At 43.4% G+C, this 143806-nt stretch overlaps 4 protein-coding genes across 4 annotated transcripts in view; 2 read left to right on the top strand and 2 right to left on the bottom strand.

Annotated features, from left to right (window-relative positions):
• Positions 1-17365, top strand: part of NIPAL2 (NIPA like domain containing 2) — a 64400-nt gene extending 47035 nt beyond the window's left edge. The window contains exons 6-11 of the mRNA XM_024215772.2: positions 498-594; positions 2545-2680; positions 10906-10994; positions 14246-14309; positions 16501-16595; positions 16926-17365. Of these exons, the coding sequence (XP_024071540.2) occupies positions 498-594; positions 2545-2680; positions 10906-10994; positions 14246-14309; positions 16501-16595; positions 16926-17020 (576 nt within the window). The 3' untranslated portion in view covers positions 17021-17365. The remainder of the gene's footprint in view (positions 1-497; positions 595-2544; positions 2681-10905; positions 10995-14245; positions 14310-16500; positions 16596-16925) is intronic.
• A 48023-nt stretch (positions 17366-65388) lies between these two features.
• Positions 65389-113617, bottom strand: POP1 (POP1 homolog, ribonuclease P/MRP subunit). Its single transcript, XM_026663346.1, has 16 exons — positions 113518-113617; positions 111025-111171; positions 109229-109399; positions 100424-100599; positions 99305-99553; positions 98660-98747; positions 98078-98265; positions 95549-95799; positions 95307-95400; positions 94240-94351; positions 93596-93715; positions 75703-75818; positions 73923-74114; positions 72793-72947; positions 68029-68325; positions 65389-67050 (listed from the first exon to the last, which is right to left on the bottom strand). Exons 2-16 carry the CDS (start codon positions 111167-111169, stop codon positions 66396-66398), a joined length of 3009 nt encoding a protein of 1002 aa, XP_026519131.1. The 5' UTR covers positions 111170-111171; positions 113518-113617; the 3' UTR covers positions 65389-66395.
• A 169-nt stretch (positions 113618-113786) lies between these two features.
• Positions 113787-123617, top strand: RIDA (reactive intermediate imine deaminase A homolog). Its single transcript, XM_024204934.2, has 6 exons — positions 113787-113925; positions 117526-117631; positions 118421-118475; positions 119513-119581; positions 122187-122242; positions 122674-123617. The coding sequence occupies exons 1-6, from the start codon at positions 113861-113863 to the stop codon at positions 122734-122736; spliced, it is 414 nt and encodes a 137-aa protein (XP_024060702.2). The 5' UTR covers positions 113787-113860; the 3' UTR covers positions 122737-123617.
• A 9052-nt stretch (positions 123618-132669) lies between these two features.
• ERICH5 (glutamate rich 5) overlaps positions 132670-143806 on the bottom strand; it is a 33029-nt gene continuing 21892 nt past the window's right edge. The window contains exons 2-4 of the mRNA XM_029910469.1: positions 141200-141631; positions 138542-138661; positions 132670-133160 (exon numbers count right to left, since the gene is read on the bottom strand). Coding sequence (XP_029766329.1) covers positions 133138-133160; positions 138542-138661; positions 141200-141560 — 504 coding nt within the window. The 5' untranslated portion in view covers positions 141561-141631 and the 3' untranslated portion in view covers positions 132670-133137. The remainder of the gene's footprint in view (positions 133161-138541; positions 138662-141199; positions 141632-143806) is intronic.

Genomic DNA, 143806 nt, shown 5'->3' with positions numbered 1-143806 from the left:
AAAAAAAAAGCCGCGATCGGCGGCGGCAGTTCAGCGGCAGGTCCTTAACTCCTAGAGGGAGTGAGGGACCTGCCACCCCGAATTGTTGCAGGTGCCGCCCCTCTCCCTTGGCCGCCCCAAGCACCTGCTTGTTAAGCTGGTGCCTGAAGCCGGCCCTGCATGAAATTATAACCTATAACATTCCTATAACAGTACTGTAACAATTACTATAACATCACTATAACAACCATGCTCAATGCATCAGGAGCCTTCTGAAGACACCCTACATGACAAACTTTGCATTGGATACCACACAATCATTTTACAAGGATGAACAAGGGGGTGCTGGGTGTTCCCCCGAGGTACAGAGCGTCCCAGTTACTTTTTAGTAGATGTTTAATAAAGCAATCCTCCCTTGAACTGTTTGAGCAGAGTAGATCAATGTGACATTTTAAAGAATCTGAATGACGCATTTGTTATATTGTTTACAGCTTAACCTTTCTTGCCTTTTTTTCCAGATCTTAGAAATAATAATATTCTGCATTCTTCTGTATTTCTACAAAAGAAAGGATGTGAAGCACATCGTGGTTTTGTTAATGATGGTAGCACTACTAGGTAAGGACATATTATTCTGTTTGTATAATATTCCTCTCTCTCTCTCACTTGACCACTCTCTGTCACTCGGTCCCCTGTTAGTTTATGTCAGTGCTGTGTTTAAAGGGACAATCTGAAGGGGGAATCCTTAGGTTTTTATATGGCTTCAATGAAGTCTCTTTCTAACAAGCAAAGCCAGTTACTCAACAAACTTTATATGCCTATTGCTAGTACTGTTTGGTTTTCTAGATTTGCAGTTTGATTCTGTGTGAATCCGACTTGTGCATGGATATTCCAAGGCTTTTTGTCTCTGCCATTTGAAGTAATCCTTTATCATTAGCTCCCTGGAAGAATGAATTACAGAGACTGTTGAAACTCCATATGTCTAGAACATATTTTGGTGACCAGGACTAGCCGAGGAAAACAAATCACTAATTTAAAAACAAAAACAGAAAACCTCTTAACCACTCTGCTTGTGTGCAGTTCTTCAGTGTAACTGCCTGGGACCTTCTGCCTGCATTCCTCTACTCCCACCTATATATGAATATTTTTTTTCCAGAACTGAAGCCTTAATAAATGCAACATATTTTCCTATACTGCCTTTATAGATATGTATTAAGACTTCAGTGGTCCACTAAACTTAGTTAGAGATTGCCATTTGCATTAACCTCTGCCTAGGTTTTCCCCAGAAAATCCACTTAACACTTATTGTCCCAAAAATCCATTCTTGTCTTGTACATTTGCAGTGTAGTTCTTTGAATCCCCAGACCTTACATCTCCCCTGGAGAGTTTACGTACAATCCCAGCCCACAAGAATACATAAATCATTCATTAAATACAATGGACCTCAAAGGTACTTAAATGTAATTTGGTTAGGTCTCCCAAGGATGTGGTAGGATGTTGTCATGTCTGTCACACTATCATGACAAATCTCTTCACCTTTCAGCAATCCAGCCCTCATCTGGAAAGCCCAATTTCTACATGCTACCCTGTAACTGACTGAGGTTTTTAACCCCACACATCACCATGATGATTTGTTGGTTTTTTTATATCATACTCATTATGGGCCAGAAATTCAAGGATTCCCTTTGCTCACTTTGAGTACTACCTTGAACAATCCGATTGATTTGAATAGGAGTGTTCAAGAAGTAAGGTACTACTCAAGGGGAGCAAAGGAAATCCTTGAATTTGGCCCTAATGGTGAAATTCAAATAGGCCACCACAAGGCCTATGCACCACTTAAACCCCATGCCAGAGTTGCTCTAAGCAAAATACTTGGAACAGAACCCCAGATCTGAATCCCTTCCCCTGCCCTCCTGTCCGGAGTGTTGGGAAGTTCTGAACTGTATGTCAATATGAATTTTGCACCTGGGGGCTATCTCTGTAGTTGGGCAAATTGGAACTTTGGATCTGAACTTCTTGGAGAACCTGGAATTAGATCCAAGTGATGGGGCTTTGTCCCCTGCTATTAATTACTTTCCTTTAGTGTGACGAGTGCACTGTTACTCCTCTCATCTTGCCACCCCATATGTTTTGAATTTGTTCTATTTTCTGTGAGGTTATTGTAACCTCCACAACTGAGCTTCAGCAGCAAGGGCTGGGGCAAATCAAGAGCCCACGCCAGAGGAAAAGTGTGAGTGCCTTTTAGTCTAGCCATCTGCACTTTTACTCGCTCAGGTGATGAGGAAGCCTGATTCTGCTCTCCAAACTGGTAGTACGTCATGCTGCAATGCTTCTCCTCCTCGGCTGGCCTGAAGACTGCTGCTCAGTTTCCTTTAAAGCAAGCTTTGTTTGTGGTTATGTGCATTTCAAACCTTTTATTGGTTTAAAAAGAAAATCAGAAGAAGGGTTAAAAACATAACTAACTTTTTAAATAGACTGCTGATCAATATGTCTTTCTGCAGCACTGACACTCTGGGGTAAAGGCGAATAATTCTACCTTGTTAACATCTCTCTCTGTCTCTCTTCCAGCATCATTGACCATCATTTCAGTAAAGGCTGTGGCAGGCATGATAACATTCTCTGCAAAGGGCAAAATGCAGCTAACATACCCCATTTTCTATATCATGTTCATTATAATGGTGACATCTTGTGTTTTCCAAGTCAAGTAAGTTAGTTTTTGCTAACCTTTCTATCCATTTATCTGCTGGTTTTGCTAATTACTGGTGCATATTGACTCCTGGTGTGAATAACAGTTAAACACACCGATTGCCTTCACTGATTTTTTAAAATTTTTTATTTATTTATTTATAATTTATTTCTCATTGGATTATTTCACTTGGATTTATTATACTGGTGCCTTCTTCTCTTATTAACAAACAATTCAGGTTCATTCGAAATGCATGTTTATTTTTCTCACGGTTCTTAAACCCAACTGTGAAGTGAAACTTGCTATTTTCCTGATGTTTTCTTTCTGTTACTTTGTCATGCAGCTTTTAGACCCATTGCTGGTAACCAATTAATCTAATAGCCAATGCGCTTTCAGTAACTTTGTCCTAAATTTAGAAAGGGAATTCTTTTTCCCACTTAGCTCTGGTCTACACTACAGAATTAATTCGGTATAACTACGTTGCTCAGGGGTGTGAATAATCCACACCCCTGAACAACATAGAATCATAGAATATCAGGGTTGGAAGGGACCTCAGGAGGTCATCTAGTCCAACCCCCTGCTCAAAGCAGGACCAATCTTCAACTAAATCATCCCAGCCAGGGCTTCGTCAAGCCTGACCTTAAAAACCTTTAAGGAAGGAGATTGCACCACCTCTTCTGGTAACCCATTCCCGTGCTTCATCACCCTCCTAGTGAAAACGTTTTTCCTAATATCCAACCTATACCTCCCTCATTGCAACTTGAAACCGTTACTCCTTGTTCTGTCATCTGGTACCACTGAGAACAGTCTAGATCCATCCTCTTTGGAACCCCCTTTCAGGTAGTTGACAGCAGCTATCAAATCTCCCCTCATTCTTCTCTTCTGCAGACTAAACAATCCCAGTTCCTTCAGCCTCTCCTCATAAGTCATGTGCTCCAGCCCCCTAATCATTTTTGTTGACCTCCGCTGGACTCTTTCTAATTTTTCCACATCCTTCTTGTAGTGTGGGGCCCAAAACTGGACACAGTCACTCCAGATGAGGCCTCACCAATGCCAAATAGAGGGGAATGATCATGTCCCTCGATCTGCTGGAAATGCCCCTCCTTATACAGCCCAAAATGCCGTTAGCCTTCTTGGCAACAAGGGCACACTGTTGACTGATATCCAGCTTCTGGTCCACTGTAAGCCCTAGGTCCTTTTCTGCAGAACTGCTGCCTAGCCACTCGGTCTCTAGTCTGTAGCAGTGCATGGGATTCTTCCGTCCTAAGTGCAGGACTCTGCACTTGTCCTTGTTGAACCTCATCAGATTTCTTTTGGCCCAATCCTCTAATTTGTCTAGGTCCCTCTGTATCCTATCCCTATCCTCCAGCGTATCTACCACTCCTCCCGGTTTAGTGTCATCTGCAAACTTGCTGAGGGTGCAGTCAATGCCATCCTCCAGATCATTAATGATCATTAATGAAGTGTAGGGGGTGGACACCCGCTGCTGCCTGGGAGGGCTGGAGAGCAGCCCTGGAGAGGGCTGCAGCTCTAAAAGCTGGGCTGATTGGGGAAGTAGCCGCAGCTGGGCCACGCCCCAATCAGGCCACAGCTGGCCTGTATAAAAAGGCTGTGAGCCAGGAGCCCAAACAGTTTCTCTTTGTTTGTAGAGGGAGATAGGCCTGGCTGCAGGGAGCTAGAGACAGGGTACCTGAGTGGAGCAGGGCTGGGGAAAGGCAGAGGAGCCAGGGAGCTCCAGCCTGGAAAGCTCCGGGCTGCGGCCTAGCAAAAGGCAAATAGGTACTGGGAGATGTAGAGGGCAGCCCAGGGGTAGGCAAAGGCAGCAGGTCCAAACCCAACCTTGATGATGCTGAGTGGCTTATACTGCAGTCTGCCCCAGGGAGCGGGGGCTAGTTGGTGACTGGCAGTGGCCTTATTCTGAGGCAAGGTGATGGGAGGGGAGACCCAAAGAGAAAGGGATTACTGCCAGAGGGCAGCACCCCAGATAAAGGGGCACCGGGTCCTGGGAGGGACACGGAGGCCAAGAGGCAGTGGGACACCGGCCTGCAAAGGGCGCTTCCGGAGCTGCAACGAGCTAATTCCCATGGACGACCAGCAGGAGGCGCCGCAGGGGTGAGTCCGACTCCTTACATGAAGATATTGAACAAAACTGGCCCAGGACCGACCCTTGGGGCACTCCGCTTGATACCGGCTGCCAACTAGACGTGGAGCCGTTGATCACTACCCGTTGAGCCCAATGACCTAGCCAGCTTTCTGTCCACCTTATAGTCCATTCATCCAGCCCATACTATTTTAACTTGCCGGCAGGAATACTGTGGGAGACAGTATCAAAAGCTTTGCTAAAGTCAAGGAATAACACGTCCACTGCTTTCCCCTCATCCACAGAGCCAGTTATCTCATCATAGAAGGCAACTAGGTTAGTCAGGCATGACTTGCCCTTGGTGAATCCATGCTGACTGTTCCTGATCACTGCATCAGAATTGATTCCTTGAGGACCTGCTCCATGATTTTTCCAGGGACTGAGGTGAGGCTGACTGGCCTGTAGTTCCCCGGATCCTCCTCCTTCCCTTTTTTTAAAGATGGGCACTACATTAGCCATTTTCCAGTCATCCGGGACCTCCCCCGATCGCCATGAGTTTTCAAAGATAATGGCCAATGGCTCTGCAATCACATCCGCAATCCAACCTAAGCACCAGTGTAGACAGTGCTATTGTAACCCACACACCTTGTGGGGGTGCGGGGGAGGGGAGAGACAGACAGACAGAGACTGCTCTACAGCCTTACTAAGAGCCAGTTTTTACCTTATGCAGTAGAGGCTCATGCACTAAGCTCCAAAGGCCCCAGGTTCGATCCCAGCCACCGACGACCAGAGTCTGTCAGTATTACACTACGCTGGTGAAAGAGCTTCTCACAGAGGTGGATTAACTGAACCGACAGAAGAACCTCTCTCCCTTCAGCTAAGAGGGTCTTCATTAAAGTGCTACAGCTGCATCGATGCAGCATTTTAAGCCTAGATCTGCCCTTAGATTTATGTTCACCTTTTGTCCTAAGGTGGAAGCAATAGATTATCCTCCCATCCCCTTCGGCTAAATCTGCATACTGTGTTTTGCCTCTGAGAAATTTGTGCCTGAAGTGCAAGCTAGGTATGGCTGAGCCTCTCTAGGAAATGGTTAACTTTTGGAGAGCACTCTGCAAAATCAGGATTTTTCCTGCTGGGCTCTGGCCTGCTAAGTGATCATTGTATTGCTGCCACTGGAGACTGCTGCTGCCATCAGAAATGTAAAATAGAATTCCCAGCTGAATGGAGAATCCATTCTCTTTATCCTTGTCCCTATGCTTCTGGTGCAGATTGCACCATTCAATGCACTTGTACAGGCTGCTCCAGATGAATTTGGAATGTTTGTTTTTATTGTTTTTAATGAAATAGCCAGCCTAGCACTCTAGTGGCAGCGCTATCATAGGGGAATCAGGATTCCCTTTGAAGAAAGCCCGTGCATCATTCTGCAGTGACTCTGGAACTCCCTGTCACAGATTGTAGCATAGTTTACACCCAGATCTTTGCTGGGAGAAGAGTTCAGGGCATTTAAGAGAGGAAATAGAGCTTGGTAAACGGGAAGCTGCTGAATGATTCTCTTCTCCTTCGGCAGATTGATTTTTTTTTTCTTCCTTCACTTGGTCAAAACTCAAACAAAGGCAAAATGTGGCCACTTTGCTTCCTGGGCCCAATATCTGTCTTCTCCCATTCCACCTGAGCAGACTCTTCAAAAGGAGACAATGCTGTTACTCCTGACTTTTTCCCCCCCATTTTACCTAGATCTCTCACCAAGTTAGTTTATTTTACTGATCCTTGAGAACTCAGAACAGCTTTTGTTACATCTTTTGGGGACTTGCTGCTAAGCATCAGCATCTATGTTTCGGTCCCTGAGACTAAGAATGTTGCAAATGAGAGAAAATAATGAGGTGTTTTCAGTGACTTCAAAATCCTGACTATCCTGTGGATATGTAGGATTTCTTTATTTTTAAAGCACCATGGAGACTGCTCAACAGTCACTAAAATAACTTTGCAATTACTTTAATGGCTAAAACAGATCAGAGTTTGGATTTTTACTATTCACATATATCGTACCAATGAAACGTTTAAGCATAGTTCTTTTTATAGGTTTCTAAAACACTCTGCCATCTCTTAATATTTCTTTCTGTTTCAAATGCATTGTTGGCAGGATACAGTATGTGGGGGGTGCAGTGACACTGAATTTACAAAGATACATTCCAGTGTTCACAGGCATGATTCATAATCCTATGGGTAGATATGGATGTGGCAGGTTGTAATACTTCTGCATGAGACTTTCATTCTCCTTCAACATGATGAATTGCTTTGTTTTTGTTACTGGATTAAATAGACCATGAAGGTTGGTGTAAGAACACATACATCCAAGCGTTGTCCTACACGTCCTTGTATAGTGCACAACCCCGTTGCACTCCAGCTGAGGCTACGGGTGAGGTTCTGTGTTGTGCTTCTGAGAGGTGCCGCACTGAACATGTAGCCTAAAGGGAGGCGGGGCTAAGGTAACTGTAAATCACCTTTTTGTGCCTTCCCAACTCTGCTGCTCTGGGAGCCAACGTGGCCCCTAGTGCAAATGAGATGATCGTCCGTGGCTACTAAACTACATCAACCTGTCCCCAGCTGCCTGTGGGGAGAGGTGCTGCTCAAAATCTCCATGGTGCTATGTACTGTGGCCCCACCCCGATGCCTGCCATCACCCCTGCATCAATGCTTGGGTGGGGGCTAGGGTGACCAGGTGTCCGGTTTCCACCGGAACACCTGGTCAAAAAGGGACCCTGATGGCTCCGGTCAGCATTGCTGACCAGGCCATTAAAAGTCTGGTGGGCAGTGCAGTGGAGCTAAGACAGGCTACTCCCCCTACCTGTAATGGCTCCACGCTGCGCCCTGGAAGGAGCCAGCAGGTCCGGCTCCTAGCCGGTGGGGAGGGGCACAGGGCTCCATGCGCTGCCCCCCCCCCGAGCACTGGCTCCGCACTCCCATTGGCTGGGAACTGCGGCCAATGGCAGCTGGAGTGGCGGTGCCTGCAGGCGAGAGCAGTGCGCATAGCCGCCTGCCATGCCTCCACCTAGGAGCTGGACCTGCTGCTGGCTGCTTCTGGGGCATAGCACGGAGTCAGGACAGGCACGAAGCTTGCCTTAGTCCCCCCGCTGCGCTGCTGACTAAGAATCGCTGGAAGTAAGCCCGTGCCCAACCCCCCTACCCCAGCCCTAAGCCCTTCCCCAAACCTGGAGCCCTCTCCTGCACCCCAAACCTCTCATCCCCCACCCTACCCCAGAGCCTGCACCCTCAGCCTAGAGCCCGTACCCCCTCCTGCACCCCAACCCTCTGCCCCAGCACAGAGTCCTCTCCCATATCCTGCACCCCTGTGCCCCACCCCCCAGCCTGGAGCCCCCTCCTGAACTCCAAACTCCTCATCCCCGGCCCTACCCCAGAGCCCCCACCCGGAGCCCTCATCTCCTCCCACACCCCAACGCTCTGCCCTAGCCTGGAGCCCCCTCCCGCACCCTGAACCCCTAATTTCTGGCCCCACCCTGGAGCCCGCACCCCCAGTTAAAGGCCTTACCCCCTCTTCCACCCCAGCCCAGTGAAAGTGAGTGAGGGTGGCAGACAGCGAGCCACCGAGGGAGGGGAAATGTAGTGAGCGGGGGGTAGGGCCTCGGGGAAGGGGACGTTGTCTGGGGAAGGGGCGGGATTAGGGTGTTCAGTTTTGTGCAATTAGAATTTGGCAATCCTAGTGGGGGCCCTCAGCAGACAGTCCATGGCTGTTTACCTCTGACATAGGGAAGGAGGTATTCTTCCCTGTCAGAATCTGTGGCTTTTTAAGCCCCTTTTATTCAGAGTACAGGAGCTGGAACAGGGGTGAGAGTCTTGCGTGGTGTGTGGGCACAAGTCAAGTTAAACGTTAAGGTTAAATACCATAAAAAGGGCAGGATTTGGGTGCTTTACTGGAGATGGCATGGTTTGTCCTGTGCTGGCAGGTTTGGTGAACTCCTTTCTCCTGCTCTGACGCTGACTTTTGTCTTTGGGGATAGCAGGCGCTTGTACACTTTGATATTCTGCCAACTATTTCCCAGCTGTGATTGCACATGCTTCTCCTCCCACCTATCTTTGAAGGCAGTGAGCTCCAGAAGGGTCCATACAAATGCATGAGGCCTGCATGATAGCTCTTTTTAATTTTCTCCAAAAAATTGTGCGTTTCTGAGAAATGGTAGTTGCTTGCTACCAAAGTGGCTTCCAAATGGGGCCCATGTGGATTTGCCAAAGCTGTTTAAACAGAGAGTGGTTTCCAGGCATGCTGATCCCCACAGAGAGGTCAATTCTGCAGTGACTGGTGCAGTGTGGGATAGTAATGGGAGGACTGTTCACTTATATAAGAAGTGGGATGCATCCACTGGAGCTAAATTGATTTAACTGCCACCAAAATAGAGTTGTGGCATTTGCAAAATGGCTTCATTAAATAAATGCAAATCCAGTGATCTTGCAATGGGAGATGTGTGTGAACACATGCCAGCTCCCACCAAAATAAGGAGAACTATACTAACTTCTGTGTGGAGACCAGGCCTTATTCCTCTGCGCTAAACGGAATAAAGGCTCAAATCTCCTGCTTGCTTCCTTGCTCAGAAACATAATCTATCTCCCACAGTATTCTTGCCAGCAAGTTAAAAAAGTATGGATTGGATGAATGGACTATAAGGTGGATAGAAAGCTGGCTAGATTGTTGGGCTCAGGGGATAGTGATCAATGGCTCGATGTCTAGTTGGCAGCTGGTATCAAGTGAAGTGCCCCAAGGGTCGGTCCTGGGGCTGGTTTTGTTCAACATCTTCATTAATGATCTGGATGATGGGATGGATTGCACCCTCAGCAAGTTCGCAGATGACACTAAGCTGGGGGGAGAGGTAGATACGCTGGAGGGTAGGGATAGGGTCCAGAGTGACCTAGACAAATTGGAGGATTGGGCCAAAAGAAATCTGATGAGGTTCAACAAGGACAAGTGCAGAGTCCTGCACTTAGGAAGGAAGAATCCCATGCACTGCTACAGGCTGAGGACCAATTGGCTAAGCAGCAGTTCTGCAGAAAAGGACCTCGGGATTACAGTGGACGAGAAACTGGATATGAGTCAGCAGTATGCCCTCGTTGCCAAGAAGGCTAACGGCATATTGGGCTGCATTAGTAGGAGCATTGCCAGCAGATCAAGGGAAGTGATTATTCCCCTCTATTTGGCACCAGTGAGGCCACATTTGGAGCATTGCGTCCAGTTTTGGGCCCCCCACTCCAAGAAGGATGTGGACAAATTGGAGAGAGTCCAGTGGAGGGCAACAAAAATGATCAGGGGGCTGGAGCACATGACTTACCAGGAAACTGGGCTTGTTTAGTCTGCAGAAGAGAAGAGTGAGGGGAGATTTGATAGCAGCCTTCAACTACCTGAAGGGGGGTTCCAAAGAGGATGGAGCTCGGCTGTTCTCAGTGGTGGCAGGTGACAGAAGAAGGAGCAATGATCTCAAGTTGCAGTGCGGGAGGTTTAGGTTGGATATTAGGAAACACTATTTCACTCGGAGGGTGGTGAAGCACTGGAATGGGTTACCTAGGGAGGTGGTGGTATCTCCATCCTTAGAGGTTTTTAAGGCCCGGATTGACAAAGCCCTGGCTGGGATGATTTAGTTGGTGTTGGTCCTGCTTTGAGCAGGGAGTTGGACTAGATGACCTCCTGAGGTCTCTTCCAACCCTAATCTTCTATGATTCTATCCCAGGTATAATGGCCCGATGCAAAGCCCAGTCAGTGGAAAGATTCCTGTTGATTTTGGTGGGCTTTGGATCAAGCTCTTAAAAAGGGGAAGAGGGTGGGTGTCTGAAGAAACAAAAACTTAAGCCTCTTCATGCTAATCAGCATTTAGCTTTGTGTCCCCAGGCTAGATTTTACTCCAGCTAATAGGCAGGAATAATTTGGCAGTCATACAACATTACTCTCATTGATTCAGAGTTGGATTTCCTGTGCTCATCATCTTTTATCTTGCACTATTCATTTGTACTATGCAGGGTCAAAACCAGTATGCATATCTACTGCAGACACCAACTTGTACTGCGCTGTTAGCTGTTTTGATGTGAAAGTATTACACCTATTACTACACTTAGTGCACAGCACACTTTGTATCCAGGAGATGTAATAACTGCCTTCTTTTAGGTTCTTAAATCAAGCTATGCAGCTCTACAATGCAACAGTCGTTGTGCCGATTAACTTTGTGTTCTTCACAACCAGCGCCATCATTGCAGGTTTGTTTTTACTTTTTATCCAAACAAAAGCTCTTTCTAAATAGCAAGATTGAATTCTCTTCTTTGAATCAGGAATGCAAACAAGTCACTTTTTTATCTTCAGGGAGAGATCTTTATGTAATATGACAGGTGTATATTTTGAAAATGATCATAAGTTCAGAACTTTGAAATAAAATTAAATGCCATCAGATTCTAACTTTTCCAGTACAATACAGCCATGTACAGTTTATTCTGCTGTACTGGCTTATTAGGTACTGTCATTTGTATTAGCCTCCTCTGGAAGTACCATAAATGTGTTTACCATGTGTACATTGGCGTCTCCATATCCTAGCTGGTAAAGTAATTTTAATAGTGTGGCAAGCTACTCAAATGACAGACAGCTGTGTTTTGTAGTAGTTTGTGTATTATATTTCAGAAGGCTGCATTCTAGGTTAAGTGAAGGAAATAAAATACTCCAAAGGCCTTTAAACCTTATAACGTTTTATTCTGGGTGAGAACTTTGAACTTGCTCTCATTAAAAAGAGACTGAAAATCTTGGAAATTGTCTGCACTGAAAGAACAAGAGAGGAGAGAAAGACGACGACGTCTACACTGAAAAAAAATTCTGCCGCACTGAGTCTCTGAGCCCGGGTCAATTGACTTGGGGGGAGGGATAGCTCAGTGGTTTGAGCATTGGCCTGCTAAACCCAGGGTTGTAAGCTCAGTCCTTGAGGGAGCCACTTAGGGAATGGGGGTGTGTGTGTTTTTTAAAAATAAAAAAAAACTGTCTGGGGATTTGTCCTGCTTTGAGCAGAGGATTGGACTAGATGATCTCCTGAGGTCCCTTCCAACCCTGATATTCTATGATTCTATGACTCAGACTTAGAAAGCAACAGAGGGTCCTGTGGCACCTTGACTCAGACTTGTGGGGCTAAAAATAGCAGTGTGGACATTCAGGCTGGATCTGGAACCCAGGCTTTGAAACCTGGCCAAGGGGTTGGGGCTCCAGCCCGGTTAGGAATATCTGTACTACTATTTTAAGCCCCGCAGCATGAGCCCAAATCTGTTGACCCGGGCTCTAAGACTCAGATTTTTATTTTTTTTAGGGCTGTCAATCAATTGCAGTTAACTCAAATGATTAACTCAAAACAAATTAACTCAATTAAAAAAAATAATTGCAATTAATCTGAGTTTTAATCGCACTGTTAAACAATAATAGAATGCCAATTTACATTTATTATAAATATTTTGGATTTTTTCAACATTTTAAAATATATTGATTTCCATTACAACACAGAACACAAAGTGTACAGTGCTCCCTTTATATTATTATTTTTATTACAAATATTTTCACTGTAAAAAAGATAAAACAAATAGTATTTTTTTAATTCACCTCATACAAGTACTGTAGTGCAATCTCTTTATCATGAAAGAGCAACTTACAAATGTAGATTTTTTTGATTACATAACTGCACTCAAAAACAAAGCAATGTAAAACTTTAGAGTTGACATGTCTACATTTGTAAGTTGCACTTTCATGATAAAGAGATTGACTACAGTATTTATATGAGGTGAATTGAAAAATACTATTTCTTTTGTTTATCTTTTTTACAGTGCAAATATTTGTAATTAATAATAATACAAAGTGTACAGTGCTCATTTTGTATTCTGTGATGTAATGGAAATCAATATATTTGAAAATGTAGAAAACATGCAAAAATATTTTAATAAATGGTATTCTATTATTGATTAACACTGCGATTAAAACTGCGATTAATAATAATTATTTTTTAATCATTTGAAGCCCTAATTGTTTATGTATTTATTTAATTTATTGTAGTATAAATGTACCTAAAGATCCTGTTTCAGCAATAAGCCAAAATTATACAGCTATAATATTTATGACCGATTTTAACGTACACAGGGGCAGTCCTGTCATTGGTCTGCAGGAAATTTAATATTCAGAACTTCCATTAATGGTAAAGGGAGTTCCATGAAGATTGTCTCAGCAGCTGTGTTAGAACAGACCTGCACTTTGTGACCGAGAGGAGACATTGGCCAAAAGGGCTTGCACTGGAGTAACCATATGGAGAGTTTGGTCTTGTTCCTACTTTTTTTAAAGGCCACATCCTTATTCAGGATCATCTATATCAGTGGTTCTCAAACTTTTTTTTTTTTTTTTTTTTTGCGGACCACTTGAAAATTGCTGAGGGTCTTGGCGGACCACTTAATGATCTTTCCAAATGTTGTTTGTACCATTAGCTAACTATTGTAAAGCGCTTTGGATAAAAGGGCTATATAAAAAACCTTAATAGTAATTAACTTTTTTTCTTCTACAAATAAAAGCACACAACTCATATTTTAATATCGGTAGTCTTACCTTTCTAATACGATGGCTGTGCCCTCTCTCCCCCGCCATGGCAGTCCCCAAGCTGGGGCTGGGAAGGAGGGCGGGGGGGTCTCTCCCTCTCTCCCCTGCTGCGGCAGCCCCACAATATGAACTGACATAAAGTTAGATGAGTGGCCCTTCATTCTCTCATGTGCAGCCGCCCAGGCGCGCACCTTACAGGGAACTATCTGTGGACCACCTGAATGGAGCTTGCGGATCACTGGTGGTCCACGAACCAGTTTGAATACCTCTGATCTATATACAAATCTGCACCTGTTTAGTTAAACGAGCTAAAATGGTGCAAGCCCCTATGTGGCTTAAGAGAAACTTATTGCTGTTTTAAATGTGTTCCTAATTGTCTAAGCTAAACCCAAATAAACCTGATTTAATCTGAAGTAAGAGTGTCCACAGAGCCTTTTGTACTTAACTTTATTGGTTTAAAACAACACATTTAGTTAAATTGCTGCAACTCTGCATGTAGACAAGCCCTCAGTCTGAGCCTGACCTGAATAAACACTGTGTAAGTACCTCTATGTAATTCAACAAGGTTTTATTCTTTAAAAGTATCTTTTACACTAACAAGGGTTTTCAGTTGTTGGCAATATAAAATGTGACTATACTGAACAATTAATAACACAAGCAAGAAGTCCAAACCTGGTAGAGTGAGATCTTATCTTATTAAGATATATGCAATTACTATTATCTAAAAAAAGGCATAGATACTGAATATGGGCATATAATATGAACCCACCCAAAATTTGTATTGACGTATTTGGGATTTTTTTCCACTTGATCATAACCTACCTTCTGACCCTGTCATCGGTAATTCACATCACTTGGAATTTGTTCAAGATCTGCATTTCTTGTTTCTGTCACATTCTAGGGGTCATATTTTATCAGGAATTCCAAGGTGCAGCTTTGCTGAGTGTGTTCATGTTTCTATTCGGGTAAGTGTATTTACTGAAAATCTGTAACAAAGTTTGTATCGAAACAGCAGTTACCTTTCCAAACAACTTTTCCTTTTCTCCTGAAGAAGAAACCTATTTCATTGCAATGTGTTAGGGAGCAGCTGTTACAGTAGGATAAAAAACATTACAAAGTCTAATATTTGTGTTTTGTTATAAGGGCCTGTTTTTGAATCCAAACCTGTAAAAATATTAATATTTGCCATTTGTGAGCCCCTATCTCTCCCACTCTCCCCAATGGAATGAAAAGCTAACATTACATGTTCCCTTTGTAAATGAGACAAATCATTGGCTGTTTTCCATCAATGATCGTATTATGGAGTATGTACTGATTAGTGCTAGAAAAGACCCTCCCTCCATGTTATCTTCTACCTGCTGTTCTCTGCTGCTACTAGCCATGGGCAATACTGTTAGTTAATCACACAGAAGGCACCATGCTCACTTTAGTAACGGCATGCCTCTCTCCTGTTGCCTTTGGATAGGAAGGGACAATCTGTCTGTTGGTGATTATAGATCCTGTCATGCTAAATAAGTGGTAGCAGTAAATGCTTGAAGGGCAGCCTACCCGTCATACAGCCAAGTGAAACAGAAGCAGCCACAGATTCCTCAGGAGTTGCCAGTGCAGTAAAGGCTCAGGTGATAGGTGAGAGATCATTGTTGATGGGAATGGGATACTTAACACACAAGTGGAAGAACAGTTCCCAAAATTCTTGATCAGATGCCAGGCCCTAATGTAGTCAACCAAACACAACTGACAATTGTATGTGACCACTCCCACTGGAGGTAGGACTGAGCGGCCCCATAGAACTATTTAATGGTTTGTGTGACTGACAGTGTTTGTAGTGAAAGTGGTAGAAAATGAAGATAAGCAAATTAAATGCACACACTTGGCAGGCGTGAAGTTGATGTTGTGTACAGCCTTAGAGGGACAGAAGACACTTACCAAGCAGTTGAAAATCACTGCCGGCCAGAAGCCTGGTTCTGAGACACAAAAGTCAAATGAGCGAAACAAAGGGACTGTCTAGACTAGAGTTTTTGGTTGTGTTGTAACTTGAGTTAACTAATAATCAATTTAACTGTAAATGTTAGTCTAGATACTCCACAAACAATTGTTCCAGGATGCAAATGTGTTTTCCTTGCTGTGGCTCAGTTTGGGGCTCAGCTCAGCTTTCTCACATCAGTTCCTTTGGAGTCAGTGAGATTAGGTGTGTGAGTAAGGCAAACAGCCTTTGAAAACCCACAGGAATCCATAAGCTGCCAAGGGATTGTCGAGAGCATAATTTGGTCCCCAGAACCTTTGTTATCTTCTCAAACCGCACTCCCAGTTAAGAGCCCAGCCTGACATTGGGTCTGTCTACACAGCAAAGAAAAACCTCAGGGCTGTTTCATCGCTGTGTAGACGTCTGGGCTCAGACTAGAGCCCGGCCTCTAGGATCCTGCGGGGTAGAGGGTCCCAGAGCTCAGGCTCCAGCCTGAGCTCGGAAGCCTACACAGCAATGAAATAGCCCCAGAGACTGAGCCATGCAAGCCTGAGTCGGCTGGCATTGGCCAGCCATGTTTTTTTATTTGCTGTTTAGACAGACCCACTGAGCCCTGGATGAGTTTGCTGGGCTGCCAGTCATGAAAAACTAATTCTCTTTACTTGTAAACTGAGCAGCTCAGATATGGAAGCTGTTGAGAGAGAAACACGGCTACCCAGGACCAGGGCCAGCTTTAAGCTGATTCCCCGGAATGGGGCCCCGCGCCTAAGAGGGCTCTGCAACGTCCGGGGCTGCCGGCAGAGTGGGGGGAAAAAAAAACAAAAACACGTCCTGCTTCTCCTCCCTCCCTCCAGCGCTTGCGCCGCCATACAGCTGATCAGCGCAAGCCTGGGAGGGAGGGGTGAGGAGGAGGAATGCAGCGTGCTTGGGGAAGAGGCGAGGCCAGGGCGGGGATTTCGGGAGGGATCCAATGGGGCAGGGAGGGGGCGGGGCTGGGGGCGGGGCCAGGGCGGGGATTTGGGGAGGGCTCCAATGGGGCAGGGAGGGGGCGGAGTTGGGGCGGGGAGGGCGCGAGACAATTCGCAACCCGGTGTGGGGCCCCGCACCTGCTAAAGCCGGCCCTGCCCAGGACAAGACCCACACTTCAAATGCAATGAGCTGCTTCTAACCTTATTTTCACAATGCCTTTGTAGGTGTCTTCTGTCATTTCTTGGCGTGTTTGTAATCACACGAAATCGAGAAGAGGAGCATTTGCAAGTTCCTTATATTGATTGTGGACACATTCCTGGTAAGCATGGTTTTGGACGTTCTTTGTCAAATATTTGCCAATCATCTATGTTTAAAAGTCTAAAAGCATCAGGTAATGGAGTGGGGAATGAATGGAGAGCATTGAAGCAGAAATATCCTCCTATCATATTTAATAAACATACTTCTTTCTTCATTTCTATTCCTATTTCCAATTGATTTTTTTCAAAGACTTTCTTAAATTGTTTCTTAACTGTTTCCACAGCCTATCAAAAGAAAACAAAAGGCGTCTAGACTGAGGAGCCTTTAACAGAAAAATAATGGATTGGCAGGATTGTGATTTGTTTCATTGAGTTTTTTTTGTTTCCCACAGGAAAAAAAGAGATTGACAAAATACAGCCGGATTCAAACAGCTTATCCTACGGCACTTTGCATGATGAAGATGACTGGATGAGTGCTCAGAGCTAAGAGCAGCTTCAATTCCAGTTAACAAGAGGAACTCTCTATTCATTGACATCATATTCATCACCCCATGTTGATTGCATATATTCAGTGTGTGTGTCATGTTGTTTTATGTTGAGAACCCTTAGTGTTATTTAAGTATCCTTAAGTATCCCCTGCCTATCACAAATGTGTTACGATGAGCAAGGAGGGCTATTAAGCTAGTAACCATTAAATGGAGCTGGACATTTTCCTGGTAAAATACCTCTTACCGGTGGTTTAGGGTCAGGTTTTTAAAGGTATTTAGATGTCTAAAGATGCAACTAGCCACATAGTGGGATTTTCAAAAGCACCCATTTCACCTGCCTGCATTTATAGGTGCTTAATTCCTTTAAAAATCAGTCATCAAAATATAGTGTGTTTCTATGTAAGCATCCGTTGGGAGAAATCCTGCTTACCTTATTCATACAGCTAGTCCCATTACCTTCAAAGGAACTACACATGTGAGTAAGGTGAGTGGGATTTGTTCCAATACATAAATATGGATGCATACACATGATATGTAATTTATGTTGAGATACGGTAAAAGGCTTGGCAGCATAAATTCCTCCAAAGGAGTCCTCTGGGAGGGGAGCTTGTCTCTGTCCTGCTGGATTGGAGCAGCAAGCAGCTATTTCAATACAATCCGTTCTGAGCCTTGCCCCCTCTGTCTTCATTAGAAAATATATGTTTTTGGTGGGGATTTTGAAGAGGGTACACACTATTCCAATAGAGAAATGGGAAGCCAACCTTCCACTGCTGTTGTATTTTGAATAGGCCCGGCTGGGGAAAAAGTGAGTTCAATATATGGGGCCCAGTCCACGAAAATGTTGTGTGGGTAAAAGAATCAGAATCACGAAGGATAAGCCACTGGGCGGAAATATATCTTTTTCCTTCCTAAAAAGATTTCCCTGCATTAAGCTAGAGAGCTAGTACTGGCAGCAGCTGTGGTCATGCAGACTGAGTTTGGGGCTTTGAATCAGAAAGTTGTAATCCTAATGTAGCTGCTGACTCAAAGGAGAAAGTTACTTATGGCCATAGGGAGCTACACAGCCTCAGTTTCTGCTTCTGTCTGATAATACTGATCTACCTCATGGGCATGTTGTGAGGATTAGATGGGTGCTTTGGGGGGAAAGAAGAAGCACTTTATAAGTGTTCAGGGTTACTATTTGAACCTTGTACAAAATACTTTTGCTCTTTTTAAAGTGCATGTCATATATCATGCAGCTAGCTTCAATGGGGTCTGCTGAATGATGCCTCCTTTAAACACAATATTTTTGTAATCAGTATTTTTATTTTAGAAGAGATCCAGTCAAAGTGACTTCAGTAGTTTAACACTGTGATTTGTTTATAAGACATGTTTGAAGTACCTAGAGAATGGTACATTTTGCTATACATTAATCTCCCTACATCCAAGATTTATGGCATTTTATTATTTATGATTTAAGCTTTTGCAAATTGGGATAGAGCCATGTACCCATGGATTCAATACCACCCTCCCCCACTTTTCTATTAAAGTTTGAGGAAGCCACCCATCTATATCTCTCAGATGCCCAATGAGTCTTCCAGCAAAAACAGGAAAGACTAGACTTTACATTACTGATCAATCTACGGTAAAAATGCAGATTTTTTTTAACACACCCTAAAGAATCAAAAGGGCACTAATTGAATTTTTCTTTCCTTTGTAGCTCAACTTTAAGCACCCTTTTTACCTGTCAAGTGAAAGTGTGTGCTAAAGATGGAAATAAGATGTCTATAACTTTGATTGCTATTATTTCCTAGAAATATTATTTTTTTAAGTATTGGCAGCAGATACCTCTCAGAAATTTGTTTCCACAATTTGGAAGGGGTGAAGGAGGAAATTCTCCCAGGATTTTCTAGTGACAGTTGGAAATTGGATGCAAAATCTCTGGGTAAATCCATTATTTATTTTAAAAGTACTGTAATTCAGTGTGACACGTCACCTCCTTCTGACAATTTAATAAAAAATAAAATGATGTTCTATAGATGGGGAGGGGTAACTTTCGGTGTAAAATTAAGTGTAATTGAAATTGATATATTGATTAAAAGTTCTAGGAGCCACTGATATGTAATTACACAATTAACAATGGTTATCAGACCTGATATAGAGATTTAGGCACACTTCAATTAATCTACATAAGTTCACTTTACACTGTTGTAATGTATAGTAATGGGCATTCATTATTACTGCCCCCAAAAAATAAACTTCTCAGTTTCACTTTGTTTAGAATTGGCTTCTAGTCAATTTCAGATTGCACTAGTTATGTTTAGGTTGCAAACACTATAGGGGAGTGTTTGTTAAAACATAAACCTTTTCATTGGACTCTAAAGAAAAAATAGAAATGTTTTTGATTGTATTAAATTTTGTAAGAACCTTTTCTTTCACCAAGATCAAAATTTTGGGCCAAATGTGATCTTTGAAACCTGTTCTGCAAGTTGATTTTGCCTAGAGCCTGAATAGGTACAATATAAAATCTACAGAAATAAATAGAAGGGTGGCCCAAAGTCAGGCCCTCTGAATGGTTTCTGCAGCATCTAGTTTGTAAGTCTGACAAACCAGGGCCAGCTGGATTGATTCAACCCTTGTTACACTGCTGATAGATACTGAGGGGGAGCCAGAATGTTAACTTGTAGAGTATGGGACTGGAAACAGGAACTTTTGAATTCTAATCATGGCTCTGCCATTGATTCTGCATGGGACTTTTGCAAATGACTTAATCTCTCTCTCTCTCTCTCTCTCAAAAGTGCAAGATCCACATTGGTGGATGGTCACATGGACATGACTGGAAAGCTCAGCCACCTAGATTTGTTTATAATTTTATTCAAAAATTACAGTGTGTCATCAATACACTTTTAGGACCAGATTGCCCAGTCTAGGTCCATTTTGTGTCATGTAAGTAGTGCAAAGTGGCCTTAAAATGGCTTGAGATGACCAGTTGTGAATTCCTCCTATTCAGGAGAACACTGAAGTGGTAGAGGCTGGTCTGCCACCTCCTGTACCAGCCACCCACTCAACCCTTGGAGTAGGTGGGGAGTAGTGGTGAGAACAGTGTTCCCCTACCCAGTGGCGTAGCCAGGTTCTAAGAGCAAGGGGAGCAAACATAAAAAAGGCACCCCCCTTGGCTCCTCCTCTGGCCACACCGTCCCCCCGCCCTTTGGCTGGCTCCTCCGGCCACACTGCGGCCATGCTGCGCCCCCCCTTGTTCCTCCGGCCGCGCCGCCCCCCCATAGCTGTAGAGGGAGGCTGGCAGAAGACAGGGGGTTTGAGGGGAGGTGGAGGGGAGGATGTGGAGGGAGAGGGACAGGGGGGTTGACTTGAGGGGAGGATGTAGGGAGGGTGGCAGAGGACAGGGGTATGAGGGGAGGTGAAGGGGAGGGAAAGGCAGGGGCACGGGGTACATGGGAGGCGTACACGGGGTATGGAGCTTGGGGAGGGGTTACTGGGGATGGGAGTGGGCTGGGGGATGGGAGTAGGCCCGGCCCAGCCAGCAGCAGAGAACAAACCCCACTGTCACTGCCTCGGAGGGGCTCGCCACATGCAGTGCCAGCCCAGGCTCAGCGCTGGTGCTACCCGTTGGGGGGGGTGGGGGCAGAAGGCAGCAAGCCCCGCCAGGCGCGGTCCAAGCGAGCTGCAGCCCGGCTCACCCGCTCAGCCTGGGGGTGCTGCCCTGCCCGGGGCTGCTGGCGGAGCCTGGCTGTGGGCGGGTCGCGCTGACAGGCCGCGGCGGGGGGGGGGCCCCGCCCGCGCCCCCCCCCCCCCCCGCTCCTCCGGCCCGCATGCTGTGACCCCCCGCTCCCTCGACCGGAGCCCCGGGAGGAACAGAGCGAAACCCCCAGACCCCCTCTCCCGGCCGCAGCACCAGACTCCACTCCCCGCCCCAGTTGCAGCGCTGGCCGGAGCACTGCGAGACCCCCGGACCCGCTCCCCCACCCAGAACCCCGGGCGGAGCGCAGCGAAACCCCCGGACCCGCTCTGCAGGCCGGAGCGCTGAATCCCGCTCCCACAGCCAGAGCCCCAGGCGGAGCGCAGAGAAACCCCTGGATCCGCTCCCCCAGCCGGAGACCCGGGAGGAGCACAGCGAGCCCCCCGGACCCGCTCCCCCAGCCGGAGCCCCAGGCGGAGCGTGGCCAGACCCCCCGGACCCGCTCCCTGGCCAAAGCTCCGGGCGGAGTGCAGCGAAACCAGCCTGTGCCCCCCCTTGCTCCTCCAGCCGCTTTTGGAAAGGCGCGGCTTTGGGGAAAATGTGCTGAGGGGAAGCGGCTGCTTCCCCTGCACCCCGCTAGCTACGCTACTGCCCCTACCCCGACCATCCCCTGGTATAAGATCCCAGAGGCACTTCACACCCAGTGTATAAGTCAGAGCTTTTCCCCTGCTGCTCTGAGTCAAGGAATCAGTTAGAGCTCCCTGCTCACTCCCCCTCTCACTGAGCTGGAGCAGAGCAGCTGAAAATCTGCCACTTAGTCTACATCTGTAATAGTAAATCTGAAACCTACATTTTTCACTAGGCAATAGCATCATCTCTGGGTAGTCCCCATTCGTATTTCCATCTGCAGAGTCGATGGAAATGTATAAGGCATGCTGACACTGATACTGGATTTCTGCATACAGTACTGGTGTCCATATTTTTAAAAGGATGTGACTACAGGGAGGGTGCAGAAAAGAGCCATAAATGATTCTAGGTCTGAAAAACGTGCCACAACAGCTACCACCAAGAGAAAAACATCTCCAGCTCCAATGGGCTGCATGTGCACATGCCTTAAGTGGAATGGACATGTGCAATCATGCAGAGAAGAACTGGATGAAATTCTAGGATGTGGGTTTGTCAGGAGGTCAAATGGGATAATCCGATGGTCCCTTCTGGCCTTAAAACTATGGATCGATTACTCATATTACTACATTGACTGTTAAAATATGTTCACATCCATAGTCCTCAGTCTGTAGAGTGTCAGGATTTTTTTTGCTAATAATAACAATTAAACATTGTCCAAAGAAAACAAGATTACATGGGGAACGGTGATGTTTAGTGTTTCCATTAAGTTCATTCTCTTTATATCCTTCATTACAGTTCCCTTGTAAAAATACAGAGCATCTATTCTTGGAACACTAGAGGTTGAAATATAGTGATGGTTGATGTATTTTATTGCCTTGTGATGCATTACCAGCAGTAACCTCCACTAGCAGGTAGAATTGTCTACTAACAGCCTCTGTGTCTTTGTCTTATTCTTGGCTCGCTATGTTAGAGAGGATAAGGGATACTACTGAGCCTGTTAAGCACACTATTAAACCTCAAGGAAATTAATTAAAAGAAGGTGGGGGAGAGACAAGTTTCTGTTCCTGTGTTAACACTAGTTTGGATTTATGCACATCAACTATCGCACAAAGGACAAATGCCAATGCTGTTTCTCTGACAAGCTTAATAATTCTGGCAAGCACAGTGGTGGCAGTCTCCAGCAAATTGCAATAGGGGAGGCAATGCCTATTCCAGGCTTGGAAATCTCCAGCTGAGTGTTGGCAAGTGTGTGCATGTGCTGGAGGCTTAAATCAATCAGTTCCATTTTTCCTGATGTGACCTAGCAAAATGTAACAATTGGTTTCATCATTCATGGCCACGGGAAGTTGTGCAGGTTTAAAGCATTAACTCTATGTCTTGCAATAATGCATTAATTCAACATAAAACAGTGTTAAAGCCACCTGTTTAATCACTTTCTCGTTAGTTCTAATTTGAAAACTATCAATTTTCTTCTAAATATGGGCTCTGCAACTCAACTCTCTGTGCCTATAAGCCAGACAAGGATGCTATCTGACTCTGCTGTAGAATTCCAGCCCCACAGGAATAATAATGAAGCCTAAGGATAACCCTAGTCAATCAACAATTGAACTGCTCATTCAGATGCCAGGATGTCAAGCAGGGCCGGCTCCAGGCACCAGCTTGTCAAGCAGATGCTTGGGGCGGCCGCTCCGGAGAGGGGCGGCACGTCCAGTATTCGGCGGCAATTCGGCAGACGGTCCCTCACTCCGCCTGGGAGCGAAGGACCTCCTGCCGAATTGCCGCCGCAGATCGCGATCGCGGCTTTTTTGTTTGTTTGTTTGTTTTGTAGGGATATAAAAGAAGGTACTAACAGTGATTCCCCCAAGTGACAGTGACCCCCTCATAATTTGTCCCCCACACTTTAAAATCCAACAGTTTCACCAAGTACAAAAATCTCTTGGGTCTTCTGTTAAAACTTGTAAGCTACTGTCTGTAGAAACCATTGATTATATCTATCCTGTGAAAGATACTTTATTACTATGTAAAACTTACAAACAAGTTAATTGACTTTGTTCTTGAAGTAATTGATACAATGTAAACAAACACTATAAGCTGTTAAGTGACTTTCACTTCATTCAACGGCTCCTAGGACAGACCCCCCACCCTCTGTGATTAAAGGGCCGGGAGTCTCAAATGAATTAGCACACACCCCGAAAGTGGTGGAGACAGTAAATTAAAATATGATTAAGATATGGAATGTATGTTGATGAATGCTTGATGTACATAAATGGTTAGGGAGGTGCCAGCCTAGAAAGGGAGTATCCATCGGCCGAAGAATGTGTCAAGTAGGACCACCAGACAACCCCCTGAGGGTAAACTGGGATCCACCCCATCACCTGGAAGGATGAGAAACACAAACTTTGGACAGTGTGGAGCCACCAGGAATGTGTCACTTTGGACAGGAATGTGCCATCTGCTGATTGAGTCAGCAACAGCAGGATGAAACAGTTCCCATAGACTAACATAGGAATTAATTCCTATAAGAATGGACTCTAAAGACTGATGACTTTGAGCCTCTGGTTCTGCTGCCAGCCTCCAGGAGCATCAGGTGCACCTGACTCGGCTCCATCCTCATGACCAAGATACCTGGCCAGTAACTTGGCATGAGCAACTTCTAGGCTGGTAACTATAACACCTATATATATATATATATATATACGTGTGTGTGTGTGTGTGTGTGTGTGTATGTGTGTATAAGAAATAAGTAGTCAAACAACGTTGTTTACTTTTATCTTTTGCTTTATCAGTATATTTACAATAAATGTGTCATCTTTGCCTTATCCCTCTTAATAAGATCCTGCTGGTTTTTATTCTATTGGTATAACAGTTTTGGCTGCTTGGGGCGGCCAAAACCCTGGAGCCGGCCCTGATGTCAAGTGCCCTTCTACTTTCAAGGCTAGGAGTAGAGCAGGTCTACTGGTTGCAAATTACCTGTGCATTGGATTTAGCTTTTGCCCTGATTGCATATTGTTGGCTGCAAACGGATTATTGCTCTCACATATTTATTTACTATGCAAAGCTGCTCAACCCATATGTTTCATGGACATAGCTGGGGGACTGTTGATTGTCACTGGTCATAGCAAGCATTTCAGTATTTGTCATGAAGTATTCTGTATGATTGGTCACATGGTATGGGTTCTGTTTCCTGTTTGGGTGACAGAGACATGACACCAACCCTGATAGCAGGTGACTGTTTCCAGCATGAAAGTGCTTGGCTCCCATATCTGCACGAAGAGCAAATTCTTCTACAACCATTCATGGAAAGAAAAGTCACATAAAGGCTTGAAGAAAGAGTTCAGATTTAAACAGACTGAATGGCATGTTGGCTTTGGTGAACATATTTACAAATAGAATTTTTTTTTTATTTGCCCATCTCTACCATCAGCGTAGATTGAACTGACTTGTATCACTGTTAAATTCAGCCCTAGTATGCCAGCTGTTAACTTCTGTAATACATCTATATGTGTTCTTCTAATGTCACCAAGTATTTAAGGTCTTCTCTGGACTAGGATTTGGAAGACTAGTGTAGACAAGGGAATGTGCCTTTAACATGCATTTTAAACTGGAACCAATTTAGCACACGTTAAAAATCTTACTGCTGTGTCCACAGTAGCCTGTAACGCACGTTCGTCAGCACCATCCAAATCCTAATCTAGTTTCAACCTTAGTGCTAGTAGGTAGAGACGGAAGACGCATCATCAGCCTCCTTCAGATGACTAGGAATAGCTACCTCTGAACTTGATCTTAGGCACACACAAATATTCAATACGGATAAAACAAATAGCTAAATAGTAGCAAACTACCTAATCAAGTTGCAGACTAAAAATTAGTTTCTTAAACTATGCTTTCCTATTAAGTGCTATATAAGGTACTTTGAACTAGAAGATTAAAAACATCTCACGCCGAATAGAGTGTCTTGGTGGTTTTGGAATGCACGTTGTGATGTTACACAACACAGCATGCATGACTATTTTGCTGTTGCGACTGTACTATGACTAGTCTAAATTCATATTTTAAAATTATTATATTATTATAATATTAGCATAATTTCAAGTAATTTAATTTGTGATAGAGACTGCCATTTTAATAAAGCATTCATATCTGCTCTGGATAGCTGAGTATTTGCAACTGAAGCCTATGCTGGAGAACTGTGGCTATGGTGACTCATTTTTAACGGCTTTTTTTCCAAGTTACACTGGCTGTTTTCCAATGAAGTCCTGCAAGACCTCATATAACAAACAAGGGTTACTGCTCTTTTCCACGCATCACATGAAAAATATCCTTCTGCAGTGCAGCGTATATGGCCGTACAGCTGCTGCAGTTTGGACTCAGGCACAGCACTATTCACTTACCATTCCACATGCCACTTAGTAAAGCAAACCACCTGTTTCCTGGATAGGCTTCAGCCCCCAAGCATTTTAAACGTTTCTCCAAGGATGAAATCCATCCAAACCACTGATGGGGAAATGACAGCCTTGGCATTCTTTTCAGCTCCATTTGTTGTTGTGCCATTTGTTGTTCGCTAAAGAGCTCTGTGGTCTTTAGTCTAGTTTTCCACTGAAACCACAAAAGGGCAGGCCATGCCAAAGGGAAAGAGAGTCCTAGTTTCCTATTTACTGAGTGCCCTCATTCCTCAAGTGTGACTGACAAAGTCCCCACCGTGGCACAGAAGATAGCACCTTTGAAAGAGCAGAAGGGAGGGTAACAAAGAAAAAGGAGACAGGCAAAGAAACCCTGGCCATCCTTGTGAGATTGCCATGGCATTTCTCATGTGGTGTTATTCCAAAGCCTCGGTGGCATGTGTTCAGGGAGCTAATGCTGCAGCCTTTGAGCATGGTAGTTTCACTGAGCTGCAATGGACTTTTCCTGTGAGTAGGAGCTTCCTACACAAGTAAAGGGTGGCCAGAGCAGACCTAAACTGTAAGCTAAGCCAGCCAAAGTTTCTTCCTTCATATCTTTCACAAGCCCAGATGATCACAGCGGTAACAATAAAATCACACACAAATAACTGGTAAAAGAACATTCAGGTTGCAAAACCATCAAGCACTCAAAAGTTAGCCAATGCCAAAACAAAGGCTGAATGGCTCATAAGAACGACCATACTGGGTCAAACCAAAGGTCCATCTAGCCCAGTATCCTGTCTTCCAACAGTGGCCAATGCCAGGTGCCCGAGGGAATGAACAGCTCAGGTAATCATCAAGTGATCTATCCCCTATCGCCCATTCCAAGTTTCTGGCAAACAGGCTAGGGACACAATCCCTGCCCACCTTACTGCTGACATTTCCTAGCGATTGAGTGCTTGACTTTGCAACCTTAACAGGTCTTTACTGTAGTTTGTTGTGTATAATTTTCTAGGCCTTTTTAAAAAGCAATTTGGAAAAAACATATTCCAACATGTGGACTCATACTGACCCCCTTTATGGGTCAGCACCTTTGTAGTCACAGCACAGCTCTCCATTACTTGAGCTAATAGAGGAACTGGTAGATAAGTTTTCTTCTCCTATGTGCACCAGCCCACTTGAGGGTGATGAGACACAGTAGGTGACTGGGTTTCACATACTGGGTTTCATGAATGCTGAGACTCAGAAATCTTGGCGTCAGTCTCAGGTTCTGGAGGTGCGTGAGAGCTCATTGGTAGGGCTCTGTGTTTGACCCTGGGGACCACCCAAGCAGTGGCCGGTGCAGCTGGCCCCGGGGACCGCCCAAGCAGTGGTCCCAGGGACAGCCAGAGCAGCCGCTCTCGGCGGACACTGGGAGCTTCCTGGGACGGCTGGCGCAGCCGTTGCTCAGTGGCCCCCAGGAGCTGGAGCTGCTGGCCTCGCCACCCTCCTCCCCCAGCAGCACCCCGTCCCCCCCAGCGGTGGCCTTCCATGGCGCCCCCCCCCCAGCAGTGGGTCCCCCAGATGCCCCCCCCAGCAGCAGCCCCTGGGTCCCTCCCAGCAGTGGTTTCCCCCAGCAGCATCCCCCACCCAAGATTTAGTCAGGGGGATTTATAGTATGAGTCATGGCCAGGTCACGGGCCGTGAATTTTTGTTTATTGCCCATGACCTGCCCATGACTTTTACTAACAATACCTGTGACTAAATCATAGCCTTACTCGTGGGCATAATAGACACCTTTGCCCCTGTTCCCACCAAGCCTGACACTGTCTGCCCAGCCTATCCCTGTGCCAATCCCATCTGTCCCCCTGGACTTCTATCTCCTCAGCCCAGGGCTTGTCTACACGTGAAACGCTACAGCTGCATCAGTGTAGACACTCACTACATATGCCGATGGGAAGGGTTCTCCTGTCAGCACAGGTAATCCACCTCCACAAGAGGCGGTAGCCAGGTTGACGGAATAATTCTTTCATTGACCCTGTACTATCTACCCCAGGGATTAGGTCAGTTTAACTACATCCTCAGGCGGTGTGTGGATTTTTCACCCCCACCCCCCCAGTGACAGCTGGGTCGACCTCACTTTTTAGTGTAGACCAGGCCAAAGTCCCGCCCTACCCTGGCTTCTTGTCCTAGTACCAATCTCCATATCCAGGCAGTTTCAGTCTTCATCTTGAGAGTCCAAGTCCCAGGTTTGGTCTACGCTTAAAAGTTACATCAGCATAGCCATATGGGTTAGGATGTGAAAAAACACATCCCTGAGCGATGTAGCTATGCCAACAAAACCCTCAGGGTAGGCACAGCTATGGTGCTGGAAAAGGGCTTCTGTCAATGTCGTTAACAGAAACAGCCCAGCTGTCAGTGTAGGCTGGTCTACTCTAGGGGGTTATGCCAGTGCCAGGACGTCCCAGTATTTCTCCCCCCGCCTCCTCCCGCCTGAGCTCCCAGTCCAATCTATTCCCGCCACCACCCTGTCCAACTCTTATTCCCTCTGCTTTGAATCAGGCTGCATCCATGCTGGCAGGGCCTCAGCAGGCAGGGAGCATTGAGACCACAAGAAAAACAGTTTCCCTGCTCTTAGTACTGTGCCCAGTGCTGCAGCAGCCAGGAGAGGCCAGCTCAGCCCCTGCAGATGGAGTCTTCAGGGCATTTAGCCGCCAAACACTAATAAATCACTATTGAGTATTTGCAAACTGCAGTTTTTCAAAGGCTTGTCACTTGGGTGAATGGTCACCCCAGGGCCTGTAAAAGGCACATTCCTGACACCAGGGCAGCTGCCATGCCAAATTTCAAGTCCTTCCTCCAAAGCATGGAGATGCTAGAGCTTCTCAACTAAACAGCTGTACAATTTTTTTTTTCAAAACGGGATAAAACAATGTATTTTTCTCTAATCTCATGCTCAGAAACAGCTGAACCATTTTTGTTGAAGCTTTCAAAACAAATTCAGCCTAAGGCAGACACAGCATGGAAATGATCAGCCCAAATGGTGGAAGTCTGGCATAGTTATAAGTAAACAGGGGGCTAGATTCACAAAGGATCATAGGCATCTAAAGCCAACATTTAGGCACCACTGACATTCACAAAGCCGCCTCTCAGTTCTACCTAACCCTGGAGGTGCCTAAAGGCCCCTTGCTGCTTAAGTTTCCCCTGGCAGGCACATGCAAAGTCACAGATATGTGTAACTTTAGCGCCTTCATTGCCAGGATGGTGTCTGCTCTGGCCAAGCGAAGGTGTGCGCAGGAATGCAGCAGAGAAAGATCCTTCTACCTCAGGGGCACCTGTTCCAAACCCCCCAGAGTGAACACACAGATACTGGAAGAGTACAATGAATATAGGCAAGGGAAATATTTATTTACAGAGGGATGAATGGAGAAAAGCAACAGGGGGAAATATAGGGGGACCAGTAAAACAGAGGTGCATTCAACACAAAGCCCCACAGGCCCAATGGTGCCACAGTCTGAAAGGGCAGACACCCAGGAATGTGTCTGCACACAGAGTTCAGGAGTCCTGAGAAAAGTTCCAGTCCAGGGGTGAATCTTGGGTGCTCCTCATCGTCTTCGGCGCCAGTGAACTTTCCCCAACAAACCCCTCCAGTGCCCTCTTCTGCCGCTCTCTGCAAAGCCACACAGAGTGACAACCTCCCCGCTTAACTAGCTAACAGCCTCCCTTCTTATTTCCAATGCAAAGTCACAAGCCCTAGTAATCACAGCCCCAGGCTGCTCTGGGTAGCAGTAATACTGAGTCCAGCTCCAGTTTGTCCTCCTCGGGCGGTTCCTCCCTGGCACAGTGCTCCTCCTGGCTCCTGTCCTGGGGTGTCCCTGGTCAGCCGCTCTGTTCCTCCCAGGCTTCAGGCAGGTTCTGGCTGCTTCACTCTGTGAGAGCCTGCTTGCAGCAGCCCTTCTATCTGGAGCTCCAGACACACACATACTGTCGCTCTCCTGTCTCCCCTCTCTCTCTGCTCCCCCTAAACCCGAACAGCACTGCCTCCTTCTGGAACAATCAGCACTCCCCCCGTCAGGAGAATGATTTAAAGGGGCCATGCTCTTGAACCCCAAGGGGGTTACATATGTGGATGCCACCCCCTTGCCCCCATTGCTAATGGGCTGCTCAGAGCCCCCATTTCCTGCAGGATTCTCAAACTAGGTGTTTCCCCCACTCCTTTCACGTGTGGGGCCTGAGCCAGTTGGCATTATTGGCGCACATCTAATCTGCACAAAAGGCAGCTGGGGGAAGGTGGTCAGGACATTTGGGGCTGGCTGATTGGCATTCATGTGTGTGTGTGTCCCAGTTGATTCTAAAGCTCAGTGCTGAGGGCACTCACCTGACCCAGGCTTAAACCCAGGGCTGGATTTACGGACAGGCTACCCAGGTGACTGTCTGGGATGCCAGGCTTTGTGGGGGAGGAGGCACCAGGCTTGGGGTGCAGTTTTGGTTGTTAGCAACAAAAGAGAATAGAATGTTTGAAGTAAAATGTTTCGGGTATTCCATATGCGGCGTCATTTTTCACTAACAGCCTGGAATGTTCTAGATCTTTGTAGGGGTATTCAAAAGTTTAACAAATGGAGGGGGGTGGGCACCAAAGACGCACCTCATCCGGGGCGTCATTTGATGTAGAGAGATGGCCCTGCTTAAACCCTCCCTCTGCCCAGGAGCAGCGCCAGGGTTTTTGGTGCCCTAGGCGGGGGTCCTTCCGCACTCCCGGTCTTCGGGGGCACTTCAGTGGCGGGTCCCAGAGTGAGTGAAGGACCTGCCGCAGAATCGCCGCCGAAGACCAGGAGTGCGGAAGGACACCCCCCCGCCGCCGAATTGCCGCCCCCCAAATCCTGGTGCCCTAGGTGACCGCCTAGGTCACCTAAATGGAAGCGCCGGCCCTGCCTCTGCCTAATTTGGAGCAGGGACATGAAGTCAGGTGTCCCAAAGCCACGTGAGTGCCTGAACTACCAGGCTGCAGCCTCTCCTGTGTACCCGTGGAGGTGGTGGTAGCAGTGGGCAAGGACCATTTCAATCTCTCCAGCTGGAGCTGTGCCACTTCGTATAGATAATTAAATAGTCATTGGAGCAGAGACTTGTGGATCTGGGCCCTAAACCCTATCTCTTTCCTCTGCATTTTACACCTGGCTAGCTTAGGCGGCTCCCCACTCAGCTTGCTGCCTTCTGAGAATCCCTCTCTTAGGTACCTAACTCTCCCCATACAATGCACCGGGAGCTGGGGTGCTTAATTCAGGCAGCAAGTGTCACTGCGTGGCAGGGTGCCTAAGAGTTAGGTGTTGCAACTCTCAGCAATGCTAAGTTCCCTTTGTGAATCTAGCGCCTGGTCTTATAACGGAGAGTGTTGAGCAACCTTAACCATAAGCAGTGCTACATGCTCTGCCTATAATTGGCTTATTCACTCATTTGAAATATTGTATGTAAAGGGAAAAGATAAGCAGTACAATCTGGTAGAGGCTTTGTCTCTGATTAACTGGGTACTGTGTGGCATTTGACTGTATTATTAGCATCCAGCAAATACCTGCAGTATTTGCCATATTCATGTCACACCACTAATTGCTGCAATAGCTGCTTTTTTCTTGTAGACAGCTGTGTAACATGCACAAATACCATTAACAGTGGAGACAATATTTATTCAGCATGCAGTAATAATACTTCCAACATAAAAGAAATAGCTTAAAAATTTGTCAACACAAATCACTGGCCAAACTCCAAACCTTGATAATTGGCTTTTGATATGCTACTTAATGGCTTTAAACCCACCAATCCGTTAACGCAAGCAGATTGCAGTAGTGTCATATGGAGTAACGTTTCTTAACAACCGGTCCTTGGTCTGGCGCTGGTCCCTGAGATCTCCCTGACACAGTTTAGGAAGGCAGCAAGCCAGTCCCTGGTATCAAAAAGGTAGAGAAACACTGATATAGAGGATAGAGTAACCTATGTCTGAAACTCTTACCATAGCATACCGCCATTTAAAATGGGGTCGGATGATCTAAACAAAGAACTAACAAAACAGAGTTGAATTAAAGCACTGCAGAAATGGTTATAAAATGTAAAATTCTGTAATCATAGTTCAACAAATTGTGATGTTAGCAAATCACAGACACCAGAAGAGATACCACCATTCTGATGTTTTCTGCTGGCTGCATTGTAACAATCAAATGGCTGGTTTAATTTGGTAGATGTACTGTGAGCCTTTCAGCCATGTGCCTTTAGAACACGTGAGGGTTAGCTTATAACAGACAGCCTGGTGCTATAGCACAGAGTACGGACAGAGCCTATAGAAGTTCTGCAAGATACTTACTGTGCTTTAGGAGGGAAATGTGTGTTTGCACTGTGGTCACTTCCCCTTGGCTGAACCCATGTAAAATGGATGCGCAGCAGCCATAAACCCTGCCCTCTGTCCCTCCTGGCAGCGGCCCTGCATAGAGGGCCTCTTTGGCTCTATGCCAGCCCCTCTAGGAGCCCCGCAAGAGGATGCTGGATGAGGCATGGCTGGGGCAAGCCTATAGCCAGGCTATTCTCCAGTAGTGCAAGTGCCCACAGGTCCCTCACCAAAGGCTCTTACGTAAATTAAGTTGTCATGGGATAAGAGGGAAGGTCCTTTCAAGGATTGAGAACTTGTTAAAAGACAGGGAACAAAGGGTAGGAATAAATGGTAAATTCTCAGAATGGAGAGGGGTAACTAGTCGTGTTCCCGAAGGGTCAGTCCTAGGACCAATCCTATTCAACTTATTCATAAATGATCTGGAGAAAGGCGTAAACAGAGAGGTGGCAAAGTTTGCAGACGATACTAAACTGCTCAAGTTAGTTAAGACCAAAGCAGACTGTGAAGAACTTCAGAAAGATCTCACAAAACTAAGTGATTGGGCAACAAAATGGCAAATGAAATTTAATGTGGATAAATGTAAAGTAATACATATTGGAAAAAATAACCCCAACTATACAATATGATGGGGGCTAATTTAGCAACAACTAATCAGGAAAGAGATCTTGGCGTCATCGTGGATAGTTCTCTGAAGATGTCCACACAGTGTGCAGCGGCAGTCAAAAAAGCAAACAGGATGTTAGGAATCATTCAAAAAGGGATAGAGAATAAGACAGAGAATATCTTATTGCCCTTATATAAATCCATGGTACGCCCACATCTTGAATACTGTGTACAGATGGTCTCCTCATCTCAAAAAAGATATACTGGCATTAGAAAAGGTTCAGAGAAGAGCAACTAAAATTATTATGGGTTTGGATGGGTCCCATATGAGGAGAGATTAAAGAGGCTAGGAATTTTCAGCTTGAAAAAGAGGAGACTAAGGGGGGATATGGTAGAGGTATATAAAATCATGAGTGGTGTGGAGAAAGTGAATAAGGAAAAGTTATTTACTTGTTTCCATAATGTAAGAACTAGGGGCCACCAAATGAAATTAATGGGCAGCAGGTTTAAAACAAATAAAAGCAAGTTCTTCTTCACACAATGCACAGTCAACCTGTGGAACTCCTTGCCTGAGGAGGTTGTGAAGGCTAGGACTATAGCAGGGTTTAAAAGAGACCTAGATAAATTCATGGAGATTAAGTCCATTAATGGCTATTAGCCAGGATGGGTAAGGAATGGTGTCCCTAGCCTCTGTTTATCAGAGGGTGGAGATGGATGGCAGGAGAGAGATCACTTGATCATTACCTGTTAGGTTCACTCCCTCTGGGGCACCTGGCATTGGTCACTGTCGGCAGACAGGATACTGGGCTGGATGGACCTTTGGTCTGACCCAGTATGGCCGTTCTTATGTTCTTAAGGTGCACGGTCCTCTGAGTGTTACTTTGTGCTTCCCCTGACTCTCTTTTACATACCTGTTGTCTCTCATCTTAGATTTGGCTTGCTGGCTCTTTGGGGCAGGCGCCATCTTTTTGGTGGGTGCCTGTACAGCACTTAGTACAATAGGGTCCTGATCGGGGCTCCTAAGCACTACTGCAATATGCATAATTAATATAGTAAGCTTGGGCAGCCCCAGGGTAGGGGAGAGACAACCCCCCCCCACATCTCCTCCATTGATACACTGGGCTCAGTGCAAGTGCAAAGGTGAATTTCCTTCCTGGGACTCTTTCACTTAGAAGCTACCTCTGTCTGTCTCATTATGATCCCATAATCCAATTTATTCTGTTACACGCAGTCTTGATTTACAGTACATTCAAAGCTGTAATGCAAACATCTCTATACACACCAGAAATTACACTAGCTTAATGTAGTTGGACTGTGAGGAGGGGAAGAGATGCGGATCTGGGCTGAAGTGGTATATCAACCTCGGCATTCCTCAAGCAGCATTTATAAGGAAAAAGTCAACTCGGCCTGAGGTGTGCCCCTACTAGAATAGGGGTAATAAAGACTCTGGCACCATTTTAGCCGTGGCAGGGAGACACAAGTAATGGAGCAGAGACAATACATAGGTACAAGTGGTTTTATGAGTACCACTGCCATCGCTAGTCCATATAATCAACATTAGTATTTGGTAGAAGGCAAAAGTGAATAACTAAGAGAGAGAAGCCAGATAGACCATTATGTCATGGCTCTGTCCAAGTGTTACGTAGCACTCACAAGGTACATTTTCCCCTCTACAACTGACAAAAATAGTGATAGTATTTCTCCTGCAGGACACCTGCACAAAAGCCAACCTCACAGTGAAATTGTCAGCCAGCCACACACATCCCAGTGCAGTGTTTCCAAAACTGTGGGGGTGCATGGAGAACTACTGTGACCCTAGGCACCCCTGTATTCACACCCTCCATACTACTGCAATAATATTTGTACAAAATATGCTTTGTGCGGTATCATATGAAAGCTAATAACACTAGTTATTGATATCATTGCCAAATGCATGTGATAACTTTTTAATGTGAAGTTATGAATTCCCTCTGTATGCTGTCACTAGAACATAACCAGATAGCCTCGCCTAGGCAAAGGTGATAAACAGGCCTGTCCTAGACAAAGGAATCTGGGTTTACCTCAGTTTATGTATTAGCAGTGAACAAAGCCATCAAGCTAAACCTGAGCCTCAGCGTGAGAGACAGAGAATTAACATGGCTCCTGCACCCCAGAGCGACACAGGAGACTGGTTCTCCAAGAGGCCTTCCCAACTTGTAAGCCAAAGGCGATCCTGTGGGGATATAAGGAACACAGAGAGACTATCTTTATCCTTCACCTTAGGAGACAAAGGACCCAGGCGATTTCATCTCTGTGATGGATCCTGGCCAGCAAATGCTAGAAAGGAGACTGTGGGTGAGAGAAACCACCTTGAACAACGACTGGATCTTGCTAGATTAAGTTTTAGACTTTTAGATGCATGTGTTCACTTCTATTTGTGTGACCATCTCTACCTTTATCATTTTGACTTGTTATCGCTTAATCCCTGCTCTTTTGCTAATCAACTTATTTTACTTTTACTATAAACCAACTCAGGGCTGTGTTTGAAGGGAAGAGTGCACTTATCCCAGTTAAATTAATAAGCTGTGAGGTACTGACTCTTTAATAGAGCAGTGAATTTAATATCTTCTGTGAATGAACAGCGATAGGGGCTATGCATTGCAAAGAAACACCTCTGAGGAGCTTGGGGGCTGGAGTTCACTGGTTGTTACCTGCAAGGCGAGGTCTGGGCCGGGAGAGCCTTGAGGAGTTTGCTGGTGAGGAAGACAGAGTGGTGTGGCAGGGAACTGACACACAGTCTAATCACCAGCAAAACTCACTCTTGCAGAAGCAGAGGGGTAACAGAGTGGCTCACAGCTCTAGGTGTCCCCTGCAGCATGTGACAACTACCCAGTAACCTTCTCACTTGTTCTTCAGGTTCAGCTTCCATTCAAAAGTGGGAGCTCATCCCCATCTCCAGAAGCTTGAAGGACCACAGAAGATGCACAAACTAAGATGCTAAGAGTGTTTGGTGCCTCAGAAAATGCTGTAAAACGAGAATCTGACTAGAGCTAACACATGCACAGCCGCTTCTTTTCAAGTTTAATTATGAATGGTACTAGAGTGCAGATGTCAGGGATTCCATTTGCAATATTCAGAAAGGCTTTGCTTTGCTTTTCCGTCTGAGGAGCACTTCAGCTTGTAAAGACAGACAAAGATACTCTCTTTTTTCTTTGTCGGCTGCAGGATCGCAATACAATTACTGGTATCCTAAAATTACTGGCATTAAGCAGAGGTGCAAGAAAGGAAAACAGAAAGACAGAACAACAGAAAGAAAAAAAACAAGTGAAAATTTAAACTTTTCTTCCAGAAAAAGATTTGCAGTTATAATCGGTTCAGCTATCTGAATTCCTCTGAAGGCTCTGCATATTTATCATCATGAATGTCAAAATTTCCATTGGCAACCTTCATTAAGTTTCTCAAAGTCAACCATCAACACCCACACACGTTAGCAGACAGCACAGCATAACCAATAATATAGTCAGTAGGTGTAGTAATCATGCTGTGTTCTCGCTCTTCCCATCACTTTCTATATATATTTGTAAAACATATAAATTACATCTAGGAAAGAGTCGGTCTTGCTTCTCTCTGCACATATCATACAAAGATGACGTGTCTCCAAAAGGATCATTCTGAAACAGACAAGTGTACCATCTCTGCTATGTTAGCACTGAAACATCCTCCCTATAGTTGCAAGGGTTCCTCCACCCACCCAAACCATCCCTTATGAAATTATTAAGTATAATAGTTTGCCACAGAGAACAAGAATGCACTTTATTATTGAGCATTTTGCTATAGGTGACTGTGTGAGCACATACAGACGTGGTCAGTCATGACAATTACTCACACCTGAGTCTCACCATGGTACAAATGTCAAACCATTCCATAAACTGACTTCCTACTCTGCTGTTAGCTGTCCCTGTGTTCCACCTCTCCCAAAGACATGGCTTCAGTAGTAACCATGTACTTCAAAGGAGTAGAAGCACAAGGAGGCTAAACACTGAACAGAGTGGCCTAAACAAAGCCTGCACGTTTGTAAGGGGATCCTCTGGAGGTTTTATTGCTGCTGGCTGTTGGCTGCACAACGAGATAGAACTACAGAGCTTTCAAACACTTAGTCTGATTTTCAGACGTGGCGAGTGGCCCTCATCCCCTGTTGATTTCAGTGGGAACTGGGAGTTTTCAGCATTCTGCAAGTAATGACTGTTCCCTGCCCACCTTCTGTGCGTCTTGAGTAAATGTGTGGCTTCATCTCAACTGCCTCCAGCTAAACGTCATTAAGGCAGAAGTGTTCCTCTGCCCATCCTCAGACACAGCTCAGTCGCCTCACTCTCCCTCCTCAGCTCAGACTTTCCATTATCTCCACTGTCTGATCCTTGCTGTTGTCTTTAGGCCTGAACTTTGCTTCTCCTCATATCTGCCAATCAGCACACTGTGTATGCTGCTGCCTCCATTCCACCTCTCTGAAATTCTCAGCCACACCCAAATCTCTACTCTCGATTCATTACAATATTCAGCTTAAAACTGTCCTCCCACAGTGTCCCACCTGTTTTCTAGCAGCATGCCTGTCTCACAGAGCTCCCACTTCCCCCCTCATCTAGCACTGGTCTCCACTCTGCCCCACCATATATTCTTTTCATTCGTGTTGCACGAACCTTCTGCTTTGCAGCTCCTTAACTAGACTAGACATTCTGTATTGCTCAGCTTTCTCAGTTCACATTTCATTGGAAGATCCCTCTTTTCTTCTTAGGTTATAGATAGTAATTTCTCCCTTCAGCTATTTTTTTTAAATGTAACCTTGTAACTATTATTTACTTGGGAAATACTTTATATGAAAAAGCTATAATGGGCGCAGAAGTTAAGATTGGAAAGGGGTTTCTATTATAACCTCATTTTCATTCATCATAATTTTAAGAAACTGTCACCTTTTGAGTTCAGATTTTCCAGGCCTGGAAGCTGCTTGAAGCTATATGTTTTTTTGTTTTCTCGGAAAGTTTGAGCAACAGAATTTCAGCCATTATTGAGTGAGATGAGAGTGAAAAAAAATTCTTTCCTCAGTATAAAAAAAAAATCTTTGTAATTCCTCCCACGCACACCCAATCAACCCTTCAGCCTAAATTGCAGAGATTTGGACATTGCCATTTGCCATGGAAACAGCCCTCCCTGGGTAACAGAGGGGCCTTGTCCTGGAGGGAAAATGTTGAGATTTGACAGAGTTATGAGTATTTGGAAATCAACTAATGAGCATGTGCAGTAGATTGTTATTGTTTTACTAAACTCATTACATGTGCACCTGGTGACTGCATGTGCAACCAATTCAGTTGTGCGCTGAGTCACACAGGCTCCGGAATGGCTGCAAACCGGCCATAGGAAACAAAGATCAGGAGGAAGAGTTATATCCCATAGCTGGAGTAAGCTCCTGCAGATTTCTTAGCTGTGTGGGAGTGTGCTCGTCTATAGCTCCGCTCCTGTGGAGTTTAGCATCAATTCTGTAGAGCGGAGGGGTTCCATGGCATGATTGAAACATTCAGATAAACTGCTGCCCACAGAGTAAGTTCATCTATAGCTATGCTCTCTAGCAGTGTAGGAACTCTGCTGGAGCTTAGCTTAGCTTCAGGCATAGTGGAGTCTGCTCACATGGAAAATGCAAACTAGTTATACTTCTATATAAGTAATATAGTCAACCAAGGAATCATACCTAATACCACTCTGTATGTGTATTTCTGTGAGACAAAGCGAAAGAGAACAATAAATACTGACACTAATTACTCTTCAGAGGTATGCACATGCAAGAATAATGTTCTCGGGGCAGAGAATGTCTCTTACTATGTATCTGTACAGTGCCGAGCACAATGGGGTCATGATCATGGCTGGGCCCAGTAGGTGCCAACATCACACAAATAATACATATTAATAATAATATCCTGCTAGACGTGTAGTACCTTGGCATGGGGGAAACATTCAGACACATTCCTTAGAGAGAAGAGAAATTATCTGACAAAACCCACCAAAACTTCCAAATCCATCAATGGGAGTTGCATGGGCTTATGACCACTCAGGACGTGGTGCTGAGTCAAGAAAGAGATATGGAATCAATACAGGAATCGCCATATGAGATAAGACCAGTGATCTAGCCAGACCATTAGTTTGTTGCTGATACTGGCTAGAACCAGACACTCCAGAGGAAGGTATAAGAAATGCTGTAGCTGGCTACTACGGAATAATCTGCACCTAGGGAGAAGTCATTTCTAGCCCCCACCAGTTAGAAGTTGACGTATGCACTAAAATGTGAGGGTTTATTATTACCGTAGGGCCTAGTGGCTCTGATCAAGGCACTTTACACACACATAATAAAAAGACAGTCCTGGACCCAACCTCAGAGATTTTACAGTCTACACAAGTGAAGAGATATCATCGGGTGAGTAAAACAGAGAAACGACCCTGTTTATTTTAATAAGTGGAAGTGTCAGATCTCTTCTACATGTTCAATTTTATCTAATGTAACTGTGGATGTTCTTATTATCTGTATAAATGTCTCATTATGACAATGAGCTTAGTGTAAGTATACAAGAAAAAAATACAAGATACTATACAAGGATCTTAGCCTGTTGGGGAAAAAATGTCTGATACAATACCTTCAGATTTGCAAAATAGGATGTGAATGTCTAATAGAGAGAGCATCATCCAAGCTGAAATTTTGACATTTGCTGACTTGATAGCTTACTGATACAAGCTTAACAGTCTATAATGTGGGATTTTGCCATGGAATACAAAAGAAGTATTTAAACCCTGCAGAGACTTACACACGAGTAACTCTATCCATGCATAAAGTTATGCACCTGCGTAATTATTTGCAGGATCAGCAACTAAAACTTGGATTGTATTACTCGGGAATAAAACAGTCCTGGCAAGACTACTAGCATGGGCATATATATCAAAAATGCAACACCAAAGTGAACAATATAAGAAATGTATAAAAGTCCTGGTGACATAGGAAAGAGAGAAAAATGATGTGGCAAATACAGGGGGAAAGGTCATGAGAAAAACCAAGAAAAGTAAATTGCATTAGCAGAATAATAGAGCATGACCTTACCATTTGGCAAAGAGGTAGAAATCTTAACCCTAGGAGTCCTATTGGTTTGTGGTTGCTGGAAAGTTGGCTAGAAATGGAGCATTCAGGATTGACTCAGCTCTAGGGTTTCTGCTATAAGCAAACTAACACATGAACACACCTCCCAGCTCACAGTCACTCTCATAATGAATAGTTATAATAAATATTATGTTATTCCTAATATTTTGCAACCCTAGGCAACCACTTATTTCTGCCCTGTATGATACAGCCTGGAAGAACTAGATATTGTAGAATCTCTTTGCTGCTCCAGTTTAGTCCAATTTTATGATCTTAAAAATTGTCATTTGGTCGGGAACAAAATATTCATTGCTCCCTGTTGAGGAGCCATAAATTCTCATTAACCAAACTGAGCATATTTCTTTACTTCCTTGATGAAGAGACAGTGTTTATACATACTATTGCAGTTGGCTTTTCCAGTTTTATTTGCACCGCCAGTCCCTCAATTAAATAGGAAAAGCCCAGAAGGCTTAATGGCTTTTATTTCCAGGCGATTGATTTTATAGTGTGAGTTTTGGTCCAGTTTCCTTGGATCATGAATAGATCCATGTGAGTTCTTCAGCTGGGTGAGCTGGCATTCCGAGTTACTGCTGGTTCCTATTCCAAGCTCTGCCAGTCAGGTTTTTTCTTCTTTCAGCATTAGGCTTGATTTGAATTGCCAAGAAACAGAAATTGAGGTTGGTTTTTTTTAGAGGAGAGTAATCGGTTTAGAATGTGTGTTTGTGCCCAACACATTGGATTTTGAAGGAGCAAGCACCTTAGATGTAAAGCCAGAGATACTAGAGGGTAATTCTTGCTTTGAAAGTAGTATTGAGTTAGATTTAATTGTAATGGAAAGCTTTATGCAAATAGGAAGCATTTTTAATTTATTAGGGAACCATAATCCTACTGAGTTTTCTAGGAGATGTTTTTGCTTGAGATTTGAAGAAAATGTTTGCCAGATGCCGAAGGGATAATAAAATGCCTATGTCTATCATTTTCCCAAATATTCTGTGCATGAAGAAATATCACTTGGGAGAAAATTGTATTTACTGTAATGATGAGGTCCTATGAATCAAAGAAATAAATAGAGGGAGGAATGGATACTGACATAAAGATTTGAAATATCTGCCAATGTCAGAACACATCCTGAAAAAAATATCTTTTGATGCTACCAATCAAAACTCAAGGGAGAAACCCTGAATAATTACATGATTTTGGGTTCTGTGCTTTGGGATACAAAGAAATTCAATTTTTGAGCAGAAGGGAGGTGGGTAATTGTGTTGCGCAACTTGTAATTTGCTCACATGTCTTTAGAAGTAGTTTAAGTCCAGTGAACAAGATTGGTTGGGGCTTCAATCAAACACGGTTGTATTCGGGGTGGGGGTAGGGGGTTAAACGTGCACTGGTCTCAACATTTCAGAGACTGGGAAGGCTGAGCGAGATGGGGCTATATGTTTTTATCCTATTCTAGATCTCTGTAAGCTAGTTTATATTTCTGAAAGTATGAAAGTTAATTTTATAACCTGACATTCATTTACTAGTTTAGAAGATTTTCTTATCAGACATAGGTCAAATGATCCTTGACATAAAGGAAGGTGCCTTTCTTGCTTCCAAATAATCCTAAGAACTAGTTGACAAGACCCTGCTATGTTCAGTACTAAAAAGTATGCTTCATCAGGTGAGTGTTTGATACGTTCTTCCCTCTCCTTTGAAGGCGAAGGTGAAACCTGGCCACCTGTATTGAGACCTATGGCTTAGCCTGATGAGTTTGCAGTCTCTGGGTTGACACTAACAGAAAAACATCAGCTTGGTCTCTTGTTTTGTAGAAGAAAATTGAGTTAACATCTAATTTCACGAGGATTTTTGGCAACTATTCGATCACATAAGTGGAATTTTTCATGGTACTGTGGGACAGTATTCCTGTTCTCTCACTTTTGTGTCAATCATGGCAAAAGCAGGTAAAATCAAAACCACAAATAAGCACATTTGAGAGAGAATTGCAAAATTAAGGTCAAGATTTACTGTTAGTAAAACTATCTAAACCCAGACATAAGGGAAATGAACTAAACTGCAATTAAAAACACACATATCATAGGCCTTCCCTTTTGCTTTGTCCACATCTTGTGATTACTTTTTAATGAAACTCCTCCCCTCAGAACCAAAGATAGCAAGAGCACTGAGCACACGCGAATAAAAGAAAGGCCATCAAAGCATTCAGAGGAACATCTCATCAGAACCATGTTAAGCCATGGGGAGCGAAGCCTTCAGTATTTTAACTTCCATTTTCTAGTCATGGAGTGAACCACATGAATGTTTTGAAAAAGTTAACTGTTGCAAAACAAGGGTAGAAACAGCAAGATAGGTCAATAAATTAAGAGACCTAATCATGCCTAGTACATATTTTATTATAGCTATTTCAGTGGAGACTTCACGTTATTATATTTATTTTTAAGCCCTGACCAGGTGCTTGGCACTGTACAAAATAGTCCCACGTCCAGAGAGCTTACCATTTTAAAGGTATAAGGTACCTTAACATCACAAAAGGGCCTACACTAGAAGAATCAAAACACAACCCAAATTGATCACTGCCCCTATTTATCCACATCGGTCCAAGGGGCAGATTAACTGCAAATCCAAAGAATAGTCTGAAGGGCCTATCACTAGAGTTCCAATTGGTTACAGTTCTTGAAGATCCCTTCCAAATCCTCGGCAAGTACATGTTGCCTAATGCGAGTTCTGATTGAAAGAATTCCAGGCAGTGGTCCTAATATCATGTGCGCACTGTAGTCTCTTATCATTAACATCAGAAGAGGCATACGACCCATCTTAGCCTGGCCAGAAAACAACACTAACTGCATCTGACTGCCATGAGAGTGAGACAGTGTATGCTTTCATATGCCTTCCTTCAGAGTCATGTGGTACAACCGACATCTGGGGTAAACAAGTATTTTAATGTTTTTATAATCTATAGTGTAGCTAAGCATTTCCTGGCTCCTTTGAGTAATGGCCACATCTCTGAGGTGATCTATTTTACTGTGTACTGCACGTGCAATGTTATCTCAACAATGCACCCACAGGCGGTAATGCTGCATAAAATGGAACTGAACTGAGGCATTTTTACAAGATAAAATATGGCATACTATTAAAATTCCCCTTCTAAATAAAACAGTTTTCAAACTACATTAAAAACATTACTGACCTTTGGAGATTTAAAATGTAAATCTACTGGCAAGTCTTTCTGAACCCTTATGTAGCTATAAATAAAGCAAATTATTTGCATATTCCCCCTACAACAGAAGAGGCCAATTTAACCGTTCATGCATTAGGTAGCCATGCCCCTTTTAGCATGTGCATTGTTTGTGGTGCCAAGAGGCAACCATCTATGTATTGACGCCTTTCAGTGATGACTAGTTCCAGTTTTATAGTAAACTGACATCTAATGGAAAGGGTTCAAGCCTATGAGAAGTGAGGATCAGGCCCCCAGGCTGGGATTTATTACTTCTTCGGTGCTTTCAGCTTTATTGTGTAACTCAAATGGGACCAAACCAAGGCTATATATCACACATTTACTAACCTAACCAATTATTGCAGATGTATTTTAAAAACAAAACCAGGTCAGGATTTCTGAGCCTTTGCTCAGACTATGCCTTCCTCCCACAACATCCAACAACTCAACACTTCCTCATCTGCACCACAGTATTCTTTGGGATGGATACTCACAGCACTTTAAAGGAGATGCTGCTTCCCCCTTGCTCCAGAAGTGATGCAGTGCAAATCTGTGCAAAGATTTATTAGATATGCTCCTGTTATCTAAGGTTCACCAGTTGTGGCAGGTTACTGAGCACTTCTGCTTCAGATATAGGTTGGATGCAGCCTTGTAAATCCCTCATGTTCAAAGGCAGCTGCTGGTGACTCTTTTGTGGGTTGCCATGATCTACAGGTTGGGAGTCACAGTTTTGGAGGGTGTTTGACTAATATGCTTCCTAAAGAATAAAAGTAGACTCTAAGGGAGGTGGGCAAACTACGGCCCGCAGGCCACATTCAGCCCTTGGGACCTTCCTGCCTGGCCCCTGAGCTCCCGGCCGGGGAGGCTAGCCCCCAGCCCCTCCCCTGCTGTTCCCCCTCCCCCGCAACCACGCCGCGCTGGGCCACCAGCACTCTGGGCAGCGTGGCTGCTCTGGCCGGGCCCCACAGCTGTGAGCTCCTGCCGCTCCGAGCAGCATGGTAAGGGGGCAGAGGGTTGGATAAGGGGCAGGGAGTCCCGGGGGGCAGTTAGGGGACAGGGAGCAGGGGGCAGTTGGATAGGTCGGAGGTTGGGGGGGGCGGTGAGGGGACAGGGAATGGGGGGGTTGGATAGAGGGTGGGAGCCCTGGGGGGGCCTGTCAGGGGGCGGGGGTGTGGATAGGGGGCAGGGCAGTCAGCGGACTGGGGGCAGGGCAGTCAGCGGACTGGGAGCAGGGGCGGGTTGGATAGGTGGTGGGGTCCCGGGGGCGGTTAGGGGCGGAGGGTCCCAGGAGGGTGGTCAGGGGACAAGGAGCAGGGGGGGTTGGATGGGTCAGGAGTTCTGAGGGGGGCAGTCAGGGGGCGGTAAGTGGGAGGGGGCAGATAGGGGCAGGGGGGCAGGCTGTTTGGGGAGGCACAGCGTTCCCTACCCGGCCCTCCATACAGTTTTGCAAGCCCAATGTGGCCCTCGGGCCAAAAAGTTTGCCCACCCCTGCTCTAAGGCCTGGTCTACACTACACAGTTAGGTCGATGTAAGGCAGCTTACGTCGACCTAAATATGTCAGTGTCCACATCTACATAATAACTCCACCTCCACAAGAGGCATAGGGCTTATGTCGGGGTAGTTAGGGAACAAAGTGTCTGTGTAGATCCTGCATTGCTTACATTGGCTCTTGGCTCCCCACTCAGGGAGCCGAGAAATCCAGGCAGCTGTCCCCTCCATTCCCCACCCCCCCCGCTGGAGTGGGGAGCCAAGAGCCCGGGGACAGCTGGGCTCCTGGTGGGGAGCTGAGAGCCCTGGCTCTGAGCCCCCCATGCTGCCCCTCTTCAGTTGGTGGAAGCACTCCTTCCACGTGAGGACGTGCAATACTGTGCAACACCGACAGGAGGTTAGTGTGGACATCAGCCACCGCAGTAATTACCTAACATAGATTGACTTAGGACCATAGTGTAGACATGCCCTAAAAACAGAACTGATTGCAGATTCTATTTTTTCCTCTTTTTTGAAGACTTTCCTCTTGCTGCACTAATGCCTATTTTCATCTGCTCTCCTTTGGAAAGATTTGGAGACCCTTGATATATTTGCCAACTAATTTACAAGAATTATTGCATTGTAAAAATATTCAGAAAAGCTGGATGCAATTGATTTTTCTTACAAGATGACTTACTGGAAAATATAGATTTGGTTAACCCTTTACTCCCTTGGGGCACTGTACCGAAAACACTTCCAACTGAGCCCTTTAAAATCACCATATTAACTTAATAAGAATCACACATTAGGGAGGAGTTTTCTCAGTTTGAGAATACTGATCAGTACTTACCCCTGAACAGTAAAGCATGTATAGTAGGCCCATAAGGGGGTTAATGAGGAGTTATGGACTATGTTGCTTTCACTATGCAAGTAACACAGCTCTCTATGGCCTTTCTGTCTCACCATCTAGTGCTGTTGAACAGCTGGGCTAATGTTTGGCTGAGGCTGACACACGGATGAGAACTAGAATAAATAAAATAAGACTGAGGTAAGCTTTGTAGGTTGAGGAAGCAAGTATAAAATCTGGCCAGGGTAACCTCTGCTCCATTTACCGAGGGTGCCTGCCTGTCCTTTGTTACCATACTGCACAAACTGAAGTTGTTGCTGAATCCCTAGTTGCTGTGAAATGATCATTGCCAGCAGTGCCTAGGAAGGGCCTCCCCCCCCACACACACCTTGGTTTGACTAAGAGATTGCAGCTGATGCAGATGTTGCTATTATTATTAATATTATTAATATTACTGTCACACTTAGGAGTCCTACTCATGGACTAGGATCCCATTGTGCTAGGCACCATACAAACACAAAACAAAAAGATAGTCCCTACCCCAAAGAGCTTACAGTCTAAGTGTAAGTATACTACTGTAAGTATATTGTGTATCCACACCTAATTATTGCATGGCACCACCCCTATGGCAGCCTAGAAATTAAATCTAGTACAGAACACATTAACCCGATTATTAAAAATAAGACAGTTACCTGTTTTGTAACTGGTGTTCTTCGAGATTTGTTGCTCATGTCCATTTCATGTGTGTGCTCGCCACATGCACTGGTGCTGGAAGTCTTTCCCCCAGTGGTATCCGTAGGGGACCGGCTCTGGCACCCCCTGGAGCGGCGCACACATGCCGTGGTATAAGGGGCACCGCCGGCTCCCCCCACCCTCAGTTCCTTCTTGCCGGAAACTCTGACAGTGGGGAAGGAGGGCGGGTCATGGAATGGACATGAGCAACACATCTCAAAGAACACCAATTACAAAACAGGTAACTTTCTTTTCTTCTTCAAGTGCTTGCTCATGTCCCCTCCATGTTAGGTGACTCCCAAGCAGTGCCAAGGGAGGCAGGTAGGAGTTCGTGGATGTGTAGCTTGCAATACAGCTCTGCCAAACCCAGCGTTGTCTCTGGCCTGCTGAGTGATGGCGTAGTGGGTCGTGAACATGTGAACCGAAGACCATGTTGCAGCTCTGCAAATGTCCTGGATAGGGACATGCACCAGGAAGGCCATGAGGACACTTGCACTCTCGTCGAGTGGGCCTTCACCAGACGTGGCAGTTGGACCTGCGCCAACTCGTAACCGGTCCGATGCAGCAGGTAATCCAGTTGGAGATCCTTTGAGAGGACACCAGAAGGCCCTTCATCCTGTCTATGTTGACCTGCGAAGGGACTTGGTACACTCAGGTAAAATGCCAAGGCACGTCAGACGTCCAGGGCATGCAGCCACCTCTCCTCATTGGTCTTGTGCGGCTTAGGACAGAACACCAGGAGGGAGATGTCCTAGTTGATATGGAAGGAAGACACCACCTTCGGCAGGAAGGCTGGATGGGGTTGCAACTGTACCTTGTCTTTGTAGAAGACCATGTAAGGTGGTTCCGAGGTCAGGGCTTTAATCTCCAACACTCATCTAGCCGATGTCATCTAGGCGACTTTCCACAATAGGTGGGAAAGGGAACAAGAGCCTAAGTGTTCAAAGGGCGGACCCGTGAGTTTGGAGAGAACCAGATTGAGGTCCCACTGTGGGACGGGATCCCTAATAGGAGGGAAGAGCCTTTCAAGGCCTTTCAGGAACCTGACAGACATCTTGTGTGAAAACACCGATCTATCCTGGATCAACGGATGAAACACCGAGATGGCAGCTAGATGAACCTTGATAGAAGAGAGAACCAGGCCTGATTCTTCAGGAAGAGCAGGTATTCCAAGATTGACTGCAGAGAGGAGTGCATCGGGGAGACGCTACGCTCAGATGCCCAGTGGGAGAACCTCGTCCACTTCGCCAGGTAAGTTGCTCTACTGGAGGGTTTTCTACTTCCCAAAAGGACCTGCTGCACCTCCCTGGAGCAGACTTGCTCCTCCATGTTCAACAATGCAGCATCCACACCATGAGGTGGAGGGAGGTGAGGTTGGGGTGCAGGAGGCGACCATAGTCTTGTGAGAGAAGCTCTGGGTGGTCAGGCAGCGGCCACAGGGGGGCTACTGCCAGATCCAACAGCATGCTGAACCAATGCTGGCGCAGCCATGCCGGGGTGATCATAATGACTCGGTCCTTGTCCCTCTTGATTTTTGACAGGAATCTGCTGACGAGCAGGATGGGTGGGAATGCGTACATCAGGTCTCTTGACCAGGACAGGAGAAAGGCATCAGAGAGAGCGCCCTTGCCAAGGCCCCACAGGGAGCAAAACTGATGACATTTCCTGTTCTAGCTGGTGGCAAACAGGTCCACTCGGGGAGTTCCCCACCACTGGAAGAACATCTGGACCACTTCTGAGTAGAGCGACCACTCGTGGTGAGAAAAGAAGGACCTGCTGAGGTGATCTGCCAGCCTGTTCCTGATGCCAGGGAGGTGTTAGGCCTCCAGGTGGATCACATGCTGGATGCAGAAGTCCCATAGACGGAGTGCCTCTTGATAGAGAGCCGACGAGCGCACTCCCCCTTGCTTGTTGATGTAAAACATCAAGGCCGTGTTGTCCATCAACACTCTAACCACTTGGGCGGATAACTATGGGAGAAAAACTGCGCAGGCTAGGCGAACCACCCTGAGTTCTTTGATGTTTATATGCAATGGCATCTCCCCTGCGGACCACATACCTTGCGTTCAGCCGAGGTCTGAGGCATCTGATATTAGCGACACCGAAGGACGTGGGCTGTCGAACGGGACTCCGTCGAGGACCATTCCAGGGTCAGTTCACCACTGCAACGCTGTGAGTACCTCTGGTGGGATGGTGACAACCTTGTCCAGGCGATCCCTGGACAGGGCATAGACCATAGCCACTGCTGGAGGGGTCACATTTGGAGCCTCGTATGGTGGATGATGTACGTGCATGCCGCCAGGTGGCCCAGCAGCCGTAGGCAGACCTTGGCCTTTGTGAGAGGAATCGTGGAGACTCCGGCATTGAGGTCCCTCATCATCTGGAACCTGTTGTGCGGCAGAAATGCCTTCGCCCTGGTGGAGTCAAGGATTGCCCTGATAAACTCTATTCTTTGTACAGGAGCCAATGTTGATTTTTTCTTGTTTATCAACAGGCCCAGTCTCCTGCATGTGGTCAGCAGAATCGAAACGGCCCCCTGGACCTCGGACCAGGAGTGACCCTTGATCAGCCAGTCGTCGAGGTACGGGTAGATCAGGATACCCCGATGCCTGAGGTAAGCCACCATCACCGACATGCATTTTGTAAACACCGTTGGTGCCGTTACCAGGGCGAAGAAGAGCACCGCGAACTGGTAGTGCGCAGATCCCACTGTGAAGCGGAGGAAGCGTCTGTGTCCTGAAAGATCGCTATATGAAAGTACACCTCCTTCAAGTCAAGGGCGGTACACCAGTCTCCTGGATCCAGGGAGGGGATGATGGAGGCCAGGAAGACCATGCAGAACCTCAACTTCTTGAGATACTTGTTGAGGTCTTGCAGGTCCAGGATGGGCCTTAGGCCCCCTTTGGCCTTTGGAATCGGAAAGTAACAGGAATAGAACCTCTTGCCCCTGAGATCTAAGGGGACTTCTTCTATGGCCCCGCCTGCAGCAGGCCTTGCACCTCCTGATGCAGTAGACCCTTGTAAGAGGGGTCCCTGAAGAGGGACAGGGAGGAAGGATGGGATGGGGGCGTAGAAACAAATTGGAGGGTATAGCCCTGCACCACAGTATTGAGGACCCAACGATCCAAAGTTATAGATGCCCAGGCCGGGAAGAAAAAAGAAAGGCAATTGGAGAACCTGAGAGGGGCAGGATCCAGGACAGTGGCTGGAATGTTACCCTCGGGTGCACCCTCAAAATGCCTGCCTCGACCCCTGATGAGAGCGGGAAGAGCCGGCCTGTGCTGAGGTAGAGGCTGCTGGCCCTGACAACATTTGTAGCCCTTGCCCTTCTTCTGGAAGGGCTCTTGCTTCGGCTGGCTACACTGCTGATGGGGAGGATGAGGCTTAAACTGCTTCCTCTGCTGCCCCGGGGTGTATAGGCCCAGGGTCTTGAGCGTAGTGCGTGAGTCCTTCAGCCCGTGTAGCTTATCATCTGTTTTCTCCGCAAACAGAGCTTGGCCATCGAAGGGGAGGTCCTGGATGGACTGTTGGACCTCCACCGACAAGTCTGAGGACTGCAGCCACGCCGCCCTCCTCATCGTTATGGCTGAAGCCATGGTCCACGCCACAGAATCAGCCACGTCCGAGGCTGCCTGCAGTGCCACCCTCGCCACTCCCTGCCCCACTTCCAGGATAGCCTGGAACTCTTTTCTGGGGTCCTCTGGAAGGGAATCAACAAATGTGGCCATCGATTGCCAAATATTAAAATCATAGTGGCCCAATAGGGCCTTATGATTCACCACCCTCAGCTGTATGCTTGACGACGAATAAACCTTTCTCACAAAAAGGTCCAGTTTCTTTGCCTCTTTATTTTTGGGAGTAGCCCCCGGTTGTCCCTGGGTATAAAGATATTCATATCCTCTTGCGGGCACATAGTATTTGCTTGGAGATTGGGGGTAGTGATGAGGGGGTCTGCCAGAGGGCCTTGGTAATCTTTGCCACCCCTTTCATGTACTGGCAGTGCAACTCTAGCCAGAGCTGCCAAGCTGATGACGTTGAAGAGGGTGTCCGAGGGCTCCTCTAGCTCCTTGGTTTCTAGTCCCAAGTTCAAAGCTACCCTCCTCAAAAGCTCTGGATGAGCTTTGGCATCATCCTGGGGGGCTATAGGTGGGGGCCGAGGAGGATGATGCAGGTGAGGTGTTTGGCAGGGCCTTCTTCCCCCGTCTGCTGCATCTGGTGGGTTCCAGGTATGGTGGCCTCTGTCTCAGGCGGGCGGGAGACCATTGCCGAATGCTTGTTGGAGACTCCCGACACTGATTTATGCCCTTGGGACAGCTGCAGGACGCCCCACAGGTTCCAGGGGTGCCATGGCATAGGCCATTGGCCCTGGGGCCACGATAATCCTGGTGGTGCTGCAGGGATGACCGGTGCCATCAATGGAGGACCTTGACCTGCCTGCAGGGGTTCTTGATCCGATTCCGAGCCCTGAGATGGAGGGCCGTGTTCCAGAGACTGGGACTGCACCGAGGCCAACCAGGTGTCCCGGTCCCAGCTGTGTTCACTTCCATGCTCCGAGTGGGATCCGCGCGCGAGCGACGACCCACCACATTGAAATCTTGGTGACCGGTGTCGTTGTTTGGCGGATCTGCGATGGTACCCCGGCAATCTATGCCGAATGCTTCCTGACCGGTGCCGAATAGCAGAGCGGGAGCACGACCGACGCCACGATGTTGAGCGTCGGCGCTCGTGCGGTGACCTATGTCAGTAGGCCAGTGACCGGTACCAAGAGTCCCGACGGAGGCTTTCGCAGGATCAGCATCGTACTGAAGGGGAGTGGCTCCGACTCTCCTGGGACCGGGGTTGCGGGGTCGTGCGTGCCTTGCTAGGTACACGCCACACTACCGGCAACCAGCCCTTCGAGCCCGCAGAGCGATGGCCGGAATCCGGAGACCGGTGCCGAAGGCTCCAACTAGTAGGCAGCCCAACGTCCGAGGCGTGTTGGCTCTGAGCAGGTGAGTGCTGGCAGGACACTCCCTGAGGTGGCAAGCAGAGCCGCACTGATGGGGACCGAGGAGGTGGTCCAATGGCAGGCTTACCCCTTGATTTGGGAGCTGCCATCGCTGGTGTGGGAAGCACCAGGAGGGACAAGATATCCTACCTGAAGGGCCTCAGGGGTCAATGACATTTCCAGGTACCGGATTCCCGTGCCACTGTCCGGGGTGGCGGGCATATCCCAGAATGGGCTAACCCGCTCAACCGAAGCTGGGGCCCGACTCCCACTTGGAGGTGATGAGCCACTCTTCGTGGGTCTAGGCTTGCCTCCCGCCCTCTCCTTGACTTTGTGAGCAGAAGACTAACGTCTCCTGGTCTTCCTCTTCTTACTGGCAGGAGCCGGGGAGGTGGATTTTCGCCTGTCTGACGACAGTACCTGCAGGGTGCTCCGCACCGAAGCTGTGGTGCTGTGTGCAGAGTCCAATCGCGGCTGCTCCAGTGCCAGTGTCAGCGCCAACTCCATAAGGAGCGCTTTAAGTCGGATGTCCCACTCTTTCTTAGTGTGAGGCTTAAAGCTCTTACAGATACGACACCTGTCGCTAATATGAGATGCCCCTAAGCACCTTAAACTACTGGTGTGGGGGTCACTGACTGGCATAGGCTTTTTACACCGGGTCGCAGTTCTTAAACCCCGGGGAGCAGTGCATGCCCCGTCCCGAGGCTAAGTCCCGTCTGGGACACTATAAGTAACTAACAACACACTAAGGGAACTAACACTAACTGATATAACTATTTACAACAGAAATTTTGCAACGGACAGATCTGGAGAAGAAAAGATTTGCCAAAGCAAAGGAACATTCCAGCACCGTCACTGACGGTAAGAAGGAACTGAAGGTTGGGGGAGCTGGCGGTGCCCCTTATACCATGCCATACGGGTGCCATTCCAGGGGGCGCCAGAGCCGGTCCCCTACGGATACCGCTGAGGAAAAAACTTCCGGCACTGGTGCATGTGGCGAGCACATACACCTAACATGGAATGGACATGAGCAAGCACTTGAAGAAGAATTTATCTTATTGTGAGCACTTTAAATCAGTGCTCTAGGATACATATTGGCTGCCTGTTGGTTCCAAGGTGGTATCTAGAGTGTTGGTTTTGAGCTACAAAGCCTAAATGGTTTGGGATCTGCCTTGTTTGGATTTTCTCTCTCTTCCCCTGTCACATTGCTGTAGCCGAGATCAGCAGAAGCACGGAGGCTGGAACAGTTTCAATTTACAAGTATTCTCCTAGAGGACCTCTCAGACTTTAACATCCACCCCTTCTATCCCCAGATTCAAAATAGCAGGTATCCTGCAAGACCTATTTACTTGGGCTTTTAGGGAGGATGGGACTTGCTGATTCTAATGCTTATGCAGGAGGCATTATGTTGGGGCCAAGTCTTATTGGTGGGGGTAAACTGCAGGTTTTATTTTGATTATATTATTAATATATAGTAACAACACGTAGAGAGTGGAATCCATAGGCTTCTGCACAGATTGGATTTCTAGCCAATAAATGAAGTAGAATAGAGGGCTATTGTTTGAATGCTATTTAAAATAAAAACAGTTTTTGGAATCTTAACTTTTCACAACACACACACACACACACACACACACACACACTTTGGTAGTTTAACTCCCCTCTTAAGATTTTCTTATTGACCTCATCACTGGTATGTGTTAATGAATCAGATTTTGTTGCAGTTTTTCCAGGTTCAAGCCACTGGATGAAAATTCCGGTTAGCATGCTTTAGGGATAGTTAATTAAAGTTAGCTTAAGTTTGGTTAAGAACATAATGTCTGCTTTATGTTTGTGACTAGTATGGAAAAGACCCCAATCAGCAAGTAAAAGAAGATCATAAGAATACCTAATGACCAACACATGCACTTTGCCTGGGCATCCCAGGTACACATCTGCCCTGACCTGCTAAGGCTTGCATCACTGTTAAGTAGTATGTAGTCCTACTAAATATACTCCAAGACTGGTTTCAGTGATGTCTGGCACAATAGAGCAAGGTGGCCTATGCCACTGCCACACACACTATATTGCTATTCAAACCATCACCATTGCATCTGCTATGGACTTCCCACCCCGAAACCATAGCACAACTGATCATTAACTATGCAGGGTCAGAAGCTTCCACATTCTCATCCATGGTGAGTCATGCACTCGGCCTCATTGTCTAGTGTTGCAATGGCAGGGCTTGCTCACCACAGAGGTACAAACAAGTCTCCTATCTGGAAATTCTGCAGCCACTGCGGTGTGTCCAAAGTAGCGAACAACTTAGTCCCACTAGTCTGTGGTCATGGTCCGGATCCAAGAGAGATGTGCCACCTGGTGAACATTATCTTCAAGTATTGCACTCATCTAGCTACTCCAGAGATAGTGAGTGGACATAATCATTGCAGCAGACATGGCTGGTCTCCATTTCTGACTCTCTGCAGTACTACCAGAATAGCCTCTGCTGCCTCACAACTGCTTTTCAAACATTCCAGCCAAAAGTTTCTTGCTAAAGAGCTGAGCATTCATCTTGGCTTCCATTTTGAGAAAGTTACCAAGAAATGGCATGGAAACCCAAGGATTTTAGGGTGTTTCCTCAGGGAATTATGGGAACTTCTCAAAATTCCCCACCAGTCACTGCTTCAGGGAGCTGATCCAGAAACTGTGGGACAGTTGCCCGACAGACAGTAACTGCAATGGAGTAGAACAGCATAAGCATGGACATGTGACAAAACTGCCCCTGAGTCAACTTGGCTAGTGTGGACATACCGTAAAATTGGTATATATATATATATCATTGATTTAATTATCCAGTGTTGACACAGTCTTTATGACTAAGTCACCCTCGTGGCACTGAGGATCTGGAAATCCCAACCACAGCTAATAAAAATTTTTTCTTGGAACTACATAGAATGACAGTATTTTTTTTTACTAACTTTGGCTCAGAGCTTCAAGCACTTTTAAATGATCCGGCTTAAACTACATTTTTACAGGGAGGCTGAAGTCCTGAATCATAAATCATAGGCTTAAAGAAAAACAACTGCATAACAATGTGAAACCAACTGTATAACAGTATTACAAGATATACAGAACAGGATGCTCTTGGACACTACTTTTCTACTCATTGGCTCACCAGTAATGAGGAATCATAAATCAGAGATAGAGCATGAAAATCAAAGAAAAGTAAGAGGAAGTGTCAAAATGAAAACCTGGCAAGAATTACCAGTATGAGAGAAAGGAAAAAACTCCAGATGTTTAAAAAAAACATAGGGGAAATTCAGTGAACCTAAGATCCACTAGCAGAAAGACAAGCAGGAGAAAAGATGAAAAGACCCCCACAGAAAAGGTCTATCCAGACAGGAAAACATACAGAGAAGAAACAAATAGGAAGAAATGTTCAGCCCTCCAAAAAACAAAGGCCTGGAAACTCTTATCCTAGAAATATTCCACTTGAGGTCTCTAAATTCACTAAAATCCAGTTCACTAAATCCAGCATTACCATGGGTGCACCTCATCACCACAGCCACACAGACTGTAATATTTACGGGTTTCTTTTATTTGTGCATACCTACATGCTGTAGTAGTGTTCAAAATGACATGGTGAGCACATGAGGCCTAGGATGGAAGAATAAAGTTTTTTCCTATGGGGCCATCTAGTGCACAGTTTCTATATAACAGTAAATCTTCAAAATGTCATGCATGAAACTGTAGTTTTTCAATTAATTCTCATAATGAAGATTGCTTAATCAGATGTCTATAACGCACATGATCTAGAAACAGTTGTAAACAATTTATGATGGCATTCTATGTCACCCTATTGTTCCTCTGTAACCCAGTATATACCACACAATGTCCGAATTCTAGCTGGGGTGACAAAGTGATGCAGTGTTCTTTAATGAATTACACAAGTGGTACATACAATATTCAGGTGAACCACATTAAAAAAAAAATACACTCACCTAATGGGCTACTCAACGCAGCTGGGTGTATGATTCTTGTCAGTACCAAAAGGAAAATTCTAACAAATCCAAATCTAACCAGTACTAGAAATGAACTGGTTGGATCTCTGATTAGTCTTATGGAAAATAAACCCCCTTTCTATCATCTGAGACTTCCAATAAAATACAACGCATTACTGTGTTTAAGTTTAAATCAGTAATGGCTAAATAACTAATGCAATACAATGTTCAGCAGGAACCCTTTAATGTTTGTGAACTTAAAATATTTTAAGGCTTCAGAAATTTGTTTTCAATTCCTGCATTTCCATTTTTGATTTAAAACATAAACGTATGAATTCATTTCCAAATATAGTCTGTAAAGAGAGGATAGCAGTCACTAAAACATCTCTGTTTGGATTTTCAGTTTTAATCTAAAGAATCAATCTCAATAAATGTAATCCAGTATTAAGAGCAGGTACAACTTTATTTTATATATAAATTAGGGAAAACTCCCAGTGGTTGGTAAGTGTGTTTTGTTATGCTGTACATAGGCTACAGTACATTGACTCATAGACTTTAAGGCCAGAAGGAATCACCATGATCATCTAGTTTGGCCTTCTGCACATCCCAAGCTACAGAACCTTATTCACCCACTCTATAATAGGCCCATAACTTTGGCTGAGTTACTGAAGTCCTCAAATCTTGATTTAAGGACTTCAAGTTACAGAGAATCCATCATTTACTCTAGTTCAAACCAGCACGTGACCCTGCCCCACATTGCAGAAAAAGGCAAAAAAACTCCAGCATCTCTGTCAATGTAACCTGGGGGGAAATTCCTTCCTGATCCCAAATATGGTGATCAGTTAGACCTGAGTATGTGGGGGAGACCTACCAGCCAGACACCTGGGAAAGAATTCACTGTAGTAATTCATAGCTATCCCCCTTTAGTGTCCCATCTCTGGCCATTGGAGTTATTTGCTACTAGCAGTCATGGATGGACCACATGCCATTGTAGACAATCTCATCATACTATCCCCTCCATAAAGAAATGGTTACTGTAACAGTGGCTCTTCAAGCTGTGATGCAGTGTGTATTCCACTGAGGTGTGTGCACGCCCAGTGCAACAGAGCCAGCAAGTTTGCATAAGCGTATCCGTGGAACTCGCACCTTGCGGCCAGGGCCCCTCCCATGGCTAGAGGAGGCAGCACCGGCTTGACCCCCCCTTAATTCCTTTGCACCGAATGTCCATGAGAGGAGACTCCAATGCAGAGTGGATGGAGGGGGGCCTACTTGACGAAAGAAGAAGAAGAAGAAGAAATGGTTATGTACCATAACTGTGGTTCTTCGAGATGTGAAGCAGATGTATGTTCCACTTAGATGACTCCCAAGCAGTACCCCTTCCAGGCGATGGGGCTCGGAGTCTACCTAAATAAGGATCTCATGTCCACTCTTCGAAAGTTTGCTTCCACTCTGGAAGATGCGGTAATGGCGATAATGGCCAAGAAGGGGAAGGCCAAGACTATAACAGGGTTCAAAAAAGAACTAGATAAGATAAGACAGGGGATAGATCGCTTGATGATTACCTGTTCTGTTCATTCCCTCTGGGGCACCTGGCATTGGCCACTGTCGAAAGACGGGATACTGAGCTAGATCCCACAGGCCAAGGACCACACTGAAACCTCCTTTACTTTGCTAAGTAAGCCATCCTGGTAGAGGACAGCTGCTGAGCACCGCACTTCATCTTCATTCAACCATGCATCAGCCATGCTGTGCGATGCAGGGAGCAGAACATGGGATGCAAAGTGCAGCTGTGATTCAAAGTGAGCAGTTCGGGATGAAGAGAAAGCGGCACGGGAGATCAAATTGATAGTGCGAGAAGGTCGGAGAATCAGCACTGTCTTGGCCACATCAGGGCAAAGAGAATGAGCTTGGCCCGATGTGCTTTAAGCTTGAGAGTGACCTGAGGAATGATCAGGATAGGGGAAAAGGTGTATGGAGAGTTGACTGCGAACTGCAGTGGAAGATGTCAGAGAGGGAGCCCAGACTGAGCCTCACCCTCCCGCCCCCCGCACACACCCTCAGAAAGTAGAACAGGCAACATTTCCAATTTTCTCTTGTAGCAAACAGGTCAATGGTGGGAACGCCCCACACTGCAAAGGCCATCCAGAGGACACTCATCTTCAGGGACACTTGTGATTCAGGGAAAAATAACCAGCTGAGATGGTCTATGAAATGATTCTGTACCCTGGGCAAGTGGACGGCTATTGTAGTAATGTTCTCTTTGATGCAGAAGTACCACAGTTATTGCCTCTAGTCAGAGCACCCTGGAGTGTGCTGCCCCCTTGTTTGTTCACATAGTACAAACATCGTGGTGGTATTGTCAGTAAGTATGTGAACCACTAAGTGTCTGATACTGTCTTGAAAGGCGCAACATGCTTTGTAGATGGCCCGAAGCTTCAGTACATGGATATAGAGTGAGGCCTCCTGTTCTGACCACAGCTGTACTTTCAGCAACCTCAGGTGTACCCCCCAACCCATCAGGGAGGTGTCGATAACAACTGACTTGGTTGGTGAGGGCCAGGCAAAGGGAACACACTGGCAAACATTCTGTGGACATCCACCACTACAAGGAGTCTAGGACCAGCAGAGCAAGCTAAACCAATCTGTCCAGAGGATGAAGGGGAGGACAGTACACCATCCTGAGTCACATTTGAAGGGAGCAAAGGCACAGTCTTGCAAACTGGACCACCTACATGCAAGCGGACATTTCTCTGGGGGAGTTCTGCACCACTGCGCTTTCGCAGAATTCATGTCCCCCTCAAATTTCTTTGCTTCTCTGCAGAAAAATGACTTTCTGATGGGGAGACAAAGGGAAGCTGCAAGAATGGTCATGTGCCCTACCTCAGCACCATGGGCACGTCGTTTGGGGTACCCAGAGCAGCTGGTAGAGAGGTAAATCACCACGGGGTTGGGGACAGCCCCCGCCAGTGGCTCCTACCCTGCGCCGGACTCAGCTGTTAGTCCTGGCTGAGCTGGGGACGATGGGACTTCCTTTTCCCCTTCAAGGAGCAGCTGGGGCTGGGTCAGACCACCCCCAGAAACCTCCTCTGGCTGCAGGAAGCGCCGCACTTGCCCTCCCCTTTTCCTGCCCAAATTGCTCCTCAGCCGCAGGGGAGGGAGGGATCATTGTATGGAGAGCTGTTCTCCCATCCTCCCAACTCCTGTGCATCCAGATCTCCCATAACCAGGCCCCTCCTGCCAAGAATTACCCTTGCAGCTGACCCCCCCACCCCACTAACCCCCACCCCTGCACCCAGACCACCCCCACTGAATCCCCTGCACTTGAATCCCCATTCTGATGAGCTCCCCCAAACCTCGACCACCCAACGAGCTCCCCACACCTGGACAGCCACCCCACTAAGCCCAAACCAGCTGCAGCCAGATCCCCACTCCACCAAGCCCCACTCTCCCACACCCAGACTCCCCCGCCAAGCCCCATCCCCACACCCAGACCACCTTCATCTGGATCTCCATTGTCCCTGCACCTGGAACCCCCCCCCCCCCCCAGTGAGCACCTGTGCATCCAGACCCCCCCTCCACCCAGACCCCCCACTGACCTGCCCGCACCCAGATTGCCCCAACCAGAACCCTCTCATCCGACACCTGGATTCCTCCACACTAAGCCCCTTCACACTTGGATCCTGCCATGCTGAGCCTGCTTGCCCAAACCTGGTGCACCTGGCATGGAGGGGCATGGCCCCAGAGTGTTTCTGGGGCAGGCCCTGCCCTTGCACTGTGTCAGGGTTGGGTGCAGCCTCACCATCAAGTCCGTGTCCTGGGGTGGGGAGTTTCAGGGTGATCTCCCACCTCCATGTAGCCAGTGGCCTGAGCTCCCCACTGCCATAATGGAGCCTCCACATCTATTTATTGACAAAATGTGCAGAATTTAACAATATTGTGCACAGACTGTTTTTTTTTTTTTTTTGGGCAAAATTTTTAATTTTCTGGTGTAGAATTCCCTCAGGAGTAGGACGTGTGGCCCAACAGTCTCAAACACAATCAAATTGTCATGGAAGACAGAGTGCAGATTGAAGCAAAGGTGTCAAATTGTCTGAAAATGGTTGGTCAGCAGGAACACTCTTGATGTCATGGAATCTAACAGGGCCCCCATCCACTCGATTTTTTGAACGGGAGTCAAGGTTGATTTTCTGTTGTTTAGAATGAGATCCAGACAGTCAAGCAAGCAAAATATGGTCCTAACATGGACAAGAAATTCCTCTCTGGATCTGCCCCTCAGTAACCAGTTGTCGAGGTACTTGGGAACTGTAACAGTCCATTAGCAGCCCTCAGTGCTCTCATTGGATGATGGGGAACGGTAGGATGACAAACCCAACTCAGTTGCACAGGAGCCTCGGGATCCTGGTGATAAAGGTAGAGCGAGAGCAGAAGGAACAAGTAGGTGGTTTGACTCGTCTGTCACCCAGAATGAGGCAGGAAGCAGTGCTGCAGATGGAGGCGGTACCATCTGTACTGAGAAAGCCAGTGTTGGAAGCAGTGTGACATTACCCAGGGTATAATGTGGACAGATGGACAGCTGTGTCCCCTCCAGCCTGGGATGCCTTTTGCACTTCTTTGCTTTGAGAGCAACCACTCCTGGTTCTGCTCACACCCACCTCTAGCATGTAAATTACTCCCAGTTATAGTGTAGGAGTGTTATAGCTAACCACTCATGAATTACATTACAGAGTGACACCGGCAAATTCCCAATCCCAGACCCTCCCTCAGAAATGTGCATCTTGTACTGCCCAGCTCTCTTCTTCTGGATAATGCAAGTCCATCATTTCATTAATAAAAAATGATATGCATAAACCCTGTTATCTCAACTGAAGGTTCCCAACCACTCTAATCCAAACACACTGGTTTAGATACAACAGTAAAACAAGTTTATTAATTAAAGAAATAAAACTTTTAAGTGATTACAAGTAATGAGGCATAGAAGTCAGAGTTAGTTACAAAGAAAAGAAAAAATGCAAACGAATACCCATTTTAGCAAGCTAAATGAATTCAAAGCAAAAAATTTTCTCACTACATGCTTTTTGCAGTGTTTATTGGAGGAAAGCCTCCCAGCCAGGACCTCTCTCCCAGTTCAGTGTTTCTTCAGGTGTTGCTGCTGCTGTGAGCAGAGAGGAATGGAGGAGAGATGATTTGTGTTGTGTGTTCTCTATTTTTATACCTGTCTCTCCTCTTTGAGGATTATCTTCAGCTGGGGTTCAGGTGACAGAAAGTCTGGGGAATGGGAACTCCCAACTGTTTCTTTGCCAATATGTAAATTTCTCACTCACACCCTTCTTCCTGCCAAAAAATGGCAAGTTAACCAAGTCATAGTTCATCCGATTATGTTGACACCTGGCCGAGGCATCAGTTTACCTTTTTGTCTCTGAGAAACTGGTTTGGGCTGCTTCCCCAGAATTGGAATACGCCTTAGTAACATCACACAGTAGAATCTTATAACTTTACATACGTTGCCACACACATTTTACCAAAACAATAACGATCAGAGAATTAGGAGTTTTCAAATGATACCTCACAAGGCATACTTTGTACAAAGCGACAAAGAGTCCTGTGGCACCTTATAGACTAACAGACGTATTGGAGCATAAGCTTTCATGGGTGAATACCCACTTCGTTGGATGCATGAGTATTCACCCACGAAAGCTTATGCTCCAATACGTGTTAGTCTATAAGGTGTCAGAGGAGACTCTGTCGCTTTTTACAGATCCAGACTAACACGGCTACCCCTCTGATACTTGACTTTGTACAAAATTTATCATAGTGTTATAAAAATGGTGATCATAGGGGTACAGTCTATCACAAGCAGTGTTGGTCCCGACGTGAACAACAGTACCAGAGTGACTGACTGTACCGAAGTTAAGAGGAGTGAAAGCCTCAAAGGAAGCACTGCTGTGCCAAACTTCATTCCTCTGATGGTTAGAAACTTTCATCTGATTTCAAGCCTCAACTTTTGATGGCCAGTTTATATCCCCTTGTTCTTGTGCCAACAACAGACCCTTAACTTCTCTCTTCTCCCTCCCTGGTGTTCATTCCTCTGATAAATTTAGAGATCAGTCATCTCTCCCCTCAGCCTTATTTTTGTTAGGATAAACAAGCCAAGCTCCTTAAGTCTCCTCTTGGAAGGTAGGTTTTCCATTCCTCTGATCATCCTACTAGCCTTTCTCTGCACCTGTTCCAGTTCGAATTAATCCTTCTGAAACATGGTTGACTAGAATTGCACAATATTCCAGATGAGGCCTCATCAGGGCCTTGTATAATGGTAATAACACTTTCCTATCTCTACTGGAAACACCTCTCCTGATGCATTCTAGGATTCCCTTAGCCTTTTTCCCAGCTGTGTCACACTGGCAGCCAGCTCATAACACTGGTCTACAATTTTTGAGAAGTCGTCTGCTTCAGAGATAAAATGTGCTATTTATTATGTATTTTGATGTGCTGAATTCAAATATGACAATTAAAACAACTGATCGGCTACTGTTTCTAAGATATTTAAGTTTTTACATTTTATGTCTATGTATATTGTGTAGATAGTAGAGTTTTAATCATAAATTGTAAACCTAGGTCTTTTCATGTGTTTATGGTTGCTTTACATGATAATATTTCACCTGTCCTGTTTATGTAACACTTTAAAAATCAGCAAAAGGGTTATATATATAAAATTTATTAGGAAACAAAAGGCAAAAAACTATTCTGTACATAGTTTAGTCCTATTCAGTGTCTACTCGGCCCTTCTTGGCTTGTCTCTTGTATTCATTAAATGGAGCATCTCTTGTCACTGTCCAGCAATAGTCTGCAAGCATTGATGGGCTCCATTTGCCCTGATAGAGTTTCTCCATTGTTGCAATGTCCTGGTGAAATCGCTCGCCGTGCTCGTCGTTCACTGCTCCGCAGTTCGATGGAAAAAAATCTAGATGAGAGTGCAAAAAATGTATCTTTAGTGACATGTTGCAACCAAGGCTTTTGTATGCCTTGAGGAGGTTTTCCACCAACAACTTGTAGTTGTCTGCCTTGTTGTTTCCGAGAAAATTTATTGCCACTAACTGGAAGGCTTTCCATGCCGTCTTTTCCTTGCCACGCAGTGCATGGTCAAATGCATCATCTCGAAGTTCACGAATCTGAGGACCAACAAAGACACCTTCCTTTATCTTAGCTTCACTTAACCTTGGAAATTTTCCACGGAGATACTTGAAAGCTGCTTGTGTTTTGTCAATGGCCTTGACAAAGTTCTTCATCAGACCCAGCTTGATGTGTAAGGGTGGTAACAAAATCTTCCTGGATTCAACAAGTGGTGGATGCTGAACACTTTTCCTCCCAGGCTCCAATGACTGTTGGAGTGGCCAATCTTTCTTGATGTAGTGGGAATCTCTTGCACAACTATCCCATTCGCAGAGAAAACAGCAGTACTTTGTGTATCCAGTCTGCAGACCAAGCAAGAGAGCAACAACCTTCAAATCGCCACAAAGTTGCCACTGATGTTGGTCATAGTTTATGCACCTCAAAAGTTGTTTCATGTTGTCATAGGTTTCCTTCATATGGACTGCATGACCAACTGGAATTGATGGCAAACATTGCCATTATGCAGTAAAACAGCTTTAAGACTCGTCTTCGATGAATCAATGAACAGTCTCCACTCATCTGGATCGTGAACGATGTTGAGGGCTGCCATCACACCATCGATGTTGTTGCAGGCTACAAGATCACCTTCCATGAAGAAGAATGGGACAAGATCCTTTTGATGGTCACGGAACATGGAAACCCTAACATCACCTGCCAGGAGATTCCATTGCTGTAGTCTGGAGCCCAACAGCTCTGCCTTACTCTTGGGTAGTTCCAAATCCCTGACAAGGTCATTCAGTTCACCTTGTGTTATGAGGTGTGGTTCAGAGAAGGAGGATGGGAGAAAATGTGGGTCCTGTGACATTGATGGATCAGGACCAGAAGTTTCATCCTCTTCTCTTCCTCATCTGACTCAAGTGAGAATGATACTGGTGCATCAGGAACCGGCAGTCCTTCTCCGTGGGGTACTGGGCGTATAGCTGATGGAATGTTTGGATAATGCACAGTCCACTTTTTCTTCTTTGACACACCTTTCCCAACTGGAGGCACCATGCAGAAGTAACAATTACTGGTATGATCTGTTGGCTCTCTCCAAATCATTGGCACTGCAAAAGGCAAAGATTTCCTTTTCCTGTTCAACCACTGGCGAAGATTTGTTGCACAAGTGTTGCAGCATATGTGTGGGACCCACTTCTTGTCCTGATCTCCAATTTTGCAGCCAAAATAAAGGTGATAGGCTTTCTTAACCATAGTGGTTATACTGCGCTTTTGTGATGCAAAAGTCACTTCACCACAAACATAGCAGAAGTTATCTGCACTGTTCACACAAGTACGAGGCATCTCTGCTCACTTTGGCTAAACAGAAATGTGTCCCTTTGCAAAATCAAATACTGAGAAATAAGAGAGCACGACATTGTATGATTTCTAGAGCTGATATAGGGCAATTTGTTCAGCAGAGTGATGTAAGCTTCGTTATGATTGCATCATCCATGACTTGTAGGAATAACATGATGCAATTCATATCATGTATGATGCAATACCAGCTTCAGATTGCATCATTCATTGTTTTGCCTAAAAAGCAAGTACTGTCCAAACCCAGTCATAGATTTATTCATAGATCCAGTCAAAGATGTATTTTAGTCATTTCTGGTTTAAATTGAGATCCCTTCCCTTTATAGCTCACTTATCCTCCGCCATTCCCAAGTCAAGGATCGTATATACTGACCCAATAGCATATCTTGAAAACTAGAGCCAATCAACAATTTTAAGCATCATTTTTGTTCTCAGTGACCCAGAATTAGTAAAGTTTGACTACATTTATTTCAGAAGCATTTTGGCTGTAGAGCAGTGTAATCATACTGTGATCAATCAATACATTCAGGTCTCAATTTATTCTGTTGTTCCCAAGTGATACATACCCAGCTTATAGCAAAAATTCGTTAGTCCCTAAGTGCATGACCTTGCACTTTGCACTATTCCACCCTGGACCCCGCATCCCCCTAGGGATGGCCCTACATATCGGCAATACCTCTCGTCTTTGTGTCATCTACAAATTTTATTAGCACACTCCTACATGATTGTCCATCTTACAATTGTCAGAGCTCCGTAACTCAAGAATGGCTGGAAGTTTAAGGCTGTCATTTTTAAAGGTGAACTGTAATGCCTTAAAAAATTTTCTGTGTGTGTGTGTGTGTGTGTGTGTGTGTATATATATATATAAAAATGCTGAAGAGTATAGTGATGCTCATACTGCAAACTTTCCATGCACAATTGCAGGTTCCAGCACATGTCACAGACTAAATTCACATTAAAAGGAACCAGCAGAAATCCCAAACTAGCAAAAAAAAGAGGTATAAGATACAATTATTTGTTATTGGGGCTAAAGATGAACTGAAGACTTTTTAACTTCCAAGAGTTGAGTTCAGGGTTCTATTTCTCTCCTGCAACAGCTGATACCCCCTACACTTAGAGCAGCTCTTCAACTATTTAAGGTATTAAATAAGTTAAATGAAAAAACACAACTCTTTTCTAGGCAGGTGAGTAAAAAACTGATTTTCAGCTAGTGTTTGAAAGTACATTTACTTATTTTTAAGTGTAACCCATGTATTCTCTTTATAGTGGTCATACTAGGTCAGACCACTGGTCGATCTAGCCTAAGGTCCAGTCTTCCAAGAGTGGCCAGATGCTTAAGAGTGAGTTATCCATCCTGTCATCCAGTCCCAGCTTCTCATAGTCAGAGAATTAGACACCCCAGACCATGAGGTTGCGTCCCTGTGCATCTTGGCTAATAGTCACAGATAGATCTATCCTCAATGAGCTTCTCTAATTCTTTTTTTTTAACTCTGTTATGTTTTTGGCCTTCACAATATCTCCTGGCACAGAGTGCCACACGTTGACTGTGTGTTGTGTGAAGAAACACTTCCTTAGGTTTCTTTTAAACCTGCTGCCTATTAATTTCATTGGGTGACCCCTAGGGCTTGTGTTACATGCAAGGGTAACTAACATTTCGTTAATTCACTTTCTCCACACCATTCATGGTTTTATAGACCTCTATCATACGCCCCTTGTCATCTCTTTTCTAAGATGAACAGTTCGCCTTTTTAATCTCTCCTCATATGAAAGCTGTTCCATACCCCTAATCATTTTTGTTGCCCATCTCTGTACTTTTTCCAATTCTAATAACTTTTTTTTTAGATGGGGTGACGAGAACTGCATGCAGTATTCAAGGTGTGGGCATACCATGGATTTATATAGTGGCATTATATTTTCTGTCTTATTATCTATTCCTGTCCTAATGGTTCCTAACACTGTTAGCTGTTTTGACTGACATTGGACAAGTGTTTTCAAACAACTCTCCACAATGTCAACATCTCTTTCTTGAGCGGTAACCACTAATTTGCATTACTTCACACTAAGTGTAGGATCCTAAGTGTCTCATTTAAAGCATTTCAGTGCACCTTTAAATAACATTGGAATCTCAACTAAGAGTTCTCTTCACACGGTAGGCCAAACCCACTTTTCTTGATAATGAAAAAAATTTTATTCTGAAAAGAAAATGCCTTTTTAATAAGTTCACACTGACCCAGAAAGAAAAAAAGTTAGCGCTTTGGATGATACAGGTTCCAACATGCTGCAGTCAGTGTTTCACAGCCTTTAAATGTAGAAAGTTATTATTTATGTTCCATTTAAGCACTGAATTATTTCAATGGAAACAAGTCATCTACATTGTCTAGGCTAGAGGTGTTTACAGAACTTTACTTTGCAGCAGCCAGACCTGTTCAGCTGCAAGACTGAATGGGCCCTGAAAAACTGATTGCTATATACACAGGCCCAGATGGCATGCATGTACCAGAAGCATGAACTGTAATCAGAGTCCAGCAGCCATATGACCAAAAGTCTTTTGAAGTGGGAACACTGTAAAAGTGAAAAAGATCTTTGATATCGTTGGCTTCAACTACATTGGAACAACAACAAAAAAATAGTATGCCCATTAGAAAAACCAATATCAGCATAAAGAAAGTGTTTCTGGATGCAAAAGCCAACATATGTTTTAAAACAAACTGATATAGACATTCAGAAGAAAATAAAACATTTGAGCTATACAAACATTATAAATGATCAACAGCTTAGTTCATTAACAGATTAGTTTGATGGAAAATAAACTGCCCATTGCCGACATGGGGTACACAAGCATTTCTTGAGATTCGAAGGAATAATTTCTTTGGTAATATCTGTACATTATTTCATTACAAATATGATGCTTATACCTCAATATTAAGTCTAGCAAATCTGTACTGCAGAGATGCTGGAGTTCTTAACAAAACAAGCCCTTTTTTATCGGTTGGTTGACTGGATAACATATGTAGTAATCCTGTCAAATTAACAAATCCCAGTGCTTCTCCACAGCCAGCAGCTAATGAAAAATCCCCTTGAGTGACAAACCCTAAAAGAATTCTAGAGCAATGTGAAGTAACATCTGGTAGAGGGTCAGGCCATAAGCCAAGTATTAGTTCTTTAGGCTCCTCAACTGCCTTTGCCTCCAGGGCATCAGAAGCACCACTTTCTAGAGCGTTCCCATTGTTCTTTTTCTTTTTTCTCTCTTTTAGTTTCAGTATCTTGTGTTTGAATATGTCGCTGTGTTTGGGCTCTTGAGGACCACAGAAGAGCTGGTCTTTGTTAAGCTGTAGAAAATCCTCCTGTGTTGGAATGCATATCATGGCATGTAATTCAGGGCTACCCTTTCTTAGCAGGGACAAGCTGACCCACACCAGCACCCTTGGGTAGCACTTAAAGATCGATAAGAGGGCATCTTCAGTCATTTCCTTCTGTCCAAGTTTTGAAGCAGGGCGTACTCTCTGACCTTTTCCACAGGTAGGCCGGCACCTCGCTGATAACTGCTTTAATAGTTTTCTGTTCCTGTTTGAAGTTTAAAAGATGCATTAGGGATGCTCAACAAAGTACAATAAAAATTCAGAAGTGTCATTGTAAATTAATGATTAAAAAAAAAAAACACACACACACCTTGGACAGCCTTTGTAAAGCTCTCAAAATTAAAAAAAAAAACCCACAACAAACACAAACATAACTATAGAACTGTTCACTGAAAAGGGCACAATCCACTTAAAAATCAGTTACATTATCAGCGCTTTTGGCTTCAAATTTGTTTGAAGCCAGATTTGCTTTTCTTCAGTTTTATCATTATTTTCATATGCTGCGATACAAAATGAGACACCCCCACCCAGGCACTTCTCTTCATGTGCGCTAGCATGGCTTTATCTTGCTTAATCAGTGTTCTACAAGTCATGCGAGACCTCCATTCACTCTATAGAAACATGAGTAGTGAGAGGAACTGTCCATATCCATGCATTAGAGATGGGAATACAAGTAAATGCATCAAGAGTTTTTAAACTGGAGCTTTTAAAATTAAATTAAAATTTAAATCCTTTTTAGATAGGAGCTTTGTAGGTGCATGTTTCCTTTTCTTTTTAATCATTTATACATTTATTAAAATATGCCACTTTCGCCCTACCAATGGCTCTCTGAGCCCTCCAAATATCCTTCCCACTGGAGGCAGGCAATATAGGGCCACTCCAAAGCAAGTATCAACCCAAACTGCTTACTAAAAGAGGCTCCCCACTGCAGTCAGTCACTCTCCATTGAGGAAGGGTAGGAAAATGGCTTACTTCCTATCACAGCAGGTTCTTCCACCCCTTCCTCCCCCCCGAGGGCTTTTTATCTCATCCGCCCACCTGGGTAGAGATCCACCAGGTCAGAATTCACTTCCCATCCCCTCCGGGAGCCGGGGGACACAATTAGACTCATGGCTTGCCAGTAAGTCATCCCCTCTTAACAAGCATGCAGGACAGTACTTACTGGTAAGTCACTCCTACATACCTGAGAACAAAGAAGCCACTACTTGTTGCAGCTCCATCTTCTTTGCATAAATTTTGAATCTTTGCCATTTCTTCCATGATGTCACCCTGAGAATCCTCTATAGTCAGTCCAGGTTTGGGCTCACAGGGAACCTGTCTTTCAGTTGCACCGCTCTTACTGTCTGCAGATGAAGTAACCACAGATTCTTCCTGAGCTTTGTTTCTTACTTCCCAGTCCCTGGTTAGTTGCCCCCATGGGCAGAGGAAAGGTGCCAGGGTGCCAAGTTTGACATAGTTTGCCCTTTTTGCAGGTGGGCGTCTAAAAGAAAGAAGGAAACAGAAAAAATGTCCCATAACTTGGAAGCAATGAAACAAATGTTCATTACAGTGCACCTCAAGAATAAAGAAAAATTATGATGCCGAAATACTGGATAAAGGAAACTAATCTATTCAGCAACTTGCAAATCATTAGAAAAAATTAAGTGACAGGGCCCAGTTTACCAAATAACTAATAACCGAGCATCTTTTTTCCTTGTATTTTAACTTAAAAAAAAAAAAAAAAAAAAAAAAAAAGACGGGGAGTTAACTCTTTAATCTTGTTAAGCAGGAATTCTGAATCTCTGGAAGTTTGAGTTCCATACAAAAGTGCCATGTATCTGTACTTCTGGAGTGCAAGGGTTCTGCATTACAAGAGGTCTACTTTGTTGGCACCAGGGTGGATAAAAATCAATGATTTAAAAATAAATAAATAAATCGATCGTATTTTTTGGATAAAATGCTTTTTGAGGAAAAAACCTATCAAAAGATCGTTTTAATTAAGATATCTTTGAGCTATAATGTATCTCATCATGGAATAGGGATTATAAATTCTAATCATGAGACAAATGAGACAAATTCATGTAATGTTTAAGAAAAGTGGGTAAATGAGTTCCAATAGTTTAGGGACCCAATCTTATGGGGTTCCAGCGGCTTCTGTATAGACTTAGGTTAATCTTTCTATCTACTCAATGGGACTCAATGCTCAGTCTAGAAGATACCATCAGAGATGCTTAGTTTTTCAGTTCTCAAACTCTGGATTTGTGTCTCCAGAGATAATATGCTTGTTAACAGCAAAAATGTTTTAGATAAATAAATATATAGAGGTGAGAAATAACAGACCTCAACCCTACTGTCCCTCTGCAAATTTGTGTACACAAAGTCAATCCCTTACTTCTCTCTAAAAGTGCAAAGTTTCAAAAAGTTTAATGAACAGAAGATTGTTGGGGGTGGAATAGATCTGGACAAGGAGAAGTCGTCTGGAGATGAATGTGGGAAGGGAGGGACAGGCAGTAGAAACAAAAGTGAAACTGTTTGTGCAGCATATTCCAGAAGTCTTGAGGTCTTTCTGAGTGTAGCCTTCTTTGATTTGAGATCTACCATACCATTCTCTCACTAGAAGGGAAAACCTATAATGGCAGCAGGCTGTAAAAGAGACCCAGTTTGGGAATATTTTAATGAAGTTCCTCTACCTGTGGGTAAGACAGGCATGCATGCAAAATGCAAACAGTGCAACAAAGAAATACAAGGCCTGGTTGCCTGAATGAAACATCATGAGAAGTGTTCCTTCTCAGGAGGAAGCTGCATTGAAGATGATGAAAGGAACATGTCTGAACATGCAGGATCTTCAGGTTGGTAAACTTTTTTATTTCATACTTCTTTCTTAAGGACTGCTGGTCGTCCTGTTGGACTATTCCTGAATTCTCATGTTTGAGCAAAAAAAAAATAGAGTTGTTACTCTATGGTTACTATCATTTTAGATGCAGTTGTGATAAAAAAATTAAATAGCTGAAATAGGCAGATCTTCCTTTTACAATTTGACCTTTAAAGTAGTACTGAGTGTCAGTGAATGCAATGAGTAATACTAAATGAGTAGTATGGTAATAAGAAGTCAATGCAGTTATTTATTTTGTTTAGGAGACTCCATCCTCAACATACAGGATTCTGAAGACTATCCACCTTCAAGATCACCATCATTTTCTATAGTTTCAGAGTTATCTGCCAATGATAGTGTTTCAGTCACATCATGTATGTCACATAGCCACAGTATATAGCCACCAGTAGCAAAAAGAAAAAGAAAAAATCTCCATTATCCAGAAACAACCACAGGTAAGTTTGTGATAAAAAACAGATTACAAAAAGAGGTAATTGATGAAAAAATGCCCGGTTTGTTTATGCAACAAACTCTCCTTTCCCTACGATTGAAAACCCATACTTAATTAACATGGTTCAGTCATTAAGACCAGGATACAGTCCACCCAGCAGAGCTGATGTCGCAGGCAAATTGCTGGATAAAGTGTATGAAAGAAATTGAGCAGTGTGCAAAAGAACTAGAGGGTGAAATTGTTAACCTGAGTCTTGATGGGTTGAGCAATGTCCACAATGATCCTGTTGTATGTGCTTGTGTGACAACAGAAGGGAATGTCTTTCTCATAGAAACAATTGATATATCAGGAAATGCACACACAGCAGAATACTTACAAGAAGTAGCAATAAAAACTATAACAAACTGTGAAAAAAAATTCAAATGTCTAGTATGCAGCTTGGTCACAGACAATGCTGCAAATGTATCCAAGATGAGAAGAAATTTAGACGAGAGTCCCAAGCTAATAACACAGTTGCAGTTCTCATTTGATGCACTTCCTAGCCAAAGACTTCAGTGTTCCAGAAATAAAGGCTAATGTTGAAATTGCAAAATACTTCCGTAAAAACCACTTTGCAGCAGCTGCTCTGAAAAAAGTGGGAGGAACCAAGCTAAATCTCCCACAAGACAAGCAATGGAACTCAGAAGTGGGCTGTTTTGAGCACTATATCAAGAACTGGCCTAATCTGATGACAGTTTATCAACAAAATCGTGAAAAAAATAGATGGCACTGTCACAGCCAAAGTTCTCAACATTGGGCTTAAGAGAAATGTTGAACACATGCTGAGTACCCTGAAGCCTATTTCTGTAGCCTTGAACAAAATGCAGGGAAATAGCTGTTTTATTGCTGACACTGTTGAATTTGGAAGGCACTGAGTGAGATCTTAAAAAGAGAAATATGCAGTGACAGAGTTAAATTACAAGCATTAAAAAAAACAAACGGGACAAGCACTCTCTCCAGTTCATTTTCTTGCAAATATTCTCATAACTCGGTACCAGGGGCAAACCTTAACTGCTGAAGAAGAGGAATTAGCTATGACATGACATGGTCTATGACATGGACATTCAGCAATCATCCCTCCATAATGCCAACCATAATAAACTTCAGAGCTAAGGGTGAACCATTCAAGAAATATATGTTTGCTGATGCTGTTTCAAAGAAAGTCACACCAATGAACTGGGGGGAAGTCACTTAAGCACATGGATTCAGAGACTGTTGAAGTGACAATTTCACTTTTAACAGCAGTAGCTTCTTCTGCCAGTGTAGAAAGAATATTTTCTTCCTTTGGACTAATTCATTCCAAATTGAGAAATCATTTGGGACCTGAAAAAGCAGGAAAGCTTGTTTTTCTTTTCCAGATTATGAACAAACAGGAAAATGAAGGTGAAGACGACTGAGTTAGCTGCAGAAGCCAATATTTTAAGTTTCTCATGTTGACCTGGCTGACATAAGTCTATTTAATTGATGGGTTTTTTTTAAAAAAATGGAATGTTTAACTAAATTCAAAAATTCATGTGCTTGTTTTGTTAAAATATTATATGTTTGCTGTTAAAGAAAAAAAATCCAGAATACAGTAGTTGTTTTACTTAAATAAAACAATTTAAATGCCTATCTGGTGATGTTCTCCTCCTAATACAGCATGGCAAGAAAATCCTCCAAATATTAATGATTAACCTGTTGAATTGGAGATATTTATGAAGTCATTGGGAGGTGAACTATCTGCTTCAGTTATCTTTGGTAAATGAAATACCCAAACAATCATTCATTCTCTGATAGAGCTGTAAACCTAATCTGAAAAGTTTTCAAAATGAATCTCAGTTTAAAAATGTATAATGTGTACCTTCTAAAAATGAAACCTACATCCATCTCTGAGCAGTGAAGACTATGTATTAAGGTTATAACAACCAAGAAGAATGCACTTTTATGTAGAAATCCATGATTAAATCAAGTCTTCCTACCTAGTGATTTAAATCAATTTGATTTAAATCAAATCCACCCTGGTTGGCGCTGTTGTGCCTGATATTACTCAGTCTTTTCCCTAGCCTCTCATCCCCGGCAGCAGGCAAAACATCTGACAATTATTTGCCCAGAAAGAACTTCTGCTTGCCCCACATACTGAAGCAAAGAATTAGAATATAAGCATTCATTTACTTGGGAAAATAAATATACTCAAGTGCTTTAATGGGCTTAATTGTTGTGCTCTCTATAGATCTTTGCACCCTATTTAATAGATGATACCAAAATGTCTTGTCACCAATTTTATCCTTCTCCATTTGGCGGACACTGGTTTTCCCCTACAAGTTGCTAATGGAACTTGAAATGTATGGCTTTATTTACTTTGATGTATTATGCACAATTATATTACAGCTTTTTTCTGAACAGAACTCTGGGAATAGGGTTTTAGTTAATTTATGCACCCTATTCAGGGGAGAGCACTTAGTCTACATAACATGGATTTTTGTTTCTTATTATAGTGGGGATTTAAAACACTAATAAAACTCTACCACAAATCACAAGTCTAGAAACTGAACTGAGCAACAGATAATTTTAAGGCATATCAAAGTTTCGATTAAAGTGGCAATCAATCTTGGAGAAATTAACTTCACCTCTTGAATTTTTCAAGAAGAACGTTTTCTAGTTCTTTGGCAAACTGGATTCCAGCAGGACAGTCTGGGAAGTCATTTGGAATGTGAGGTGTTCTTTTATATTCGGAATGTTTCAAACCCTCTTGCAAGCCGCCTACTCGTGCACCTCGATATATCTGTAAGGTAATAACATTAGTATTTTTCTAATGTTCCTAACTGAAGTATCTTGGAGAACCCCTTAGGCGACACTGTCAGAGTACTGAGCTTCTATCACCTTAGTTTTGAAGATGTGATTAAAGTATGGCTATCACATTCTAAAGATTCATTTGAATGAAATGCTAGTTATGCTTTATTAGTTTAATTCTCAAAAGCCATCAACAAATCTAGAGAATGATTTCGAAAATTTTTAGTACAAGTATTGGCACGAGTGTTATAATATCTCTGCAAAGCTGTTATTCAATTACCTTTTATTATACAACAGATCACCACAATTGTTCCGTCCATAAGCACAGAACTATATAGCGAACTGCAGACAAGCATAATAAACCATCCTCTTTAAATTATAAGAGCAGAATGTTCCAAACAGCAAGGTAAGAGCATTCAGCATAATTTAAACTTTGCTCTCCTGTTTCAGGTCCCATGAAATCCGAGATTGCCAACCTGTGTTCAGCAAGACCCCTCAGCAGGCAGCATGCTGGTGAGGTCGACCTAGGGCTAGTCTATATGGATGGCAGTAAGTGCCAAATAAGAACCTTTGCAAACTCTCAGAATACACCTTTTTCCTTAAAATTTTGTATTTATTTTATCTTTTAAAGAAATATACCCTTAGAAACATGAAAGCTGAAAAACTATAAAGCAGCACTGGCCTGCTCACTCTGCCCCCATATAAAGCTTCATTTCATGCTCTGTCAAATGTCCATTATTGGTGCAATAACTGAAGTGGACACAATGGTAGGTTGTTTTAAATATTTTTAAACACACACCAAGTCACTTTCATGACAATATTCATCTGCTCTCTTTAAACTGAAATTTTGACCCAGTAGTTGTAAGTGGGTTGCACAAGGACAAGTTTTCCCCAATATGTATGTATCAGAGTAAATGAATTTATACCCTGTCATATTTGCCTGCAATTTGTAATGAAAGCCACTTACGAAAGGAATCCAGAAAGCCATGCCCCAGCCCTTTGGGAGATAGATATCCCAGCCACTTCCCCATCCTGGTCGATCTTCACCAGCCACTTTCCCTGGCTGCTGAACCAAGAGTATAGGAATCTTGGATTCACAAGGACCCAAGTCAAGCTGTGAGCCAGGTACCAATAGTTCACCTCTCATATGGTTTAAATCCTGAGATGGGATAAAAGCAGATGGAAAAATGCTCAATAATTGAATAGTTATTTTTCTTTTTTCTACAACTTATTACAGTTACACACACACACACACACACACACACACACACACACACACAATGATTTCCTTATAATAGGCAGGGAAAGTAGGTAATCTGAATTCTGCACAGGTTATTCATGCTATTGTATTGCAGAGCAGGTACCGAAGCCGAAGGTAACAAAGTAGAAATGCCGACTTCTGAAGAAGCCCCATTAGTAAACAAGTTGTGAAAATCTGACTACCAGAGCTTGTATGAGGGAGAGAAATACTGTACCATAATTTAATATTTAAGGGCTTTTCCCATGAGTGTTTAAATTTTTGCTGTGTAACAGACTAGCTGTTTTCAGACAATTTCTCACTCACTACACTGAGCAACAGCTGAGTTGTATCATTTTTAGGATTCAATAGCTACAAGAAAAAGGAATCTTTGGTTCCGAGCATTGCTTTATAACCAATTTCACAACCAGTGGCATAAACGTAAATCAAAATGGCACCCAAGAATTCTCAATCATCTCTTGCTAGAACCCCTTGTTTCCAAAGGTCAAGGAACGAAAGGTATACTTAAGCCATTTTCAAAAACATGTAAGGCTACAATCTGTTGACATTTCCTTTCTGCTTTAATAGCTCTACAGAGTAGTTAGCACTCGAGTTCATGGCAGCATGCAGAAGGTCACCAGGTTCATAATGGTTATTCTGTTTTGCCTATATGCAGTTATTTCTCTTTGGCTACACAGGTCATGCTTTAGAAGAGCTTTGATTATTTACACAAAGGTAGTCATCTGAAGGAATATGATGCCAATTCACACAGAAATTAGTCACAAATATTTTTACATTTCAAAAAGGAGGAGGAGTCCAGAAGTTGCAGCCCAGAGCGAGTGGGAGCTAATGTGACTTTAAGCCACCTTTTTGCCCTCCAGATCCTGGGCTGTTCTACAGCCCCTGGAGTGACAGCCTAAATTATGGCAGTTTATCCCCAGCTGTCTGCAGATTACAGCACTGCCCAGAATCTCCACAGCACTGGTGCTATCAATATCACCGAAGCGTGTTCTCTCCGTATTTTGAGGAATACCTTGTGAATGAGCAAAATGGGTGGAAATGTGTAAAGGAGATGGTCAACCCTGCTTCAGGCATGACCCTCCAGTCTCCAGAACGCCCCTACACCAGGGTGAGAGAGGCAAAGCCTTGGAAGGCAGCCTTAGAGCGATCTTGCTTAGTTCCTGCACCCTGGGAATCCTCACCCAACCAGATCGGAGGCTTTGAGAGCCTCTGACCCTTTTACCTGGTGTAAAGGCACCAGAACAAGAGTAAGATATTGAATTATTTTATCCTAATCACAAGCCAGCAAAACTATATTTCAAAGCATAAATTAAGTAATGAAAATGCATTACTGTAATGGTTGTGCAAGAAAATTGCATACAATGACTCCAGGGAACTGGAGAACAGACTCTTCATCTCAGTAACATAACACTCTTATATACGGATTATAGGGGAGGGCAGTAAGATGTTAACCCACAGTTTCTTTAGAGTAATCCATGCTGTTAGTTACCTGCTCTGGGATTTTATTTTCAGTAACGTTCTTACAGATAGTCTGGTCCCAGATAAAGCTGTGAGCACATTCCACAGGCACACCTTCCAGAAGCAGCTGCCTAACTTTCTCATTATCTGTAAGAGAGAGAACCTTCATACAAAACCTACATTTCTCAGCTTAAGCTACATAAAGGGAATAGACAATTAATATGAGCAAAATAAGTGGACAGACTATAGCTATGGAAATGGACATATTAAAGCCTTTGATTTTTCATATTAAGGCTTCCAAAAGAACTCAGGTACCTTTTACTTTGTGCCAACAGCATCCACATGGGGCAGTTACAGTGCAGCACTTTGGTGTGTGCATTTCACAGTCCCGCAGTCTGAACTGTGGGGCCACGTAGACAAGTCCTAAGGCTCCTTTAATTCTGAATGCATCCACACAGAGGTTTAATGCGGTTTAACTAATCCGCTTTACATTCACACCTTTAGTTAATTCGAATGAACTTTCATCCCTTTGTAAACAAACCCTTAAGTATTTTAGCTATATTATCGATTTAAAAATCTGTTTATAGTTTGTCTGAAAAAACATTTTAGAGGATTGAACAAGCGGTCTCATCAAAAGCAGTTTCATAGCATGAATTAGTAAGCATATGTTGCTAAATCTGGCAAAATCAATCCTACAGATCTGTAGTATATAACCTGTAGCTCTTTATAATTGGTTTGTGGAATCATCCATTAAGTGAAAAAGGCTGAAATTTACTGGGTTTGGGAAGTCGGCAGAAGCAATGTTACCATGAAGCCTACAAGCTGCTACACATCCCATGTCAACAAACTTGTATGTCAACTGGGGATGATCTTGATAATATTTTAATAACGCATTTTAAAGTTATCAGTACCAAATCTACCACCACCTGGCCACTTACTTTGTTGTTCCCATGCACCCCTCAGTCTCTCTTTTTAGAGCTCGTAGGGGCAGGGACCTTGCCTTTCCCAGGTTTGTAGTTTCTAGATAGTTGTGGGTGCCACCAGAAACAAACATAATATTTTTAGCTCTGCCATGGACTTACTGTGACACCTTGGGCAACTCACTCAACTTTTTTTATGTTTCAGTTACTCCCATCTGCAAAATGGGGATAACTATGTTTGTGCACGTTTCTAAATCACCAGAGGAAAAGCAATGTACAAGTACTATTATTAAATAAATACATTGCAATCTGTGCACCAGTATTATCCTACCAAAACAAGATGGTCTCAATACAGTGAGGCTATCAATTGTTCTCTGACAAACAAAGCAGACCACTGCTCTAGGTTTTCTATCTATGGCACCACATCTTAAGATGAAGATCAGTTAAAGGAGCATTCAACATGAACCTTTTTAAATTGCTTAGTTTACAAAATTCTGATAGAATACACTCAATTTTTGAAGAAATCCTTCAAATGTTAATGATTTCCTGCTATTCATATTTATAAGTGTCTTTTCAGTAAAGGAGAAACTGACTATTTAGAGGAAAACTGTAGCACAGCCTATATACAAAATGCTGTCAAGTAAAGGTTTTTTAATTGCGTGCATTTTTCAGCTATAGTCATTTTAAGATGCTACTTGTAACCACAGGAGTTAAAAAATTCTCAGACAAATGTGATTCCCCACCCCAAACTTGACAGTGTCCCTTGAATACCTACAGAGCTATCAAGAGGATACCTCCAAAGCACTCCTGAAGTTAGGTTTTCATATAATCACAGAAGGCAGACACAAAAAATAATGATTAGATCTTCCAGAAGTTAGGATGCCTTAAACTTGAGAGCATAAATCTAGAGGATTCTGTTCTAGATGTAAAAAGCGAATATCCACAGGGATTTGAGAAAATAATTTTAGTAACAGATACATTTATTTCTTTCATCTGGTGATGATGCTGAAATAGGAACAGTATTCAACTATGATCACATAAGAATGACAAAGATAAGCAGCTAAATACAAGATTGAATAGATAGTTTAGCACAGTGGTTCTCAACCAGGGGTCCAGGGCTCCCTGCGGAGCCACAAGTAGGTTTCAGGGGGTCCGCCAAGCAGGACGAGTGTTAGACTCACTGGGGCCCAGGACAGAAAGCCTAAGCCCTGCCATGCAGGGCTGAATCCCGGGGCCCTGAGCCCCACTGCCCGGGGCTGAAGCAGAAGCTTGAGCAACTTAGCGTTGCGTGGGCTACTGTGGCATGGAGCCCCAGGCAATTGCCCTGCTTGCTACCCCTTAACGCCAGCCCTGGCTTTTATATGCAGAAGACAGTTGTTGTGGCACAGGTGGGCCGTGGAGTTTTTATAGCATGTTGGGGGCGCCTCAGGAAAAAAAAAAAAAAAAGGTTGAGAACCCCTGGTTTAGCATAAGTAATTAGTGCACATTCTAAGGAACCATTCAAGTGAAATGGCCCATTAACACCCCTGTGGTAAGAGGACAAAAAGGGGGTTTAGTGAGTTACACTGTTGTAATAAGCCATAAATCTCGTCTCTCTCACCAACAGAAGTTGGTCCAATAAAAGATATTACTTCACCCATCTTGTCTCTCCAATATCCTGGAACTATATATGCTATAACAGCATACAAGAATAAGCAGACTGTCTCCCTCCATATCCAGTCTCTCTATAATCTGCTTCTCTCTATATTATCCAAATGTGTCCTAGTTAACCCCTTTGCTTCATTACTGTAACTTTCTCTTCTTTGGCCTCTCCTCTTTAATTGCTCAGTTAAAGGCATGAGCGCTCAAGCAGTTACATCCATGCCCCATCCTTGAAACTCTTCACAACTTTCTATATTCTACAAGAAGTTAAAGTTTCTCATGTCATTTTCAGGGAGCTATCACTACTGCTGCCTATGTCTGTAGTGTTAATTCCCTCTACTCCTGCCCTACATGCCTTCCAATCTTCTCCTCACTGACCCATACCGCTTTCTGCTCCTGGCTTTGTGCAGACTCTCTCATTGTTCCCTATGTCTGGAAGAATCCTATTTGTCTGCCAAATATCCCAAACCTAAATCTCCTCAGCAATGGCCTCTTTATAACCACCCTCTCCTGAAGGGCTCTCCCTTGCGGTTTTGTCTAGAGTCTGTAAGGTCACAAAGGAAGGGATCATGTCCTAAACTATGTTCTTGTAAAGCACTGTGCACATTCAATTCAATGGCACTTGGGCCCCTAATTCCCATTTGGCCCTTTGGAAAAATCCCATCTTAAGTCTTCAGCAGAGTGCGCAACACTATACAAGAGCAGAAGACACTGTCCCTGTCCCCGAAAGTCAGTAGACAAACCCTAAATGTATAGGGAGATATAGGAAAAAAATAATTTCCTTCAATATAATTAGCATTTTTACAGGTATGTGAGTGTATTCAATTTAGTTTTATAACAAAGTTGTGGTGCTAGCCAAAGTCAGTCAAGCAAAGGAGACAAGTGAAGGGGGAAAAGATTGGACATTTTACTAGGGGCCAACAGTTCAAAAGCTAGGTCCTTTTGATAAAAATCTATGTGCAGAATACAACACATTTCAGTCAAATCAAAACCTTTAGAATGGGCTCAAGTTACTGTACTTCACAAGAAGCCAAGTTTCAAGAACAATCTGGTCAGCAGTTGTGTTTCTTGGGCAAGCACAGATGGTAAGCCAGGAGACTTAGGGTTGGCCAGGAGAAAGGTACTACGTTCTGTGGCTCTCTTCAATATCTACTACAGGGCAACAACTGCTGCTGGAAAAAAACAGAATTTTAAAAGGAAACATGGAATCCATTTAATAAAGGTAGAGGATAGCACTCACTCAACAAGCCTAGACTTCCCTGGAGTCCATCCCTTTGGGGATCACTCCCTGGGTCCTCTCCTTTTATTGGAATGATGGTAGAAGTCACCTCTACAGGAAGGAAAGTATCTAAACACAGGTAGTTTTGAAAGGATCAAGTTATTCTCAATGTGTTCACACATCACCTACAGGGAAGAACTAGTCAAGAGCTATTCAAAACACACTTTGTTGACAAATAAATGGACAGACATGCACCATACCCACTTCATAACACAACACACTAATCCACAAATAAAGACTAAGACAAGAAACACTACTTATTTACACTATTTACCTTGGAGAGACTGCAGAGTCTTTATGAATTCAAAGACTTGCTAAAAATGTGAATAAGATCTTAATACAAAGTTGGAGGATGAAAGACTAAAACAAACATGACTTCTGTTACGATATCATTTCAAACACTTACAAATATCTCCTTCATTGGGGCTGGAGTTTCCAAGAGAAGTCAAAACGCATGTGACAAGTAAAGCAAGTGTTTCCTTACTGTTAAGGTGACACCAAGTGCCATTAATCAGCACAAATCCATATGACCACAATAGTCCCTAAACAAGGAAGGGTTTGTCAAATTCCAAAAGTTAAAATATCTGGCTACTAATATAAAGATCAGGACTTAGGCCTGGTCTACACTAGGAGATTATGTCGAATTTAGCAGCGTTAAATCGAATTAACCCTGCACCCGTCCACACAACGAAGCTATTTAGTTCGACATAGAGGTCTCTTTAAATCGATTTCTGTACTCTTCCCCGACGAGGGGAGTAGCGCTAAATTCGACATGGCCATGTCGAATTTGGGTAGGTGTGGATGGAATTAGACGCTAATAGCTCTGGGAGCTATCCCACAGTGCACCACTCTGACGCTCTGGACAGCAGTCCGAGCTCGGATGCTCTGACCAGCCACACAGGAAATGGCCCGGGAAAATTTGAATTCCTTTTCCTGTCTGGCCAGTTTGAATCTCACTTCCTGTTTGGACATCGTGACTAGCTCAGCAGCACTGGCAACGATGCAGAGCTCTCCAGCAGAGGTGACCATGCAATCGCAGAATAGAAAGAGGGCCCCAGCATGGACTGATCGGGAAGTCTTGGATCTGATCGCTGTGTGGGGCGATGAGTCCGTGCTTTTGGAGCTGCGATCGAAAAAACGGAATGCAAAGATCTACGAGATCTCCAAAGCCATGACGGAGAGAGGATACAGCCGGGATGCAACGCAGTGCCGCGTGAAAATCAAGGACCTGAGACAAGGCTACCAGAAGACCAAAGCGGCAAACGGACGCTCCGGATCCCAGCCTCAGACATGCCGTTTCTACGAGGCACTGCATTGCAGTCTAGGTGCGGCCGCCACCACTACTCCACCACTGACCGTGGACTCTGACAATGGGGTATTGACGACGGCCGCTTCCTCGAAGATGTTTGCAGACGGGGAAGATGAGGACGACGAGGCAGTCGACAGCGCTTACAACGCTGATTTCCCCGACAGCCAGGATCTCTTCATCACCCTTACAGAGATCCCCTACCAACCCTCCCAAGGTGTTAACCGTGACCCTGAATCAGGGGAAGGATCAGTCGGTAAGTGTTTTAAACATGTAAACATTTATTTGGAACAGAACAGGAATGGAATATTAACAATGGGTTTTTCATGATTACTTTGCCCTAGGCGCTCTACTTTTTAGTCCTTGCCAGTGCAGCTACTGGAAAATTAGGTCAATATGTCCGGGGATAGAACTGAAATCCTCCTGGGACATCTCCACGAAGCTCTCCTGGAGGTAATTTGAAAGCCTTTGCATCAGGTTCCTGCGGAGAGCGGCCTTATTGCGTCCTCCATGGTAGGAAACTTTTCCGCGCCAGGCTATCAGCAGGTACTCTGGGATCAGTGCCTCGCACAGCATGGCCGCATACAGCCCTGGTTTTTGCTGGCATTCACGCAGTCTCTCGGTGTCCGAAATCCCCATCAGAGTGATATCACTCATGGTGACCTGCTTTAAATTACGAGAATGTTAGTATTGGGACTGATTGCCTGTTCCTTTACATAAGTGTAACCGGCGGTTTACAGCCACGCGGTGGAGGCGGGACAGGGGTAGCATACAGGGATCTTTCCCAGGGACAGCCGCGAGGGGGGTGGGACAGGGGCAGAGTTCATGCTGGCCGGATTGCCGGCAGCAGCAACTGGCCAACGCTAGGGGCATTGCTTTGAATGTGAAAGGAGGGCACTGCTATAAATTGAGCTTTCAGCAGCCAAAAGTCTACGGCTTACCATGTCCGCCTGCTACCCGAATTCCGCTGTCCTGCCCCGCTTCTGTGATCTGTACTCCAAGACCCCAGGCAGTGAATGGGAAGGCCGAAAATTCGACCTTGTCCTGAGTGCGCATGTGATAGGTGCTTGTTCACAGAGAAAGACTATGTTCATTGTTCACAAAAATGTATCTTTGTGAGGAATTCACTCCCTTTTTCCCCATCCCACAGCTGCGAGTGTCTCCTGACCTACCCTGGCATCCCCCTCCCAGAGGCTGGCGCAGATTAGGCGCCGTAAGAGAAGGACACGGGACGAGATGTTCTCCGAACTTAGGGGCTGCTCCCGAGCCGAGGCGGCACAGCAGACCCAGTGGAGAGAGAGCATGTCGCAATACCAGCGATCACACAGCGAACGGGAGGACAGGTGGCGGCAGGAAGACCAGCAGGCAACTCAAATGCTGCTTGGACTAATGAGGGAGCAGACGGACACGCTCCGGCGCCTTGTAGATGTTCTGCAGGACCGGAGGCAGGAGGACAGAGCCCCGCTGCAGTCTCTCTCTAACCGCCCTCCCCCGCCACAAAGTCCCATCCCCCCCTCACCCAAAGTCCCAAGAAGAAGGGGCGGCAGGGGCCGTGAAAACTGTCACTCCACCCCTGCAGACTGCTCAAGTACCAGACGGCTCTCACTCCCAAAGTTTTGATAAGTCCTTTCCTTCACTCCAAAAGCACCTCACCCAAGCCCCCGTTCCAGTGTCATCCCCTAACTGTGTAGTAGTTAATAAAAAATACGTTTCTGTTAATTACTGTTTCCGTCAGGTTCTTTTAGAGGAGAGTGTGTCTGAAGGGAGGGAAAGGGGGTTGGTAATTGGAGAGGACAGTCACCTTTACCAGGGTACAGACACAGGGGCAGGTTCAGCAGCATGTCACACACACATTGCAGTCACTAGGCACCCTGGTCAGTCTGGGAGGTGGTTTTCATGTTCTGTGTGGGGGGGCTATGTGAGTTTGTGGCGGGGGAGGGCGGTTACAGATCTTATGCACCAGTCCTTAGCCTGGATGACAGAGCCACGCAGCAGGGGATCTGTAACCGTCCTCCCCCGCCACAAAATCACATAACCCCCCCCCCCGAGTCCCAAAAAGGAGGGTTGGTAGACTCGGTTGAAACAACCAGTCCACCACTGCAGACCGCTCTAGGAGCGGGAGCCTGTCATTCCTCGAGTTTAGAAGCGTCCTTTCCATCACTACACCCGCTCCCCACCACAGTCTGCGTCCCAGTTTCAACCCTTTACCACGAAACCCTTAATAAAGAAAACGGTCTTAATGAACAAAGTTCCATTTATTTTATTTTTTAAGGTGTGTTGGAAGGGGGGAAACGGGGTGAAGGGGGTATGTAACTGGAGAGGATAGTCAGCATTAACTGGGTAAAGAAACGGTGGCAGGTTCAGCTTCTCTTTAAACAAAATTAATAGTCACAGGTTACCCTGCTCACTGTGGAACCTAGCTTTCAAAGCCTCCCGGATGCACAGTGCGTCCCGCTGGGCTCTTCTAATCGCCCGGCTGTCTGGCTGGGTGTAATCAGCAGCCAGGCGATGTGCCTCAACCTCCCACCCCGCCATAAACGTCTCCCCCTTGTTCCTCCCAGAGATTGTGGAGCACACAGCAAGCTGCAATAACAATGGGGATATTGGTTTCGCTGAGATCAGAGCGAGTCAGTAAGCTTCTCCATCTCCCCTTGAGACATCCAAAAGCACACTCCACCACCATTCTGCACTTGCTCAGCTGCTAGTTGAGTTCTTTTTCACTGTCCAGGGCATTAGCGGGTAGGCTGGGTCCCCGAGGATCACTATAGGCATCTCCACATCCCCAACAGTTATTTTGTGGTCCGGGAAGTAAATACCTTCCTGCAGCCGTCTAAACAGACCAGAGTTCCTGAAAACACGAGCGTCATGAACCTTGCCCAGCCATCCGACGTTGATGTTGGTAAAACGTCCCCTATGGTCCACCAGTGCTTGCAGCACCATTGAAAAGTAGCCCTTTCTGTTAATGTACTGGCTGGCCTGGTGCTCCGGTCCCAGGATAGGGATGTGAGTTCCATCTATAGCCCCACTGCAGTTTGGGAATCCCATCGCGGCGAAGCCATCTATGATGACCTGCACGTTTCCAAGGGTCACTACCTTTGAGTAGCTCAACGATTGCGTTGGCTACTTGCATCACAGCAACCCCCATGGTAGATTTGCCCACGCCAAAGTGGTTCGTGACTGACCGGTAGCTGTCTGGCGTTGCAAGCTTCCAGAGGGCTATGGCCACTCGCTTCTGGACAGTCAGGGCTGCTCGCATCCGGGTGTCCTTGCGCTTCAGGGCAGGGGACAGCAACTCACAAAGTTCAAGGAAAGTTCCCTTACGCATGCGAAAGTTTTGCAGCCACTGTGATTCATCCCAGACCTGCAGCACTATGCGGTCCCACCAGTCCGTGCTTGTTTCCCGGGCCCAGAATCGCCATTCCACAGCATCAACATGACCCGTTGCCACCATGATGTCCACGGCGCAGGGTCCCGTGCTTTGCGAGAGGTCTGTGCCACTCTCAGACTTAATGTCCTCACCGCGCTGCCGTAGCCTCCTCGCCTGATTTCTCAGCATCTGCCTCTGGAAAAGGTGGACGATAAGGTGCGAGGTGTTCATAACAGCCATAACTGCAGCGATGGTTGCAGCGGGCTCCATGCTCGCAGTGCTGTGGCGTCCGCGCTGTCACTCACCAGAAAAGGTGTGCGAACTGATTGCCCGCCTGCCCTTTCAGGGAGGGAGGGCGGGAGTGACGGTTGGATGACGACAGTTACCCAAAACCACCCTCGACACATTTTTTTCCCCAGCAGGCATTGGGAGCTCGACCCAGAATTCCAATGGGCAGCAGGGACTGCGGGAACTGTGGGATAGCTGCCCACAGTGCACCGCTTCCAATGTCGACGCTTGCCCCGTTAGTGTGGACTCACAAAGTCGAATTACTGTTCGTAGTGTGGATGCACATGTTCGACTTTGTAATATCGGTTCCGCTAATTCGATTTAAGTAAAATCGAACTACTCTCGTAGTGTAGACATACCCTTAGACACAGATTTGCGCTTACCTATGTGGTTCTAGGACTTGTATTAGACAATTATGGTTTATTTAGGATGCTATCTTATAGAAGGAGAAAATGCAGATGATCATGGGGCATTCGTAACTTTGACCTAGATTAAAAGATCACAGCTTTATACTCAGCATTGCAAAGTCCCGAAAGGAAAAGTGTTAAAATGTACTACATGCTCCAAATTGTGAATGTTGCTTTGGGAACACTCAAAGCACCTTTAGCACAGGATGTTCCACAGTGGGGTTGGCTGAAAAGGGCTCACTGCTTCACCAGTAATAAAATTATAATAGGTTTGGGGCTTCTTTCATGGGTTGCTCCTGTTGAGATGGGCAGAAGCACATTTCTGTTGCCCACTGGTGTGAGGTAGGTATGGGCATTCAGCACTTCTCTTTTGGAATTTAATGTACGCACCCTGCACCCACCTACATCATATATCATTTGAAAGCTTATTTTATGTACATTTAGATGAGTTCTGACATGGAGCTGTCCAGTGATGCCATAAGTCTGTAGACAAGGTGAAACAATGGTACCCAAAATAAGAAAGTTTCATTTTTTGCACAGTTCTAGAAACATTGCAAACATGACTATAACCACAGTTTTCATTCTGTGGGCATATTAGATGAGCAGCAGACACCAATTTGGTTGACAAAGTTAATTTCAACACCTTAATGTAGTGTTTATTGGTCAAAGTTATAAAACAACCATATACTAAAAGATTTATCATCTGTTTTCATGTTTTTTTTCCCCCCCAGAAATGATGAAGCTGTTTAGCATGTGGCAAAAATGGAAATATCAACATTTTTCAGTATACTAACATGAAATGTTTAACAAGTCGGAATATGCAAAGTGAAAAAGTACCTCACAAGTTTTAGTTATAATAGTTTTCAATTGAAATTTGCTGACCAGATTAGTCTCTCACTGAAGGTTTGCACCAGTAATAGTAGATTGCATGCGCAGAGTTTGTACTGTATAGTGATGAGAATGTACATGAATTCCTAAGGTAGAGTTTCTCCATGTGTAAGCTTTTGTACATACAATGTAGCATCTAGTCTGCTTGGAAAAAGGTTTTAATTTGTAATTGCCTATAAATGCAGTACGAGCCTTTGAAATATTCTAGAACCTAGCTTTTTAATTCAGTGACACGTATGCACAGGTCAGTATTAGTGTTAGAAATGACAATACACAGCTTCACATTATGAATATGCAAAAGCTATGAGAAGAAAAGTGTCCTAACAAGAAGTAGGGAAGACAAAGTCCACAAACAAGTTCTTGTCTCTGAAATGAAGAGGAATGAAGAGCACGTTACAGCTCTTACCAACCAAAGTCATCAACAACAGGACAAAACACATATGACCCTGAATCACAGCCAGAGGTCCTGTAGGTATGGTCCTGTTGAGCACTATGTACAGATGTACAAGAGTCTCTGCTGAAAATAGCAGATGTTGGTGAAGAACAAATGGAGAAATTTGTGAGAGGTCTTCTGGATTCAGACGACATAGTTCTTCAGCCCAGTCAAGAAATCTAGCATCAAAACATTTGCTGACATGGCCAAGACCATCAAATTTAAGTCTGGCAAGGGAGGGAAAATCAGAGCAGCTATCAGTCCAGAAACTGTTTTCTGCAGAGCCCTATTCTTAAGGAGAGGCAGACATTATGTCTCAATGGCAACTGTTCTTAGCCACCCAATAGGACCTGTTCCTATGTCCCTTTTCCATGATGATGGAACAATGAGAAGAACAGAGAAAGGTGAATTAGGGTATCAGCTGGAAGCTCAAGCTAAAAGAATTCATGATCTAAGAGCATGCAACAAAGACACGAAAGCGTACATCTGAAATGCCAGGGCTATCATACAAATGATGGCTGGAGACAAATTCCACACATTTGATGAACTGGCTGCTGAATAGCTGAGACAGGTCCTAAAAAGATCTGACAAAGCTAATTCTGCAATCCAAGTGATCGACAGATATGATAACAGTAACTCCGTGAAAACCACCGAAAGACAGCGCTGGACAGGATCAAATGTTGGATGCAAGAAATATCAGATGATTGGTGCACGCATTGTGCATCCATGGAAAATGTTTCTAAACGTGGCATCCAACAGGCAGTCACTTATAAACACATGGTTCAAAATGCACCTGAGAGTGTAGGAGCACACCCAGCACAAACATTCCATTTTGCTTGAGGTTTTTCCAATGATAAAGGAACAAAGTCCATCACCAGCAGAGGTGTGAAGAAGGCCAAGGCTTGGACAGTACTCAAGAGAAAGTGGACACAAGGATGCTTCTACATGCTGTCAAGTATCAGAGGGGTAGCCGCGTTAGTCTGGATCTGTAAAAAGCAACAGAGAGTCCTGTGGCACCTTTAAGACTAACAGATGTATTGGAGCATAAGCTTTCATGGGTGAATACCCACTTCGTCAGATGCATGTGTATGTATCTACATGCTGTATGTGCCAATATGACTTTTGGGTAATTTGGGATATGTCCATACAACAAAGAAAAACTCCACAGTTGCCAGCCAACTTGGGATCACGGGGCTACAGGGCTGTTTCGCTGCTGTATAGACTTCCAGGCTCAGGCTGGAGCCCAAACTCTGGGACCCTCCCACCCCGCAGGGTCCCACAGCTCTGAAGTCTACACAGCAATGAAACAGCCCTGCAGCCCAAGCCTGAGTCAGTTAGCATGGACCAGCAGCGGGTGTCTAGTTGCTGTGTAGACATACCCTCTGTGTCAAAGGAACCCTAATAATTAGGTCACCTGACACAAATGTTTTAGTCCTTGCTGTTCACTACTTTCCAAAAAATGGAACACAGAGATAACATGTGGATTGAAACAGGCACCATTATCAGCACAACTGAAGAGCATTGCTTCAGATCTGTGCATGCAATTTGTGATGCATACACTCCTGACTTCTGCAACATACTTCCTGCTGTACACACTAACAGGAGGTGACTATCATCCCTATTTGGTATTGAGGGAAAAGTGTGTTAAAATGCTGTCAAAACAAAGTGAGTTTAGTGCTTCAGAGATCTTCCCAAACCGGGAGAGCACACCAGAAAAGCTGCAATTTCTGAAGCAAGGAAGTTGGTACCAATGCTGTATGATCAGAGCATGAAAAAAGTAGACCCACAGAAACCTGAATTGCTTGCCCCTTAATTTAGCTATCAAAGAGGACAAATCACTGGCCAAACTCCCACCATGTGAGGACAGTTTTGAAGAGCATGTCAAAAAAGCATTTTAGCAAACATTTGGATGTCTTTGCACGCAGGTAAACCAGATATTCTATCACCATGGTTAGAAAAAAAAAAAAAAAAAAAACGTGGATGATGAACTACTTTCTGTATGCAAGAGCTCAATGACATGTGAGCTTCTACAAGACCTTATAAGTGCCTATACTTGTATGGGTTGTTGCATAATCAACTGTGTCTGTAGTCAAAACAATCTTCCCTGCACAGAACTGGGTGCATGGCAAGGCAATGAAGATTGTGGTAGCCCACACACTTGAGAGATCATAATGATGAATGAGAGGATAATGATAAGAAATGTTACCTGTGCTACTACATTTCAACAATAACCTGTACAACTGTATTAGATTTTATTTTACCCTTTAGATTGTTTTGAGGGTTTGAAGTCAAAGAAATCCAATCTTATGTCTTGAAATAGAGTAATTACATTAACAGAACTGATTGCAAATATTTCAAAGTGGTCATTTTAACATGGTGTAATTGTTTATCCCCATTTCCATGGTGATAGCACCTCTTAACAGCTACACATCATACTTCAGCTTAAAGAGGACATAATAAGTTTTCAAATGATGTATGACATGAATGTGTGGAGAGAGGGTATATTAAGTCAACCAAATTGGTGTCTGCTGCTCATCTAATATGCCCACAGAATGCTCCACTGAAGGGGACTTCAGATGTGGCAGCAATCATAGTACCACTGTAGATTGCCATTGGCGTGCCCCTATCTGCAAAGGCTTCTGTACAATTAATAGGGTGGGGAAGGAACAGTAAAATTCTTTTACATTTTTGGCACATGCTTCTGTTTTCAGTGGGCTAAGGGGAATCTAAATGTTTATATAAATATGTGTTTTGTGACAAGTGAATTAGAGGTAGTGATGTTTTGCCTCCAATTCAAGCTGGGGGTAGAAAAGAGATTCAATGTTCACACTTGGGGAGCTGGTAGAGAAAAAACTTGTTGCGTTAAAGATGCTGGGAGTCATCATCTTTTGCCATTGCTCCTCAGAAAGGCATTAAAGACAGACACTTAAACTTCAAAGTTGCTGGTTTGTCTCAAAGCTATGATTGCCATTATTTCTTTAAGTGGATTTTTTGGAATTACATTTTACCTATACATAATCCTAAATTACCTTTGAAAAATGGTCGTAAACCCTTTGTTGGGGAACAAGTATGGAGCCCGTTATTTAGGGTAATTTAAATTTACAATCCGACAGAGACCTGTTAGCAATGCACTTTTTAGTGTCTGTATTTATCCACACCAATATGGCCTACCAGGTTAAAATATATTAAGGACTTTTTTTTTTTTTAAATCAGTGTTATAGAGGGTGAACAAGTTATGAGTTCACCCTGTATAAGCTTTATTTGAGCTTATTGGAAGCTGGGCATCTGAGTGCTGGAGACAGGAGCACTTCTTAAGCTGTTTTCAGTTAAGCCTGCGGCTTTTGGGGGACTGTAGTGAGGCGGTGTGGCTCCCTGCCGCCCCAGAGGGGGGAAGAGCCCATCCGGAGGCCGGAATGGGCGGAGCTAGGGAGCTCCGAGCCCGCCCCTCAGAGGGTCAGGCGGCGACCCGGAAGTATAAAAGCTCGCCCTCACAGCTCAGTCAGGCCCCCGCCACCGGAGAGACCAGATATCTCCAGCATAGCTCATGACTGGGAAGACCCCATGGCCCAAGGCAGCCGCCAGGACTGGTCGGGCCTGCCCTGCGCCTGCTATCCGGAGGAGCCGCCGGGCCTGCCCTGTGCCCGCTATCCGGAGGAGCTGCCAGGCCAGCCGATCAATCCCTGCCCTGACAAACCCATGGTCTTGGATCCCCCAGAAGTTGACGCCAGGACCCAGATAGGCCCCGAGGGGGAGTGTGGAAGTAGCCCGGGGGGCAGCCGACCCCAGTCTGGCTGCAGCACTGCCAGAGTCTATGTCAGTGTGTTGTGGCCAGGATCCCCACTGACTAAGCAGTGGGCCTTCTGCCGCTGCTAGGGCCCCGGGCTGGGACGCAGTGGAGTGGGAGGGCTTGTGTCCCCCCTGCCACCCAACCCGTGGGCGGCAGTCTCCCCCTCTCCCAGGCCTTTTGAGGCTTGGGCCTACTATTGTTGCTCAGCCCTGACTGAGGGTCTGAGCTTCTGACTCAGCGTTTGTTGCCCCGCCCTGACCTAGGGCCCGGGCTAAACACTCTTGCTTGCTGCTCAGCCCTGACTGAGGGCCTGAGCTCCTGACAGTCTTATTGCCCACCCTGAGCAGGGCCAGGCTTACCGTGTTCTTCCAGCTACAGCAAGAGCTGCCGAGGGAGACCCACGGCCTGACAAGTTTCCCCAGCTCACCGGTATGTAGTGAGCCGGTGTGGCTCCCCGCCGCCCCGGAGAGGGTCGAGCCCCGGCAAACTCTTGTACAGGGACGTAGTTCAGACCTGAGTCTGTGTTTGTAGCAGGCTAGCGTGTCTGGCTCGAACCAGGCGGGGCACTGAAGTCCCAAGCTGCCAGGGAAAACAGGCTCAGAGGTAGTCTCAGCACATCAGTTGGCAGTTCCCAAGGGGTTTTCGGTGATCCAACCCATCACAGGGGGCTCAGAATGTTAGTTAGTGGGATGGAAGGGTGGGACACAAGGTTAGAGGTAGAGCTGGTTGTAAGTTTGAGGGAATGTTTTTCTGTTGGAAAATGCTGATTTGTCAACATGGAGATGTTCCATGGGAAGGTGTCTATTTTGACAAATTTAGGGCACCAAACTGGCTGGCCTGGCTTCCTGCCTGCCTGCTAGCAAGCCAACCAGCCAACCCGGAGCCGCTGGTGTGTGCTGCAATGATCTCAGCCTAGAGAAGCAACTAAACATGTTTTTTCCTAGTAGTAGTAGTAGTAGTAGTAATAATAATAATAATAAATAGAAAGACAAGATCCAAGCCACAAGGAGAACACAAACTAACTTAAGTAGAACACAATTTGACAACATATGTTGTTTGTGTGCAAACATATAAGATGCTGTATTTTGATATAACTGGATTATGTTCTGTATTCTTTTCCATCACACACGTAACATTCTTATTTTGAAGAATTATCAATTAAAGACTTCCGTGAAGGAGGTGGTGAGTCCAGCAACTATAATCCCAAACATATGTATTTTCTAAAAAGGAGTGAGTTAGTGGGAGGATTTGGATTGTCCACCTCTATTTCAATAAGAGGCCCAATTCTTTATAAGGGAGGCCCACCATGGCAGAAAAAAAAAAAAAAAAATAGGTAGCAAGAGGTACCCATAGCTGCTGCAGAGAAAAGCTCTTCAGCATCCACAGGGTAGGGTTGAGATAGTAGTAATGTCCCCTACAGCTATCTTAGGGGTAAGGATCAACAGTTCCCTCCCTAACCCAATGTCTAGCCAACAACTGGTGGAGAGGCAGGAGGGATACCAGTGACTATTACTCCAGTCTTGAGTAACCCAGACAAGGGAGGAACAGGAATCTCTGGGGTTTCCCTTTCACAGCCACAACAGACAAGCCAACAGAGGCTGCAAACAGTTCCTCAGATCTGCCTGTCTATGGAGTGTGCCTGTCCCAGTCATTCAGGACAGGGAGCAGGAAAGCAACAACTATTTTCACTGCCTAGCATTGAATATTCCCCATTCCCTCCTTAGTGCTACTGGCAGGATTGCCACTGGCCTCTCTGCCCCTTGCTGGGATGACCTTTCTGTCTTCTCCCAAGAGAAGAGGGCTGTATCTGGCTACCTCCTCTGTTCCCGAGTCTACTCCCCTTTATTGGCATGGAATTGTTTGTGTGGCCATAGGGCGGGTAGTGAAATCCTTTGAGCGTGGTGGGGGGGGGGGGGGGGGGGGGGGGGGGGGGGGGGGGAGAAGGATCAAAAGGGCTTACCAGATACAGGCTACCTTCTCCTCAGCAGATAAAGGACAATCCCCAACAGGGGACAGAGGCCAACTGCATTAAGAAGTGGGTGGGAAGAATAATCAGGAGCAAGGAAAGCAGCATCTGTTTTCCTGACTTCCTACGTGACCGTGACTTTTTTGGGGAGAAACTGGCTCACCTACTAGGGAGGTGAAGAGGGCTAGGGACCTTTCTTCTGCCTCCTTTCCAATTTGTGGGGGCAGGAGGTGCTCCTTAATCCTTCACATTATGCTGGTCCCTGACTCTCCTTCCTGGGCAGGGAAGGGCTCTAGTTCTAGTCTCCTTTACCTTGTAACTGATGAACTTCTCTTCAGCAGTGGGATGGTGTCCCACTGCTCCTGCCATCTGGAGAGCACCCTCTCAGACATTGTAAGCAAGATGCAAGCCTTATTCCTGGTGACAGGCATGGTGGTGGGGGTGGCCACTCAGAACAACTAAATCCCTTGCCTTTCCAAACCAATTTTTTGTTAATTGATCCATAATGGGTTATAGCTGACTTGGTTTCACTTTAAATATAGTAAGGGTCAGGGATACAGCAACATATTAAAAAGGGATGTGAATGAAAAAAAAAGGTGGACAAAATGGTAAACGAGGTAGACTGTTCCAGGCACACGAGGTAGAAAGGAAGACGGATACAAAGGGGAGGCTTGTGGAATGAAGACAGCAGACATAGGTACGAAGGGAGTTTTGTACAGCCCTGACAGGAACCAGATGAAGACTGAATTTTCCATGGAAGGTTTGTGGATGGAATAGGTAACAGTCTAAGCGACAGGAAGGGAAGATTGTTTTAGCAATATTCTGGAGGAAGTCCATCAAAGAAAAGATTTCCAAGTCTCTGGGGCCTTATAGTTTTCCTATTCTCTGCTATTAGCTAGCTTACTGCTATGTTCCCCTAAGTGGACAGAACAACCATGGCAATATTTTATTATTCCTTAACTCAACATGCCTACATATTACTAAACTTATATAGTTCCCATTGTATGCAACTGCTTTCATTTTGAGATACTCAGATTAGTCTATACTGGACTACTGTGACGTCATTTTAATAAACTTGTGAAGACAGATACATTAGATTATAAAGTGTGCTTTGTGTTTTTCCTGTCTAACTTCATTAGTTCCCCTTTCTCAAGTAATAAACTTTTGCAGTTAAGTTTTAACCTCCAGCAGACAGGGAGTTTAAAGTGGAAACACTAGATCTTTTCTTGTACAGATACAAGCAGTGCCACTATGATCAAAGCAGAACAGAAACTGGCAGCGTTACATCTTAACTTTTAGCACCTGGTTGGCCTTGCCAGGATTCGAACCTGGATCATCTGTATGGTTAGACAGAGGCTTCCATTGAGCACAAGACCAGCTTCGGTGCAAGTCCCTTCCTTACAACTGCTATCCTTAAAGCTAAATAGTTTTCAAGCAGTTTCTGTTCTCACATGCAGCAAAAAAAAAACAAAAAAAAAAAAAAACACACGTGTTTGGAATTTGAGTGTCATCAGGAAAGAATGACAACATGCAATACACAGAAGGGTGGACTAAGTGGAAATAACAGAAAGTGCAGGGGATAAATTGGATCTCATACCCTATTTTGTTTTATTACAGTCACAATATGAATTAAACTCTTTACCTTGATATTTTTCTGGATTTGGCATGGCTTTTGAGCTCTTTTTTGGCAAATTCACTCGAGGATCCCCAACAGTCAGGCCCAGTATTGTACCTGCCGCAATTTCTGATGGAGAGTTTATGCCTTTAAAATACACAAATGCACATCACCGTAAAACGGACATTACCAATAGGAAAAAACAATGAACTGAAACAGTCTTCTCTGTATTCTTTACTTGATATATTTTTGCCTTGGGATCGGATACCTTTGCAAGCCTGAGAGGCAATATACAGTTTAATATATATTTTTGAAGAATCACTAATAGTTTAATAGACACCCAGTATTGTGGATAGACAACAGTAGCAATGTTAGTTAAGGTTACATCAAGATTTGCACTTAGTTCAGAAATGAAGTAACTGTTTCACACTTTAATGACTGAATTTATTCTCCAATTTTGGCACAGTAACTCTAGAGGACAACTGAATTTTCCATGTGCTTTTTTTTTTTTTTTAAAAACATACAAAATGTCAATCAACTTTTTCAGAGGAAATAAAAGGCACGAGACTTTTCTACAGAGTTAGAAGCGTTAGTTGTGTACCATGTCAGTTACTAAACTGTATCATAGTTTGAAGATTTCTGTTTCCTTCCTCAAATCCCCTACTACATACCTTGCAACAACTCGAAAATGGCTTCTTGACGTTGATGAAGAGACACCTTCTCAGAATTCTTGCAGTTTTCTACCCACCAGTTGTTAAGTTCTGTTTCTGCATCTGCCATCTCCTGGAAAACAATGATTTCCTGTGAGGGACGCTAAGTGGCCCCTGAAGGGTTTTGTAGATCCAAATGCCGACTTAATTTTCTATAGTGTTTGTATGTATATGTACATCAGATAATTGTCACAAAACATGCTTTTCCTCCTCCTCAAATTTTGAATGGAAACTCCATTTTTACTGATATCTAAACTGGAAACTGGAGTTTAATTCCTATAATACTGCATTTTCCAGTCTTTTCAGCAAAAAACCAGCCAGCTTAATTCTTTGACCCAAAACTGAAGAATTAGTAACAGTCTACAGTGTTTCTCAAACCTTTTTAGGTTGGTGACCCGTTATTCATGTCAGAGATTTGTGACCCCCCTTTATGTTTACTATAAAAAAAAAGTATGTTAAAAATAAGAGAAAAACAGTAAGCCTGTTTGTGTGTTTCAAGAAAATACTTGACCTTAAAGGGTAAGGGTGTGCATGAAAACATATTTTTTGCTTTAGATTATAACAAATTTTCAATGGCTCGCAACCCCTTTGATTGCCTTTCATGACATCCTCTAGGGGTGGTAACCTGCTGGTTGAGAAACACTAGTCTACAGCATGACAGAGTGAACCTCGAAACTGCCTGGCCAGCTTATGAATGTTGTAATACACGACTACTCTCAAAACTTGAGTGCTTGCTCCACAGCAATGCAGTTTTGTTAGCTTTATTTTTTTACTCTTGATTTCTTCAGGAGCCCCCAAATAAGACACTTGAATGGAAAGTATGCTTTAGTCAAATACAAGTTATTGGGCTCAATATAGGGATAGTAACTGGATGAAATGTAATGACCTGTGATAGGAAGGAGAAGGTCAGACTAGATAATCTAATGGTCCCTTCTGGTCTTAAAAAGTCTAAGTATGAATTACTGGTATTACTATTCTAGTGGTATAGCTTGTGCATCACAAGACGTGTAAATTGCTGATTTCCTTACAGTTTGGATAGAAGCAGTTTTCAGTGCTTCTGTAAGGACACAGTGCGAGAGCGGGCCAATCAACCGATATCGGAGAATCTCCATGGTCAAATCACTGAAAAAGATAAAAATACAGAAGTGAAACTTTAAGTGTTCATTCATGCAGTTTGTATGAATAGCACATCAGTAAACAGGATTTTAAATCAGAGATTCTAGCTAATTTCAAGTTCTAAGGTTAATAATTTCTGGTACTACGAATGTACCTGATCACAACACCAGTAGTCTGTGATGTCCAGCAGTATGACTCAAGTGGAACTCTGGTTCCATCACCAATGATTTTTTTCACTGGTACAGCTTTTTCTCCTTCATTGTCTTCTCTCTTCCTTTTCTTGCCAACTATCATAGCTACATCTGTTTGTTTTTCTTCTTGAAGCAATGTGACAATTGGTTCAGGGGAACAGGTTTCTACAGGCTCTGAACACTGAAAGACTGTTTTTAGCTCAGTCAGTATGTCCTAAGGAAAAAATTAATATTGAGTTTGCATGAGCAAAATTAGCAATTTATTTGTAAGATACAAATCTAAGATACAGTTTTAGAATTATGTTGTGCTGCTTTACCTTCCTTATAAGGGCTATATTCACCTCACTGCCATTTTACATGTCCAAAACTCAGAATCAGGCCCCACTGGAATTCATAAAGCCCCTGCTGCCCTCAAACCCTGTAGGCACTTAAACTCACTTGGCGCTGCCTACATTTTTGCAGTGAAAGTTCCCTGGGTACCTATGTTTCCGCCTCCGAGCACGTGCACTGCACGGCCACACCAGGTGTCCAGATACCTACGCCTCAGAGCAATGCACAAACTGAGAGAAGACAGGTGTTCTTCCACCTAACTTGCCTGTGGGGCCTGATCTGGAAGCACGTTCAGACCTCAACTACTGGATCAGGCTGCTGTAGAGAAGCATACATAAAATGCTGGGTTGGGGTAAGAAAGAAGAAAACCTCCATCATAATGTTTAGCCCAGTGGTTAGGGTACCGATGTGAGAGATCCCTGGTTCAAGTCTCCTCTCCACCAGTGGGGGGAAAAAAGGGACCTGAACTGGGATTGGCCACCATTAAGGTAAGCGCTTTAGCCGCTGGGCTTTGCGACAGTCTGAAGTGGGACTCCCTGTCCCTCTTGTTGAAGCTGTTCCAGCCTGGATAAATAAATGAATTGCTCTTTTTTCCCCCCCAGTAAGCATGAGAACAACTCTATAGTCTGGTGGCTAGAACACACCTTTGAGAGGTGAAAGATTCAGGATCCAGTCCCTCTGCTCCAATGACTTTTTGGACAAAGAATGTGTGCTAATTACAGAATTTTAAGTTATGTAGTTAAATGCCAGACCACAAAAATCTACAATAAAGATGTTCCTAGCTTAGCTTGTTACAGGCGGGGAAAAACCGTCTTCAAGCATACAATTAACCATTGCATTAGGAGACACTGCAACAAGCCAGAAGGAATAGAGAAAATAATTCTAGTAAGAACTTAGTTTTTGTGCAAGATCAGCAACATTTATAATTCGTAATAATAGGGTAGTAATTATAGGGTTTTCAGGACCTGAGTCAAATGCTTAATTGACATTTAAAGTCAATTTAATTAAGGTTGTTTTTAAGCCTCACTGCCACTTAAAACAAACAAACAAACAAACACAAAACAACTTTGTTTTATGCCTTCTGTTCAACAGCAAACCCATCTACAAGGTTAATTAATGTATTGTACTTCCCTAAAGTACTACACAATATGAAAATTGAGATTACAGTGTAAATTAAGTTATTTTAACTCCTTGGTTTGACTAATACAAATTACAACTGATTAACTAAAAAGAGAACAACTTGAGATCAACAATTGGTAAAATCATTGCATGAACACAGTCAGCAATCAAATCACAAGTTAACATAACACCAATGATTAAATAGCTTATTTATAGTCTCTATGTAGTTTACTTAGCAGTTTATATTTTCCTTTCTGGAAACAATGGGAAGTTTAGAATATTTATGTACCCAAGATTACCGCAGATCATTAGAGGTTAGATTTGCATTGAACCTGTACTAGGGACACACACACACACACACACACACACACACACACACACACACACACCTCCCCAGCAATCCTTATCCACAGGACCGCCCCAGCAATCTTCTGATTTGAATCAGGGGAACACAAGTTTCACACCCCGAACCGCATTGTCCAATCCTGGTCAAGTGAAGTCAGTCTGACCTTTGGTCCATTCTTGCAGCCCTCCTTCCTTGGGTACTGGTTCTTTGTCACAGCCACAAGTTCAGATGCTTTTCCCACAGGAAATGGCTACACCACCAAAACGATTCTGACTCCCTTAATTTAAGTCAACAGCTAGGGCTCCCAAATGGCTTCTTGGCCATTAGGGCCTGGCCATTTCCCTGCACATGACTTATGATCCATTGTTCCCTACCCATACACACATCTCATGATTATACTTTCTCAAGACCTGAGACCTCATGACCACAGTAAGAAATTATAGAACTGTCATCCTGTCTGGGAAACTCTGGGAAAGTTTATTTCACTATCAAAGCTCAAAGCCCAAGCTGCTTCAAAAGCTACTTATTAAATCCCATTAATGTAATTGTTTTACTTTTTCTTTGTGTGCCCATATACCACATCCAGCTTTCCCAAATGTTACTGCATTTCAGATTTCCCCAAGAGAAGATTTCAGAGAGATAAGAAGCCTGAAGTTCAACTATGAAGAAAAAAGAGAAAAAAAAAAATCAGATATACCTGCTTAAGGGATGGATGTGTCCAGATCCACAGCTGTCTAGTTTCAGAAGTAATACCAGACCCATCCTTGGGTTTCCAAATGAAAGTAATAGGACCAAGCAAATCCTCAGGGTAGCGATCTGCACGGTAAAGGACCAGAGAGCCCTGGAGCCTTCCAGACAGACAAGGCACAGCTGCAAAAGTCGGTCCTGGAGAAAAACATATGCACATAAAAACAAAAAACAAACAAAACCCACACGAAACGTCTTCTATTTCAAAACCTTTCTACAAATGGACCACCAGCAAGAAGCTGCAGCCCAGAAGGCCTGATCCTGGTGTAAAAAGACAAACTCTCCCAACTGACAGCTGAGATTCTAACAAGTCTCTTATAAGCTATCCCGGCTCTAGTACCCACTACTTTCCTCCAATCATCTCCACAGAATGATTTTTCAAGTACTTAATATAACCAGAGCTCTGTAGTAGCTTTGTTACAAGGATTCAGTTTATACTGTATTTTTATTGTACTGCATTTTTCTGCACCATGAGTCAAATTTTAGTCTCTATAAGCTTAGTTTCATTTTAAAATATTTATGGAAGTTTTACCTGTATCTATACTACACATCCGAGCAAGCACCTTCAGAAGCTCCTCCTCTTTTCCATTCAGCTCCAGGCAACAGTAATATGATAAATCCTGAAATAACAGAAGATACTGAAGTTAGAATAGGTTTAAAAAACAAACTCTGATAAGGAGATGCTACATAGATAACTTTCAAGACTTTGATCAGACACAAGAGCTTAAATAATTAACATTAAAGTCAAAGACACATAGTAATTTGAATTTTGCTTACTCTGTATTGTTTATTTAAGAGAAAAGGTTTGACCTCCTTTGCTAAATTGCCAGTTTTGATTCCGCCAGCATTTCTTATGTAAGGCCCAAATGGTCTGAGGTTAGACCAACAGAGGAAACAAATTCCGTGACAATGTTTGCCATTGAGAACACCCTGTTTGAGATGCTATCCTAGGGATTAGTTTCCCAGCTTTTATGGTGACAAAGTCTGTTTGCCTCATTCTCTTTCCCACCAATCATTCTCCACCTCACAGACATTTTGTAACATCAAATATTAATAGCTAGTAAATCATTATACATGCTTCCCTACAAGAGTGCTCTAGTGAGAGATATATTATAATTTAAAGGTAAACTGCTTAATCATCTTGGCAAGGTAAGTGAAACTGATGCAATCATGATACCTGAAGAAGGCAGTGTTTTGTCATGGCTCGGTAGCAAGCCCTATAGCTCTTAGTTGTGGGTCTGTCTCCTAAGCAATATCCCCATTTCTTCACCATATGAAATCTCTTTGCATGCCAAATATGTGTTTCCAACCAAATATTCTTCTTCTGCCTGCGATTAAACTCCACCACCAGGTTTACGTGACGCCTTCGAGCTTTTCGGCATTTGTTCTTCGAATGCTCTTTTTTCTGATGTACAGCTTTCTCTGCCTATGTTTTCAGGAGAATGGAGGATATTTTCAGTGGCAAGCTTGAAAGCACAAGCAAGTTTCTATAGAAGAGAATGGCTGTTCTAGATTAGAGGACATTGAACACTGCTAACACATTTATAGCTTAAACATATGGTATATAATATGATTTATTGTTCATCATTAAGGTTTTTTTAATTTTGGGGAGAGAAATCTCATTTTACACACTTACAAAAAAAAAAACAAAGCTTGCTAGTCTTCACCCAAGAACATCGAGGTTAAAAATTAATTTTAGAATTTTATCAGGGGGGAGAAAAAAAAAAAAAAAAAAAAAAAGAGTTTGATTGCCTATTGTCCAAATTTCTGCACAAAAATTCAAATATACTGTACATTGATAACTAATATACAGAAAGACCGAGGGTGTTGAAAATCAGTCTTCAAGTGCACCAGCAGAGTTGAACAGAGAGTCCTGCACTATTCATGACTGTATTTAATACAACATAATAAATTAGTATAAACATTTGTATTTTGGAAAAAAATTACTTGAAATTATATTCAGAGTTCAGAATCTTTGCAGTGACAAGATCTTTTGATTTCAGAACCAGTCATTTTATCAAATACAGATTTGTTTAAAGAAATAATTGATTGCTTTAAAGCAATTGCTGAGGGCTACCGTGCATTTCACTGCCGTTTAGTCAGTCACCCTTATATTACACAGAATACACATTAGGAATACTAGGCTTGGCAGTGGTAGTAACAACAAGTTTGAGGAACCATGCACAAACTAAGAGCAGGAAGGGAAAAAACAGACAAAACAATACTTAAAATTAACCGAACGATGGTTTGTAGACAAGTCATGTTTGGACACCAAATGCTGTAAGTGACCTTGTACCTCTTTTCTGGCAATCTCACGGAGCCGTCTAGGTAGGCGCTTAATATTGTGACTCATGGCTCGTCTTCGCATGTGCCTAGGCAGAGTCTGAAAAACTAACGAATTGGAAGACTTCTGTGTAACTGCCTTCAACATAGCATTGATTTCAGCAGCACGGGCTTGAGCAAAGGTAGATGCTGAAATGAAAAAAAAAAAAAACATGCAGAGGTGCTATAATGGAAACAGAATTAAATGAGAGGCTCACCTTTTGCTTATTTTGTTTTATAACACAAGCAGATACAAAAGTTTTGCATCAATAAAGTTTGCACTTTTAAAATTGTGTAACTATGGAATTTTAGTATATTGTTGCCATAACTCCCTAATGACTCTTACAATATTAACTTTTGTTTAGTAAACTACTCAAATAGTTGTACCCTATTACTGAAATAGTTTGTTATTTCAGTATTTTGATGTTCTCAGCAGAAACCAAACAGTCATGCAGCACATGATTCTAAAAGCCTTGCTGAATATTTTCCTGAGATCACATTTAATTTAACTGCAAATAGAATTTATATAATTTGTTTTGAGTGTTCAGAGCCAAAAAAAAAAAAAACTAGCGGTGGAGATAGCCAAAAGGGTAGCAATTATGGTATTGAAGAATGTTTAAAAATTCATTGACAACAATCATGCGTGGCTAACTGATAGCTCTGATTTTGCACTCTGATTTAAGTTTACCAATTGATACACTATTGCCAAATCATGTAAATTAGTGTGTTTTATTTGCCCCTTTGCTTCCATATACGAAGGTACCTTGTCAAAAGATTTTCAGAAAGCCAAGTACACTATATCCACTGGATCCCCCTTGTCCACATTACTGTTGACCCCCTCAAAGAAATCTAATAAATTGGTTAGGAATGATTTCCCTTTACAAAAACCATGTTGACTTCCCCAACATATGTTCATCTGTGTCTGACAATTCTGCTCTTTACTATAGTTTCAACCAATTTGCATGGTACAGAAGTCAGGCTTACTGACCCGTAGCTGCCAGGATCGCCTCTGGAGCCCTTTTAAAAAAATTGGCGGCACATTAGCTATCCTCCAGTCATTTGGTACAGAAGCTGATTTAAATGCTAGGTTACAAATCACAGTCAGTAGTTCTGCAATTTCACATTTGAGTTCCTTCAGAACTCTTGGGTGAATACCATCTGGTCCTGATGACTTATTACTGTCTAATTTATCAATTTGTTCCAAAACCACCTCTAACATCTCAATCCGAGACAGTTCCTCAGATTTGTCACATAAAAAGAATGGCTCAGGTTTGGGAATCTCCCTCACATCCTCAACCGTGAAGACCGATGCAAAAAATTCATTTAGTTTCTCCACAATGGCCTTATTGTCCTTGAGTGCTCCCTTAGCATCTCAATCATCCAGTGGCCCCACTGGCTGTTTAGCAGGCTTCCTGCATCTGATGTACTTAGCAATTTTTTATTTAATTATTTCGAGAGTCTTTGGCTAGCTGTTCTTCAAATTCTTTTTTGGTCTTCCTAGTTATATTTTTACACTTCGTTTGCCAGAGTTTATGCTCCTTTCTATTTTCCTCACTAGGATTTCGCTTCCACTTTTTAAAGGATGCCTTTTTGCCTCTCACTGCTTCTTTTACTTTGTTGTTTAGACACGATAGCACTTTTTTGGTTCTGTTTTTTTTAATTTGTGGTACACATTTAAGTTGAGCCTCTATTATGGTGTCTTTAAAAAGTTTCCATGCAGCTTGCAGGGATTTCACTTTTTGCACTGTCTTTTAATTTCTGTTTAACTAACTTCCTCATTTTTGTGCAGTCCCCCTTTCTGAAATTAAATGCTACCATGTTGGGCTGCTGTGGTGTTTTCTCCGCCACAAGTTAAATTTAATTATATTATGGTCACTATTACCAAGCAGTCCAGCTATATTCATCTCTTGGACCAGGTCCTGTGCTCCATTTAAGACTAAATCAAGAATTGCCTCTCCTCTTGTGGGTTCTAGGACTAGCTGCTCCAAGAAGCAGTCATTTAAGGTGCCAAGAAACTTTATCTCTGCATCCTGTCCTGAGGTGATATGTACCCAATCAATATGGGGATAGGTGAAATCCCCCATTATTGAGTTTTATTTTTATAGCCTCTCTAATCTCCCCGAGCATTTCACAGTCACTATTACCATCCTGGTCAGGTGGTTGGTAGCATATCCCTACTGCTGTTTTCTTATTTGAGCATGGAATTACTATCCATAGAGATGCTATGGTACAGTTTGGTTCATTTAAGATTTTTACTTCACTTTATGCTCTCTCTTTCACACACAGTGCTACTCCCCCACCAGCATGACTTGCTCTGTCCTCCTGATATATATTGTACCCTGGTATTACTATGTCCCATTGTTTATCCTCATTCTACCAAGTTTCTGTGATGCCTATTATATCAATATCCTCATTTAATACAAGGCACTCTAGTTCACTCATATTTAGACTTCTAGCATTTGAATATGAGCACTTTAAAAACGAGTCACTTTTTAGCTGTCTGCCATTACTTGATGTAATTGAATGGGACACTCATATCAGATCCTACCCGTATTTTTTCCATTTTCCATCCTCTCCTCCTTACTAGGACACAGAGAATCTCCATTAATAGTTCCTTCCCTAAGGGATGTCTCTGTCCAAACCACGGGCTCCTTCACACCTGTCAGCTTCCCCGCAGCCGTTTAAAAACTGCTCTACGACCTTTTTAATTTTAAGTGCCAGCAATCTGGTTCCATTTTGGTTTAGGTGGAACCTATCCTTCCTGTATCGGCTCCCCCTTTCCCAAAAGTTTCTCCAGTTCCTAATAAATCTAAACACCTCCTCCCTACACCATTGTCTCATCCATGCATTGAGACCCCGCAGTTCTGTCTAACTAGCCCAGCACGTGGAACTGGAAGCATTTCAGAGAATGCTACCATGGAGGTTCTGGACTTCAATCTTACCTAGCAGCCTAAATTTAGCCTTCAGGACCTCTCTCCTATCCTTCCCTATGTCATTGGTACCTACATGTACTACACCTACCAGCTCCTTCCCAGCACTAGACATAAGTCTATCTAGATGTCTTGAGAGACCTGCAACCTTCGCACCAGGCAGGCAAGCCACCGATCATCGCAAACCCAGCTAACTATTACCGGTCTCTTCCTAATAACTGGAGTTCCCTTCCCCAGAGAGGTATCCTCAGTGCGAGAGGATACCACATCATCATCTGGAAGGAGGGTCTCAACTTTGGGATTGTTTCCCTCAGCTCCAGTTGGATGTTCTCCCTCAGACTTTCACCCTCCTCAACAGCAGAGACTGTCAGACTCAGGGTGGGACCATTCTACTGTGTCCTGGAAAGTCTCATCTGTGTACTTCTCTATCTCCTTTAGCTCCTCCAGTTCAGCCACTCTGGCCTCCAAAGCCCATACACAGTCTCTGAGGGCCAGGAGCTCCTTGTACCGAATGCACACATACGCCACCTGCCCACGTGATAAGCATAATAAACAGACTCGCTGATTTACATTAAGGCAACGTTTACACTGTACACCACTGGCAGAACCTCACAGGGTATGTGTAGCTATCTTCTTCAGCTATCCCCCGATGCAAGGATGATGTCTGCCAAGGGGGTTCATTGGGGTGGGTTTTTAAGTGACTGAGGAGCCCAATTCATGCCCTGCAGATTTCCCCCCAGAAGTGACAGGTGTAATCTTGGAGGAGACAGTTGTTGGCTGGACTGTTGTGCCCTTTCTTTTTTCCTTTGCTTCTCTGTCTCACAAGCACGTCTGTTCTCAAAGTGAGCTTTGGCTTGGTGTATGGCGTGGCGCCACTGTGTTCTGTTCTGCACCAAATCCTCCCAGTTTGTTGGGTTGATGCCTCCCTTTTTAAGGAGTACTTTCAGTATGTCTTTGAAGTGCTTCCGCTGGAGCCCTTCTTCCCTGATTTAACTGAGAGAAGAGTACTTGCTTTGGGAGGCGAGCGTCAGGCATATGCACACAGTGGAGTTGGTGTTTCATGACCTGCACTTCTATACTGCTGATGTTGGCTGCAGAGAGAACACATTAGTGTGTCGGTCTTCCCAGCTGAACCTCCTGAGGTAGTGCTTTTGGAACCACTCAAGCCATTTAAGATGTTGTCTGTAAGTTACCCAGGTCCATCCCTCTCTGATGGGCTGCAACCTTGTTATGGTGGAGAGGTTTGTGTGTGCTAAAGACCCTCAGAGCTACATTGTCCGGAGCTTTCATATTCCTGGTAGGGTCCCTCTTGGCAAGCAGGTCTGAGGCGAGGCTCCTGACTAACCACAGTCCAAACTTCACAAGACCCTAATGGTGGATCAGGTGCATATAGAGGACCTTTTAGTACTCTGTGACTGTGAAGACGGATGAGAGCTGCAGCAGAAGGGAGGCCCCCCTGGTTGTCTTGGATCTCCTTGCCACTGGGTCAGGGTTTTCCTCCTGTCAAGTTTCATGTGGTTACCGTCTGCACATGGGTTTCCCCATGTTAAAGATTTCATACGCAGGCCTCTGCCAAAGGACTCTCACCCGCACAAAGCCCTGCGGTGATGGACGAGTGATCTCTTGAAGTGTTTAGTCACAAATCTGCACGCAGGCGACAGCCGTGTGACGGTCGTCTTGTGCTTGGATGAGACAGAAGTGCATTTTGGCAGCAGAGGCTGTGACTGAGCAGGCCTTTTTAGGATCCCCTCTGCTCACCCCAAATGGGGAGGGGGCTAGAAAAGGTGTCCCAAACATAGGCGGTCTCACACTCCTCTGACTGGATGGCCGCATACAGTGGGATCACTCAACTCTGCGGCCGAAACAAGAGATATAAGACAATGAATTTAGCCACCTGGAAAGTCAGTACCCTTACGGACTCTCAGCACAGTGAATGTTCAGAAAGAACTGCCATAATTGCCAGAGAACTGGCAAGACTCAACATTGACATTGCAGCTCTTAGTGAGACCCGCCGGGCCGCTGAGGGCCAATTAAAAGAGGATGGAGGTGGCTGCACCTTCTTTTGGAAAGAAAAGCCACCCTAAGAGACGCATTCATGGGATTGGCTTTGCCATCAAAAATAAGATCACCAGTCAGCTTTTGGAGTCTCCCATGGGGATCAACAAGTGCCTCATGACTCTTCAGCTTAAGCTCTGCAACAATCAATCCACCATGGTCATCGGTATATACACCCCCAATACCTGATGATGAGGAAGACCACTAAGAGCAGTTTTATAGCACTCTTGATGCAGTCCTCACAGCCACATCTAAGGTAGACAAACATCCTCCTGGGAGATTTCAATGCCAGATCGAACGGGACTCCCAATTCTGGAGTGGCACAATAGGCAAAGAAGGGGTGGGAAATGTAAACCCCAGTGGTATTCTCCTCCTCAACAAACAAGTGGAGCATGACCTGCTCTTCACAAATACCACCTTCAGGCAGAGTAACAAATTTAAGACCACCTGGAAACATCCTCGGTCCAAACACTGGCACCTACTTTGTTATAACACTGGTCTACAATTTTTGAGATGTCGTCTGCTTCAGAGATAAAATGTGCTATTTATTATGTATTTTGATGTGCTGAATTCAAATATGACAATTAAAACAACTGATTGGCTACTGTTTCTAAGATATTTAAGTTTTTACATTTTATGTCTATGTATATTGTGTAGATGATAGAGTTTTAATCATAAATTGTAAACCTAGGTCTTTTCATGTGTTTATGGTTGCTTTACATGATAATATTTCACCTGTCCTGTTTATGTAACACTTTAAAAATCAGCAAAAGGGTTATATAAATAAAAATTATGAAACAAAAGGCAAAAAACTATTCTGTACATAGTTTAGTCCTATTCAGTGTCTACTCGGCGCTTCTTGGCTTGTCTCTTGTATTCATTAAATGGAGCATCTCTTGTCACTGTCCAGCAATAGTCTGCAAGCATTAATGGGCTCCATTTGCCCTGATAGCGTTTCTCCATTATTGCAATGTCCTGGTGAAATCACTCGCCGTGCTCGTCGTTCACTGCTCCGCAGTTCGATGGAAAAAAATCTAGATGAGAGTGCAAAAAATGTATCTTTAGTGACATGTTGCAACCAAGGCTTTTGTATGCCTTGAGGAGGTTTTCCACCAACAACCTGTAGTTGTCTGCCTTGTTGTTTCCGAGAAAATTTATTGCCACTAACTGGAAGGCTTTCCATGCCGTCTTTTCCTTGCCACGCAGTGCATGGTCAAATGCATCATCTCGAAGTTCACGAATCTGAGGACCAACAAAGACACCTTCCTTTATCTTAGCTTCACTTAACCTTGGAAATTTTCCACGGAGGTACTTGAAAGCTGCTTGTGTTTTGTCAATGGCCTTGACAAAGTTCTTCATCAGACCCAGCTTGATGTGTAAGGATGGTAACAAAATCTTCCTTGATTCAACAAGTGGTGGATGTTGAACACTTTTCCTCCCAGGCTCCAATGACTGTTGGAGTGGCCAATCTTTCTTGATGTAGTGGGAATCTCTTGCACGACTATACCATTCGCAGAGAAAACAGCAGTACTTTGTGTATCCAGTCTGCAGACCAAGCAAGAGAGCAACAACCTTCAAATCGCCACAAAGCTGCCACTGATGTTGGTCATAGTTTATGCACCTCAAAAGTTGTTTCATGTTGTCATAGGTTTCCCTCATATGGACTGCATGACCAACTGGAATCGATGGCAAAACATTGACATTATGCAGTAAAACAGCTTTAAGACTCGTCTTCGATGAATCAATGAACAGTCTCCACTCATCTGGATCGTGAACGATGTTGAGGGCTGCCATCACACCATCGATGTTGTTGCAGGCTACAAGATCACCTTCCATGAAGAAGAATGGGACAAGATCCTTTTGACGGTCACGGAACATGGAAACCCTAACATCACCTGCCAGGAGATTCCACTGCTGTAGTCTGGAGCCCAACAGCTCTGCCTTACTCTTGGGTAGTTCCAAATCCCTGACAAGGTCATTCAGTTCACCTTGTGTTATGAGGTGTGGTTCAGAGGAGGAGGATGGGAGAAAATGTGGGTCCTGTGACATTGATGGTTCAGGACCAGAAGTTTCATCCTCTGCCTCGTCTGACTCAAGTGAGAATGATTCTGGTGCATCAGGAACCGGCAGTCCTTCTCCGTGGGGTACTAGGCGTATAGCTGATGGAATGTTTGGATAATGCACAGTCCACTTTTTCTTCTTTGACACACCTTTCCCAACTGGAGGCACCATGCAGAAGTAACAATTGCTGGTATGATCTGTTGGCTCTCTCCAAATCACTGGCACTGCAAAAGGCATAGATTTCCTTTTCCTGTTCAATCACTGGTGAAGATTTGTTGCACAAGTGTTGCAGCATATGTGTAGGGCCCACCTCTTGTCCTGATCTCCAATTTTGCAGCCAAAATAAAGGTGATAGGCTTTCTTAACCATAGTGGTTAGACTGCGCTTTTGTGATGCAAAAAAGTCACTTCACCACACACATAGTAGAAGTTATCTGCACTGTTCACACAAGTACGAGGCATTTCTGCTCACTTTGGCTAAACAGAAATGTGTCCCTTTGCAAAATCAAACACTGACAAATAAGAGAGCACGACACTGTATGATTTCTAGAGCTGATATAGGGCAATTTGTTCAGTAGAGTGATGTAAGCTTCGTTATGATTGCATCATCCATGACTTGTAGGAATAACATGATGCAATTCATGTCATGTATGACGGAATACCAGCTTCTGATTGCATCATTCATTGTTTTGCCTAAAAAGCAAGTACTGTCCAAACCCAGTCATAGATTTATTCATAGATCCAGTCAAAGATGTATTTTAGTCATTTCTGGTTTAAATTGAGATCCCTTCCCTTTATAACTCACTTATCCTCCGCCATTCCCAAGTCAAGGGTCGTATATACTGACCCAATAGCATATCTTGAAAACTAGAGCCAAATTAACAATTTTAAGCATCATTTTCGTTCTCAGTGACCCAGAATTAGTAAAGTTTGATTACATTTATTTCAGAAGCATTTTGGCTGTAGAGCAGTGTAATCAGAGCCCGAGATTACGCCGACATCTGTATATCATGAACCATGAGAGGTACAGCTCACTGTTGGACGGACCATTGATTAGCAAGATCAATCACGTACCTTAGGTGTAGCTATACGTCACAGTGAAAAAACAGGCTGTATGTGTAGCTACACATGTCAGTGAAAGGTACCCGCTGCTGGGGCCTTTCCCTGCTGCTGCAGGGAAAGATTACAGCAGCAGGGAAGAAGCAGGACACTACACTGCTAAAAAGAGCAGCATAGACAGGGAAGGTACTGCTTGGATAAGTAGGGTATGCACCCACAGGGTTCAGGCATGTTCTTACTCTACATGCCTAAGCAGTGCCTCCCTATCTACACTGCTGTTTATATCAGCGCTAGAGGATGTGTAGTGTATGTCTTTTACATACTGCCGAAAGTGTGCAGTGCAGACATCTTAAAAATGTAGGTCCATTGACAGCATTCATTTTTCTAACCTACAAAAATCCAGAATATGTACATCTTTGTGACTAAGTATGTTTAAATCCACAATACTGAAAAAAGTGGCTTAAAGATTTAATGTTAGTTTCAATCCAGAAGAGGACTTCTACTGAGGGGGGGCGGGAACCTGATAAAACGGAAGTCCGTAAGTGTATATTAAATAAAGTCTCAGTTCTTCCAGATTTTACTATCATTTAAAAACAAAAAGCCATGGACCTGAACTAACAGTCCATGGTAACTTCTAGCAAAAATTTCTCTGGACACTTCTCTATGGACACTTACCTGTTATGTATTTAGGCATTTCTTGAGAAACATTTTGGCGTCCTCCTCTCCAGCCTCCTCTTCCTCTACCTTGCCCCTTAGAAAAATATTGTTCTTTCCTGTACGAAGGTCCAGGAGACTGATGTTGATGTCTCTGCTGCTGAAACTCCTGTGAACTATCAGGATGGAGATCTGCTAGCAAGTTGAAAAAAGAAACAGAGGAAGCGAAAATGCTATTAGACCAGCCTGAATAAATGAGCAAATAACGTTTTTCTAGCATTTGACTAGATTTTGTATTGTTTTAAATATTAAGTTATCTACCCTATCAGTTTCTATTTTAAAGAAGTCAACAATGGCATAAAAGTATTCAGTATATATTTGAAGAACCTTATGAAAACAATGCACTATATGTACGAAGGTAAAGGGCTGCAAAAAACCTTGCTCTGTTCAACAGCAAGCCTCCAGCAGATTAAGAAGCTGTTTTTACAGGATAAAAGTGGAGTCCAGCCCATTCTTTGGCCTCAATACCACATTAGATATGCCAGCATGGAACCTTCTGCCCAGTCCCATTGACTAGAATAAGATTGTGCAGGGGTCTGCGGTGATGGCTCCCAATGCAAGATCCAGGCATCTGACTGGATGAACTGGTGTTTTTCATACACGGGGTTCTAGAAAGACAAACAAATAGTATTTTCCCCTTAAACCCATGATTGTGTGCTATGTAAATTAACTGGGTTTCCTCACATAAGCTATGGAGATACATAAAGGTACTTTTCTAGGTTCTTTTGTCTACCTTAAATATATTGTTACACCTGTGTTTCTGTTAAAAGTACTTGTGTTTCACATATACAGTCTTATTATTTTGAAGAAAGGTATTAATTTCGTGCAACAAGTTAAAGCATGTTTTCGACGCTGGAGATCTGAGCCAAGATTTTTCAGTAATGGGTGTCTGAAATTAGGATCCTAAGACACAGGTGCACAAATAAGTGGCCTGAGTTTTCAAGTGAGCTGATCACACAATAGTATCCACTGAATGTTTCAATATGCCTTCAACAAGGCCTCAGGAGACTAATTTAAAAAAAAAAAAATCTTGGCTATGGTTATAAGCACATCTTAGGTCTCAACTGGCTAAGAGTTGAGCGCTTTCAGCATAACCCTCCATGATCATTTACTTACATCAAACATTCCTCTTACAATTAGCTGCCTCCAAAGAGACCTAGCAATGAAGCAGCAAGAAATCAAGAATGAGGAACATTAAGATGACACCAACAACTTGAAACCTAGTCAGTTTCTAAAGAAAATTAGAAGTTGCTTCAGGTACTACTCCGGACCATAAGGCCCTCTATTAAGTTTTGTGGTTTTACAATCACAGCTTTCTTTTTTTTTGAAGAAGTGTTTCTCTCTTCTCTGTGAAAGGCCTATTCAAACAGGAACATCTGAAAGCAACAAAGCCAACTACACAAAACAAAATGAAAAAGAGAAAAGTCATTTTTCTATTCAGATCCAGTTTCCGTAAGCTTATGTGATCTCTTTAAGAAGCAGTGTGTTAAAAAAAAGAAATCAGAACTCTCACTTCTTAAGTTGATGGTATCCCTTTAAAGAAGTGCACGAAACCTTGCACAAAGCTGGCCCTAAAAACTATAATGCGATCAGTTCATCTGTTTAAAAACATTTAAATTTACCTAATTAGGTGAAGAGAGGAAGTAGTACCATTGGTTCCAAAGCACTAAACATTGATCTACATACAAAAAGATGAGAGTCGGGAAAAAGTCTATTTATATTCAATAAATGTTGAATGAACTTCACACATTTCACACCTTGTTTTGGAGTTTGAAAAGATCTACTTCCCCCATTATGGTGCTGTATTCCACTAGGACATGGTCCACAATCAGAAGATAAGGTGACACTGGCAGGCTGATTTCTCATTTTCTTGGCACGTTTCTTCTCTCTTGCATTAGACATTTCTGACAAAAACGAAACAAAAAAATTCAAAAAGGAGACCATCAGCACATGTACTCTTCCACTTGGCATCACAAAGCAATACCCAAGACCTTGTCTATGCACACAAATTGTACCACTTCACCTATACACCAGTACAGTTAAGTGGTACAACTTCCCCACATGTTGCTGCAGTTCTGTTGTTATAAAAGTGCTTTACACTGGAATAGCTAATCCTGTAAATCAGGAGAAAAGCAACAGGCTACAGTGGTATAAATAGGCTGAGCAGAATTCAATTTTTTAAAATATTTCAATAGATAACATCCATGTTAATTTTTAAGCATTTTTAAATTTTATCAATAAGTTTTCAGTTAAACAAAATTATGGAGGGGGGGGGTAAGAGACAATAATGTAATAAAAGTTAAAGCTTTATAGCCGTTAAAACACAAAATAATCGCCACCACCAACACCACACGTCAAAATAAATATTCTTAAATCAAATTAATAAGTTCTCAATCATCATTTTTCTAGCTTTTGCTATCTATAAATTTCAGTTATCAATGGAAATATTTTTTCTCCATGTGTGTGTGTATGGTAAAATCAACACTTACTGACATTTACAGATATATCTAAGCTTGGAAGGATTAGTTTTCTAACGCACCTTTACACAGAGAAATGCATCCACACCAGAAGTTGGACCAATTTAATTATCAAACCCTAGCAGAATAGTTTCACTAGCACAAAACCAGTGCACACCCAAGGCATTAAGGAAATAAATAAATTAAATGGAAAACTGCAAGTAGATTCCTTAAAACAATCCAGGGTAGTGATCAATGGCTCCATGTCTAGTTGGCAGCCGGTTTCAAGCCGAGTGCCCCAAGGGTCGGTCCTGGGGCCGGTTTTGTTTAATATCTTTATTAACGATTTGGAGGATGGTGTGGACTGCACTCTCAGCAAGTTTGCAGATGACACTAAACTGGGAGGCGTGGTAGATACCCTGGAGGGTAGGGATCGGATACAGAGGGACCTAGACAAATTAGAGGATTAGGCCAAAAAAAACCTGATGAGGTTCAACAAGGACAAGTGCAGAGTCCTGCACTTAGGAAGGAAGAATCCTATGCACTGCTACAGACTAGGGACCGAATGGCTAGGTAGCAGTTCTGCAGAAAAGGACCTAGGGGGTCACAGTGGATATGAGTCAACAGTGTGCTCTTGTTGCCAAGAAGGCTAATGGCATTTTGGGCTGTATAAGTAGGGGTATTGCCAGCAGATCGAGGAACGTGATCGTTTCCCTTTATTCAACATTGGTGAGGCCTCATCTGGAGTACTGTGTTCAGTTTTGGGCCCCACACTACAAGAAGGATGTGGAAAAATTGGAAAAAGTCCAGCGGAGGGCAACAAAAATGATTAGGGATCTGGAGCACATGACTTATGAGGAGAGGCTGAGGGAACTGGGATTGTTTAGTCTCCAGAAGAGAAGAATGAGGGGGGATTTGATAGTGGCTTTCAACTACCTGAAGGGGGGTTCCAAAGAGGATGGAGCTCAGCTGTTCTCAGTGGTGGCAGATGACAGAACAAGGAGCAATGGTCTCAAGTTGCAGTGGGGGAGGTCTAGGTTGGATATTAGGAAACACTATTTCACTAGGAGGGTGGTGAAGCACTGCAATGCGTTACCTAGGGAGGTGGTGGAATCTCCTTCCTTGGAGGTTTTTAAGGCCCGGCTTGACAAAGCCCTGGCTGGGATGATTTAGTTGGAAATTGGTCCTGCTTTGAGCAGGGGGTTGGACTAGATGACCTCTTGAGGTCCCTTCCAACCCTGATATTCTATGATTCTATGAATCCAGCCACTGCACAAAATATTTATTGACAGGTTTGACTGCATGCTATATAGAAACTGTTTTACAATCTATGCCAATCCAATCCAATCCAGATCCCAAACTGAACTTCATCTGCTGCTGAAATGGCTGAAGCAAGGCACGAGGCGTTTAACAGATGTGTTTCCCATGGAGTGAACTTAGTGAAAGGGGTAAGGGGAGGGGGGCACACAATGCAGCTGTCTGACCTTCGCTTCCTGACTCAGCATGTCGGATGCTACAGCTCACAGCCCGCGGGCGGGATGATTGCTAGGGAGCCGGCTACTGCCACATCCCCTCAGGGGCTAGCGCTGCAATGCAGGGACAGGATGCCCAGGGAGGGTCCACAGCACCAGCATACAGCCAGGGTTGGGGTGACCGGCACAGGGCCAGGGCAGCCAGGCTCCCCCCCAGGGACAGCCGGGCAGGGCACCAGCACGCGGGGGGCCGGGGGCGGCCAGGCACCCCCCCAGGGAGAGTGGGGCACAGCGCTGAGGCCCCCATGCCCCCTGGCGTTACCTGGAAACGGATTGGTGCGGATACCCCGCGTGAGAACAGCCTTCTTCAGACTCTGCCCCTCTCCCCGTGAGCGGAGCTGCGTCCCGGCCTCTCAACCCACCGAAACCATGCCGGACCCGCGGCCGCTGTGAGAACCGCGCACGCGCATAAGACCCTTTCAGGAAAGACTACATCCCCCAGCATCCTCCTTGGGAGGCGGGCCTGTCCCCTCCGGAGACGCATGCGCAGTTCTGTGCCGTGCCCACACGTGGGATTGGGGGGTGGAGCCCTTATCCTTAGGTAAAAGAGCGAGACTGGCCGCAGGGGGCAAAGTGCAGAGTCTCGCGAGTGACGAAGGACAGCCATGGCCACCCTGATAAAGAGAATAATCAGCACCCCGATGGCACCGGCTGCAATGGGCCCCTACAGGTAACGTGCCAGCCTCATGCGCTCATCTAGCGGGGACTCTCTCTGCCTTGTAGAGCGATGGCCTCGATGCTGCAAAGAGAACCACAGATACCTCCGTGACTGCGGTGGGCTTCCAAGTCCGTGATCCGTATGGAGCTCGTTTTATGAGTGGGGCCTGTAGACTAGTCAAGGCAGAACATACTTGGGAGGCTAAAAGGGGAACAACTTGGAGGAACTTTAAATTTAAATTGGCAGCTCGTGTGGGCATTGCAGAAGAAGTGAGACTAGGATGGACTTGAAGGAAAAGATGGTTGAGGCTTAGTGAAGTGGGATAAAGTGAGATTCCACAGGTTGGGAGTTGTGGGGGACAGACACGGAGATGGGGAAATTACAATGCCTGTGTACTGCAGACATCTTGCAATGACGAAGTGTCCATAATATTCTTTGAATTTTAAAAAAATGTAGAATTATCACTGAAGAGATGTTAATCATGGCTGTGGCTGCGTAATGGTAGGTTTGTCAACCTGCATTACGAAATTCTGTTTAAATTTTCAATCTCTTTATTGCAGTGAATAGAAGCATTATTACTGGGCAACTCTATTCCAGTAAATTTTCTTTTGGTATTTACATAATGTTTTGCAATTGGCTTTGAAGTCTTTAATTGTATGCTGCCCAAAATGACTGGGTGTTGTGCCAGCAGCCGTACTGTCAGTCAATGGCAATCAAAATATACTCAGAATGGAGCATAAAGGTCTCTAAAGTTAGCCCATCAGCACATTTCAGCAATACAGCCAGAGAGCAGGTGTGCAGATTTTTAACCTCGCAACAGTAACCAACTTGTAGCTGATTTGTCAAGCAATGGCCAACTGGTGACTAAAAATGTGGATTTAATTGACTGTTTTAGATTTTTTCCATTACTTATATTACTGTTGAATGTTAAAGGCACTTCTTTTTAAAGCTCCTAGGTCACCAACATTAACAAACACACTCACTCTTATAATAAAGAAAAATAATCCAGGAAGTTTCTAGAAGTCTTCCATGATCTATGTATTTTTGGAATGACATATTCTTAACAATTCCATGTTAAAGTCATGTGGCTTTAAGTAATCAAAACCCTTGGTGTGTCCAGTAAAAATTAAAAAGATATCAGCTGTCTTAGTCTACTTTTTGTAAATCTTTGGCTTGGCATTTTATTTGTATCACTAATATCTATGAGATTTTTTATAAGAATAGTTATACTTTAGTAACTGCATATTTTATTATAGCTTTTTATTTCTTACCTCATTTTGAATAGGAGGGAGGGAAACAAATTCCAGTTCAGGCAATTACAATCCTCCAGTCTTAATTCATCTTGATCGATCAGTCCTTCAGCCCTCATATAGATTATGCTGATCACAACACGTCTTCCATTCTTCTCTTATCCTGGCCTTCCTTCTCCATGTGCGGCCATATCTTTTCACAATGAAATCTCCCCATCTCTTTGGAGGTCGGCCATGGTGCTAGTACCAGTTGGCAACAGCTGCAGTCCATTGTGAAAGCAGCCTCGCTATTTGCCCGACCCATCACTTTTTACTGTACCTGCTTTCAACAACAACGGCCTGCACTCCACTCTGCTGGTTGATCACTTCATTGGGGACTCAGTTGTGGATTGAAATCCCCAAAATTGTTCTTTCCATCGCCCTCTCCATGACAGACAGTTGCTGCTCCTCTGTCTTCATTAGCGTCCATGTTTCACTGCCATATAACATTGCTGGCAGTATTGAGTTGAAGAGGTTGGTGCATGTTGCCTTGTTGACTTTTTTTTTCCCCCCCCTTGGCAGACATCCTTGATAGAATTGATGTGCGCCAACCAGCTTTCTTTCTTTGTGAGAATTCACCTTCCTGATCGTGGCACATGTTAATTTCTTGGCCCAAATAGACGTATTGCTCAACTTTTTTTTGTTCTCCCTTGTCTGTTATTTGGGCCTTTTGGCAAGGCATCAGACCGCATAAATTTTGTTTTGGAGCGGTTCATTTTCAGTCTGACTTGGCTGATTTTTGTGTTGAATTCTCGCAGTATTTTCTGTAGTTTGATAGTATTTTCGGCAATCAACATGATATCATCCACGAATCTCAGAGGTTTAACTGGTCATCTGCCTCATTACCATTTCGAGGCTGGCTGTGAAGAGTTTCAGTGAAACAGGATCTCCTTGTTTCTCACTTTTTTTTTTTTTTTTTTTTTAAACTGGAATGCGAAGGGGATGTCAAACAGAGTTATATCTCTAGTGTAGTCAGAATTTGCTTCCTTTAGTAGTTTGATGTAGTTTGTGTCAATGCCCTGCTCTGCAAGAGCTTTTAACACTGTTTTGATCTCTACGCTGTTGAACGCTTTTTCATAATTGACGAAGGCAATGCATAAAGGAAATTTTGTATTCCCTTGAGCATTCCCATAGCTGGTTTATAGTGAAAATATGGTCCATTCTGCTGAAATTCCTTTGAAAACTTACCTGCTCTCTCGGCTGCTGCTCGTCCAGACTCTGTGAGAGTCGGTTTGTTATTATTTTGGTGAACAACTTGTAGACATGTGAGAGCAGGTATATTGGACAATAGTTCTTTAGATCTTCACAATCCCCTTTCTTGTACAGCAAAATGGTGTTGGACTTCTTCCAGCTAGACGGTATCTTCTGCATTTCCAAGTAATGGCTAAACCTCTGAGCAAGGGTTTCCCAGAGGTCTTGGCCTCCAGATCTTATCATTTCGGTTGTCAGTCTGTCTTTTCCTGGGGCTTTTCCTTCCTTCATTTGGTAAACTGCATGTCGAACTTCGCAGACAAGGACTGGGAGTCTAAATTACCCTTTTATTTTCAAAGGGATAAAGTATTCTTCATTTCCTGCCCTAATCTTTTCTGTACTGTGTCTGTGCACTATTAAACAGCTCTTGTGTTTCGCTTCAGTGACTGGTGAAGTGAGCTTTATAATAACACTTGTAGATCTCAAAACTTCTTACAAAGGAAAGCATTATATCCATTTTAAAAATGTTAAAACTGAGCCACAGAGACATGGAGTAACTTGCCCAAGGTCACAGTGCTGGTAGTGGCAGAGAAGAAAATAGAATCCAGGTCTCTTGAGTCATAATTTAACACTAGACCACTGGTCCAAGCTGCCAGTAATGTATCTCTTACCTGAATTTTGGTGGTGTTGAGACATAACAATGTTTGTAAAAGAACTTGGAGAGCTTGGGATGGAAAGCACCACTTTAATTATTATGGGCAAGACTTTCGAAAGTGAGTAGGGGGGTTGTTGACAGTAGAAATATATCTTTTTAGAAGCTTGAAAGTGACATTCTCTTTGTTACCAGGTTAACTTTTCTCTTTTCAGTAAACACTGACTCTGCCTTTTCTACTACTAAAAATAACTGGCCCTATGATTCTTACACAGTACTTTACTTTCCAACGAGGTGGTATAGTCTGTTGCCACCTTCCCAGTCTGAGTTTTCTACCCCCATAAAATGTTATAAATTAATGGGGGGGAGGGGAGGTGAAATATTTCTTCAAGAGGTTTGCTCAAAATAGTTCTGCGTGGTTGGATGGAAACGAGATTTTTCTGGATGAACTGTAAATATATGTATGACTTACAATTGCAGTCAAGCAGTGCTGATAGACCGGACCATGTATATCGCAGGACAGCTAGGCATGGATCCTTCTAGTGGTCAGCTTGTGCCTGGAGGGGCAAAAGAAGAAGCTAAACAGGTAAGAAGTTATCCAAAGTCTCCTAGCAATAAACTTAATATTTGAGTGTCTTAATCTTTGGCCTGTTTAGGCCCTGGAGCTACTGTATTCACAGAGAACAGAGGCCCAAACATGGAGGCTGGAGTATTGGAGACCATCCCGCACAGCAATCCAGGGAGCTGGGGGAAGATTAAAGAAGAGGAAAGTGCCTCCTCTCCATCCTTGCCTTCCCCCACCCAAGTAATGGGAGGTTGGGTAGGAAAATAGTGAGAAATCCTTATTTCCAGCAGGGTGGGGGAAATGGTGCTTTAAATTTAATTGGACAATTGCTAACTGTTTGCAGTGTTGTCGCCTGAAGAAGAGCTCAAAAGCTTGTCCCTTCCACCAGCAGAAGTTGGTCCATTAAAAGATATTACCTCACCTACCTTGTTACTCATTCATTAGACACTTATAACAAAGACTGAGCCTCCAAGCAGACCCCAGGGAGGGGATCTAAGTAAGAATCCTAGGGCCAGCTGGCCTACTTGTCAGGGCATTGCCTCTGGACCTTGCTGTTGCACAGTGGGGAATCCCTCATCTTACTTATGTGCCTTTTCCTGAGTTAAATCAGGAATAAAAATGGAAGCCCTGCTGGAAGTGCAGTCACTGTGGAAGATGATTCGTAACCTACCTTTTCTAATGAAAAGGTTGGCTACCATCTGAGGTTGTCTGGAGTAAACTTTGATAGCTACATCTTGTGGTGCTGGTATGTAGAGAAGCTATAACTTTAACAATGTCAGTACCTCAAGGCTCTGTTTTTCTTCTCGATAGGCACTAAAAAATATAGGGGAAATCCTGAAGGCTGCAGGCTGTGACTACTGCAATGGTGAGTGCCTACATAACAATAGTAGAGATGTCCAAGTACTTTATTTAGAAAAGAAAATAAAGTGACTTTTTTAAGGGAATCTTTTGTTGAATACACAATTGGTGCTTATAGCTGTGATACAAAAGAAAATATGATCCTAGACCCAAGTATTTTAAAATTGAAAAAGACAACCCAGTACACCTGGGAAACCCAGGGAAAGACTTTTATTTGAGGGATGTGTACACTAGGCTGTCCTTGCCCCAAATTTCTGAATAGTGATGCTACTGTTTTCAGCCCCATCTGTAGAGAGGGCTCCAAATGGTGGCTGTTACTTTAAGCATCCTGTCCTCTAACCCAACTCCGAGCAGGTCTACAGGAACTGGGGTGAGATTCAGAAAGGTATTTAGGTTCCTATTTCCCATTGGTTTCAAGCTGCCTAAATACCTTTATGAATCCCACCCTTGGGGCTTATAATGCTGCCAACACTAGTGGTATATAACTGTGGAGCTGAGACAGCAGTAGCAATGGGAAAGGTGAGGGAGGGCTTAAAAGGGGGTTTAACAAAAAATCATAGTGTAGACAATTCCTTGGAAAGGCAGTGGCTTAGGGAACAGTAACACGTGCGCTTCATGGAAGAAATTAGCTTTGCAAAGGAATTTAAGGTTACGATTTTCAAAGCTGCTTTAGGGACACCCAGTTCCCATTAATTTCCCTTAGGTGGCATTGAAAGCATGAAGTGAGTCTATAGGTGTGTGCCCCTTTGAAAATTCCTGACACTGCACTTAATTAGGAAAACAAATCTTGTGAAAGCAGTAGTGCATGCTGCGTTTCAGGGCACTTCACTGTTTCTAAAATGTCATGATCTAGTGTAATAAGTTGGTATGAGTGGATCTAACTTCATTTTTATTTTAATAATAGATGTCAGTGTTCAAAGTGGGTGAGGTTTATCACTTGAGGTAAAATGAAGTATATGAACTGAATATTAAAGAAATGCACTGGGATTTTCATGCTGCATACAACCCAGCGCTCCATAATATCTGCGTTTGTGTAACTTCTAGTTGTAAAGACTACTGTGTTGATGGCTGACATGAAGGACTTCAGTGATATTAATGAAATCTACAAGCAGTGTAAGTGGATGTTTTGTTTCCATTTTAGCAGTATCTTGTACAGTTTTATTGCTCACTAAGAGCAAAACTTAATGACAATCTATTTTGACATTCTTTAAGGTATGGGTTGAAACTGGATAGTCAAAACAAAAAGGAAAGTGACTTAGAAATAAGCATAGTTCATACGAAACTTTAGTAGGAATATTAGTCCTTCAGAAAAAGATGTCTGTTTCCCAATGACTCAGGTGTTCAGATTATTCCTGCTAGCTAAATCTCTGCCTTTCTCAGTTTAATGTGCTCTTAATAGTCCATAAGTAAAAAGGACTATGAATAGGATTCAAATTCCATACCTACGTTACACAAATCATAGGGCCAGATGACCGTGTCAGTCATACTGTAGATCCACAAAACTTGGTGTATGAGAAGGGCAGCTTCAGCGTTTAACTGACACTGCTATACTACTTCATCCTTCAGTGAGGCAGATCTCCCAATGTACATGTCTTCCATGCTTTGTAGAGCCCCCCTCCTCCCCCGAGGGGTATGGCTTTATCAAAAGTGGATGAAATTGGAACTGTATACTTACTTTCATATGACAGCCAAAACAGATGGATCAGAATGGAAACTTGCACTCTGAACCTGCTCACATATGTAGTTGATAGGGTGTCTGGTCTTACAGTTCTCTCAGATAAACTGTATCAGAGGGGTAGCCATGTTAGTCTGGATCCGCAAAAAGCGAGAGAGTCCTGTGGCACCTTATAGACTAACAGAAGTACTGGAGCATAAGCTTTCGTGGGTGAATATGAAAGCTTAATACTCACCCACGAAAGCTTATGCTCCAATACTTCTGTTAGTCTATAAGGTGCCACAGGACTCTTTCTGGATTACCAGTTTATCTGAAAAAAGCGAGAAACAAAATTTAGCACTCACTAAGGTTGTGGGATTCTAACACTCTGTGCATAAATTGTTTTTTATAGACTCAACAAGATTAAAAAAAAAAAAATAGCCCTCACATAACACTTTAGACTTCAGCTAATTCTTCTTACAACACCACTCTGAGATGGGCAAATACAATATTGTCTGTGATATAAACTTGTAAAGAGGGGCTCTCTCAGAACAGAGAGCTCCGTTCAATGTGGCTGAATAATAAATATGAAAATTAATTTGGTATGTTCTTGGCTTTCTCTCTCTCAGCAATTTAGAATCCATATGAGAGGAGGAGATGGGGACTGTATATCTTGTACCAAATGAGAACTAGCAGTGTTTGAGCATAGCTTAATGGTTTACCAGAGCCCAAAATGGTATGCCTCTTAAACACTGCAAAGGCTAGTAAAAATCAGGTCCTTTGTATTGCTGGACTCATAGAGCCAAATATGTGCAGACTTTTTACAATTCTACATGCACACCATTGTATTTTCCCTAATGTTATGCTGCTGTAGGCAACCTTCAAAAGATTAATTTGTCGGGTTATCTGGGGTTGTGCATGTTTATCTGTTGCTGTCTTGAAATAATCTGTTGAATTCTTCGGTGGGAGGCTGGTTGTTTAGTACAAGTATTACAGATGACACCATTCCTATTTGAGAACATAAAGGATAGTTGGTAAAATTTAGAGTACATTGAGGTAGCAGATTCTTAAGGGCCCAATTCTGCATTTTGAAACCGGAACGTGGGACCCTGAATACTTATCTATATAATCCAAATATGTGTTGACTCAATTTTTAAATCAATAGCAGCTTCTGGCCTCTAACTGTTTTTCTTTTATGGTAGATGTGGTTTCTGAATCTGAAGTAGTCTCTCTTTTGTATGTCAAAATGCAATTCCATGGGCATATGTACAGTATGCAGAACAGTTAAATACCTAGTTGCTCATTACCAGGCTCCCATGTAGCTGTAATTCATTAACGCATTTGGTGTTTGCTCTTTCATTGTGACTTATTAACCTGATTCAGTAACAAGACCTTGTTATCAGGTGCTGATCATAGAATTAAAACTTACTAGTAAAAGCTGTCTACAACAGCTGAATTTGCACAGTATTATACCTTACTCAGATCTCTTACTCTGTTAGCTAGGTATCCTCAAAGTAGGAGCCTAATCATGGAGTTCAATTAAACTGCATGGAGTGCAAGTTAGGGCATACTGTATAAAGGTGGCTGAAAACTCCCCTTTGCTCTCCATTGATCCTGGTGCTGCTCTGTGCAGGGCTGGCTCCTATGCTGAGTGAGTTTGTGTGTGTGTAATGCAATGCCATGCCCATCCTTTGGCTGGGGCCCCTTTTCCTTGCTCATCTGGATATAAGAGCCCCCACATCAACTATGTCTCTAGAAGATCACCCATATACTGTGGTGACCTTTCCTGGGGCAAGTAAGCTGGTGCTTAGGGCCATTCTATGCCACTGGTATAAACAGTGGCTGCATCATACAAGAGAAGCTGATCTATGTTTCTTCTTGATCATGAAAAAGTAAATTACTGAGATTGTATAACAGGCAAAAAAAAAAAAAAAAAACCAGCAATTTTTGTCTCCTAGCTGTTAAACTGTAAATGTTCTAATGTGTATATGTATCTCTATAGATAATTCTGAACTGTGTATTGCAGGGCAAAGTTCAACTATTTATTTATCTTTTAAACTGTAGTTTTCAGGAGTAACTTCCCAGCCAGAGCCGCCTATCAGGTTGCTGCTTTGCCAAAAGTGAGTGGCAATTGTTCTTCTATAAAGATCTATTCATTCTCTCTCTCTCTCTCTCTCTCAACTTCCTGCAGCTGGAGGATTTTCATTCATAGCTAACTCCTCTGAATAGTTTGTTTTTAGTGAAAGATTTTTTCTTATGTAGTTAAAATATGTAATCTCACTCTCACACACACACGTATTGTAACATTAAAGGGGAGGAAACATCTCTTCAGGGATAAGGGATTATTCTGTGTGGAAGAATGATTAAAAGAAAGCTTTCAATTTTCATTAACATTGCTGAAGAAATTACTAATACAAAAAAATTAATCAAGATTTGTAGAATAAACCTCTTTGCAAAAGCAAAATCCGTTTCTAAAGGGCACTATGCTCAATAAATTTTTTTAAAATGTAGGTCTCTAAATTCCTGTTCTGCTTCAATGTTTCCCCCACAGGATGCACGAGTTGAGATTGAAGCTGTAGCCATCCAGGGACCAATCCAAGAGGCATCAGCATGACTATAAATACAATACTCTAATACCCTACTAATTGTGTTGAGGCTTAGGCCCTGTTCCTGCAATTGGCTGCCTGTGGGCTCACCCCCATGGAAGTCATGGAAGCTCCATGGAGATGCACCTTGCACTGTCAATTGCAGGATCTTACGTTCTCTAAAACGCCAATCATGTAATGAATTCTATGCAGGTAGATCCCTGTGCCCTTGTGTTGCCCCATTATCAATGGGGCTCTGCTGGTTTCAGGGTTTGTCTGTGCTCATTGCAGGACTGGGGCCTTAGTCTGTAGTGGTGGCTGGGTATTGTTAACTTCCTAAATGGTTGTTTCAGGTAAGGTTATCCAATAATGAACAAACTCTCAAAATATATGGAGGCAGGGAATTACATTGGTGGTAACTTGCAGAAGTGACAGCATATGCTGTTACTTTTAGATATCCTGCTAGCACTCTAGCTGTAAATCATAGACCTGGGTTTTTAATACATCACTTAATAATTTTATAAATGAGGTAGAGTTCATGCATTTCTAACTAGAAAACCTGATTTGCTGCAGCACAGAGGTGAAAATACATATTTGGGGATTCACTGTATGAACTTTGAACACCTGAAGTGTTGATTTAGATCCTGGACCTATATATCTAGATCTGATTTATCTTAGAAGTTACTCTTTAGAAAAAAACGAACACACACTATGTTGCAGAAGTATGAGTAACTCATGTAAATCAGTTGAAAATTAATTTGTTTGAACTTTAGCACAGCTTCAAGTATCTGAAAGCTTACAAGTATAATTTTGAATGACCTTGTTTGTTTTAATTAAAGATAATTAGTACATATTTCCCCCAAAGCTAGATTTTGGTCTATCTAAGGGGAATAAACCATAATTTCATGTATTAAATATGGTGGCTTCTGATTTTTGGGAATAAATCTGGTTTTTTCATTTAAAAATAAATGCTTATCTTTCTTGGTATGACAACATGATGTCCGGGGAGGTGTGCTGCCTGCCTCCAAGATGTTATGGAAAGGTTGCTGAAGCATATCTGTCCCTTTCACTACTAACCCATGCTGCTCATCCAGCTGGGCACTAATGATATTGCCAGGTCTCACTCCGAGCAGATCAGCAGCGACTTCAGGGCTCTGAGAGCTAGGGTGAAGAAGTCAGGGGCACAGGTTCTGTTCTCCATCTCCAGACTGAAGTTAAGGGTGCAGGCAGGGACATGTGCATCCTGGAGATGAATGCATGACTGCACACCTGGTGTTGGTAGGAGGGCTTTTGCTTCATTGACCATGGAATGCTGTTTGAGAAGAAAGTCTGCTGGGAAGAGATGGGGTCCACCTGACCAGGCAGAGGAAGAACATCTTCATGTACCAACTTGCCAACCTAGTGAGCAGGTATTAAACTAGGTTGAAAGGGGGCAGGTAACAGCCCACTGGTAACCATAACAAAAGACTACCTTAACATGTCTACAGATTGCGAGGGACATGGAAAATTATAAGAGTCATAGGAGCAACAAGAGGGAAGGCTGCGGGCAGGGGAGGGGGGGGGAAGTCTGCTCGACATCTAAGATGTCTCTACACAAATGTACGGCGTATGGGGAATAAAAGGAAGAACTTTTAGTTAAATTTTATTAAAGCTAATGTTAAAAAAAAAAATTATATAGTACACAGGTTAAGAAAAGAGTGTCTGTACATCTGGGTATAGGACTTAGCTTATCCACAATACAAAATTTGTTTTAAAAAGTCATAAGATACATATAGTGCTTAATCAGCAATAACCCAAATTAAGGTGAATACATTTAACAATACAGTTTAGATATTAGAATCCGAATACTTGGGTACATCGCTCATGAAAAGTTATACAGAGAGTTGGTTGTAGAAAGCAAAATATAGGAATGAGTGTAGATTGTCCCTCAGTAATTGAGCATTTAGAGTAGATTGTCCATTTGGAAAATACAATCCATGAGGAAAGTATTTCAGTTACTTTTATTACTTAATTGGCAACAGCGAGAGAGAAATCTCATGATTGGACTATTGGTATGAAAGGGTAGAGCTTGTTCAAGGGGGGAAAAGGGAAGTGCTTATCACCCACTGGCAGCCAGCTCTCCTCCCCCCCAGCACCTCCTATCCACCAGTGCCCCTGCTGATCAACTATTCCCCCTCCCTCCCAGCACCTCATGCCTGCCATGATCAGCTGTTCCGCAGCATGCAGGAGGCACTGGGGGAGGAGTGGGGATGGGGTGGGAACAGGTGGAGTGGGAACTTGGAGGAAGGAGTCAGGCAGGGACTTGGGAAAAGGGGTGCAGGCGGGGTGGAAGCTTGGAGGAGGGGGTTGGGGTTGAGCACCTCCAGGCCTGGAGGAAGCTGATGCCTGTGTATTGCATTATACATCAGGAATATGTACATTTATTCTGAGATCCAAAAGGAGATGAGTGGCAGCCCAGATTAAAGTTGCTGGGTAAAGAAAAAAGGTGGGGGGGAAATGGGATTGGTCATGGTAGGGTTTACCATAGACCATCAACTCTAGAAGAGAATGAGGCATTTATAGAACATAACAAATATCCAAAACACAAGACCTGCTACTAATGGGGAATTTTAACTACCCAGGTATCTGTTGGAAAAGCAATATGGCAAAACAACATTTCCCGTAAGTTCTTGGAATGTATTGGGGACAATTTTGTTTCAAAAAGTGGAGGAAGTAGCCAGGGGGACAGCCATTTTAGACTTGATTCTAACCACTAGGGAAAATTGGTTGTAACTCTGAAAGTAGAAGGTACTTTAGGTGAAAGTCACCATGAAATGATTTCAGGGAAACCATGATTTTAAGGAAGAGAGAGAGAGAGCAGCAGAATAAGGACAATGGACACCAAAAAAAGCCAACTATAACAAACTCAGAGAACAGGTAAGTAAGGGCTCATGAAAAGAAAATCTAACAGCTAAAGGAGTCCAGGAGAGCTGGCAGTTTCTCATAGTTTGTAGCTGTGCCTTTAATAATCTCAGTGCAAATGAAAGGTAGGAAGAATAGTAAGAGGCCAGTATGGCTCTGGCAGGAGTTCTTTAATGACCTGAAAATCAGAATGAATCCCACAAGAAGTGGAAACAGACAACTTGCTAAGAGCATGAAAGAAGGCACACGTATGTAAGGATGAAATCAGAAAGGCTTAGGCACAAAGTGAGTTACACCTAGCAAGGGATATAAAAGGCAAGAAGAAGAGTGTCTATAAATACATTAGGAGCAAGAGAAAGATGAAAGAAAGTGTAGGTCCTCAACTTAATGGGAAGGAGAGCTAATAAGTGATTACATCAGGAAGGCTGAGGAGTTTAATGCCTGTTTTGCTACCATCTTCACTAAAAAGGTTAATGGTGACCAGAGACTCAATACAATTAATATTAAACAAGGGGGGAGGAATGCAAGCCAAAATAGGGAAAGAACAGGTTAAAGTATGTTTAGATAAGTTAGATGTATTTCATTAGGCCCTGCTGACTTTAACTAGTTCCTTAAGTACCACGGGGTAAGTTTAAGCAATCTCAGAACCACTAGCAATTATCTTCAAGAACTCATGGAGGACAGGTGAGGTCCCAATGAGTATTTATCTTTAAAGTGGGAACCAGGGAACCCAGAGAATTACAGTCCAGTCAGCATAACTTCAATAAATGAAAAGATACTGGAACAATTAAACAAACAATACTATATCCCAGTGGTTCTCAACCAGGGGGTACACGTACCTCTGGGGGTACACAGAGGCATAGGTGCTGACTCCGTGGGTGCTCCGGGGCTGAAGCACCCATGGGGAAAAATTGGTAGGTGCTTAACACCCACCGGCAGCTCCCTGCCCTGCCCCAGCTCACCTCTGCCTCTGCTCTGCCTCCACCTCCTCCCCTGAGCGTGCTGCGTGCCCGCTTTTTCCACCTAGCTCCCAGTGCTTGCGGCACGAAACAGCTGTTTTGCGCGGCAAGCGCTGGGAGGGGGGTGGAGGGGGAACGCGGTGCACTCGGGGAAGAGGCGGGGCCAGGGCGGGGATTTGGGGAAGGGGTCCAATAGGGTAGGGAGGGGGTGGAGTTAGGGCGATGTCTCTGGGGAAGGGGTGGGAATGGGGGTGGGGCAAGGGTGGAGTCAGGGTGTGGCCAGGGCCGGGGGGGCATGAGCACCCATCGGCGCCGGGGAAGGTTGGCGCCTATGCACGGAGGTCTTCCGGGGGTACATCAACTCATTCAGATGTTTGTCTAGTTTTACAACAGGCTACATAAAAAGCACTAGCGAAGTCATTCCAAACTAAAATTTCATACAGACAATGACTTGTTTATACTCCTCTATATACTACACATTGAAATGTAAGTACAATATTAATATTCCAATTGATTTATTTTATAATCATATGGTAATCTAATCCCAGTCATTGGAGGTTTTAAAGAACAGGTTGGACAAACATCTGTCAGGGTTGGTCTAGGTTTACTAAGTCCTGCCTCTGCAGAGAGCTGAACTTAATGACCTCTTGACGTCCCTTCCACCAGTCATACATTTCTATGAGTCTATGGACATTAAGGCTTTCCAAGGGAGAACTGAAAGGAATATGGTAGCCCTGAGAAAATGGCAGGTGTAATCAATCTTATGTAAAAAAATGCTTGTCCCATACAGTGCTTTGATGGCTATAGGCTCAGACTGAGAAAAAGCTTCTATTCTATCCCATAATGGGTGAATGGAAATAATCCTATATGACAAGCAAGAATTTACTTAGGTTCCATGTGTATTTTACTATGATGGCATTACAGCTGTTGAGAGTGCTTTGAACTAAGATCAGCTCTTTAGGAGTGGGGGATTTTTTTTAACACCTTTAAATACCCTATTCAGACTGTAACTAGATGCTGTCATTAATCCAGTTATGTCGTATCTCTGCACTTTATATCAGTAAAATAAATCATATTGGACTATTGCTTAAAATGTAGCCAGGTGTTTGTCTACATTTGTGGTTCATTATAAAAAATGTGCAAGAGACAAAATAACCAAACTTAGCTAATTTTATTGCCTAAAGACAAAAGAGTACAGTACGAAAAGGAGAGATACATAGAATTCCTAAAGGAGGAGTATCTCATAGCATATTCACCTTACACAGTAGGTGTGCTTCCAAGCAACACCCCCAAAACTAGCTACGTTTATAGCAGACCTGTTTACAAGTTAAAAGCACTCTATACATCACCCAAGGCTAAAGTTCACCATTCAGCCTTTTATCTTGTTTTCTTGGGACCACGGTGTGCCCCTTAGCTCTTATTTTTGAACACAACATTCCAAACCAGTTTGACCATCAAGGCACTACCTACCTTGTGCCAGGGTAGAACACCCATATATCTTGCTGCTGCAGTGAAGTACCTCCGGGTTGTATATAAATACTGGTTAAGGTTTAAATTTAAGATGCAGCTGCATGAGAGAATATGCACTAGAGGCCAGTGATGATGCATGTCAAACCCTTTGTAAGAAATGTGTTAAGTATTTTTATGTACTTGGTGAATTACCATTTCTACAGGAAGTCTGGGGGAAAAAAATCCAAATGCTGGAAGTAACTTTTTGTTTTAACCCACAAAAGAGGTTTAGCTTTGCAGAACTCCTTGCAAATTCAGGGCCCAAATTTGTATCTCTACAGCAAAAGAAATCTAATTTAAAATAAAGATTTTGATTTACTATTAAAGTAGTTCTTCAAAAAACAGTCAGTCTTAAATGTGTTTAAACATTTTATTTTTAAAATTAAATTACAATATACTTAACATCACCTCATTTTATTTTTACAGAAGGCAAAAAGAGCAAGAACACTTCTAGTATGTTTTAATCCAAAATTCTTCAGTATGAAAGATGGGTATCATAAGTATATCATTTTGTCATTTTTAGGCCTTAATCCAGCAAAGTACATAAACACAGGAGTAGTCATATTGATTTCAATGGGATTATTATTAATGTGTTTAAAGCTGAGCACTTACATAAGGGCATTCCTGGTTTGGGGCCATAACATGCACAATATTAACAATTCAGTTTGCAATATGCAGTTCTAACACATCATTTACCATTTTAACACTAGTTAAATCTTTTTTTTTAAAAAGTGCTTAAATGTGATTGAGCTATAAGATTGGGAGGATTAGATTTTTATTGGTGAATGTCAGTAAAGGTCAATTTCATTGTACACACAGAAACTGATGGGAAAATATTTCCATCAATGATAATGAACATTTACAGATAGGCAAAGTAAGAAAAAAATACTACTTGGGAACTTATTAGAGTTTGATTTTAGGAGATTTCCTGTGATGCTGACAATTTGTGTTTTAACAGTTATAAAGCTTTAACTTTTTGAATCAACATCTACTGTCATTAAATAATTATTGTCTGACCCGCCCTATCAGCTGATACTCCCACCCCATAATTTCTCACAACTGTGAAAATTTAAAAATCAATAAAAATATAAAATGTCAAAATTATATATATTAAAAAAAAATCAAATTCTGCCAAGCCTACTTATCTAATAAATTAATTTGAAGGTAAAACAAATTTTAAATAAGTTTCTGCTACAGTGTGTTCTTTAATATTTCCCCCAAATAGTTAAATTCCCTAGAGCTTGAACAAAGCAGAAATAAAAATCCATATACATAATCTAACTTTCATAAAACTACCATCCTTGTCAAAATTACTAACTAATCCTCAACTGAGAGCACCTATATGCTTAGAGCAGCGGTTCTCAAACTGAGGGTTGAGACCGCAAAGTGGGTCGCGACCCTGTTTTAATGGGGTCGCCAGGGCTAACAGACTTGCTGGGACCCGGGGCCGAAGCCAAAGCCTCAGCGCCACGGCCTGAGGCCCAAGTCTTAGGGCTTCAGCCCTGGGCGGCAGGGCTCAGGCTTTGGCTTCAGCCCTGGGCAGCAGGGCTCCCGGTACAGGCCCCCTGTTCCTGGGGCTGAAGCCTTCAGGCTTTGGCTTTGCGCCCCCTGCCCAGGGCAGTGAAGCTCAGGCTCGGGTGGGCTCAGGCTTCAGTCCCCCCTCCAGGGGTTGTGTAGTAATTTTTGTCAGAAAGAGGTTGCGGTGCAATGAAGTTTGAGAACCCTGGGCTTAGAGCACCTCACCCTTCTTGATATCAACAGCAACTACCATATTTATTTGAAAAGACATATGAAATATCTGAATCTGGCTAAGCAGACTGCAAAATAGTTCTGTAAGCAAGGGACATTCATTCTCATTGTGTTCCTAAGATGGTATATGCATGCGCACACATAGCGGATAAGGTCCAAACTTAACAATAAAGGACACCCAGGAAGAGGCTAAATGAACAATCTTCCTACCAGATCTTGCTCATGAAGGTGGACATTCCTAAGGTTACCCTTGCTGACCTGTCCCTGACCCTCATTCCCTCTGGCATGAAGTGATACACAAACCCTTGGTTGGAGCGAATAAGACTCATTAGATCGGTCTGTCAGCATGAGTCAATTTTATGCCAAGTCCAAGGACCTGACACTAGCTCTTTCTACAAATGTTTCTGAAAATGGCTTTTCAGACTGAAATAGACAAAAAAAAAAATCTCCTTTAAGGTGCACAGGCATAACTCCGTAGGTAGGCCTTGTAAACATATCACACCAGCAAATATGAACGTTCACCTTTAACATGGTGTAATTACTATTTGATCCAAGAACCAATATCTGTCCTCAGCAACCCCCTTGATTTCACTGTGATTGCAGAGGTGTATGTCAGGACATAATTTGGCCCTCTGGGCCTTAGCTGTGCATAGATGCTTGTAAGGTAACAGTGTATACATTGGTATCTTACAGAACATTGGCATTACTAGCACTAGAATGTTAGTGCTTGTCTTATTTCTGGAGGTAGCGATAGAGTAATTTGGACAGTAAAAATAGTTTTTGTGGCAGTTTATTGTTTTCCACATACAATCAGAAAAGCTCTTCTGCTTTTAGAATGGATGGGATGAAGTAACATCTATGCTAACTGTAATCATGAAGTACAGAAGGAAGTGACTGTGTTTGAGGAAGGCAAGTATTGCTGAGACATTGGCAGGCTCACAGTCCTTTTTCTTCCAATTAAAAATTGCTAAGTGATTTCAAAAAAGTTGTGTGGTGTGACGTATATGGATGTTTTCACTTGTTTCTTTGAAGAGGCCACTGATATGCAGTTAGTGTCATGGTAATCTTAATTATTTATAAAGTTACATTTAAAAAGCTAATGAAGCTGCTGCTGCTACTATTTCTGGTCTTGCTGACTGGAATGCCTACTATTAATTACTATTAGTATATTTAAATCCTTTAAAATGTTTAATATTTCTGTGCCAATATTGGAACTGTGTATCAGAAAAAAGTAACGAGGGGCAGTTGCTTTGATTTGATTTTAGTCCAATATTAGAGAACTAGTAAAAAGGCCCCAGCAACATCGAACCACAGAAATTAAAAAAAAAAAAAAAAAAGACATGCATTTTAGCTGTGTTTTGTAAAAGCTGCAGCATTTTTAAAACAGCAGCATATTCAGTAGAAAATTTAACTGATTACATTTGTTTCATCTATGGAATTGCAAAGAACATAGAACCCCATAAAATAACTGTGACTTGATACAACATATAGGCTGCAGATAAGGAAAATGGGTATTTCCAACCTAAAATTGGTGTTGTTTCCTATCTTAATCAAAACATAGTTAATTTCAATAGTCTGAACAGGACATTAAGAAATAGAAGACTGTAAGAAATAACACAGCAAACATGACCAATATTAGCTGAAGTGAAAAATTAAAAGGCAATGGATATAAATCTAAATATTTAACACAAACCAAAGCCAGCTGGAGTCAGATGTGCACACACAATGCAGACTTTGTCTCTAAGTATTTTATAAATTGTGTTTATCTTTAACACTTATGTAAAGACCTCCTAAATGGAGCCAATAAGTGCTCACCCATTCTGAAAAAACTCAACTTTCCTCCCCGACTGCAGTCCTCTGATTTCTTATGCCAAAGAGTTTTGCCAACACAGTCCCAGCGATAATCAGTAGTGCCTTTCTTCCTGTTCAGTATCAGGACAGATTTATCCTCTATCACATCCATGAAATCAGCTGTTTCAAGGCTTGTTTCCACAGGAAGTTTATGTTGAAAGGCTTCATTGTTCAACTTCAGCTTCAGGAGCAGTATTTAGCATGTTGTAAACCAAGTAAGAATCCACACCGTATAATTTTTTTTTTTTTAAAAAAACATAATCAGGAAAATGTGGCTAGAATGTTTATAATTATTTTATTTTATAATTATTTTAGAAACTATACAGTGTCTAAATGTAATTTTATTAATAATTTGTATCCATCTGAGTTTTAGTAATTGCAAAGTTTCTTTTTGTACTTCCTTAGGTGTGCCAGGACTGATACTATGAGCATAAAATATATAATAAATATAAAATATTTTAAATGCTTTCTTCCACTGCAATAGTTCTTCCACTGCAATAGTTACCAAGTGTATGTGCTACTGCTATCCTATCGGTAACTTTTTTTTAAAGTCACCAAAAGACATTTGTCATCAGACGGTGTCACACGCTATGTATTCTTTATCTTCTTGAAAAACTGATTGTTGCATCTAGCCAGGTCCTGTTAAATGGGTGCTCTCAGGTCCTAATCCTGTATATATCTACGCACTTGAGCAACTTGATAAACATGAGTAGTCCATGCACTCATTGAAACTACTCACCTGTGTAAGGTTTGGGATCAGGACTGGACCTATGTTTCTGATCTCAATCTAGCACTAACATTGAAAAAACATGCAGTACAGGCGAGTCTCATCTTACGCGCATTTAACATGCACGAATTCAGCTTTGCGCGGTCGGCAAAAACCAAAAAAAAAACCAACAAAAAAAAGAGAAAAATAACAATTTGAATACTGTACCTGTAGCGCAGGCGATTCCGCCTGCCATTACACTCAATGTAATTTTGACTATACGTGATTTTCGCTTTACGCACTGACAGCGGAACGTAACCCCAGCGTAAGATGAGACTCGCCTGTACTGTATCTTTTGCATCCTGTATAATGCTAGTTGATACCAATTATAACAGTGTCCCTCAGATTGATTTTAAGTTACTCATTTTAACCTGGAAAACTCTTAAATGAAGATTGAGCAGATAGACTGTTTTATATGACAATTCTTTCCACTCTATTAGCAGTGTATAGAAGGCACTCTATGGCAGATAAGTAAAAAGTTCATACATTTCAATTACTTGTTGAAGTCTTGGCAACTTGACTTCAGGAAAAATACTTAATTTTTTTTTTGGTGCCCTTTGTTAACGTTTGTAGCGAAGTCCATAAAAGCTTTTTTAAAATCCTGATAATTTCCCCCCCAAAAGCCATTAGATTAAAGAATGTTCATTTGAACAGCTGATAGGACCAAGAAGAGGAAGTCCATATAGACCTGACTCTCATTCCTCGTTATTCATTGCCTCTGAAATAGATATATAAAAAAAAGTTAACTTGTGATGCACTGAATATTAAAATATATATTAAAGGGAGACTGTCATCTTGAGAGCCCCTTTAAATAATACGTCCTGAATAGTTTGCCCCTCTGCTAGTATATTTGGAAGGATCTTTTGGGAGGACCTGAGAAAACCACTATCCAACCTCAACAATCCCCACCTCCTCCATCCCCCCTCCTCTTTGTGCATGTACCTACTGTGATGCTGCACTGCATATGTTCTATGGAAATATGCTTATAGGTGTGAATATGATGTAACAAATATGCTTTATGCAAAAGGTCTCTTGTAAGGTATCATTACAAAGCTTATAATCTACTGAATATATTCCTCCTATTTGTACGTATGTATCGTTCTTGTATCTGAAGCTAGAAATATGAAGTATAACTCTGAGGTCCTATTGTAATTAGGCAAAGTGTGGGCCATTAATGGTGGTTTGGAAGCTTGATGGCTCCCATTGACTAGGACAATTGGTTGTAAATGGTCTGTTTACTTGCAAACCTTCGTGGGTGCGTGCGGGTCAGCCCTGGAAGAATGGAGGCTGGGGTCTCACAGGACATGTGAACATGTCACCTGATGCTGGAATCCATCTTAAACCTGGTGCTTTTCCCAGTTAGAAGGAGGGGTGGGGACCCAGAGAGACAAAAGATTCCCACCTTGTGCCAAAGATATAAAAGGGGGTGGAACAGAACAAAGGGGGCGCCCAATCATGAGAACACCCCTGCATTCCACCTAAGATGTCTGCTTGAACTAACAAGGACTGTACCACGGGAAAGGATTGGGCCCAGACTAGGAAGGAGTCTAGTCTGTGAAAGAAGCTTATTGGAACATCTCTGAGGGTGAGATTTTACCTGTAATCAGTTTCTTAATGTATTAGGCTTAGACTTGCATGTTTTTGCTTTATTTTGCTTGGTAACTTACTTTGTTCTGTCTGTTATTACTTTAATCCTACTTTTTATACTTAATAAAATCACTTGTTTATTAATTAACCCAGAGTAAGTGATTAATTACCTGGGGGAGCAAACAGCTGTGCATATCTCTCTATCAGTGTTATAGAGGGTGGACAATTTATGAGTTTACCCTGTATAAGCTTTATACAGAGCAAAACGGATTTATTTGAGGTTTGGATCCCATTGGAAACTGGGTGTCTGGGTGCTGGAGATAGGTGACCTGCTGAGCAATTTTTGGTTAAAGTTTGCAGCTTTGGGGGCGTGGCCCAGACCTGGGTCTGTGTTGCAGCAGGCTAGCGTGTCTGGCTCAACAAGGCAGGGTTCTGAAGTCCCAGGCTGGCAGGGAAAACGGGCTCAGAGGTAATTCCAGCACATCAGGTGACAGTCCCAAGGGGGTCTCTGTGACTGAACCCGTCACACCTACATTCTCAATTTTAGTTGCACTGCTGCTGTTACTAGCAAATACCCTCCTGCAAAGATTGGGAAAGACCATGTATGTGAAAGGTGCTTTTAGATCACTGCATGAAATAGACCATAAACAAACCAGTGACCATAAACAAACCAGTGACACTGGTCACACACAAATGAGCAGCTCGAGGGGGAGTCCATGTGGGTACACTGTTGTGTACTGCACCAACCACAATCTGAGCTTGCTATTTTAGATCTCAAAAAAAAATTATCCCTATCTTTCTAAAAAACAATTTATTTTTAAAGACATTATAACTATCCATGACGTTGCTGTCATATATTGGGACTACATGTTGCTAATGCCTTTGAGATATTGGATTGGTCCTGTATACTGGTTGCTAGTCAAGCCAGAGAACTGAAGGCAATTATCGAAAATTATCAGAGGAACATAGGAATTCACATACTGCATCAGACTCAAGGGTCATCTAGTCCAGTATCGTGTCTCTGACATTGGCTTATTATAGCCATATAAATGTCTAATCTCTTTTTGAATCTTGCCAAATTCTTGGTCTCAATGACTTTCTGTGGCAGTGAGTTCCACAGTTTAATTACACATTGTACAACAAAGTATTACCTTTTACAAGTTTTGAATTTCCCACCTTTTAATTTCATGGAATATTCCCTTGGTTTTGTGTTATGAGAGAGGGAAAACAGACGTTCTCACTCTACCTTTTCTAGATCATTCATTATTTTATAAACTTTCATCACGTCCCCTCTTATTCATATCCTAAGGTAACAATCCCTATCTTTTTTAACTCTTCATATGAGATGTTTCAATACCCTTGATCATTCTTGTCACCCTTCTCTGAATCCCCTCTGATTCTGCAATATCCTTGTTGAAATGAGGTGATCAGTGCCACACAGTATTCCAGATAAAGCCACACCATGCACTGATTCATATAACAGCATTATATTCTTTGTACTATTCATCATCGCATTCCTTATGCATCCTAACATATTGTTTGCTTTTTTGACCGTAGCTGCTCATTGAGCAGAGGTCTTCATTGAACTATCGTCAATGAAAATGAGGCTTTGCAAAAGCTAAGTGCTATGCTGAAACGCATAGCATGAAAGGCAACTTCTGGCCACTTTGTCCAAAAACGTATCCTTAGAGATGACATATTTGAAGTAGAAAACATTTCTGGATCTTTAGAGGCAAAGCTGTCATTGAACACAGATGCCATATTCACCAGACTACAGCAGTCACCACAAATATGGTTTCAATGCTTTGGTTCTACACAGTGGCCTAGCTATTTAAAAAAAATTAATTGGCATGTTATGGCATTGTACAAACTGACAATGTACTAGATCACATTACACAGGTGTGAAAGGAAGTGAGTGCCCTATGCCGGAAGTCGCCTCCATAATAGCACTTAAATATCAAATCTGCAACAAATCGCAATGTTTACGCACATTTACCAAACTTCTTAACCACTATGCTACATGCCTTTCAGGATTTATCGCTCTTGGTGAAAAGCTGTTTTCATTATCCTATAACACTGCAACGTACAAGATGGTCACAGTGAACTTAACTGAAGCAAATCTATGCACATACATGGTTAAACCATGATCCAGAACTTGCTGCAGTTGTGAGTAACATCTTATTCAGCCCACGGAGGCTACTCTCTATTGGCTTGAAGGGGGACCAGTAATCAACACATTCCTGGACATTATCACAATAAGCGTTCAACAGCACCAGCAGGTAGCAATACGAGAGGACTGGACCAGTGCTATTCTGCATGATCAGATCTAGATTTTAAGACAGATTGACATTAACCAGATTATTATTTAAGGTGCTAGAATTTTCATGTGAATTTAAAATAAATTATTACATGGTCTCAGTTCTGTTTAGTGACACCCAGACAGGCTAAAACAAAGAGAATAAAAAGGAGAAGCCCTGGCACAATAGTCCAAACCAGGACATGCAGAATGAGAGAAATACCTCTGGAAAAATCACAGCAGCAACAATATTACATTTTTAATTTAATTGAGAGAATGAGACCATAGCTCAAATTCAGGCAATCCTGTTTTCTTATCAGACAACCAGATTTAAAGTCTTAACTATATGCAGACAAGTAAACAGAATTGTTTTCCTCCTCTGGGCCTGGAGGACCACGTGGCTTTAGCTTTATGGGAAAGACTAGGCCGTGCTAGTATTTGTACTTGGAATCTGAAGAAGCTAGGAACCTTGAAAATATAGGTTTTCTGCTCAGAGAAACGATGGTTCAGTGGTTAAGGTGCTAACCTAGGAAGCAGGAGATCTGAGTCCAATTTCCTACTGCACCACCTAGTACACCTCTACCTCGATATAACACTGTCCTCGGGAGCCAAAAAATCTTACCACGTTATAGGTGAAACTGCATTATATCGAGCTTGCTTTGATCCGCTGGAGTGTGCAGCCCCGCCCCCCCGGAGCACTGCTTTACCGCATTATATCCGAATTCGCGTTATATCGGGGTAGAGGTGTATGTGACCTTGGACAAGTCACTTAGTCTCTCTGTGCTTCAGTTCCTCATCTGTAAAATAGAGATAATGGTATTTCCCTGCCTCACGGGGGTATTGCAAGGAGAGTGTGAGATGTTCAGGTAATACAGTACCGGGGGCATATAAGTACCTTAGATTGATCTTGTGTACAAGCAATAGGAAGCTACCCTCCCAAACTATTCAATACTCATTCTTTATTCTGGACATACCCACAATTTGAGTTTCTCTACAATATCCTACAGCTGAACAGTCAAAGACCTCATAATAAAGGCTTCAAGAATCACCCTCTTTAAAATAAGAGTAATCTATTGTCTAGTGTGCATATGGCTATTTCTTTTCCACAGTATACTCCTGAGTCCTCTGGCTCCTTTTGATCATATAGATTTCCGTTTTTAGAGAAATTCACTATCATATTCCTAAGGTCTTAGGGTTTGATCCATCAGCTCTTAAACAAGTAGTTCTTAGTCATGTGAGTAGCCCAAACAGAATGATCAGGACTACTCATTTGACTAATAGCTATTTGTGGGAGTAAGAGTTTGCAGGAACAGGTCCTAAGAGCCAGATTTTTAAAGGTATTTAAGCACCTAAAGATACAGACAGGCATGTAGTGGGATTTTCAAAAATCAATGGCAGTTAGGCACCTAAGTGCTTTTGAAAACCCCATGAGGAGCCTATCTGGGTCTTTAGGCACTTAAATACCTCTAAAAATCTGGCCCTAAGTGACCGGCTTCCATTAAAGTTAATATGGGACCCTCTGTTTAACAGCAAGGGGGCGGAAATACCTCCCAAGAAGTGCCTGCGCGATGATGGAAATTAAAGATGTATAATTTGAGTGTAAAGTTAAATTCTTCAGGAGTTATGTTCTTATCTCCCTACATTTATTATTTTTCATTTATTTGTTTTTAAACACTCTCTCATCAGCTAATGCTTTCTACTTACCCACATGATTGCACTGACTCTGGAATTTGCACTTATCCTAGTGTTATGTTGCTGAATTCAGCTGCTAATAACAAAAAGTAGGAGGATCTAAAATGAAGGATCATCATGGAAAGGAAATCTCAGAGTTGTGATAATAAACCAAACTATTCATAAGAACAAGTCTAGCAAATAGTAACTATAGGATTCATGCTCTTAATGAAACATCTAATTTTCCAGGCCTGTGCATTAGAGAAAGTCTACCATTTTTGCCAAACGGGGAATGATTTACTGGTTATAGGAACATTATATAAATGAGACCTGATAGAACGCACAACTTACACGTGATTGCTACCAAAACAAAACAAAACAAAAAAAATCTTTTAAGATAAATATGCCTCCCGTGTTAAAATCAGAAGGCACCAGCTGCAAATTGAGAATGCAATGATAATGAAAGATATGTTCATTAACATTGTACACCTTTTCTGTCTCTTAAATGATAATACACATGGTCCTTCACTTCTCTGTCAACATACCTATCTCTGTTGCTGCTGTAGCATCCACAGCTTCTCCTGTTTCTTCTTCTTCTTTTGTTTCAGTCCCCTCACTTACTAGCTCACTGTGCTTCTCAGTTTCCACTTTTTCTCCCGTCTCACCTGGAAACAGTAACCATGGATATCAAATTAGGATACTCTTAACCAGTATTAAGTGCCCCCAGCTCTTTTCTGCATGGCTGATCTGGTTTTGTCAGCCCTGCAATAGCTTTTATAGACACAGAAATACATCAACAACTGAATGAATCAATAGATAAGAGACATTCAAATGCAACTTACAATTGTGGAGGTAAAATACTCCTGCTTCACTTGTTATTCAGAGCACTCTGACCTGAGGCTTGATGTCATATTTAAACTGGTTTTGTTTTCTTATGTAACTATGATTTTTACTGTAAACTTTTAATATAGATATTGTTATCAAGATCATAAATATATAAACTTAAGTCAACAACATAAATAAAAAAAAGTGGTAGCGTCCAGTTCCGGTTGAAATATAAAACTAATTATTTGACTCACTGTCATCCCTCTTAGTAGTATCAGTGAAGTAAGAAAATAAAAAAAACATGCTGTAAATAAATAAAGGAGCCCAATCATCACAAAATACATGGAAAGACCCCTCCTACCTGTGCGTGTGCGAGCACACACACAAATTAACAGTATGTGGAAGAGTACCATTTTGAGACAGACATCAGCAAAACTGTACACAGAGTTTGTCCAAAAAGGAATCCTGCTTTGAGATGAAGGGGAACAACAATGAATAGATGGTCAAAATAACCCCCATATCAGTCCTTCAAACAATCAGTTTCTTGATTTTAAAAATGTCCCAATACAGGATCCATGCTACATGGATTACTAGATGGTGTTCTGCTTCCAATATCATGCCAGTAAGCTAATAAGGGCCAGTTAATGAAATAATCAAGTAATCAACCTAACCAAGTCAGCCATATAACTTTTATGTAACACAAGTATTTTATTCTAGTAATTTAACACATCATGAAGAAATAGACTCCAAATTCTCTTAAACAAGAATACATAAGAGTGGAGAAGGCAGCACCTGTACCTCAGATATTCCTATGTGAGGTGTAAGGTTCACAACACAGATTCAAGAGAGCCAACACATTTATGGGTGGTGACGCTACATATCCAAGTGTCTGCATGTGCCATTAAGTTCTGCTTGAAGAAGTGACCTTTCTACCTCTTCAGCAGGAATAGAATCATAGATTATTAGGGATAGAAGGGACCTCAGGTGGTCATCTAGTCCAACCCCCTGCTCAAAGCAGGACCAATCCCCAAATGACCCCCTCAAGGATTGAACTCATAACCCTGGGTTTAGGAGGCCAATGCTCAAACCACTAAGCTGAATGTGCAGTGGGAGAGGCTGTTGGTGGCATGCTCTCCTACACAGAACATGCCTTTTGTGCCACCCATTTGTGCTTCCCTAGGAAACGCCACTCCATGAAGCATCCAATTCTTTAATGAGTAATTGCCACTTATTATTAGACACCTGATCCCTAATTTAAGCTACTCTGCCAGTGAGAAACCCAATCCATGCACGGGATACTCTGCCCTCATGTGTAAACACTCCCTTGAATCTCTGACTCACTGAGCAGCTTTCTCCTGAGATAACTTACCCCACCTTGCACTCTCCCCTTCCATGAGGTCCCGAGGCCCTCAATGCATATTCCACCTTTGTGAGGCACTGCAAATACTCTCTGTTAGGCACCTACACTCCCTGACATGATTTTTCTCCCCAGATATCTACTTTTCCTCTTCTTTGAGAAACCTTACCCCATGCTCCTCCTTTTCTTACACTCATATCTCCTGTGCTTTTCTGCTTCTCTAGCAGCTAGCCCTGTAAAATGGCCCTTCTGCCCATTCCCCCGCCCCCAGCTTGTCTCTTTTTTTTGAATTGGTAGAACACCACCACAATAGAAAGCAGAACTCTGTATTATAAGGCCAAATGCATCCCTGGTGTAACTCCAATAGAGTTACACCAGGGAGAAATATGCCCCACTGTATAATAACTGAGAGCATAGCAAAGACTACTTCTGCTACCCTCTCTCAAAGAGACCCATTGACTCCTGCAAGGTAAAAGGACTTTCTATGCAGTTAGCTTGATGCCCGTGTTACTTACACTTCTAGAATAACTGCATCCAGCAATCTATAAGTGCTTTACAAATAAACTATACATGGAACGACCCTTCCTTTCTATAGCTTGCTGAGATCCCACTCCCCCCACAAGGATAACACTACAATAATATTTACATCAGTTATGTAGTGAAATGGATATGGCATTTGTGGATATTGAGCAATAATACTTTACAAAGAAACACCCCATAGCATTTAAATGAAGAGTCTAAGGGATGTTTTATCTAACCAGAAAGCACAGTGTGTGAAATGAAGTAGCACAGTCAACAACTGGTAGTGCTGAGAGGCTTTATTACAGTTATTACAATTTTGACTTCTGTGTATGAGGCTTTCCCAACCACATTCTTTCATATAATACAGTGTCAGAACTCTGTGGACTAAATTCTGCCCTCACACACTCATGTGCAATGTTGACTGAAGTCAACAGGACTTGTACACAAGTCTCTGAAGGCAGAATTTGGCCTCCTGAATCTGCAAAAGCACAAATATTACCCTCAATGAGTTGGTCCTCTTCGTTACTTTGTACTTTCCTGACGATTTCTGTTACAGGGCTGACACTTCCCTCTGCCGGTCCGGCAGGCGGCAGTATCCCAGTGCCCTCTGTCGATCCCGCAGGCGGAGGCATCCCAGTGCCCTCTGCCGGTCCCGCAGGCGGCGGTATCCCAGTGTGTTCCGCTGGTGGTCCAGTGCCCTCCAGTGGTTCTGCAGCCAGCGATTGAGTGCCCTCCAGATCCACTCTTTTATAGTTAGAATTAACACATTCTGCTGGTGCTGGAATCAAAACTTCTGGCTCCTCTGCTGGAAGATTCTCACTAGGTTTTGTCTCCCCAGGTGTGAGATCCACCTCCTCCATTGGGTCGAACTTTGTCTGGTCAGGTATAGTTTCATTTTCCTCTGTGGTTGGAAAGTTTTCATCTGAAGTAGCTTTTATTTATTGTAATAAAAAGAAAAGAGAAAATATTACATTAATGAACAAGTGTTTAAAATAGATCAGTATTAAACTAGGATAGCACTTGTGCAATTATGTCGCAACTAGAGCTTGGTGAAATGCTTTTGGTGAATAGTAAATTCGCTGAAAAATGCATGTTTCAGGGCACCAAAACTATCTGCCAATTCAGGTCCAATTCAGCCAATAGTTTTGGCCAAAGGAGGAAAAAAATCAGAACTGTCAATTAATCACAGTTAACACAAGTGATTAACGCAAAACAATTTAACTAGATTTAAAAAATAGTTACAATTATGTAAAACAATGTAAAACTTTTGCGCCTACAAGTCCACTTAGTCCTACTTTTGGTCAGCCAATCTATAAGACAAACAAGTTTGTTCACATTTATGGGACATAATGCCGCCCACTTCTTATTTAGAATCTCACCTGAAAGTGAGAACAGGCGTTGCACATGGCATTGTTGTAGTTGGCATTGCAGGATATTTACATGCCACATATGCTAAATATCTGTATGCCCCTTCATGCTTCGACTTGTAGTCTCTAAAGTTTTACATTGTTTTGTTTTTGAGTGCAATTATGTAAAAGAAAAAATAATTCCACATTTGTAAATTGCACTTACACAATAAAAAGATTGCACTTGTATGAGGTGAACTGAAAAATACTGTTTTTTCTATTTCTTTTTTACAGTGCAAATATTTGTAACAAAAAAATATTAAGTGAGCACTGTACACTTTGTATTCTGTGTTATAACTGAAATCAATATATTTGAAAATGTAAAAAAAAATCCAAAAATATTTATAATAAATTTAAATTGGTATTCTACTATTGTATACAGTGCAATTAAAACTGTGATTAATTGCGACTATTTTTTATAATCTCGTGATTAATTGCAATTTTTTAAAATCGTTTGACAGCCCTAAAAATATATATTTTGAAAAATTGGAAGTGTTTTTTGTCTTGGCCATTTTGAAAAATAATGTTTGGACTTTTCATATCAAAAATGTATTTTTATTTTGATATTTAGCTAAATTTAAAAACAAAACAAAAGAGAGTGAAAAACACCAAAAAAAACTGGAAACAAATAATTTTGGTTTAAACAAAATATTTTATTTGACCCTAGATGATTTTTTTCAGTTCTCTCATTTGCCTTGAACAAAATCAGTTTTTTTTTTTAATTTCAGTTTAACCCCTGAACCAAAAAAACAGCAACAAATTCACTCAGCTCTAGTTACAACCTGTAAGACAGTTTGTAGTTGTGTATAAAACTTATTCTTTTAATAGATCTGTCATTCCTATGCGTAAAGCATATTGAATACGTAAGTTTTGTCTGAGTCAGGCCTACATGATCAGATATTGACTAAGGAAACAATTTCTACAGCACAAATATGCATACAGCAAGTGTACTGAGGGTTAAATCCTACCCTGGGATACACATAGGATTGCCAGACGTCCAGTTCCAGTCGAAAAGGGACCCTGGCGGCTCTGGTCAGCACAATCGGTAGCGCAACGGGGCTAAGGCAGGCACCCTGCCTGCCCTGGCTCCACGCAACTCCCAGAAGCAGCCGGTATGTCCAGCTCCTAGGTACAGGGTGGCCACAGGGACACCACATGTTGGCCCCACCCCGAGTGCCAGGTCCATAGATCCCACTGGCAAGGAACCATGGCCAACGAGAGCTGCGGGGGTGGTGCCTGCGGGAAGCATGCAGAGCTCCCTGGCCCCTCTGCCTAAGGAGGCAAACATGCCGGCCGCTTCTGGGAGCCATCTCAGGTAAGCACCACCCAGAGAGCACCCCCAGAACCCGTTCCTGTATCCCAACCCCCTGCCCGAGCCCTGAGTCCCCTCCCACACCCAAACTCCCTCCAGAGCCCACACCCCCTCCTGCACCCCCAACCCCCCACCCCAGCCCAGAGCCCCTCCCGTACCCAAACTCTCTCCTAGAACCCGCACTCCTTCCCACACCCCAACCCCCTGCCCCAGCGCTGAGCTCCTTCTCATACTCTGAACCCCTCGGCCCCAGCCCAGAGCCCCCTCCCACACCCCAAACCCCTCATCCCCACCCCCCCGAAAGCACTCACCCCCTCCCACACCCCAACCCCTTGCCCCATCAGGGTGCAAACTCCCTCTTGCACTCCGAACGTCTCATTTCTGGCCC

The sequence above is a fragment of the Terrapene carolina genome, unplaced genomic scaffold, assembly GCF_002925995.2.
Source record: "Terrapene carolina triunguis isolate 2854851 unplaced genomic scaffold, T_m_triunguis-2.0 Scaffold58, whole genome shotgun sequence".
Taxonomy (NCBI): Eukaryota; Metazoa; Chordata; order Testudines; family Emydidae; genus Terrapene; species Terrapene triunguis.
The sequence above is the reverse complement of the archived record's forward strand: the minus strand, read 5'-3'. Positions and strand labels throughout refer to the sequence as shown.

What these genes read in the sequence shown, in the direction of transcription:
- POP1 (XM_026663346.1), bottom strand. Translation starts at nt 111,169, where the DNA reads ATGTCTAATGCAAGAGAGAAGAAACGTGCCAAGAAAATGAGAAATCAG. An exon ending in TTTTCAAACTCCAAAACAAG is followed by an intron (nt 109,400 to 111,024) that starts GTGTGAAATGTG and finishes ACTTGCTAGCAG; the next exon opens with ATCTCCATCCTGATAGTTCA. An exon ending in ACTACTGGTGTTGTGATCAG is followed by an intron (nt 95,401 to 95,548) that starts GTACATTCGTAG and finishes TATCTTTTTCAG; the next exon opens with TGATTTGACCATGGAGATTC.
- RIDA (XM_024204934.2), top strand. Translation starts at nt 113,861, where the DNA reads ATGGCCACCCTGATAAAGAGAATAATCAGCACCCCGATGGCACCGGCT. An exon ending in CAAAAGAAGAAGCTAAACAG is followed by an intron (nt 117,632 to 118,420) that starts GTAAGAAGTTAT and finishes TCTTCTCGATAG; the next exon opens with GCACTAAAAAATATAGGGGA. An exon ending in TAATGAAATCTACAAGCAGT is followed by an intron (nt 119,582 to 122,186) that starts GTAAGTGGATGT and finishes TTTAAACTGTAG; the next exon opens with TTTTCAGGAGTAACTTCCCA.